At 44.7% G+C, this 141,607-nt stretch overlaps 3 protein-coding genes across 3 annotated transcripts in view; 2 read left to right on the forward strand and 1 right to left on the reverse strand.

Moving 5' to 3' along the window:
• Positions 1-5,933, reverse strand: part of DDIAS (DNA damage induced apoptosis suppressor) — an 18,621-nt gene extending 12,688 nt beyond the window's left edge. Inside the window, exons 1-3 of the mRNA XM_065397677.1 lie at positions 5,813-5,933; positions 4,074-4,235; positions 347-464 (exon numbers count right to left, since the gene is read on the reverse strand). Of these exons, the coding sequence (XP_065253749.1) occupies positions 347-464; positions 4,074-4,235; positions 5,813-5,925 (393 nt within the window). The 5' untranslated portion in view covers positions 5,926-5,933. The remainder of the gene's footprint in view (positions 1-346; positions 465-4,073; positions 4,236-5,812) is intronic.
• Positions 5,934-11,780: 5,847 nt separating this feature from the next.
• PRCP (prolylcarboxypeptidase) lies at positions 11,781-74,520 on the forward strand. The gene is made up of 9 exons (XM_065422496.1): positions 11,781-11,997; positions 54,417-54,557; positions 56,220-56,321; positions 56,755-56,936; positions 60,440-60,597; positions 62,144-62,316; positions 67,267-67,431; positions 68,464-68,651; positions 74,316-74,520. The coding sequence occupies exons 1-9, from the start codon at positions 11,836-11,838 to the stop codon at positions 74,518-74,520; spliced, it is 1,476 nt and encodes a 491-aa protein (XP_065278568.1). The 5' UTR covers positions 11,781-11,835.
• A 61,427-nt stretch (positions 74,521-135,947) lies between these two features.
• On the forward strand, positions 135,948-137,269 carry FAM181B (family with sequence similarity 181 member B). The gene has a single exon (XM_065408311.1). The coding sequence runs from the start codon at positions 136,097-136,099 to the stop codon at positions 137,267-137,269; it is 1,173 nt and encodes a 390-aa protein (XP_065264383.1). The 5' UTR covers positions 135,948-136,096.
• The last annotated feature ends 4,338 nt before the right edge of the window (positions 137,270-141,607 follow it).

Below are 141,607 nucleotides of genomic sequence, written 5' to 3' on the forward strand. Positions count from 1 at the left end.
AAGATCCTACAGATAACAGCTGAGTGGGGGTTTTGTGGATGGCAGTGGTGCCTAACGTAGATGCCTAAATCTGGGGTTTAGGCTGCTAAGCACTTTTGCGGATCTGGGCCTTACTCAATTACATGGGAAGTTAGTAGCAGAACTGAGAGTGGCACACAGGTCTGATTCCTCATCTTGTGGCCTAGCCCCACTGCCTTCTTTGCTGGATATTTCAGTCCCCAGAAGACATCATACATGCTGCTCTGTTACTGTCAGTGTGGGAACATGATACATTAGACTCTCAAGACTGCTTAGTAAAATTTGCATGATTCAACTGGAAGCTAATGGATCAAATGTGGAAAGTTACCTTCACTCCAAATATAAATCTTCTCCCAATGAAACAAGTTTTGACTGCTTGAATTAACACACGTGGAGATGCATCTCTGTCCAGCTCTCCTGATACTTGGTTAAACTCTTTAATATACCTTGAATGAAGAAAGTTAAATGTTAAGTATTGACATGGGGCAGAGAAAGCTTTACGTAGTATTTACATTGTAATGACTAGGGCACCCACACTAAAGATGGGGTATTGGGTTAGGTTTTTGAGCTACACATAGAATGAAAAGATGAAATCAGAGTAGGAAGTTAGCAGTGACAGAGCAGTGATCTGCAGAGAATCAACTTAACTATCTGTCATTTCCAGATTATTCAGAAGAGAAGTAAGGACACACATACAACTGGAAAAAAAATATCAAGTAGGGAAATAATGGAGTAAGCAGAATCAGACAACTACATAATTTGCTTTAGGACTGGCCTGTACACAATTTTTATAGTAGTATAAGTATTTCTGTTAAGGGTGTGTTTTTATTGATAGTTAGACCGGTACCACCCACGGTGTGGATGCAGTTATACTGGTATAAAGGTGACATACCAGAGTAACTTGTTCCCCTTCTGGTACGGGAATAGCTATACTGGTATTAAGCACACTTATAACAATATAACTTTGTCCACACTAAGAGGGGGTGAGAGTTCTGCCATTTCAGGTATAACAATATAGTAAAAGCAGTACAATGTTCTATTGTAGACAAGGCCAAAAATTAAAGCTAGCACCAAGCTTGAAGTATAGCAATAAATTCACACCACACTGGGTGGATTTTTTTAAAAACAAAGTATTAATGATACATTCTTCTGCTACAAAGTAATAAAAATGTACAGAAGCATGTGTGCACACAGACTGAGCCCTGGTCGGTATAACTATGTTGCTCAGGGTGTGGAAAATCCACACCCCTAAGTGATATAGTTATACCAACTTAACCCCTAGTATAGACAGTGCTATGTTGCTGGGAGCGCTTCTCCTGTCAACATAACCATCGCCTCTCGGGGAGGTGGAGTACCTACGCCAGTAGTTCTCAAACTTTTGTACTGGTGACCCCTTTCACATAGCAAGCCTCTGAGAGCGACCCCCTTTATACATTAAAAACACTTTTTTACATATTTAACACCATTATAAATGCTGGATGCAAAGCGGGATTTGGGGGTGGAGGCTGACAGCTCACGACCCCCCCATGTAATAACGTTGTGACCCCCTGGGGGTCCCAACCCCCAGTTTGAGAACCCCTGACCTACGCCAATGGGAGAAGTTCTCCCATTGGCGTAATAAGTGCCATTGCGGCACTGTGAGTGTAGACAAGCCCTGAGACACTATACACTCCCTATTCATATCATCTACTGCTGATAAAGGAACTAGAAAACATGGAATTGAAGCATGAGAATGTCAGTTGGTAAGAAGATGGTACCACATATTACTCTAATGATGGTGCCTGCCTGATGGACAGGTTATTCCTGGTGGAATTCTGTGTCGAAAAATTAAAAATGCTGCGCACAATATTTTAAAATATGCTGAATTTTGCAGACTTTTATTTGTCAAAACACCACAATATAATCACACCAGTTTCAATTATTTTTGTTCATTTATTTCAAAATATCTGTCAGAAAGTATGTCTGTAACAATACAGACAACAAAAAAGATTCAGGAAATGTTTGACAAATAGATTCCTTACTAGGCATATTAATACAGAACTCTGAGTAATAATTCATTTAAAACTACAGTACAGAACCATTTCCCCCACACCCCTCAGAAGCAGTGCAAAGGTTTGGGGGAGTCAGAGGTAACAGAGGAGCTGCAGGAGAGGGAAGTAAATTGCTGGGAAGAAGCCTGGGTGTGAACTTGGAGGGTTGTTGGATATGGGTGGGAAAAGTATGGAACAGTTTTTTTGGGGGGGTGGGAAGGAATTGTTAGGGAGCTTCCCCATGCAGACCCTGGCTGACCCCTAGCCTCTCCCATTCAATCAGGCACATCTGCCCCGCCCCCATGTGTCTGTGCGCCCTCACCCAGCCACTCCCCTGTCCCCATGTGTGCCTACACCTCCCTCCCCGCTATGGCCCTGTGCCTCCACTCCCATTCAGCCCCTGCCCCAGTCTGTCCTCCCCCACTAGCCCTTATGAGCCCCTGTCTGACTCCCCCCCAGCACCCCATGCTGTCTGTCTTCCCATAGCCCGTCTCCTGACCTGGCCTGACAAGCTCTGTGAAGAAGGCAGCTCTCTCTCTTCCCTTGCTGGCCATGAGCTGTAGCTTTGTTCTATCGCCACAGCACTCTCTGGTGGGCAAAAGGTGGAATTGCAGAAGTTATTTTCTGCTGGGAGCTGCTGCTGTTCTTGCACCACAGTGCCCTCTCGTGGGCAAAAGGCAGAACGGCAGCAATATTTTGGCACAACCTTTTTTCTGCGCAAAAAATTAGAAATCTGTGGGGCTTGTTAATTATGCATACACGCAGTAGTGCACAATTCCCCCAGGAGTAACAGGTGCCAGACTGGGATAAAAAGCAAGAATATTTTCCTAAGCATTCAGAATGTAAGACAAAGCAACCTGCTTTGTCTAGCCACAACTTGTGTGGGAAATTTGAGAGAGGGAGAGGTCACATGATGGTCTTGAAGCTGATGAACAAGCTGTAAGTATGTTATTAGAGAGTTAGCAAAGGATAATACAAATCAGATGGGTGGGAACGTATTCCCTACCTATGGAAGCTATTAAGGTGATGTTTTCAGAAATGCTTGGCTTAGGTCCAACTCTGCTCCTACTGATCACATGCATAAAATTGTCATTGAAGTAAAATCCCACTATAAGATTTTTGTAGTCAGGATTTTTTATGGCCAAAGGGTGAAGCTTGTAGGGCTGGTGGTTGAGTTCTCAGTAGCAAGCCTGGGAATTCACTCCTTGCTAAATGCAAACCTGGCCACTTCAGTGAAGAGCTACAAGACATTTTCTACCTCCATGTCCAAAACACAAGGTAGTGCAAGAGAGATATGCCCCCAATGAGGCATCTAAATGATGCAGAAAAGTGTGTCTAAATCTGAAGAAAGCTATGTTATTTAGCAAACTTGCCATCAGACCAGGAATGATAACTAATGACAAAGGGACGTAAGGGTCCAAACTCCAAATGCAACGTGAACCTCACAAAGGGCAGATAATACCTACCTTTGATAGAGATTCTTCAGGTCTCTCTCCTACATTTTGGCAACACTTGTACAGCTGTCATACCAATAAACTGTTAGTGAAATGAAATTGTGAGGTGCACCTCTTTGACAAGATCTTCTCAAATGTTAACACCTGGTTTCCTAGTAGATGGATTAAGTTGCAGGCAGTAGGATTCATGGGATTTGGTCTCTTAGGAAGATCTTTAATGTCTCAACTTAAGTCTTTTAAAGTGTCCAGATAATATGGTGATAGGTGCCAAATAAATGCTTGTAACAAGTGGATATTTTCCTGAGTTCTCCTTTACAAATAAATCACCTACCCAGATCTATTTTTTATCAGCTTACTGAGAAATACTGCTCAGATACCAAGTTGGCAAACAGTTCTAAGAAAATATTTAGAGCCACGAATGTAGCCAAACACACTGTAGAGCCACGAATATTTAGAGCCACAAATGTAGCCATAACCCCTCTATCCCCACGCACCCCTCTCCAGATTCTGCTAGGCTGAGATTGGGGAGGCAGCTATATAATTTAAAAAAAAAAAAAAAGTCATCCTTTACCTCTGCAGACTTCCTGCTGTGACCCCAAAGAATGGCTCTAAAGAGCTTCCAAACACGGTAATGTCAAATAAATCACTAGTGCCAGCAACTTTTAGGGACAGCTTATACCTGTAGTTTGCATCCTTAGCTTCACCCGTGCAGCCACATTTTAGACAGTTAAACCTGGTAAGACAGTAAGAAAAATTAGCACACATTGTTAATTGATGGTGTAGTAAGAATTTCTATCCATCAATAAATACTACCAGCATCATACACCTTGTACCAAATCAGAAATTTAGGTTTTTTTCCCCTTCTTTGTTCTTTATGGCCCCAATCCTGCAATAAGCTCAACAAAGGCAGATTCCTGTGATCATGCAAAGCCCCATAAACTTCAGCGAAGCTCTTTTACACATTTAGATAACATAAGCCTAATAAGCAACAGAGGGTCCTGTGGCACCTTTAAGACTAACAGAAGTATTGGAGCATAAGCTTTCGTGGGTGAATGCCCATTTCGTCAGACACAAGCCTTGCGTCTGATGAAGTGGGCATTCACCCACAAAAGCTTATGCTCCAATACTTCTGTTAGGCTTAAAGGTGCCACAGGACCCTCTGTTGCTTTTTACAGATTCAGACTAACATGGCTACCCCTCTGATATAAGCCTCATATACGCTATGGGGGGGGTTGGGGTTACTTTAATGTTGTTTTTTGGGGGGTTGAGGGATGACTGACTTCATTTTGAAACTCCTAGCACAGCAGTTTTTGTATTTTGGATTTTATTTACTCTAGTACCTAGAGCTTTGGATAAATCAAAAAGAGATAACAAAACCCCCTCAGACATTAGAAACCTCCAACATCTATCTTCTCTTCAATATCTGACACTATGGAGATATCGAGCTTCATAAAGCTGGATGTCTTGATTTAGTATTTACAGAATTCATTGTTTTCATGTGTTTTGGAGTCTCAGTGTCCAGGGTTTGACAGCACATCAGTCTGGATGTTCCACACATTTGTGGGAGTTTCTTGATTTTACAGAACAATGGCACTGTGTGATTGCCAAATGCTGTGGAGTAGGAAAGGGCAAAATTTGGGCACTGTCTGGATATATGGTGAGGAGGAGAAATCACCCAGGAGGACCCCATGTTATGAGAGGAAGGATGGGGTTGTCTACAGTCACAGAATGAGGACAGTCAAAAGGGTTCATGAAGTTCAAGAAACCAGCTCAGTTTTAGTCATGTTAAATTGAAGTTAAGACATCTAGGAGAAAGTGTCTATAGATGCATGATTGAGCCCATAGTTCCTATTGGCATAAGAAAGCAGGAACTAGTGAATCTAGACTTCAAGGAATGTATGGAAAAGTAAATGTATTATGTGCTCAGTGCCCCATATTCTGCCTCTTTCAAATCCCCCCCCCAAAACTCTTCATTGCCATAATGCATATAAAAAACTTGACAACAGTTAAGCTGCTATTGTGCTGAGACCACTGTCATTGACGATCATGAGAATTTTGTCATTGTGCTCCCCTTCTGTCTTTTGTCTCACCTGCTATGTCATCTTATAATTACATTTGTAAACTCTTTGGGGCAAGGACTGTTTTTGTATGGGGCCAAGAACAATCGGATCCTGGTCCATGACTAGAGTTCCCAGGCACTAACATAATAGTTTTAAAACAACTTTTTACAGGCCACTTATGTATATAGCACCTAAAGTGTGCTAGGTGCTTTCCAAATGAACAATTAGCAATGCCCCAACCTGGACCTACCTATTAGAATCTACTATCAGCTTAGAAAAGCAGTTTTGACAAGAAGGATACACAAAGCTGGAGTTTTGGACAGAAATTACAGAGGCAGCTAACAGTCTTCTCCTGCCATTCATGTGTTCAGTGTCACCTGAAAAGAGAGAAACACAGAATGATCTGATGAGATTCTCATTTATGAAATTTTAACACAAACTTCTTCTTTTTCCTAAAAATAAAACTTTAGCTTTTTAAAAAAAGAGTAGTCTGTATCCCAGTTAACCTCAGCATATTATTTACTGCTCCTTGTGAAAAAGACGACAAAGGCTACTTGAAGATGTTTTAAAGAGAAACGTTTAATAGTTTTTCAAATGAGTACTGCAAAATACTGTACTGTTTGAGGTGGCATTATAACTATGCTTCATCCCAGCTTTAAAGCATAATTGTTCTGAACTCTTTTCATTTAAGCTGGAGTCACAATATGGGGTTAAAAACCTGAGACACCTGCATGATGGTGTCGCATTATTGTGTTGAACTTCAATGATCAGGAGACAGGCGGACGCTGGGCACTCAAGAGGCACTCAGAAAATCACTAGTTTGTCCTTTCAATTGAGAATGAAGACCATAATTCTGCATTTTGATCCAACAGTACAGACCAGCAAAGAGCACCACTAACTTCAATGAGGCACAGGTATGCCCATGTGGATCTGATACCAGTATGAGGAGCTAAATAGTTTCCTAACTAGTCTTAATTTTCTCTGCAGAATTACCAGTGTACTCTATAGTTTAGGAGTGGGCAAACTTTTTGGCCTAAGGGCCAAATCGGGGAATATAAATTGTACGGCAGGCCATGAATGCTCACAAAATTGGGGTCAGGGTGCGGGCTCTGGGATGGGCCTGGGGTTGAAGAGATTGGGGTGTAGTAGGGTGTTCTGGGCTGAGACCAAGGGGTTTGGAGGGCAGGAAAGGGATCAGGGCTGGGGCAGGGGTGCTGGAAGAGATGCAGGTTCCGGCTGGGGGTGTGGGCTTTGGGGTGGGGCTGGGGATCAGAGGTTTGGGGTGCAGGAGGGTGCTCTGGGCTGGGATCGAGGGATTTGGAAACCGGGAGTGGGATCAGGGCTGGGGTAGGGGTGTGGGGAGAGGCTCAGGGGGTGCAGGCTCCAAGCGCACTTACCTCAAGCGGCTCCCGGAAGCAGTGGCATGTCCCTTCTCCGGCTCCTAAGCGGAGGCATGGCCAGGCAGCTCTGCACGCTGCCCCATCTGCAGGCACCGCCGCTGCAGCTCCCATTGGAGCGCGTAGGAGCCAGTGCAGGGCCATGCCGCGGCTTCCGGGAGCCGCGGGGTGCGGCCACCGACCCAGCGCCCCAGCCAGAGCGGGGCCGAGCTGCGCAGTGCAGCTCGCGGGCTGTAGTTTGCCCACCCCTGCTATAGTTAAATCACAGAAGGCACCTCTGTGATAAATCTATTTTTCAGGGGACTGTAACTCAAATATCTTTCTTTTGAGCAGACATTTGGCACATGCAGTTTCAGTCTTGTGTTTCACCAAAATTAAAAAATGCAGGTCATCTGGTTTGAATACATACATTTTTGCTCAGGCGCACTTTACTCTCAAAGCTGCTGTTTTCTCGAAGGGTCGTTTAGCCATTCATATATGCTTCTTGCTATGCAGGTTTTTTTAAAATATAAGAATCTATACCACAAGACTTCAATTCTGAAACTGCAGAGCACTCAATCATTTTAGTGAGACAGTCTATTTACAGAAATATTTCTTATGTATTTGACAGCAACAGCTCTGTTTCTTTATTTGTGTGGGTCTTTCAAACAGCAATGGAGGAGAGAAAAACATGTTTAGGAATAGGAAAAAGTGATTGTAAAACTAAAGAGTTATCAGAAGGACTCATATAGATGAAGTCCCTCAAACTACTTTTAACATGAAATCAAATCAAGTTCAAAAAACAAGTTGAAGTTTCTCTTTAAAATGTTTCATCATGATAAGCATTTTTAATCCAACAGGGCAACACTTGGCATTTTAATGTTGCTTTTGTAAAGCAACCTCCTCAGTATACTGGCATAGAGAGAAAAAGAGCCCTTTTAATCGTATGGTGCCATGAACACCTGCTTTGTACCCAGACAACGGTAAAATTCCAAATTAAAACTTTGTGCCCCCAACTATATTCAAATGTTATCTACCCTAAAATATATTTGAGGATTTTTTTTTTTTTTTTAAAAAGAGCTAGCACCTTATACTGTTTACAGTTTTAATTAAAAAAGCTAGCTCTTCTAGTTTTCTTCACTGAATTATCAATTTGTCTCAGCTGTGGGTTACTACATAGTAGAAATATCTTTTACTAATCAGTATGAAAGATGTGGTTCCAAAGCTGTCAAATAGAAGTGGAGGACTTTGTTTAAGGGCCTTATTTAAGATGATGTATAGTTCTTCAGATTGTTAAAGTTCGTAGAATGGAGAATAGAGTGTGAATTTCTGAAACTGACAAACTGAAGTGTTCCTATAACTGACATAAGCATTTGTGCATTCAACCATTTAGGTATCCCCAGTGAGCTCCAAAGGTGCCATTTTTAAGCAAACAATTGATAATGGCAATGTTTAGGCACGATTGCTCACAATGAGCAATACCCTTCACACCTTAAATAATCTAATTAAAATCAAAAGGAATATCCAAGGGTATTCTGCTCCACAGAAGGGTAGAACCATCTGGTCTTATGCCTTCAAACCAAGTCACAGACAAGCTACTTTTGAGCAGTGCAAGATGTAGAAATCAAGCTTCTTTAAAGGACTACACAGAGCTTTACAACTGCATCAGGAGAGGCCATAAAACTTCTCTATGCGATTCACTGTCATTGTACCATCCAAACCTATATATCCCTTTTCAAGATACACTAGCCACACCCCTCCCCCCAAAAACTTACAACTTTGAGAAAATGTTTTTAATAATTTCAATGGGAACTGAATTCCCAGCTCCTACATTATCCACAGCATCAGCCGATAGCTCCTTCTGGTATGCATGTGTGTATGACTTCAAGGGCAGCGTTTGTAGTTTGTAGATATAGCTATATTAAAATATTTCAAAAGGATATCTATTTTGTAAATATTTAAGGCAAAGTATCTAAATAATTGAGGACATCTCCTCTGGCCTTGGCCAGATCAGGCAGAGCGTATCTACCATTTTGGAAAAGTAAATCAAGATTTGGAACAAGCATGGTTGTCATATTCAGGTTACAAGACTTGTTAACTTTGTTTTTGTTATGCACAGACAACATGTCCAGTGCTATGCAGATATCAAGATGGTCCCAGCCCCAGAGAGTTTAAAGTTTAGAAAACAGACATAGAAAGACAAAATACATTAGGATACCAAATGAGAAGACAGATATTATCCATAGCATTAATGAACCGGAGAAAGATTTGACTGTATACACATTATGTTCCGTAAGTGCTACCAAAACCGCATAACAGTCTTGATTTCAAGAATACATACACAAGAGAGCTACAGAACCACACAACAGTACCAAGAAAATAAGTTTGGACATGGAATAAATTCGAGAGTTGACAAAGTATGAGTCTGATCTTGTAACTACTCCAAATATGAAATTCAGATAGAAATCAATAGGAGTTTCATGCAGAGAAGTTGGAAGAATTGGCACCGTGCAGTCAAAACACCCTGTTACCTATGCACTTTCAGTCAGCTAGGAAATAAACACAAATGCACATTCTGAAATGGAGACAGGATAAGAGGTGGGGTGTAACATTTGTATTTTACAGGTTTTGTTGTTAATGCCTCAGGTGCAGTTTATATAGAAAAACATACAATCCGTATCAGAGGGGTAGCCGTGTTAGTCTGGATCTGTAAAAAGCGACAAAGAGTTCTGTGGCACCTTATAGACTAACAGACGTATTGGAACATAAGCTTTCGTGGGTGAATACCCACTTTGTCAGACGCATGTAGACTACATGTGCCACTGCGTCTGACGAAGTGGGTATTCACCCACGAAAGCTTATGCTCCAATACGTCTGTTAGTCTATAAGGTGCCACAGGACTCTGTCACTTTATACAATCAGTAGTTCAGTTCCTGCATGGTGGAAATATTAAGGCCACTCAATAATAAGCCTGTGAGAGACAGAGTCAGCTTTAGTTGCTATTACCTGACTATCATTTTTGTCTCAGAGTGCTGTGTATCTAAAGGCACAGCCCTGGAGACGGCTGTATCACACAACTCTTTGATTGGTTACCACAGACAGGCTTCAATAAGAATCCCCGTTCTCCAGGTATGTTGTCCCCCCAAACCCTATAAATCAGTGTTTGGTGCCCTCTAGGGGGCCAGTTAATTCCCCCCACCCCTCCCCTTCAGCCACGAGTTGAAAGTGCTCATGAAGAAAGCAATACACCTGAATCGGAACTTGCAGTACTCCTGCCATTCTAAGCCCGAGACTCCTAAATGGAGCTCACTAGCTGTGCAGTTAACATTTCTGGCATTTTAGACCAATGTTCCCCTTAGGTTGACCAGATGTCCCGATTTTATAGGGACAGTCCCGCTTTTTGGGTCTTTTTCTTATATAGGCACCTATTACCCCCCACACCCTGTCCCGATTTTTCACACTTGCTGTCTGGTCACCCTAGTTCCCCTGTTGTTAAAGTGAATGCTGATGAGGAAGGCTGATTAGGTCATGCAATGCATGCCCTTCTCGACGCTGCTCATCCCCATTAAGACATAGATGAGCAAGCCACACAGCTAGGATCTGGCACCTCGGTAGCAACGTGCAGTGCGTCATTCTGACACCCCATCTTCCGTACTGCCCAGTGTTGGGGCCATACTGACAGTCTCTTTCGCTGCAGGAGATCCGGGCCGCAGGAGCGAAGGGGGGAGCCCCTTAATCCATGTCTGAGGGGACGGTCAGTGAACTGATGGGGGGGGGTTGAGAGGGAGGGAATTTGGACACAAACATCGTCAGCTCCCGCCCGCGTTCGGGGCCCGCTCCCGCGCTGCGGGGACGGATCCGCGGGGGCGTGGCCGGGAGCCCCAGGCGGGAGCTACGCACAGGCAGAGGCCGCCTGTCCCGAACGCGGGGGCGGCGGCGGTAAGGCCATTGTTGGGGCCAGGCTGGGCGGAGCCTCTCGTGGGGCGCGGGCACAGCCCGGCTGAGGCGGGGCGGCCGCTCCCGGGAGCGGTCCCGGCGTGGTAACGGCGGGCAGGAGGCGCGATGCCAGGGACGGGCCCTGAGAGGGGACGCGGCGGGGCGGCCGTTCCCAGGACCAGGCAGGCAGTTGCGGGTTGCTGGACTCACCCAATCGCAGGCCGGCTCAGGGAGCGGGAAGTCCCCCCCCCGACACTGCTCCCAACTCCCTCCGCCCCCACACACCTGGCTCGCTTAGCCCGAAGGGGAAGTGACGTGACACGCACAGTCTCCTTCTCACACACCAATTATCGTGCACAACAGCAGCCCCCTTCGCCTCGACCCCCGGGATAGCAGCGCGGAAACGGATCACGTGAGTGAAGCATCCTCAAGGAGCCAATCGCCGCCTCCCAATATCAGACCAGGTAGCCAACCGCTGCTCTTCACAGAGAACAGCCAAAGAATCATCTGAGCCCAATCAGGCAGCCAATCACCGCTTCCAAACGCAACAGCCAATCAGTGGTAGCCATCCCCAGCTTTGCAGCCAATCACTGCAGTCAAGCCAGAGAGACACTCATTGCCCATCCCCGGAAATCCAACCACATCCTGGCATGCCCGGACCGCCAACCAATCAGAGCTGCAGAGTAGCACGCTGGGGTAGGCCCCGCCCCCTGGGTTCCTGAGGGGGCCGGGGGCCCTAGGCAGATAGCTCCGAACCCCTTTCCCTCGCTAGGCATAGGGGTGGGGCGCTGAGGCCCCCAGCAGCCGCCCCCTCGGGCTCGCTCCTTCCTCCGCTCACGTTCCCCGCCCCCGGGATTCCCCTCTCGGCCTCTCCCGCCCCCCATGCGGGGCCGGGCAGTGCCCGGGGAGCTGCGGCCGGTATAAAGCGGGCGGAGCGCAGGCGGCGCTGCTCATAGTCACTATGCTGAGGCTACCGGGGCTGCTCCTGCTGCTCAGCCTGGGCAGCGTCTGCTGCCCTCCGGGGGCCCTCTCCGCCCTGCCCCTGGCCTCCCGGCGGGGCCCCCCGGGGAGAGCTCAGCCCCGCCCCACCGCTCTCTACCAGACCCGCTACTTCCCCCAGAAGGTAAGCGCCTCCGCTCGCCCCGCCGGAGCCAGCCCCGGCACCTCCGGTGTGAGTGTCTTGGGGGGTCCCCTGTGCTGGGCCCAGCCTCTTCGGCCACCTCCCCCAGGCCCCTCCCCAGCGTGAGTGTCTGGGGGAGCTTCCTACTGAGCAACCCCCTTCCCAGGAGGAGGTGTGTCTGTGGGGCTAGCTCAGACCCCCTTCCCCAACATCTTTGGGGTATGACATAGCTCTGGGGGCTTACCCGTATCCCATACCTGGGGGCTGCCAACAGCTGTCTGGGTAGGGCCCCTCTTCCTGTTGATCAGCACCCACTCCCTGGCACGAGGGTCTGATGTCATCTGCCCCCTTCTCATGGTGTGTCTGTTAAGGGCCCTCTTCTCTCTTATGTTTCTGAGGCTGTGTCTAACCTGGACCAAGGGAGGCCTCAGGCAGTTGTGAAAGGACTGAGATACTTTGAGAGTATCTCTACACTACAATTAAGACACCTGCAGCTGGCCCATGCCAGCTGACTCAGGCTCACGGGGCTTGGGCTCAGGGGCTGTTTGATTGCCGTGTAGCTGTGCCTCTAAAGATCTGCATTGCAATTAAACAGCCCTTTAGCCCAAGCTCTCTGAGCTCCAGTCAGCTGGCATGGACCTGCCACAGATTTTTAACTGCAGTGTAGACGTACCCTAAGTGTCTTGTTGAAATACAGCTCAAATAGCTTTACTTAAAGTGGAAACTCCTTGAGGCAGGGACCATCTTTTTGTTCTGCGTTTGTGAAGTTCCTCGCATGGTGGGATACTGGTCTCTGACTAATGGTACTAGATGCTGAGGTAATACAAACAATAACATAGTAGTGGTGCATAATCCACTGTGAGATTTTACCAGACCTTTAAAAGAAATCCCACGTGGAGGTGTCTGCTTAGAATTTAGGGGCACATTTGTATCTGTCTGTAGCAGGGGATTTTTTTTCCCCTTTAAACTTCAGAACAGGAAATCATCAGTTACATACTATTGGCCTGTGGGATCCTGCAGTCTTGTTACAAATGGAAAGACTCTCTTACAAAATGCTGGATAATGCTATTCTCAATGGAATTTGTTCTAATTTCCTAGCATTGTGCAATTGGACATAAAGCATCTGAACGATAATCCTATTTGAGTACAGGCTCCCTCCCTTTCCACGTATAAAGCATTATCTCTGAATGCTTAATATCTAAAACTAATACAAATTTGGAAAAACATATTTCATTTCTGATGAATAGTTTAATATTACTTTTCTGTTGAGGGTAATGTTGTCCAGCCAGTAGACTCTTGCTGGGTAAGACAGGTTGCTATAAATTGCTCTGTTTTTTCCTCTTGATTATTCAGAGGATGGTGATTGGCAATGAATTAGTCATGTCCCCTGTAAAGTCTCCTGGGGTGCTGCATAATTTTATTGTCACCCCTCTACATGACTGCAAGACTGCTGTACAAGAGTGAAACAGTGCAGTGATGCTAGTACGGTGCTTGGGGATTGGAAAACTTTACACACCTATTAGCAAGAGGAAGTCAATATGCAAAATAAGGCCACCAATGAAGTCCAGGGGCAATGCTCTGTGGAGGTGTCTAGGCCACTTCCTCTCTCAGCTATTGAGATTCTTGCCAAACTTTTGTGCTTGAGCAATGCCCAATCATATTGACCTCTGGATAGGTATCTAATACATTTGAAATCACTTGACTGTCGACTGCTGGAAGGGAAAGGATCTCTCTCCCCCTCCCCTTCAACACCAGTGTCCTAATTCCCTAGGAGGTAGGAAGTTAAACTGGAGAGGAAGTCCACAGGATGGTCAGACAACATGCCCTCTGCACCTCGTGTATGAACACATGACCTTACTGGGATGCTAGCACTGGACTGGAGTCCTCTCTCTCATGTTAGAGACTTAGGAGGTAGGAGGGGAATGGGTTTAGTAAGGACCCCAGGTAGTAGTACTGCTTTCCTATGGATCATAATCCGACAGACCCTGGGGACTCTCCTCTACCAACTATCTGTCCACATAAGGGGGCACTTCCCACCCTTCAAAAAGACTCTCCTTACAGCCTCTTCCAATCACATACATGCAGATTTTTTTTTAAAATCTGGACGGGGAATTTCAGCTTTCTACCTGCTAATTAAAAGTCCCACAGCTCTAACCCTTAACAACACGGAAGCTTTGCTAACCCTCCAATAGGCTTAATCATGTGGAGGAACAGTCAGACTGATTATTTTGCTAGTGTAGCAATGAGGGCAAACAGGGATGTGGTGCATCGTTTATTACCATACTAGTGTTGAGTGCTGGTGCCCAACTAACTGAGATGAATGCACAGCAATCTCATGATACTGGTGCTGAGCATGAGTATCGTTGTGTTGCCGGTCTTGATACTTAATTAAAATGAAAAACATTAGAAATTTCATTGTACGCAGTGTTGTTGTGGCTGTGTTAGTCCCAGGATACTAGAGAGACAAGGGAGGTAATATTTTTTACTAGACCAACGTCTACTGGTGAGAGAGAAAAGCTTTCATGCTTACACAGACCTCTTTTTTTTAAGCCTCTTGTACTACACCAGTGTCCTGATCCCATAGGAAGATAAACAGGAGGACGTCAGGCGGCATGCCTTTCCTAGCCAATGCTAAAGAGCAACTCTGTAACCTCGAAAGCTTTTGTCTCTGTCACCAACAAAAGTTGGTCTGATGAAAAACATTACCTCACCCACCTTCTCATTAGAAACTTCAGGCAATTAAAGCTTTAGGTGGTATATGCTCTGATGGTTGGAACAGGAAGTACTAGGAGCCAGGAATCCTGGATTCCGTTCCCTGTTCTGCTACTGACTCTGGCTATGTCTATACCAGCTCTTATGTTGGAGTAACTTATGTCGCTCGAGGAGAGAGGGTGGTTTATTCGCACTCCTGAGCAACATAAGCTGTAGTATAGACATAGCCTATGTTTATGTCTACACTAGCATGTTGGTCGGTAAAACTTTTGTTGCTCAGGAGTGTGGAAAAAAGAGAAACGCTTTCCTGCCGACGCAGCTACTGCCGCTCATTGGAGTGCGTTAATTATGCAGGCAAGAGAGTGGCTATACGGGAGACCTTACAGCAGTACAGATGCAGTGGCACAACTTTGCTGCTGTAAGGTCTGTAGTGTAGACATAACCATGGTTCGGTGGGTGAAGCACTGGCTCGGGGAGGCTAGCCCCTGCCACGGCCCACCCCTTCTGCTTGAGGCCCCAAGCCCAAATTCTACCCCCTGCAGCCCCCCCCCCCGCAGCCCCAGAGCGCCGGGTGGCATGTGCTTCCCCCCCCGCAACCCCAGAGCATCGTGTTTGTGGCCCCCCCAGGCGTGCATGCGGCCCTCCTCTCCCGCCCCCCCCCCCCCAGCCCTGGAGCATTGGGCGGTGCAGCCCCTGTGCCGGGGCCCCCTCAGCACTGGGCAACCCTAGCTACCCCAAGTCCCAGCTGCTCTAGCCCCAGCCCCAGCAGGACCTTCCTGGAAGAGTTGCAGCCTGCCTGGGCTGGGGCCAACTAGCTGGGGGGGGCACTCTGGACTGAGTGTGGGTGGGGCCACCTGGGCTGTTTGGGGGGGTACAGCCTTCCCCTGCCTATTAGATATGCCGCCCATGGACATAACCTTAGTCTCCTTTCCCCACACACAAGTCCCCCTCAGCTGTCCCCCCCCCTTCCTTTCCTCCCTATGACTGGAGGGGAGTTAATGGGCCACTTCACCTTGAATGGTCCTTTAAATATGTGTTAAGTATGTATCAGTGACACTCTGAGACCTTGGGTATGTCTTCACTACCCGCCGTATCAGCGGGTAGCAATCGATTTATCCGGGATCGATATATTGCGTCTCGTTAAGACGCGATATATCGATCCCCGAACGCGCTCACCGTCAACTCTGGAACTCCACCAGAGCGAGTGGCGGTAGCGCAGTCGATGGGGGAGCCGCGGCCGTCGATCCCGCGCCGTGTGGGCCCCAGGTAATTCGATCTAAGATACTTCGACTTCAGCTACGCTATTCGCTGTTCGCTATTCGCGTAGCTGAAGTTGCATATCTTAGATCGATCCCCTCCCCCGCCCGTGTAGACCAGCCCCTTGTCTACACTAGAACTTACTTCAGTATACCTTACGTTGCTCAGGGGTGTAAATAATCCACATCCCTGAACAACATAAGTTACTCCGACCTAAGCGCCGGTGTAGATAGCGCTATGTTGGTAGGAGAGCCTCTCTTGCTGACATATCTACCGCCTCTTGTGGGAGGTGGAGTAATTAAGCCGACAGGAGAGCTCTCTCCCGTCGGCTTAGAGCGTCCTCACACGAAGCACTTCAGCAGTGCAGCTGTAGCGCTTCTAGTGTACACATAGCCTGAGTGAGTTTCCCAGACGTGAAGAAGAGCTCTGTGTAAGCTCAAAAGCTTGTCTCTCTCACGGATAGAAGTTGGTCTAGTAAAAGATATTACCTCACCCACCTTGTCTCTAATATCCTGGGACCAACCTGACTATAACAATACTGCATACAAATGGGGATAACAATGTTTCACAACTTTATAGGACATCAAAGTATGAAGTTTCTGTTCCCTATTTCTTATTTTAGCTTCTTAGCAACAAAGATCCTGTTTTGCTGCAAATGGTCTCTAACACAGGATTGAGAGGAGAAAAACAAGTTCGGCATAATGACTTCTAGAATGTTATATAAAAAGAGAAAACTGAATTTGTGAATACGGCAACAAACATCATAGTGTAATTCACAAAGCAGACTTTCATTTTTAACCCATTTTTGTATATTCACCACTTCCAAAAATTCTCCTTTGGGGCTGAAACTTTCTATACTAGATCTCTGTCCAAAGAGGTACTTTAAAAAGTTTGAGCAGAATCCTTTCAACAAGGAGTAAGTTCCATTGTCAGAGAACAAACTTGATACTTTAAGCTTTAAAGAATATTTAATGGCATGTTGCAAATGGATAACTTCAGAAGAACCACCTTGAAAAGTCTCAACTTTTCATATAGTAAGTTCTAACTAATCCCTTGGGTAAATTTTTTTTTGCGGAGGAGCGGGAAAGACTATTAAATAAAAAGTTGCAAATGACTGTAGGGGAAAATCACTTTTGCACAGTACAGTATTTCTGTGTTTAAATTGAGTTTGACTGTGAAGCATGTAAACACTTTATAGCACTGTTTGAAGCAGGATTTGTATCAGAAGCTTCACTGCTGAGATTCAACGATTGCTGAATATGCTCTTTGTGCAACTGGGGAAGTACGCAGTGGAATTATAAAGTTTAACATTAACTTCCTCTTTACCCATTTTTTCTTACTTAAAGTGAGATTAAATGCAAAAAGCTTATGTTGATGGAGGCTGAAGTCCAGAATGTTGAGAAACAAATCAAGTAATGCGGAAGTTAATGTTGCTATGAGACCTTTAACTTGCATACCTTGCCTGTACAGTATTGTGCATATCAGTGGCTGTCAATCTTATTTGTTGAAAACCAAGCTTGGAATGGACTGGAGCAATGATGGCCATGTCCTAACACAGGTCTCTTTTTTTTTTTTTTTTTTTTGCTACCTATTATTTCTCCTTACTGTCCTTTTTCCCATCTTGTCTTTTATTTATTTTCTTATTCACTTTTGCTCTCATACATATTTCTTTCTGACTTTTAGGTCTGATTCACACAGAGTTTTGTATCAGTTTAACTATTTGGGTTAGGTATGTGTCTTTTCTAGTGAAATAGTTAAAGTGGTACACCACCCCCACACCTCTGCGTGCACACATTTATACCAATATGAAGGTGCTAGATAGCTTAATTCCCTTCCATTACAATAATAAACTCTATCAGCATAAGCACTCTTATACTGGTACACTTGCATCCACAAGGGGAGATGTACTGCTTTAACTATATGGGTATAGTTAATGCGGTACAATTTTTGTGTGTAGACAGGAACTTATCCTCTTTTCTTTGGTAGTTTTGAGCCCATTCTCCTACTCACTAGAAGGCTACATATTGGGAGTGTTCATTGATGCTATCTGAAGCTGAGCTGAGTGTAATGGAGAAGGGAAGCTGGGGGTGACAATCTGCCGCTTGCACCCACATTTGTGTGAGCTACTTTTATACAGCCAGCTATGTCAGAGGTCACAATAAGAGGCAGGTGTGGGTATCTCTCAAGGAGCCACTTACCACTTTTATTTGCAGATTGGCAGCAGTTTTGCCATGTGTTGGGGGCCTGAGGGGTGGAAAATCTGGAATCATGCAGCTTTCCAGACCCACAGTGATCCTCTGCCGCCTCCTAAAACTAGTCTGGCACCTTTCCCACTCCAGGAATCCCACATCCTAGATTGGAAACACTGGAATGTGTATTAAAGTACTGTAGCCCTTGCAGGAGCTTGTAGCCCGCACAATGGTTATAAGGTAAAGGACTAGGAACATAACGCAGAAATGCAAGGGGCCCATAGGCCTAGACCTATAAGAAGAACTTAAGCAGTTAGCATGAGTGTAAGGCCAAACAGCCTGTGTAGGAATAGTTGCTTAAAAGGGTTTGTGACCATGGTGCCTGGATAGGCCATGGTGCCTGGATGGGCCATGCTGAGAATGCCAACTCAGACTGCAAGAGATAGGGCAGACAATCCCCAAGACTGGTGATTTATTCTATAATTAGATTCACCAATCCAGTAACAAAACAGCTTCTGTAATACCACACTGGCTAACCAGAAACCAAATACAGTCCCCTTTTAGGCAATCCAGCCTTTGGCTCCCATCTAGACAGACAACTCTAAGGGCTTGTCTACACTACCCGCCGGATTGGCGGGCAGCGATCGATCCAGCGGGGGTCGATTTATCGCGTCTCTCCCGTCGACTCCGGTACTCCACCAGAACGAGAAGCGCAAGTGGAGTCGACGGGAGAGCGTCAGCTGTCGACTTACAGCAGTGAAGACACCACGGTAAGTAGATCTAAGTATGTCGACTTCAGCTACACTATTCATGTAGCTGAAGTTGCGCATCTTAGATCGACCCCGTGCGGTAGAGTAGACAAGCCCGAATATAATGAGGGGTTACTAAAAACCTTATTCACCATAAAAGTTTTACTTATCCCAAAGGACTGGACACATTGCCCACCAGGCCAGTGAATATTTCAGATTTCACCCAAATACATGCTACAGCCAATCCTTATTAACTAAATCTAAGATTTATTAATAAAAGAAAAAAGAGAGAGTTGTACATGGTTAAGAGCTCAATATACATACAAATGTGTGTAAAGTACTTTGGTCAATTTCATAGCAGAGATGGCGAGACTGCTGGTTTGTAAAGGACTTTCTGGAATCAATTTAGAAGGTTATAGTCCAACAGGCAGTCCAGGTGTAGAATTTGTTCAAGTTCTTCCATGAGAATTCCAGGGTAATCCAAGGTAACTTCAGTCTTATGGTTTAAACCTTCCCTGTTAAAGTTTAAGCAGACCTGAGATGTCAAGATCAGGCCCGGGGCTTTCCTTTATAGCTCCCTAGCAAGCTGGCAAGCCACTTGTCACAGCAGGACCTCCCCGGGGGAAGAAGAGGCAGTGCAGATAGTTGCTTTGAAGCTAATCGTCTATTTCCTAGGCATACATAGATAAACTAGTTGCATTCATTCACATAAGGCAATTAGCCACTACTTCATTATGGCATAGATAATTAAGTTGAAGATAATATAGATAGTAGTATTAGTTTCCTGCAGTATCGTACATCTTTGATCTTAAGGTTAACTGAACCATCCGCATGTATAATATAAAGCACTTAAGACATGAAAGGGAATTAGCATCTACAAGCTGATTTCTATACTGCAAATAAATGGGTTAGTGATTGCTGGTCTAGTACATTTCTTTGAAATTCACATACAAGTAGATTGTCTTGATCACATTTCAGTGCCTCCTGTTATGTTGTTATGGGTCATACCCAAGTTGGCTGATCTGTCAGTGTCACAGGGTTAGCATAAGTGACCTTAACCACAGGATGGCATAAGACGTTGTTTTGCTTGTTTTGTAGTAATCACAAGTGCTGAAATTAAGGAAAACTGCTGACAGGTAACAGCAAGAAGGCAGTTTGTACCAGTTTAGGGTGTTTTTGGAGAACATCAGCAGATGTCTCACTGCATGTAGTCCCAGTAACCCAATCAATGTACATGCTAATACATTTAAACTAATTAATATACTAACGTATAAGATAAGGACACTCCAACATTATGAGGGTGAGGAATTTGGCATAGGAGGAGCTACTTATACATATGCATGAAGAACATCAGAGCCTATAAAACATCTGGTTTTAGTACAAATTTAACAGCTGAACTGATGATCCAGAATGCCACTAATGGCCCGTATGGCTGAGGTGATGTTACTCTGAGAACTTTAACTTTTGCATTTCCTGATGAGTCTCATTGTATAGTTCTTAATAACTTTTATAGTTTTTTCAGCAAAAGAGCTAATAAGATGTATGTCAGAGTTTTCTTTGATACATAGTGCTTCTGGGGGATTTGATGCATGTGTCTGATAGGCCCTGTTTCCCCCCCATCACTTTTTCTGATTCCATCTTTCACAGAATTAAGCCTCTATGCAACAGCTTGTACTGATATAATGCATTATTTAAAACTTAAACTGTTTTCCAGCATTGGTTTGAAAGATCAGGTCCTATAAATTCTATCAAGATCGTGAGACTACTATCTTTAGCAAGGGGTTTATATTTTCAAACTAGTGCATGTAAATTGTGGGACAGTTTTCAAAATGCGCTCTGTTTGCATGCAAGCAGCTTCAAGTGCTAATTCATACAGGCTATAAAATACACACACAAAGCCATCCAGTACATGTGTAATTGGTAATGCTCTAAAACACAAATTTCAGAGTAGCAGCCGTGTTAGTCTGTATCCGCAAAAATAACAGGAGTACTTGTGGCACCTTAGAGACTAACAAATTTATTAGAGCATAAGCTTTCGTGGGCTAGAAGTGGGTTGTAGCCCACGAAAGCTTATGCTCTAATAAATTTGTTAGTCTCTAAGGTGCCACAAGTACTCCTGTTATTAAAACACAAATGTTTGTGTCCATAAAATTGCATGTGCATAAAAGGGGAGAGTGCATTGAGACATGAAAATTTAGCTTTTTTTCAATGGGAGATATACCTATCCTATCTCATAGAACTGGAAGGGACCCTGAAACGTCATCGAGTCCAGCCCCCTGCCTTCACTAGCAGTACCAAGTACTGATTTTGCCCCAGATCCCTAAGTGGCCCCCTTAAGGATTGAACTCACAACCCTGGGTTTAGCAGGCCAATGCTCAAACCACTAAACTATCCCTACCCCCCAAGCAATACCACTAACTCAGTTCCCAGCTGGATCAGATGCCTTCAGTACCATGGCTTACGTTACAGTCAGAAATGCTGCTAAACGTAGAAGAACTGGGGAAAGAAAGACCTTGAGGTCAGAATTGCAAAAGTAGGGAGGAAAGAAAGAAAAAAGGAAAAGAGAAGACAAACTATTCCTTCGGAAGTAGTTCTTTCTGTCAGTCACAGAAGTTACCCTGCCTCCAAGAGATGCATCAGGAACTCCCACACATTGACGCTTAATGTGTTCCTTTCACAGCAACGCACAAGACCTAGCTACAATCTGGATTATGATTCATTATCAAGCCTTCACATTCACCTGGGGAAGCCCATGCATTCTGGGACCACCACCATGGGTGCTGGGATATGATGGTGCTGAGCATGGTCAAATGATTAGATAAAGAACCCAGTGTCAAAGTGTGACTGGCTGTTTAAGGCTCTGAAGCCTGGTCCGCACTAAGAAATTTTGTTTTTGCTAGGGTTTTATTGGGGAAGAGAGGGGGAGTGGGTTAAGCATGTTTGTTTTCATTACAATGGTGCCTAGGGGTCCAATGTTAGATCAGGGCCCCGTTGAGCTAAGCATTGTACACCTAGTAAGAAACTGTCCCTGACCCAAAGAATACAATAGGAGTTGGTTTTGTTATTAAATTAGAAATTTCTATCTTTGCATGTGCCTGCACTAGGAAATTTCTACTAAAATTTCCCACTGGTGGAGCTGAAGTGGAGGGAAACTAAACATTTTTCTAGTTTAGGCACAGCTCAAGACAGGTTTTCTGTATATATATTTTTAACGTTATAACATGCTTAACCCTAAAATGCCCTGTAAAAGAAATCATTGTGGGGAGAGAAGCAGGAAAACAGCCATTAAAAGGGTGTGATGCTTAATTGCTGTTGCCTATAAATTCCACAGTTGAATTGTATATGGCATGGAGAGTAGTGTATGTAGCAATCCTTCAAACTATTTGTTTGGAAGGTAGCTAAGCATATCTTTCACTTCATTTTTGTAATCTATTTCTGACCGTGAGAATTTGAATGCTTCTGTCAGATCTGGATTTTACCACAGTCACTCCTGCCTTTGTGTCGTCCAGACTGGATTCTTGTAGTGCTGTCCGTGTGGCTGCATTTGAAGCTCATTGGAAGTTACAGCTGGTTCAGAATGTGATAGCTACCTGCTATGTGATACTGTATTGGCCACAAAGACTGTATTACACCAATTCCTTGAGAGCAGCATTGGCGTCCTAGTAATTTCTTGGTACAAGGTATGGACTCCATCTATCAAGCCCAATATGGCATGAGTCATGTCTACTTGAGAGAGGGTCCCCCTTCCTATGGAGCGCTAAGTCTAACAGTTTCTTGACCTGCCTGTGTACTGTGTTCACAAGAAGGGAGTTTATAATTATGAAAACAAAAATGCCTTTAGCCCCAACTCTGGAATTCTCAATTCAGTATGATATTTTTGTGTGGATTAGTATCTGGCTTGTTTTTAAACAGAGCTGTATAATATAACTTGGCACGAATGTAGCACTTTTTATCCATGGGTTTCAAACCACTTTACAAGGAAAGATGTGTGGGCAATGCCTCCTTTTTGAACTGATAAAACTGAAGCACAGAGGCTAAGCCTGGGCAAAACAATGAATTGATGTAGGGTGTCCTTAAATCACATGCTCTTGAGATTAATCCTTTAATTCCGGTAATTATGGTGCAATATTTAATTGGTACTAGTGATGGCATCTCAGAATAGTAACATGTTGAGAACAAATAAGTTGGATCTCTTCTTCATCACTGATGACATAATGCAATTGCCTTTTAATTTTTTTGATGAAAGGAAAAAAATCAGTGGTTTTTGAAACCCACTTAGTGCTAATTAAAAGTAGTGTCATTGGTTAAAAAGAAGTGATAATTCATGTCTGTGACAAACACTGTGTTGATTATATGTTTTATTCATCAAGTAGTATCGGAGTACTTGGCAACAGCTCTGCTGTGATTTCATAATGGGATTTAAACCAGGAGCTATAAGTGAACACAAGCTATAAGCAAAAACAATAGATCTTGTTCAGCAGATAGGCAAGTGCGGAAGTACTTGTTACAGCTTGTCAGTGAATTTTTATTTTTATACACTGTTTATCTACGGGTCACAATGCAGACATCAACTTTTCAAAGTAAGCAGGAAACACTTAATTTCCTCACAACTTGCAGCCTCTTCCTTCAAGGGAGCAGTTAATACAGTAACTACAAAAGGCAGCAATAATCACCACTGCCTCTTTGAAAATAAACACTTCCTCTTTCATGCACCAGCCGTTTTAATCATTAACAAACTATAATAAGCAGAGGGTGAGAATTGTGGATGACAGTGTCTTGATTAAAGAAAGTTTAAAAGGCTAAACAAATGAAACTTCGAAGTAGAAAGAGGCCTTTCATGAACTCCACACACAAATTAGATTCTCAGATGATGTAAATCAGAATAGTTCCATTGAAGTCATTCTGATTTACACCACTTGAGGATCTGGCCCTCTGTTTAATGGTCAAACCAAAACTGTGAATTCCTCTGATGGTAGGGGTTCAGAGCCTGCTAGCAGTTCAAAGTGGTGTTTAATGTCAACATGTTCTGCATTGAATTCATTCTCCAGCTGAGAAGGATCAAGACCAGGGGTAGGCAACCTTTCAGAAGTGGTGTGCCGAGTCTTCATTTATTCACTCTAATTTAAGGTTTCGTGAGCCAGTAATACATTTTAACGTTTTTAGAAGGTCTCTTTCTATAAGTCTATAATATATAACTGAACTATTGTTGTATGTAAAGTAAATAAGGTTTTTAAAACGTTTAAGAAGCTTCATTTAAAATTAAATTAAAATACAGAGCCCTCCGGACCGGTGGTCAGGACCCGGGCAGTGTGAGTGCCACTGAAAATCAGCTTGCGTGCTGCCTTCGGCACGCATGCCATAGGTTGCCTACCCCTGATCAAGACCATATAACTGCCTGAGAGCATGTTTGTGATGAGACATCATTGTCGTATATGTAGATGATTTGTAGCACATCCCAAATTGGGAAGAGGTTAGGGACCACATGACTGTCTTTGAATCTGTTTCAAAACCTGAAGGAATACAAAATGAAAAGAGAGAAATGGAATATAATTGAAACAGTGTTTGTTCTGCTTGATAACTTTTCTTCCCCCCTACATTCCCTTGGTCTCCCTGTTTAGCTGATCCCCTCTCAAGAAAACCCCACCCAAAAAATTAAGCCAACCAAAGGGTGAAAACATGGTGGCACTAACAGGATGTTTGCAAAACCTTCTTTGTTATATCCCTTTCTCCTTAATCTTTTGTCTAGTTTATCTGTTTAAATTGTAAACTCTCCAGGGCAGAGATTGTCTCATTCTGTTTGTGTAATGCCCAGTGGAGTTAGTCTCCTGATCCCAGCTGGCCCTTAGGTTATACCATGATATAAATAATAAAAATTTACTCTAAGCCTGTTAGTAGTCAGGACAAAAATTATCTTAGCTATGCAGGAATTCAGTCACTTGAAATACCTATGTTGGTCTGCTCTTTTCTGCAGTCTTACAGAAACTAACTCTTGCTTCTGAAACTTTGACCTGTACATTTTACATACTAACCTGCCCTTAACCAGGCACTAAATTACTGTATTCTGCAAACACTGCTCCACCTGTTGATTAACGCCACTCTCAGACTGCAGCTGTGCAATAATCTTTGTCTCATCACAACATGAATCTAATCCCAAGATTAAAATGGACCACTTTGGAATTTATTGCTGATTTTCAGATAAAAGAGTAGGTTAGCTTTTTAGGACATTGTGATGGGTTCCTTCCGGGGTGCTGGCTGGAAAGGGGTACCATTGAGCCCCCCCGACCCACCAGCCTGGGCTCCCACTCATCCTGTAATGCTTTGACAAGCTGCAGACATGCTCCTGGTCTCCTACTTTCACCGGCACGCAGGGACACACCGAGCTGTAGTAACATGCAGACAGGCTTTCTGACCAGCCCTTGCATGGGAAGGCTATATAGCTAGGGCACTTACCAGCTTCTCAGGCGCACACCCTCTCTGGAGGGTAAACCCAAAATTATACCATCTTGAGCTGCACACAGGGGCGGATTAACAAATTTGCCGCCCCTAGGCCGTCAAAAAATTGCCGCTCCCCCGCGGCAAGCCGGGGAGGGAGGGGGGAGAAGGGGAGTTGTGGCGCGCTCGGAGGATGGTGGCAGTGGAGCAGGGGTGAGCTGGGGCAGGGAGTGATTCCCTGCCCCCCCCCCAAGAGTTACTCCCCGTGCCCGCCGGCCCCAGCTCACCTCCGCTATCCCCCGAACGTGCTGCTACTCACTTCTCCCTCCCTCCCAGCGCGGCAAGCCTGGGAGGGAGGTGGAAGGAGGGAAGCGCGGCGCGCCTGGGGGAGGAAGCGGGCCGGGGATTTGGGGAAGGGGCGGAGTTGGGGAGGGGGCAAGAGCAAATTTGCTGCCCTAGGCCTAGGCCTTGTTGGCCTAGGTGATAATACGCCGCTGGCTGCACAGGGAACTGTACAGCATAAGCTCATAAAATTCGCCCCCTTCCCTCAATGTGGAGAGGAATATACATAGCTTTCTGCCCCCAAGTTATGATTTCCACACACTGGTTTTAGACAAAACAAAAACAAGTTTATTAACTACAAAAGATAGATTTTAAGTGATTATAAGGGATAGCAAACAGATCAAAGCAGATAACCTTGTAAATAAACAAAAACATGATCTAAGCTTAATATACTAAAGAGATTGGCTATGAGTAACACATTCTTACCCTAAATGATGATTGAGCAGGTTGCAGAGTTTCTTAAAGGGCAAACTGCACTTGCTTGCAGCTTAAAACTCCAGGTATTCCTTTCATAGGCTAGAAATCCCTCTAGCCTGGGTTCAGCCCTTCTTCCCAGTCCAGTCCTTGTTTCTTAGGTGTTTCCTGGAGTCTCTTTGGGCGGGGAGTCAGTGAAGAACTAATTATGAACTAATCATAGCCTATAATAGTACTATGAAGAATATGGGGCATAATGCCACAGACATTACTTTTTTTTTTTTTAATACCAAGACCAAAGAGGATCCTAAGGAGTTTAGAAGCACAAGTTCTATTAAGGTTTTGTCATATTTCAGAATGTTAATTTTGCAAAACAACCATAACAAAGAGTTGGCATTTAGGGGAAAAATACAGTTAACATGAAAAAATATTTCCCCCCCCTCTTTTAAATTACTCCATGAAGGCAGCCATGTTCCCAGAAGTTAGGACAGTTTAGGCCAGGGAGAAATTCATTCTGTATAGAAATCATTGGTGAGAACAGACTGCCTGAATACCTGCTGCGTACATGTGGATACCACTGCAGGTCTTGTGGGGCTTTGTTTTTTATTTTAAAACAAAAGCCTCCAGCTGTCTTGTCTTGGTCTCTTGGAAAAGGTACAGTATTTCCACTCTGCATGTTGCTTCTGGCATTTCCAACTATAGGGCACCAAGTCTACTATAGCCCCAAATGTTCCAGCTCTCTCTACCATGTTGAGCAGTTGTCTCCTTTACGGCTTTAACATAGCAATGTAGAGCCCTGCTGCAGCACTGCCAGAGTGGCAGCTGATGATCTTTAATATTGTATGGCTGTATGACTAATTGCTGCTTGCTTGTTGAATTTTATGAAACCCCTGTTTTAGCTGACTTGTCCAGTGGTTCATAGTCAAGCTGGAAGGGCATATCGAGAGGGGTCTCGCAGGCACTGGTCCTGGGTCCGGTTCTGTTCAATGGCTTCATCAATGATTTAGATTATGCCGTAGAGAGTACACTTATAAAGTTTGTGGATGATACCAAGCTGGGAGGGGTTGCAAGAGTTTTGGAGGATGGGATTAGAATTCAAAATGATCTGGACAAACTGGAGAAATGGTCTGAAGTAAATAGGTTGAAATTCTATAAGGACAAAGGCTAAATACTCCACTTAGGAAGGAACAGTCATTTGTGCACATACCACATGGGAAATGATTGCCTAGGACAGAGTACTGCAGAAAGGGTTCTGGGGGTTATAGTGGATTGCAAGCTAAGTATGAGTCAACAGTGGAAAACTCTTGAGGGGGAGGGTGGGCAGAATCATAATTCTGGGATGCATTAGCAGGAGTGTTGTAAGCAAGATACTTGAAGTAATTTTTCCACTCTAATCCATGCCAATAAAGCCTCACCTGGAGTATTGTGTCCAGTTTTGGGCATCACCTTTCAGGAAAGATGTGGCAAATTGGAGAAAGTCCAGAGGAGAGAAACAAAAATGATTAAAGTTCTAGAAAACATGACCTATGAGGAAAGATTGAAAAAAATGGATTTGTTTAGTTTGGAGAAGAGAAGACTGAATGGGGATGTAAGTTTTCAAGTACATGCAAGGTTGTTACAAGGAGGAGGGGAAAATAGTATTCTCGTTGTCCTATCCTCAGAGGTTAAGAAGTAATAGGCTTAAATTGCAGCAAGGGAATTTTAGGTTGGTACATTAGGAAACACTTCCAGTGCTTAACTACCCTGACAGTTAGGAACAAATTGCCTATGGAGGTTGTGGAATCTCCATAATTGGAGTTTAAGAACAGTTTAGACAAACGCCTGTCAGGTATGGTCTAGCTAGCTATTACATAGTCCTGTCTTGAGTGGAGGAGACTGGACTAGATGACCTCTTGAGGTCCCTCCTACTCCTACACTTCTACGATTCTGAAAGTTTAGGTTGCTAGACAGAACCAGCAACTGTTTTATAACTGATGTACCTGTTTCTTGTAAAATCCTCCCTAAAGAAACTGGGATTCTGGGTCTAAAAGTTGTGTTGTGGAAAACCCAGTGCTGGAGCTTTAAGAACATATTCGTCAAATACCTATCAGGGATGGTCTAGGTATACTTAATCTTGCCTCAGCACAAAGGGGTGGGCCTGATGACCTTTAGAGTTCCCTTCCAGGTCTATATTTTTATGATTGCACAGTACCTGTTCTGGGATTATACAATAAAAGCTTCCTTATGATGCAAAGCAGTTAATTTAATGGATATATGGGAATCTGCCATTTAAAATTCTGGCGATTCAGGTTCTGTAGGAGTGACCGCATTGCATTGTGTGTTCATAATATGTGGCCCAGTCACTTACGAAACAATCCAGCTGAAAGGAAGTGTTTTGCTACCCTAAACCTATGTTTATGTTTTTGGACCTATGTTTGTTAATCCCAGTTTGTAAAATTCTAGCAAAGCCTGGGAGGAGTAATGTATATTACACAATGTATTTTCATCATGTCCTATTCAAAAAGATGCATTTAGGGAGACTATTTCTCTTTCCTGGTTTGTTTTGAAATAGAGACTATGTAGTGTGTATTACTATCTAATGCTGTTATTTAACAATGCCTCCAACTGCTTCCCAAAACAAGCAACACATCCCTGTACCAAGCTTACAGCTTTTATCAAACGTCACATCAAGGGTGAGGGGAGGGGTACCAGTTCACTTTCCTCATTCAAATCCATCCTTAAGACTCTCGTCATCTGTGACTCCCACAACATGAGTTTATCATCCCTACTATTAGCTACTTAGAAAAATACTGGTGATTGGTCGTGTCTCCATCTTGATTGTTCAGTCTTCACATCAGTTATCCCCGCTGTTTTGTCCTGTCTAATATCAGATTGTAAACTGTTTGGGGTAGGGATTGGGTTTTTTCCCCACCTGTTGCCAGGTGCCTAGCCTAGCTCTAAGCGATGCAAAATAATGCACCTTGATTAATCCAGCTTGGACGCAGATAGTTTTTTTTTTTCTTCTCCTCGTAGAAACACTTCTCTCTGGGGCCATATTATTTATTTTATTTCAGACAGAATGTCCTAATTTAAAATGTCACTGATGTGAATAGAAAAGAACATAAAGGCCATATTGGGTCAGACCAAAGGTCCATCTAGCTCAGTATTCTGTCTTCTGACAGTAGCCAATGACAGATGCCCCAGAGGGAGTGAACAGAGCAGGTAATCAAGTGATCCATCCCTTGTCGCCCATTCCCAGCTTCTGACAAACAGAGGCTAGGGACACCATCCCTGCCCATCCTGGCAAATAGCCATTGATGGACCTATGCTCCATGAGTTTATCTAGTTCTTTTTTGAACCCTGTTAGTCTTGGTGTGACGTTCCCCTTATGTTATCTGGACCGGTCATCTGCTAGGTCACTCCAATCCTCGACTCTGGGAGCCAGGCTTACCCTGCTCTGCTGGAGGAAACCCCCACTCCTGGGCTGTTCACACACAGCTGCTGGCATGTAAGCAGCTTGGGTTGTGCAACTGAATGACACTAGCCAATATCTCTGGTCCCAGACATAACCCTAGGAACCTCCGTCTTGCAGTGTCCAGTTATGCCCGCTGGACGCTGCAAGCTTATATGAGTTCATCAGTTTAACAAAGAAATTGTTATGTACCAGGCTTGTTATCCTAAGGGGATTCTCTGACACACTTCAAACCAAATGCACTGCTTAAGGTAGAATTAACAAACCAACTTATTAACTACAACGATAGATTTTAAGTGATTATAAGTCAAACTACAAGTCAGATTTGGTCAAATGAAATAAAAGCAAAACGTATTCTAAGATGATCTTAACACTTTCAGTGCCCTTACAAACTTAGATGCTTCTCACCACAGGCTGGCAGGTTGCACTTCATGCAGGCTCTCCCCTTTGATCAGCGCTTCAGTCGCTTGTTGGTGATGTCTGGAGATGGAGGTGGAAGAGAGAGGAAGAGCATGGCAAAGTCTCTCCCTTTTATCATTTTCTTTCTTCCCTCTTGGCCTTGCCCCTTCCCCTTCAGAGTCAGGTGAGCATTACCTCATCGCAGTCCCAAACTGAGCAAGGGGAGGAAGGGGGGTGACTCACTCGAGAGTCCAACAGATCCTTTGTTCCTGTGAAGCTGGGCTGGGTTTGTCCCATACATGCCCTGATGAAGTGTGAACTGCCCCTCTGCTCTTCGAGAGTTTTTGCCTGGGCCTGTTTTAAGCCATGACTGAGGACACATTTTCAGCCTCATAACTATATACATGAAATTCTCCCTGCCTGCCCTGGCCCGCGCCGCTCCTGGAAGCGGCCGCTCCTGGAAGCGGCCGCTCCTGGAAGCGGCCGCTGCGGGGGGCAGAGGGCTCCATGCACTGCCTCACCTGCAGGCACTGCCCCCTTCAGCTCCCATTGGCCGGGAACGGGAAACCATGGCCAATGGGAGCTTTGGGGGTAGTACCCACAGGCGAGGGCAGTGTGTGGCGGAGCTGCCTTCCCCACCCCAGCCCCAAGAGCCACTGCCAGACATGCTGGCTACTTCCAGGAGCGGTGCGGGGCTAGAGCAGGCAGGGAGCCTGCCTTAGCTCCGCTGCATGCCATTGCCACCCCGGAGCCACTCGAGGTAAGCGGCACCAGGCTAGAGGCCACACCCTGTACCCCTCCTGCACCCTGCACCCCAACCCCCTGCCCTGAGCCTCCTCCTGCACCCCACCCCCCTGCCCTGAGCCCCCTGCTGCACCCTAACACCCTGACCCAGCCCTGAATACAATTTCCCCACCCAGATGTGGCCCTCGGGCCAAAAAGTTTGTCTACCCTGGCCTATAACATTACTATAACAACAATGCTCAGTGCATCATGAGCCTTCTGAAGACACCTGACATGACAAACTTTGCATTCGATACCACACAATCATTTTATAAGGATGAACATGGGAGTATAGGGTGTTCCCCCAAGGTACAGAATGTCACACTTGGCTTTCATAACATCTTCTGGCAAGGAGTTCCACAGGTTGACTGGCCGTTGTGTGAAGAAATACTTCCTTTTGTTTGTTTTAAACCTGCTGCCTATTAATTTCATTTGGCGACTCCTAGTTCCTGTGTTATGAGAAGGAGGGAATAACACTTCCTTATTTACTTTCTCCACACGAGTCATGATTTTATAGACCTCTATCATATCCCCCCTTAGTCGTCTCTTTTCCAACCTGAAAAGTCCCTGTTTTCTTAATCTCTCCTCATATGGCAGCCATTCCATACCCCTAATAATTTTGTTGCCCTTTTCTGAACCTTTTCCAATTCTAATGTATCTTTTTTGAGATGGGGCAACCACATCTGTATGCAATATTCAAGATGTGGGCGTACCATGGATTTATATAGAGGCAATATGATATTTTCTGTCTTATCTATCCTTTTCTTAATGATGCCCAACATTCTGTTTGCTTTTTTGACTGCCGTTGCACATTGAGTGGATGTTTTCAGAGAACTATCCACAATGACTCCAAGGTATCTTTCTTGAGTGGTAACAGCCAATTTAGACCCCATCATTTTATATGTATAGTTGGGATTATGTTTTCCAGTGTGTGTGACTTTGCATTTATCAACATTGGATTTCATTTGCCATTTTGTTGCCCAGTCATCCAGTTTAGAGAGATCCTTTTGTAGGTCGTCGCAGTCTGCCTGGGACTTAACTATCTTGAGTAGTTTTGTATCATCTGCAAATTTTGCCACCTCACTGTTTACCCCTTTTTCTAGATCATTTAGGAATATGTTGATTAGGACTGAACCCAGTACAGACCCCTGGGGGACACCACTGTTTGCCTGTCTCCATTCTGAAAACTTACCATTTATTCCTACCCTTTGTTTCCTATCTTTTAACCAGTTACTAATCCATGAGAGGACCTTCCCTCTTATCCTGTGACAGCTTACGTTGCTTAAGAGCCTTTGGTGAGGGACCTTGTCAAAGGCTTTCTGAAAATCTAAGTACACTATATCCACTGGATCCCCCTTGTCCACATGCTTGTTTACCCCCTCAGAGAATTCTAGTAGATTGGTGAGGCATGATTTCCCTTTACAAAAACCATGTTGACTCTTCCCCAACAAATTGTCTACGTGTCTGACAGTTTTGTTCTTTACTATACTTTCAACCAGTTTGCCCAGTACTGAAGTTAGGCTTACCGGCCTGTAATTGCTGGGATCACCTCTGGAGCCCTTTGTAAAAATTGGCGTCACATTAGCTGTCCTCCAGTCCTCTGGTACAGAAGCTGATTTAAATGATAGGTTACAGACCACAGTTAGTAGTTCTGCAACTTCACATTTGAATTCCTTCAGAACTCTTGGGTGAATACCATCTGGTTCTGGTGACTTATTACTGCTTATTTTATCAATTTGTTCCAAAACCTCCTCTATTGACAACTCAATCTGGGACAGTTCCTCAGATTTTTCACCTAAAAAGAATGGCTCAGGTTTGGGAATCTCCCTCACATCCTCAGCTGTGAAGACTGATGCAAAGAATTCATTTAGTTTCTCCGCAGTGGCCTTCTCGTCCTTGAGTGCTTGAGTCCATTGATCCCACAGGTTGTTTAGCATGCTTCCTGCTTCTGATGTACTTAAAATTTTTTTTGCTATTACTTTTTGAGTCTTTGGCTAGCTGTTCTTCAAATTCTTTTTTGGCCTTCCTAATTATATTTTTACACTTCACTTGCCAGAGTTTATGCTCCTTTCTATTTTCCTCACTATTTCCACTTTTTAAAGGATGCCTTTTTGCCTCTCACTGCTTCTTTTACTTTGTTATTTAGCCCCGGTGGCACTTCTTTGGATCTCTTACTATGTTTTTTTAATTTGGGGTATACATTTAAGTTGAGCCTCTATTATGGTGTCTTTAAAAAGTTTCCATGCAGCTTCCAGGGATTTCACTTTTTGCGCTGTACCGTTTAAGTTCTGTTTAACTAACGTCCTCATTTTTGTGTAGTTCCCCTTTCTGAAATTAAATGCTACAGTGTTGGGCTGCTGTGGTGTTTTCCCCACCACAGGGATGTTAAATTTAATTATATTATGGTCACTATTACCAAGTGGTCCAGCTATATTCACCTCTTGGACCAGATCCTATGCTCCACTTAGGACTAAACCAAGAATTGCCTCTCCTCTTGTGGGTTCCAGGACTAGCTGCTCCAAGAAGCTGTCATTTAAGCTCTCAAGAAACTTTATCGCTGCATCCCGTCCTGAGGTGACATTTACCCCGTCAACATGGGGATAGCTGAAATACCCCATTATTGAGTTTTTTTTATTTTAATAGCCTCTCTAATCTCCCTGAGTATTTCACAGTCACTATCACCATCCTGGTCAGGTGGTCAGTAATATATCCCTACTGCTATATTCTTTTTATTAGAGCATGGAATTACTATCCATAGAGATTCTATGGTACAGTTTGGTTCATTTAAGATTTTTACTTTATTTGATTCTACGCTTTCTTTCACCTATAGTGCCACTCCTCCACCAGCAATACCTGATCTGCCCTTCCAATATATTTTGTGCCCTGGTATTACTGTGTCCCATTGATTATCCTCATTCCACCAAGTTTCTGTGATGCTTATTATAGCAATATCCTCATTTAATACGAGGCACTCTAGTTCACCCATTTTATTATTTAGACTTCTAGCATTGGTATATAAGCACATTAAAAACTTGTTACTTTTTAGCTGTCTGCCATTACATGATGTAATTGAATGGGTGTTTTTTTCATTTGACTGTTTCTCATCAGATCCTACCTGTATTTTATCATCTTCCATCCTCTCCTCCTTTTACTAGGACATAGGGGAGGATCTATTAAAGGAGATTCTCTAAGGGATGTCTCTGTCCGAACCACGCTCTCCTCCGCACCTGTTGGCCTTCCCCAAGCTGTTAGTTTAAAAACTGCTCAACGGCCTTTTTAATTTTAAGTACCAGCCATCTGGTTCCATTTTGGCTTAGGTGGAGCCCAACCTTCCTGTATAGACTCCCCCTTTCCCCAAAGTTTCCCCAGTTCCTAATACTAAACCCCTTCTCCCTACACCATCGTCTCATCCACGCATTGAAACCCTGCAGTTCTGCCTGTCTAACTGGCCCTACGCGTGGAACTGGAAGCATTTCAGAGAATAGCAACAGAGGGTCCTGTGGCACATTTCAGAGAATGCTACCATAGAGATCTTGGACTTCAATCTCTTACCTAAACAGCCTAAATTTGGCCTCCAGGACCTCTCTTCTATCCTTCCCTATGTCGTTGGTACCTACATGTACCATGACCACCGGCTCCTCCCCAGCACTACACATAAGTCTATCTAGATATCTCGAGAGATCCGCAACCTTCGCACTAGGCAGGCAAGTCACCATGTGGTTCTCCCGGTCATCGCAAATCCAGCTATCTTATGTTTCTAATGATCGAATCGCCCATTACTAATACCTGTCTCTTCCTGATAACTGGAGTTTCCTCCCCCGGAGAGGTATCCTCAGTGCGACAGGATACCACAACATCATCTGAAAGGAGGGTTCCAACTATGGGATCGTTTCCCTCTGCTCCAGTTGGATGTTCTCTTTCCCTCAGACTCTCATCCTCTTCAGCAGCACAGAGGCTGTCAGACTGGGGATGGGACCGTTCTACTGTGTCCCAGAAAGTTTCATCTGTGTACCTCTCTGTCTCCCTTAGCTCCTCCAGTTCCGCCACTCTGGTCTCCAAAGCCCGTACACAGTCTCTGAGGGCCAGGAGCTCCTTGCACCGAATGCACACATACGCCACCTGCCCATAGGACAGGTAATCAGACATGCTGCATTGGGTGCAATAAACAGGATAGCCCCCACTCTGTTGCTGGACTTCTGCCTGCATTCTCTATTTACTCCTGCAGCTCGTTCCTTTGTTGTTGTTTTGTTTTTATCAGGGGGTGGTTTTGGCTTTAAGTTTAAAGAATGTTAAGTGTATCTAGCCACCCTCACACTCCTTCTGTAAACTCCCTCGCAAAACTCCCCTGTTAGCCGCTCCTGTTATATATACCATGCGGCATATTTCAGTCAAGCAGCAAGCACAACCCAAACACACACACTACAGGCAACAAACTTACCCCAAGGGTCACGTAATTGCTCCTCCTTCACCTGAACTCCCTCGCAAAACTCCCGTTAGCCACTCCTGTTCGCTAGCTCATGAAAACTGCTCATGTATTGGGACAGTGCTTTACAGCAATTTTACACTCTTCTTTGGTTCTCTGCAGCACAAACCTGTCCATTGATGGAAGATGGATGTGGTGGGGAGTGCTGTGAAGGGAGTGAGAGGGTATGTCTGTGCTGCGGCTTGTGTCAGCTGACTTGGGCTTGCGGGGGTCGGGCTGCTGGGCTGTACAATTGCAGTGGAGGTGTTTGGGTTCAGGCTGGCACCTGCACTCTCAAACCCCATGAGGATATTTTATTGCAGTGTAGACATACCCAGAGTGCGATCTTACTGTGATTTCCACGGGGTTTTTTCCTTAAATAATTAAAACCCAATTTTATTCTGACACTGCCTTACGTGGCATGGATATCTATGCTTTTAATCAGACAGCCAAGGCTGTTTCAAAGGAGCAGGGAGTTTGTCAAAGCATGTAACCAAGATTGTCTTTCACTTCCCGAAGACCTTCACTGTGTTGCCATTTAAATTTTAACTGTTTATTTTGATTTTATATAAAAATAGCCCTGCATTATGTTCTGCTCACTGGGTGACTTGTTTTTAACAGAGGCTAACGTGAATAGCGTTTGCTGCTTTCCTACAGTTTCCTCTGGGTATCTGAGTATTTTTCAGCCTGTTGTTTTCCAGGCAGTTTGTCTAAGCTGTGACACAGGACAATAGCAGAGTTCCTCTCCAAGATTTCCCTTTTGAGTGTTTCTAATCACAAATGAGACAAACGGGGGCTAGAAGCGGGTGATTCATTTAAACAACGACCGCCTATTCAGAACAAGTATCAAGGCTCCAACAAAATAAAACAAGCCCTAGTGAAACAAGTGAAAGTATAATATCTTGCTCTTATCCGCGAAGAAGACACACTAGCAGTCTGCTTACAATGGTACAGTCACAGTTGAAGAGGTGCTGCCTCGCTGAGTCCCTGTTCTCAGGGTTTTCTGAAAAAATTGGGTTGTAAATTCCCATGCCTTTCCTGTGTTAGAGTAACCACTGGGGTAAATGAATACTGGCCCCTGCCATATGACAAGGTATTAACCCTGTCTTGGGTCAAGGAGCTGGGCCAGGAAGTACAGTCATATCTTAACAGCTCTCCTGTATGTCATGCTATTATAGACTGATTTCCTTTTGGCACTTCATAAAATGATTTAATTTCCGAATCTAACCTTTGAAAATTAATTTAAGGTCTTATTTAAGACTCTAGCTTATCCTTATTGCCATAAGGGCAGGCAGAACTAGGCACAAACACAATAGGAGTCCAGCCTTCTAGACTGTTTTTAAAAAATTGAAGCTGAGAGGAGGAAATTGAACACTAAAACCACTGAGATTTTACGAACTTTTTTAAACCAAAAAATGAAAGGCAAATTCAGTTATTTATCATAACTACTTTGCACTTATTTAGCACTTTAACTTTATCTAATTGTCCTTGAGTATTTCAAAGTTATTAGAAAAGTTCATGATCCAGTGCAGTAAGAGATGGAAATATATCCCAGTTCACCCCTTCTGATAAATGGCACCTGACTTTTCTCATTCAAACAGATCATACTTGGGATTTAGCTATATTATTTAATCAATAGCATCTTCTACAAGTATCAGCGTTCTGAAAAGAATACAACAAACACCCATTGGAAAAAAAATTTTGGTGCACAAGTTGAAGCCCACTAACTTAAAATGGAAAATTAACTCAAAAAGCAGCGTTTCAGTATTGCCAGCTCTTGTGATTTTTTTTATCGTGACTCTAGCAATTTTGGGGTATTTCATTACCTGTCTCATGAAGATGTGTTCACATGTGGCCAACTCATGAATTTTTCCTTATTCAGCATGGCCACCATCTCATATTATTACCAATGGGTCACGTCACCACTTCCCTAAAGTCTATCTCAGCAGTTCTCAAACTGTGAGTCGGGACCCCAAAGTGGGTCGCAACCCCCTTTGAATGGGGTTGCCAGGGCTGGCTTAGACTTGCTGGGGCCCAGGGCTGAAGCCCGAGCACCAGGGCCGAAGCCAAAGGGCTTCGGCCCTGGGTGGTGGGGCTCGGGTTGCAGGCCTCCTGCCTGCTAAAGCCCCACCTGAAGCCCCTTGAGCTTCAGCTTTGGCCCCACCTGCTTTGGCCCCCCAACCTGGGGCAGAGGGGCTGGGGTGGGTTCAGGCTTCGGTCCCCCCTCCGGGGGTCGTGATGTAATTTTTGTTAGAAGGGGGTCGCGGTGCAATGAATTTTGAGAACCCCATGTCTATCTGCATCTGGAAGTGAGGCTGCCCCTAATAAAGTCCCACAGTTTGGCAGCCACTTTGCCCATGGGCATGGCTTCAGTCTGGTTCAGGGGGCTGAGCGGGACACAGGGACTGTGAGGAGTAGCCAGCAGAGGGACTGTGAGGAGTAGCCAGCAGAGACTCTGTGCAAGGTAGATGGGGGAAGAATGAGTGGAGCAGGAGGTCTATTTAGGGGTTCAGGGGAATGTGGAGGCAGCAGGGAGGTTGAGGAGTATGCAGAGGGCAATGTAAGAGTGGGGGAGGAGGGATAGCTCAGTGGTTTGAACATTGGCCTGCTAAACCCAGGGTTGTGAGTTCAATCCTTGAGGGGGCCACTTAAGGATCTGGGGCAAAATCAGTACTTGGTCCTGCTAGTGAAGGCTGGACTCAATGACCTTTCAGGGTTCCTTCCAGTTCTATGAGATAGGTATATCTCCATATATTTAGTGGGAGATGGTGGGATAGAATGGAAACTCCCTCTGTTTGGGGGTAGGTGGGTGAGTAAGTGGGAGACCCCTCTGAGCAGCCAGGGAAGGGCAGTGTTGCCAACTCTCATGAATTGATCTCCAGTCCCGGGATTTTGGAGCCCACCTGGGGAGCTGTCATGATGACACAAGACGCTCCCATGATTCAATCCCATGATTTTCAGAGCTTGGCACATGGGCAGAACTCCGTGGAAGAGCCTTGGGGCTGAGGACACAGACCTGCCCTGCCTTCATGTGTGGCCCCATAGCAGAGAGAGGGCCCTGGGGTAGCAGGAGGAAGGGGAGTGGGGAGCCGGGACAGTAGTGCTGCTGCATAGAGATGTCCCAGGGCAGCCGGAGGTAGAGAAGTGTTGCTGCTGCATCAAGACTGTGCTTGAGGAAATGGATGGCAGTTCCCATCTTCGGGGTGAGGAGAGGGTAAAGGGGCTCCAACTGAGCAGCCAGGGAGAGGTGTGTTTGTGTACATTAAAGGTTGATATTTCAACCTGAAATTCTCTCATGTGCACACTCATTGGCAGGGGAATAGAAGGGAGTTAAAAAGTCAAAAACAGATTAAAACCATTTGATTATTTTTTTAAATGATGGTTTTTGATCTTGAGGTTGGCAGTACTGAAGTTTTAGGGGTAGATTTAAACAAAACCAAATTGGCACTGAGAAGGGAGAGAATTTCACCAAACCATGGGAGACACAAGGTGGCGCTTGATCCTTTATATGAACAAGAATGAAAGTATAAGCAATCTCAAAATGGAAATACAGAGTGAAATCCTAGCTATTGTAATATAAAAGCTTGATTTCTACCTAGCTTTTATTCCCTTTCCTTTTTCCTCCCCTCATAAAAGGTAAATTGCATTTTATTTTGTAAACTACTGGTGTGTCTTGTTGGCATAGACTTGGGGATAGTATTTATTATTTGTATGATGGTAGTACCCAGAAGCCCTAAACAAAAGTGGGGCCGAGTTGGGCTTGATGCTCTACATATGCATCTCTACTCTGAAGAATTTATGGCAGTGGTCCCCAAACTGTGGAACCCACCCCCTGGAGGGGTGCAGAGGAACATCAGGGGGAGGGCCACACCGGGCCTGGGCCAGCTCCCACAAGGGGGCAGGGAGGGAGCACCCCCAGCCCCACTCTGCCTCCAGACCCACTCCTGCCGCCGGCCCCCACTCCACTCCTGGCCTGGGCGGGGGTGGGCACGGACACATTCTATTACTGGAAAGGGGGTGGCACAAGAGGAAGTTTATGGACTACTGGTTTATGATCTACAGAGACAGGACAAGCAAAAACTGGGTAGGGAAAACAGGCACAGAAAAGCAAAATAACTTGCCTGAGGTCACACTGCAGGTCAATAGCAGAGGTAGGAATAGAATCCAGGTCCCGCGAGTCAGAGGCAGGCCAACGACCACACTGCTTCTCAAAGCAGGAGGATATCCTCTGTCCTTCCTGTGTCTGTCCACAGTGAGGAAATAATTCAGACAGGATGAGCACTTGGATGGGTGTCTTTCTTTTATTTAAGTTCTTTTTTGGCTGTTCGCCAATGGAATCACTAAAGTAAACTCAGTTGCAAATGAAATATCCAACTATGTAAAACAAAGCTGTTATTGCATAGAGGAATTCTGAAATATAAGCCATCACAGCAACGCTTTAGAGTCCTTCCAGAATCTCCAGGGGGTAAATAACATTACAGTTTATACAGTAAAAAATGGGTATAATCTCCTCTGGAGGAGAGAACTGAGGTCCTGACTTTGTGGTCATTAAAGTTCAGAAACCCCATTTCATTAGAGAAAGGTTCTTAGTCCTGATGCTCTGTCCTGTTCCATATAGGTTGTTATACTATGTTTATCACAGTAGTATGTGATTGCCTTCCTGTAGTGCATTAAGCAATGTGACTAACATCTGCCACTTACAAATTTATTAGAGCATAAGCTTTCGTGGGCAGCCCACAAAAGCTTATGCTCTAATAAATTTGTTAGTCTCTAAGGTGCCACAAGTACTCCTGTTCTTTTTGCAGATATAGACTAACACGGCTGCTACTCTGAAATCTGCCACTTGTTTGTTCTCTCATCCTCTCCCCGGGGGAGGTGTGTGTGTGTGGGGTGAAGTATGGCAAATGGAGTATTTTGGTTTGGATAGCAACATGTGTATAATAAGGCAAGGTCAAGGAACTGTGCCTTGCACTTAGAGGGGAAGGTGGTGAGGTTTGTGATGGTCTGTAGTTACTGGGGGATTTCATTACGCAGTTTCTGACCAGCCCCCAAATAGGCTCTCACTCTTGCACAGGTGAGCGTTTACTCTTATTGTAGAAAGTTCCATTGTGCCTAAGAAGTGAAGTTCTTGACTTCGGTCTTCACCCCGGCGCCTTAGCTGATCTTTTAGATCAGGGATTGGCAACCTTTGGCACGCAGCCCATCAGGGAAATCCGCTAGCGGGCCGGGCCGGTTTGTTTATCTGCAGCATCCGCAGGTTCGGCCGATCGTAGCTCCCACTGTCCGCAGTTCGCCGCTCCAGGCCAATGGGGGCTGCGGGAAGTGGCGGCCAGCACATCCCTCAGCCCGCTCCGCTTCCCGCAGCCCCCATTGGCCTGGAATGGCGAACTGCGGCCAGTGGGAGCTGCGATCAGCCGAACCTGCGGACGCTGCAGGTAAACAAACCGGCCCGGCCCACAAGCGGCTTTCCCTGACGGGCCGCGTGCCAAAGGTTGCCGATCCCTGTTTTAGATACTCAAAATGGATATAAGCTAGGGTAATTATATTCTGTCTACCTACATTTTCATCTGGCGATTTCAAGTGGATACAGTCCTAAACTGTTTCTGTGCACTGTTAAATAGTTGCAGTGCTCCATCTGGAGGTGGCTGCCTTTCAGCTATAGGTGAAGTGTATATTTAGATAGCTTTTGCCAAATGCTTTGTGTCCTTCTGGATCAAAGGCGCTATGTAAACAATAAGATAATAAATATGTTATAATACAAGGATTTTGAAAATTCCTGACTTGAAATAGGGAGTCAATTCTCCTTCTTCTGAGATGTTGTTCATCATTGTGACTTTCCAAAGAACACAGTAGCAAGGGAGTTAACTTTTTACATATTTACATGTCGAACTTTATATATTTGTTCATAAACTCCTGCTATATAGCTTTCTTACATCCCAGGTGTTAACACTCGTTTCAGAAGTGTAAATTCAGTGTTGTGGGTTACCATGGCTATAGGTAAATGCTGAAGTCACACATGGATTACTCCAAAACGGTAAAATAGAATGCTGTTCTGAAGGTCTGGCTTGTACCACTACTGTTGATGACTAGGCTTGTTTCTAACCAAGTTCTCTTAAGTTACATACACTCAGTAGAAACTTAAATTTTAAGCCTATGTAGCCACTCAGGATGAATGTCTTCATACATGTGCATTTAGTAGTAATATCCCTTCTGATAGCTATATTGTAATTATGGGTTCACTATCAATATAAAATCCTTACATACACAAATACACAGTGTAAGATAATATAGACCATCTCTAGATCGGTGTTACAGATAACACTTTAGATGATGATTAAAATTAAAATTTTAAAATTCTGCTGTATTCATTTCTGTATCATTGCTGCTGTTTTATTCCTTTGCGTTCCACACTGATAGGACAACAAAAGTGAGTTTTTTTTCTCTCGTCATTTTCACTTTTAGATTTCCATGCACTAAGTGCAGTGTTGTTCTTTGGGCTGATAAAACTACAAAGGAAAACCTGTTTTCCTTCCACTGGAAAAAAATTCACACTAAATTTTTTTGTAAAATCTGACCAAAAAAACAAAACAAAAAAACTTAGTTGACAGGATCTGTAAATGTTTAAGCTGTGCCTTCCCTTCTAACCCTCTGTTGTCTGTCTATCTTGTTTAACTTTCAGGGATCTTTGTGTTGATTTACCTGTTCTCATCCTAAAAGTGGATTTAAAAAGAAGTGTGCAAAATCTGAGTTGTTTTAAATCCTTTGAGTAAATCTTGACTTTAGCTTTTGACAGTTCCTTGTCTTCAGTAAGCCTGTTCAAAATGGATTATGTAATAGCTCCCTCTGGTGTTCTCAGATTTTTTGCCCCCCTTTTGGATCTAAATTCTTCACTTCTCTAATTATCTTAGCTCTTGATCTCGCACTCTTTTAATAGATTCCAAGGCCAGAAGAAACCATTGTGATCATCTAGTCTGAACTCTGTAAAACACAGGTCATAGAACTTCCCCAGAAGAATTCCTGGAGTATATCTTTTAGAAAAATATACAAACTTGATTTAAACTTTGTCAGTGATGGCGAATCCACCACAACCCTTGGTAAATTGTCCTGGTGGTTAATTATCCTCACCGTTTAAAAAACTTATGCCTTATTTCCAGTCTGGATTTATCTCATTTCAACTTCTAGCTATTAGATTGTTACCCCTTTCTCTGGTCGATTGAAGAGCCCATTATTAAATATTTGTTCCCCATTAAATACTTATAGATTGCGATCAAGTTACCCCTTAACCATCTCTTAGTTAAGATAAATAGGTAAAGGAAGCTCAATCTATTTATCTTATCACTGAGGCAGGCTTTCTAATCCTTTAACCATTCTCAAGGCTCTTGGCTGAACCCTCTAAAATTTATCAACATCCTTCTTGAATTGTGGGCACCAGAAATGGACACAGTATTCCAGCAGCAGTTGCACCAGTGCCAAATACAGAGGCAATATAACCTCTCTGCTTCTACTTGAGGTTCCCCTGTTTATGCATCCAAGGATTGCATTAGCCTTTTTGGCCACAGCTGATTATCCTGCATGACCTCCAGATCTTTTTCACAGTCACTGCATCCCAAGCTACAGTCCTGTCTCTTGTAAGTATGGTTTATATTCTTTGTTCCTAAATGTATACTTTACATTTAGCCATATTAACACGCGTTGCTTGTTTGCGCCCAGTTTACCAAGCGATCCAGATTGTTCTGTATCCCATTAATTACCACGCCCCCATTTTTTGGTGTCACTGCAAACTTTATCAGTGATGATTTTATGTTTTCTTCCAAGTCATTGATAAAAATGTTAAATAGCATAGGGTCCAGAACAGTTCCCCACTAGCAACACACCTACTTGCTGCTGTTTCCCTGTTTGCAATTACATTTTGAGACCTATCAGTTAGCCAGCTTTTAATTCATTTAATCTGTGCCATGTTCATCTTATCTTGTTCTAGTTTCTTAATCAAAGTGTTGTGCAGTATCAATTCAAAAGCCTTACAGAAATCTAAGTATATTTCATCACCACTATTACCTTTATCAACCCAATTTGTACTATACTAAGAAAAAAATCAAGTTAGTTTGACAGGATCAGTTTCCCATAAACTCATGTTTATTCGCATTAATTATATTACCCTCCTTCAATGCATCATAAATCAAGTCCCATATCAGCTGTTCTGTTATCTTGCTTGGAATCTATGCCAGACTGACAGGCCTATAATTACCCCGATCATCTTGTTTACTCTTTTTAAATTTGGCACACCATTTTTAATTTAATTTAATTTATTTTAATAAAATTAATTTAATTTTAAATTGGCACACCATTAGCTCTCTTCCAGACTTCTGGAACTTCCCTAATGTTCCAAGACTTATTGAAAATCAATGTTAACAGTCCAGCAAGGTCCTCATCCAGCTCTTTTAAAATTCTTGGGTGCAAGTTACCTAGACCTGCTGATTTTAAAATGTCTAACTTTAGTAACTGCTATTTAACATTCTCCTGAGGTACTAGAGATTCTTGTCTCTCTGGACATGTATAAACTTTCAAACAGTTGCAACTTTAAAGTCAATGGAAGCTGCATGAGTAAATCTCCCTTGCAGCACTTAGACAATGTATTTGATCTTTTGATTTTTAAGTTCTTTTGATTTCTTGACATTAATATTTAGCACTTGCATGTTCAAAGTACTTTACAAACATTGGATTCTCTCCTGCAGTCCTTCTGTAATAAACTGGCTTAGCTCCTAGTAACTGGTCCTATCAAGGGTGACCTGCTACTTATTTACTGCTTAAATGAGTTACTATTTTGTCGCAAGTAGAGGTACTTGTGCTTTTGGTGCTGAAGGTCTGGAATTTGATCTCTGTGGCCAGAAGTGTGATGTCTGTGTGTTTATATGGCCACTGTTTGTTTACCGTGTTCAGGCCAAATCAAAGGGAATTTGTATGAATAAGGACAGCAGAATTGGGTTTATTAACTAACCCTCAGCAGTGCTCTGAGGAAGGTAAGTGGGGTTAATACAACTTTAGAGATGGGGGAGGAGAGAAGAAACAGACACAGAGCCCTAAGGGCATGTCTATGCAACATTTTTGTAGCGAGCCTCCCAGCCCAGGTCAACAGACTTGGGTTAGTGGGGCTCATGCTAGTACTAAGGGAGAAGTGTGGGCTTCAGTGAAGGAGCTGCAGCCCGAGCCACAACATAAAAGCTCTGTCTATTCGGGTATTCTTAGAGCTCTACCATGAGGCCTGCTAACCCGACTCCATCAACCTGGGCTGGGAGGCTTGCTCCAAAATACTGTGCAGACCTACTCTAGGTGACGACCACGACCAAGGAATGAGTCTGCAGCGGTACAGACCAAGAGCCCTGATGCAGAACTGTCATAATGTCACTTGATTCATTAAAATCTTGGTCAATAGCAGTGATGAAAGAGGAAGGAAAAATAAAATTTCTTTCTCTATCAGTACTAAAAATCGAAGATACTCCATCAGTAGTGCACTGGCAGTTTGGCCTTCTGCCTTACATTTAGAAGGGACAGAAGAATAAAACCATATCAAAAGAAAATCCCACTAAGCCAAAACTCTAAAAAGAAAGTTAGCCAAAAGCAGGGGAGGGGAGAGAGGAACTGAACAACCCCCGCACCTCAAACCAAAATATTAATTTTAATTTAAAACTCAGGATACTAAAAATTGTTAGAAAAATTTTATGTAGAAAGATTCTCTTCTGTGTCAGAAAGTTGGGAATCTGCCAACTTCTGTACTAGCCTAATGTTAATCCAGATCTTCCACTTTTTAATTCACTATTTAGCAAGGAAAAATAGAACTCTAGTACAGAACTATTTTAAAAACTATGGTGCATGTGTATAAATAAAAAACAAATGAACGTTTGTACTAGAATTGGTTGGAGGTTGACAATTCTGTTTCACAGCAACTTTCAGGGTTTTGAAATTTTTTGTTGGTCCAATGAGGAACAAAAACAAAACCTTTCAAGCATCTTTTGCAAAAGCTGGAGTTGTCAGGGGAGGGATGTGTATGTATTTATGTCAGTGGTTAGGGTACTGGTCAGGTTTAAGGCCTTGCCCTACCTGGTAGAGAGCAGAATTTTCAATCCCACATCACTCCAAATCAGGCAGAGCAGGGACTTGAACCTTGGTCTCCTACATCCCAGGCCAGTGTCCTAATCATCCACCTATAGAATCTCACTCTGTCAGGAAGGAGAGAAAGAAGTTTTGTGGAAACAGATTTCTCAGTGGATCTCAAAATGGATTTTCTGTTACTGCCAGCAGAATATTCAGTATAGTAGACTATATTATTCTAATACTTCTTGGAAACTACTTATCAAATATGTTCCCTCTAAACCTGCTTAAATCCCCTCCCCAAAACCTGTACACTTCTAAACTGAGTTTTTTCTGCTGCCGAGTCTGTTCTTGATTCATAGGAATCACTTTCCAACTACAGCACTAAGTTTTATTACATGTAAAATAATGGCACTGCAAAAAGTACCAAGTCAAATATCCATATACAATGACATAATCTATTGTCATAATTTGTTAGGGCTGCAACCCAAAGCCATTAAATGCATGCTTAACTTCAAGCATTCATGTAGTCGCATTGACTGCAATGGGACAACTCGTGCTTAAAGTTAAGCACATGCATAAATAGTTAACTAGATTAGGGACCAAATTAGTTGTCTAATTTATGTGGGGGCTCCTAGCCGTGGATCAGGGCCCTGTAGTGCAAGGTGTTGAACAAAAAAGATGGTCCCTGCCTCAGAGTTCACAATCTAAGTATAAGACAAGAGACAACAGGTAGGTCCAACAGACAAGGACAGCACTGGTCTGGATGATCAGAGCACAGCAGCTGCCCAACCGCTGTTAAGTTTTTGATAGGTGTGACAGCAGAGGAGGTGGGAGGCTGGTTCAGCTGCTACATCTGTTTAGTCCTTGGCCCTTCCACTAAGCCTCAACAATTAAAGCCTAATCGGATGGAAATTTGTGTGATGTAGACAGGTGGCCAATAGGAACTGGATTGATTAATTTAATAGACAACTCATTTTGCCAGGGCCAAACAGCATCAGTTGGCAATAACTCACAAATAGGTCTGCTCTGACTGTGCTCAAGTCTGGTGGCTGGCCCCTTGGGGACTTTTGCCAAATGGGCCAAGAAAAGCGTAACTAGCTCCCTGGTGTCCTTCCATCCCCATCTTCACAGAGTGAGAACTTGGAACAACAGAGAATCTTGTCCTTCATTCTTACTTTGTTTTTTTATGTTCAAGTTTTGTCGAACTATGCAAGTGTTACACAACTGATAATGAACAGCAGCAACAATACCAAGAAAAACTGATATCCCTTTTAAAGTTAAATGAGTGATACCATAGTTAAAATGTTTCATGCTTCATGACTTGCTAAAGCTAGAAAACTTTGGTCAACCAATGCAAGTTCTATTCGGACTGGTACGAATTTTCATAGCACTGGTGCTGGACCAGAGATCCCTGTGGTCCCTCACAACCTGGGATATATTTCATCTAGTCACATTTGACTCCCATTGCCAGTTTGCTAAACCATCTGACATTCACACTTACCTTCTCAAGAAGCTTAAAGATAAGCTTCCTTGGTGTAGCTTTCTGATATTTACATTCATGAACGCTAAATGGCTCAGACTTATCCTAAAGTTATGTCTGATCTTCTTTGTTAGACACCAAGACTAATCATGAGATAATGACCCCAAACTGAAACTATGGTTTTGGCAGCTGCTTGTCTTCTAAACAAACAAATTGAGATTAAATAACAGAACTAAAACTATTCACAAAGGGTGCAGGGAAAAATATATACATCGAGGAAAGCAAAAGGATCGAATACTTGACCACTTCTGATTTTATTTGACCAATGGTTAACCAGTCAATTGGCCAGTTATTTTTGGACCAGTCAAAACCCTAAATCTAGTTCATAAACTCTCAGGCAAGGACCTTGTCTCTGTTTTCCATGTCTATAAGGTAAAATGCACACATATGGCATTATATGAATAGCAGAATTGGCCTGAGGCACATTGGATCTAAACTTCCTCTATGTTCAGTGCTGCTAAGGCCCATCTCTAATAACAGCACCCCCAAAAGTGAGTGCGGCAAAAGACTTTTTGCAAACTTGTTAGGTTTTGAAAATAAACCATTTTAAAATGTCTTTTTTTTTTTTTTAAGTTCAAATCCTGATCTTGGGCCCAAGCAAAGCCTGGGGTCTTATCCCATTCCCTGTTCGTACGTACCAACCTTTTAAACAGCTTGCGCACAAGGCCATGCAGTTTGCAATCTTGACTGGAATATCTGGGTTCTGGTAGTCCGGAATTAGGCTCATCATTTGAGCTGCATGGGGAAGTTTTCACAGCAGCTGCTCATGCTACACATGGGTTGATCTAGTGCTCAGATGCCTCGCTTCTGTGAGCACTATATCCGCTTGCAAATGTTTTCAGAACAAAGGCCATGTTAAAAGAGCCCAGGTTTTATGGGGCACATGAGGGACTGTAGAGGCTGTATGTTAACGACAGAAGGCAGCAGGCACAGATGTTCATTCCAGCAGATGTCAGGCTTCTACCAGCAGCACGCCGTAAGCTACTGCCAATGTCCTTGTTCTACTGGTCCAGCAGGGAGACTGACAGAGAGAGATGAAGCAAAGATGCTGCTCTCTCCTAGAATAATTCAGAGTGATCCAGTTACAGGCTACCCTCACTCCCAGGGCGGAAGCATCAAGCACTGGTTTCTAAAGCAAAAGTGATGATGCTTGAGGACTTGGCTATGACTGGAAATTCACTGAAACAGCTACTCCAGAATAGTTATCTTGAGATAAGCCCCCATGTGGACACTCTTATACCAAAATAAGAATGTCCACATAAGGAGATATTCCAGGATAGCTATTTTGGTAAACTTCCCAGAAGGGGTGGTGCCAGTCTGGTGGTGGTGGTGGGGGGGTTGAGGTGGGCTGGACCAAAAATTGGGGGAGGGGCTGCGCTATACACCTTGTGGGCATATATGGGAGCACCGAGGCTCCCCTGTCCCCACGCTAGGCCTGGGGAGAGCATAAGGGCTCTGGCCTCTCGCAGCCTTCACCCCGGAGCCACCCTGGGCTCCGGACCTGGGGCTCGAGGTAAGCCCCGCACACCTCACGTTGCCTGCTGCCCCGAGGTATAGCTTGGCTCAGTTCCTGGCAGCCCTCGGACAGACATGGCGGTGGGACCGGACCCCTCACAATGTCCGATGGCCCCTGCCTGCCCTGCTCGCAGCAGCAGCATCCCCTGTGCTCCCAACCATGTGCTGTTTCATCATGTGCCCGTCTCCTCTTTGCAGGGTGCCTGTCCATCTGGAACTTATCCCTTCACCCACATTACCTCTGTTTGGGGCTCTCCGCCCCTCGTCTGTGCCCCCCATTCCTTTAACTATGCCTCCCTCCCCTGTCGGTGATCCCTGCTCCCCTATGCATCCTCCCCTCCCCTCACTGCAAGTCCCACTCCCCTATGGATCCTCCCCTTCTGTGAGCCCCTCCTGTGTGCATGCTCCCTCCCTCCCCTATGCATGTTCCCCTTCCTTGTTCTGTGACCCCCTCCCCTAACCAAGCCCCGCTTCTTCCCTCTGTTATCCCCTCTCCCTTATGCATGCTCCCTCCCCTCCCATTTGTTATTTCCAGGCCCCGACCCATTCCTTGTGCTCAGTATGTCTCCCTTACTTCTCCGCTGCTGCTGCTGGCAGTGGCGCTGCCTTCAGAGCATCACCCCTGCTTCCCAGTGTAGACAGGCTCTCCAAAGGGTGGGGGGAAGGATATATATAAATGTTTGTGTGTGTGTGTAAAGTAGCATAAATGAAGGCTGAAAATTTCACCTCTGTAATCCAGGGTAAATTTTCAACATTATAAATAGGGCTCTACCAAATTCAGGGTCCATTTTGGTCAATTTCATGGTCATAGGTTTTTAAAAATTGTAAATTTCATGATTTCAGCTATTTAAATTGAAATTTCATGGTGTTGTAATTGTAGAGATCCTGACCCAAAAAGGAGTTGTGTGTGTGTGTGTGTGTGGGGGGGGTGTCACAAGGTTATTGTAGGGGGTGTGTGTTGCAATACTGTTACCCTTAATTCTGCACTGCTGCTGACGGCGCTGTCTTCAGAGCTGGGCAGCTGGAGAGCGGTGGCTACTGGCAGGTGCCCAGCTCTGAAGGCAGAGCCGCTGCCAGCAGCAGCGCAGAAGTAAGGATGGCATGGTATGGTATTGCCACCCTTACTTCTGCGCTGCTGCCTGCAGAGCTGGGCACCCAGTCAACAGCCGCCACTCTCCAGCCACCCAGCTCTGAAGGCAGCACAGAAGTAAGGGTGGTAATACTGTGACCTCCCCCCCCCAAATAACCTTGCAACTCCCTGCAACTCTCTTTTGGGTCAGGACCCCCAATTTGAGAAATGCTGGTCTCCTCTGTGAAATCTGTATAGTATAGGGTAAAAGCACACACAAGACAAGATTTCACGGTCCAAGATGCATTTTTCATGGATGTGAATTTGGTAGGGCCCCAGTTATAAAGCTAATACTACTGCTGTTTTATGTAGAAAAACATCTGCTCACCCCGTGGAAAATTTTGATAAAAATGGGAGGAAAAATGTTTTATTGAAAACATTCAGTGGAAAACTCTTAATCAGAAATGAAAACGTTACCATTTTTCAGCTGTAAACTGTTGAAAACCAAAAATATTTTAGCTAGGAAAACTTCAGTTTTGGGTTTTCAGTATTCCATCAAATATGTTCTAGGAAACATAATTCCTTGAAAATTTTCCATTTAGTTGAAAAAACTACTTTGTATTTTTCCCCGCCACACCTCTCCAAAAAAACCAAAACAAAAAAACCTGTCAGAAAACTTTTGACCAGCGCTGCCATTTACCCCCTCACTCTTCTGCCTTCCACCTTGCCCCATTTGTTTATTTCATACCGCTCTTCTGTCTTGTCATTACCGAGATGTGACCCTAACAGCATCCCAGTGCAAGAGGGCAAGGGGTTTACTTATATTAAAAATGTACACACTTGGACTGAGGTAGAGATGGACATAGGAGATGGAAGTGTTGAGAGTCTCTGGGTTAGGCTAAAAGGGGTAAAAAACAAGGGTGATGTCATGCTAGGAGTCTACTACAGGCCACCTAACCAGGTGGAAGAGGTGGATGAGGCTTTTTTTAAACAACTAACAAAATCATCCAAAGCCCAAGATTTGGTGGTGATGGGGGACTTGAACTATCCGGATATATGTTGGGAAAATAACACAGTGGGGCACAGACTATCCAACAAATTCTTGGACTGCATTGCAGACAACTTTTTATTTCAGAAGGTTGAAAAAGCTACTAGGGGGGAAGCTGTTCTAGACTTGATTTTAACAAATAGGGAGGAACTCGTTGAGAATTTGAAAGTAGAAGGCAGCTTGGGTGAAAGTGATCATGAAATCATAGAGTTTGCAATTCTAAGGAAGGGTAGAAGGGAGAACAGCAAAATAGAGACAATGGATTTCAGGAAGGCGGATTTTGGTAAGCTCAGAGAGCTGATAGGTAAGGTCCCATGGGAATCAAGACTGAGGGGAAAAACAACTGAGGAGAGTTGGCAGTTTTTCAAAGGGACACTATTAAGGGCCCAAAAGCAAGCTATTCCGCTGGTTAGGAAAGATAGAAAATGTGGCAAAAGACCACCTTGGCTTAACCACGAGATCTTGCATGATCTAAAAAATAAAAAGGAGTCATATAAAAAATGGAAACTAGGACAGATTACAAAGGATGAATATAGGCAAACAACACAGGAATGCAGGGGCAAGATTAGAAAGGCAAAGGCACAAAATGAGCTCAAACTAGCTACAGGAATAAAGGGAAACAAGAAGACTTTTTATCAATACATTAGAAGCAAGAGGAAGACCAAAGACAGGGTAGGCCCACTGCTTAGTGAAGAGGGAGAAACAGTAACAGGAAACTTGGAAATGGCAGAGATGCTTAATGACTTCTTTGTTTCGGTCTTCACCGAGAAGTCTGAAGGAATGCCTAACATAGTGAATGCTAATGGGAAGGGGGTAGGTTTAGCAGATAAAATAAAAAAAGAACAAGTTAAAAATCACTTAGAAAAGTTAGATGCCTGCAAGTCACCAGGGCCTGATGAAATGCATCCTAGAATACTCAAGGAGCTAATAGAGGAGGTATCTGAGCCTCTAGCTATTATCTTTGGAAAATCATGGGAGACGGAAGAGATTCCAGAAGACTGGAAAAGGGCAAATATAGTGCCCATCTATAAAAAGGGAAATAAAAACAACCCAGGAAACTACAGACCAGTTAGTTTAACTTCTGTGCCAGGGAAGATAATGGAGCAAGTAATTAAGGAAATCATCTGCAAACACTTGGAAGGTGGTAAGGTGATAGGGAACAGCCAGCATGGATTTGTAAAGAACAAATCATGTCAAACCAATCTGATAGCTTTCTTCGATAGGATAACGAGTCTTGTGGATAAGGGAGAAGCTGTGGATGTGGTATACCTAGACTTTAGTAAGGCATTTGATACGGTCTCGCATGATATTCTTATCGATAAACTAGGCAAATACAATTTAGATGGGGCTACTATAAGGTGGGTGCATAACTGGCTGGATAACCGTACTCAGAGAGTTGTTATTAATGGTTCCCAATCCTGCTGGAAAGGCATAACGAGTGGGGTTCCGCAGGGGTCTGTTTTGGGACCGGCTCTGTTCAATATCTTCATTAACGACTTAGATATTGGCATAGAAAGTACGCTTATTAAGTTTGCGGATGATACCAAACTGGGAGGGATTGCAACTGCTTTGGAGGACAGGGTCATAATTCAAAATGATCTGGACAAATTGGAGAAATGGTCTGAGGTAAACAGGATGAAGTTTAACAAAGACAAATGCAAAGTGCTCCACTTAGGAAGAAAAAATCAGTTTCACACATACAGAATGGGAAGAGACTGTCTAGGAAGGAGTACGGCAGAAAGGGATCTAGGGGTTATAGTGGACCACAAGCTAAATATGAGTCAACAGTGTGATGCTGTTGCAAAAAAAGCAAACATGATTCTGGGATGCATTAACAGATGTGTTGTGAGCAAGACACGAGAAGTCATTCTTCTGCTCTACTCTGCGCTGGTTAGGCCTCAATCCGAGTACTGTGTCCAGTTCTGGGCACTGCATTTCAAGAAAGATGTGGAGAAACTGGAGAGGGTCCAGAGAAGAGCAACAAGAATGATTAAAGGTCTAGAGAACAAGACCTATGAAGGAAGGCTGAAAGAATTGGGTTTGTTTAGTTTGGAAAAGAGAAGACTGAGAGGGGACATGATAGCAGTTTTCAGGTATCTAAAAGGGTGTCATAAGGAGGAGGGAGAAAACTTGTTCACCTTAGCCTCTAAGGATAGAACAAGAAGCAATGGGCTTAAACTGCAGCAAGGGAGGTCTAGGTTGGACATTAGGAAAAAGTTCTTAACTGTCAGGGTGGTTAAACACTGGAATAAATTGCCTAGGGAGGTTGTGGAATCTCCATCTCTGGAGATATTTAAGAGTAGGTTAGATAAATGTCTATCAGGGATGGTCTAGACAGTATTTGGTCCTGCCATGCAGGCAGGGGACTGGACTCGATGACCTCTCGAGGTCCCTTCCAGTCCTAGAATCTATGAATCTATGGTATCTGGTAGTGAGTTTCTGCTGGCCTGACCAGTGTACCCCAATTCATTAATGTCATAAATTGTATCTGATAGGTGTCATGTAAGGTATCCTTGAAAAACGAATAACGTGCTGATCATTAATAGTCTTTCCTGAGGTAGGTACAGTAAATGCCCAAGGGACCATACAAATAATGAAGGAAATGCAGAACTAAAATATGTTTACCAGACAAGTCTGGGGACTGGGTAAACTGGTTTCTCCCAGACAAAGGACAAGCCAGCATCTCCAGCCAGGTGTCATCAGTCGATTAGTATCACATCAGGAGGCCATTTATTTGCATCGGAGAGGGCAGGGACAGATTGATATACATTTTAGCAAATATCATCAGGAAAGAAACTAGCATGGAACTTCCTTTATCACCAGACCCCATGTGTCCTTCCTCACGGCTTGAATGAACTTTATTCTGGGGAGTAACCTTCAGAAGAATCCATTTCAAAGTTTCACTATCTTCGGGGAGAGATCTTGACTGGGTGGGGGAGTCAGCCATCTTGCTCTTTGGGCGTGCGGTAAGAATCTTACTTTGAATCAAGACTGTAGTTTTGTTAAGTCTTAGTCTCTAGAAAGCATTTTTCATCTTTATTTGCTTGTAACTATTTCTAACTGTATTCTTTATACTTGAACTCACTTAAAATCCTACCTCCTTTTGTTAATAAACTTGTTTTACTTTTAATCTAAACCAACCCAGTGCTCTGTTTGAATTAAAGTGATACGCTGTGAATTTCCTCTCTTTAGAGGAACGAACGAACCTTATTATCCAGGAGAGGGCTGGACATTACAGAGCACGTGGTTTTGGGAAATCTTGGGACTGGGAGTGTCGGAGTCACTAGACTAATAATAACCATCTAATTAGCCACTAGGCTAATAGATACCAGAGTGTGGCTGGGGTGTAACAAGCAGATGGCTGGAATCAGAGTGCTGAGCCAGAGTTGCTTAATACACAGTTGCTCAGTGCGTGCTTGTCTGCTGGGTGTTGCTGTCCAGGCTGTGAGCCACAGCAGCAGAGCATTTAAGGCACCTAGGGTGACGGCAGGCTGTGACGCAACCACTCACTGGTTTGGATTGCACCCCAGAACATGACACAAGACTGTAAGCAATATAGGACAAAGACTGTATTTTTACTACGTTTGGAGAGCATCTAGCAAATGGGGTTCTGATCCCTGATGCAGGTCTTCTAGATGCTACTGCAATATCAATAGTATGGGAGGCCTGAACTTCTGGAGAGCATCGCCTTTAAATAGGATGCTATTAAACTGCATATATCTTTTGTAACTGAGATTAAATTTCACTTCTGCCTTGAGTGTACAGCCTTCATCCAACCCTGGCTAACTGTCTCTTGGAGAGGAAAAACTTTAAATCAATTTCAGTGTATTAGAGTCAAAGATTCTTGGGTTTGTTTAAGTTTTTCAATCTTGGTGAATCTCATCTTGAATGTCAACACTTTTATTCCTTGACCCTATTAGACCTTTCTGAAGCTATTTGATTGTTTGTTTGTTTTCTGTTCATTCCCACAGATTGATCATTTTGGATTTGAGCAAGATCTTACATTCCAACAGCGGTACCTAGTAGCAGATCAGCATTGGAGAAAAGACAATGGATCAATTCTCTTCTACACTGGCAATGAAGGCGATATCACCTGGTTTTGCAATAATACGGTGTGTATAAAATAGATTTTTGTTCTCTAATATTCCTCTTACTTTTACAGTGTGGCATATTAGTGGGAGACAGACTCGGAATACATATTTTAAAATTCAAGTCTGCAGTAATTTTGATTAAAATAATAGTGTGCCTTGAGGAACAGTGAACTAAAAGAATAAACAAAATAAAGGAGTTTAGGGCCTGATTCAAAGCCCATTGAGGTAAATGCAAAAGGCTTGTCAATCAGGCCTTGAGAGGAAGGATGATATTGTGGTTGAGACACTGGACTGGTTATCAGGAGATTTTGGTAAGTCACCTCACATCATGTTGCTTTAGATTCCCCATCTGTAAAATGGAGTTGAGTCTAGATTCATTATTCTTTTTGAGGTGGTCTGATAGTAAGTTGATGATCACCATAGGAAAGTCTATTATACATAATATTAATAACTAAACATCCGTGTCATCACACAGACGTGGTAGTTGGGCCAAGTAATCCTCCATCAGTGCACTCCATACAAGCAATGAAATTGTTGCATATAAATTAGCTTTAGAATTAGACTGGTGATTGTGATATCAGAGGTAACTCAACCAATGTCTAGGACTGTCACCATGGGATAGATACATGCCTTGCTGCCACATGGATATAATTCCTCAAGTCAAAATGGCTGAGAATTTAAAAAATGGGATGGTAACAGATTTCAAATCCCAGTGGTGATAGAACCTGGAGATGTTCTGAACAAAAAGAGCTTTCAACCATGCTTGTAGCTATTTCCATCACTTCACACTGACTCAACAGATAATCTAGACTTCAGACCGTCACACCTCAGAGTAACATTCTTGGAATCTTATTATATAGATTATAGACAGGGCTTCTGTTTTTCAGGGTTTATTTTTAGCAATTTTTGAGTTTTACATAGATATCCAAAAATCGGGTGAGGTGGAGGGTTGGGGACCTTCTCTTTGTATATACTGCAATATATACATTACTCATTACAGTCATATATGCTTTAGCATGCAGCAGCAGGGACTACACAGACCAATTGATGCACAACATGTGACTGTGCTTTAGAAATCACACCCCCATAGTATGCATTACTGCTCCATGTAGACAAGCCCCTAGATACAAGTAACCAGTTCCAGTGTTATTCTAGTGTTTCCTGGATGAATACTGATTTCAGGGGGTTATTTATGTCAGGGATGTCTTATTGGTTTTTATCAGTTAAAACCGAAATCAGAAGCCCTATTTATATAGTGTTTGCCGCAAAATGACGTTCATGTCACTTGTAACTTAATCAGAATCCTGAGATGTGTATATCTTTATTCATAGATTTCCCATGAGCCACGTCCCTTTTGCTACAGCAGTTATGGCAGCATTGCCTGAACTGGCTCTGGCACAATATTGGTGTATAGCACTTTCCCTCCACCTGATATGTTTCTCTTTTTGTGTACCTACTTGCCCCATGCAGAATTTTGGCCCTGTGAATATTTTCAGTGATTTACTAAGCCTCCATTACATGCTGTACCTGTCTAGTTCTCTTTACTTTTACTATCCTTAGACAATAGTTGAGTGACTAGTTACTGTGTCAGTGGCATCTTCCCTATTGAAGAGTATGAATTTAATGAAAGTACATAATAATTCAGTGTCTGCTCATTGTTTTAAACATCCCTTTTCCTCCCAGGGTTTTATGTGGGATGTGGCAGAAGAGCTTAATGCCATGTTAATATTTGCTGAACACAGATACTACGGAGAATCCTTGCCCTTCGGAAATAAGTCTTACAGCGTAAGTGCCTTTTCCCACTCTGATTACCCACTGGTTTCAAGGCTGTTGAGAAGAATTGGCTGCTTCCTTTCTCCTTAAAATTCTTTTATGCTAGTGTAAATCCTGCTGGCTTGACTCGTGTGAGTAACCCTGTTGACTACATAGTAACTACTTGCATGAGTAAGGTGAGCAGGATTTGGCTCCATGTTTACTAGTATGTGTGGTGTGTGGCAGGAGAGTCACATTTTCTATAACTATTGATTCTATACAGTAGCTTTCAAAAGCCTCTAGGGATTTCTAGAATTACAAGCTACACTTGCAGAGATCAATTCAACTGTTGCCCAAATGTAGCCACCTCTGGTGTGATCCTCAGCAGCTCACAAATTACAAAGGGAAAAACAAAGATTGGTGTTTGAAAATCTGTCCCATACTATATAATATGTTCTTGTTTCAGGATTCCAAACACCTGAATTACTTGACGTCGGAACAAGCTCTGGCAGACTTTGCGATACTAATTCAGCACTTAAAGGAGACAATTCCAGGAGCCCTAAATGCCCCTGTGATTGCCATAGGGGGTTCCTATGGAGGGATGCTTGCAGCCTGGTTTAGAATGAAATACCCTCATGTGGTGGTTGGGTAAGTGCAGTTGCTATGCTTAAACACAGATCAGTAATGGCACATAAAAAATGACCTGGAAATAGAGGGATTTGTTAGAAAGACCTAATCCTTCTTTGCATTTATAATTTGCACTTATAGCTATGAATATTGTGGAGGCACTCTTGAAAGCTCAGAGTTAAGATTGTGTTAAATTTTTCATCTAAAACAGGGATTCAGTCTCTTACTTTATTCTTCAGCCAATAACAATCTCTTCTGAAATTTACAGAACACAATCTAGCAGTTGGTAGATATAGGCACCCTTCAGTCTCAAGAGGCCATGGGTATGTGCCCCTGAGTGGTAACGAATTTACTCAGTTGGTTTTATGGCAGCTGCGGCTGTGGCTGAAGAGACCCACTCAAGAGAGACAATCTCTGCTGCATCTCTCACATTTAAAGGCGATGTTTCGACCCTTTGGGCTCTGCCTTCTGTGAGCTCTTTTCTCCTCTGCTAAGCTGGACTGCTTCCTCTCGTAACTCCGGTGAACTTTAAGCTCTGATTTCCAAAGGCTGTAGTCTTGAGTGTGATCTTCCCAGTGATCCACATCCAAGTCCGTTTCTTTGAGTCTCGCTTGCACACATCCTTGAAATGCAATTGTGGGCGCCCTTTGGGTCTTTTTCCAGATGCCAATTCACCGTAGAGGATGTCCTTTGGGATGCGCCCATCATTCATTTGGCACACGTGCCCAAGCCAGTGGAGGTGTCTTTGTTTGAGGGAGTGTTTGCATGCTGGGTATGCTGGTCCATTTGAGCACCTCAGTGTTGGTGACTCTGTCCCTCCAGGAGATTCCAAAGATTCGAGGAAGGGCAATACATATGAAAGCTGGCAGCTAGTGTTGACTTTTTTCTGAGGATTTTCAAGTAAACCTGTTAATTAAGTTATAATTACTTTAAAGTGATCCCTTTTAAGAAAGTTGACTTTTTGAGTCTTCTGATTTTTTTCAGGCTCCATTGTCCTTAAAAGTTGCAGATGGCAGATAAGATTTTGTCTCTCTCTGGGGCGAGGTAACTTTTAAAATTTATTAACAAAAAGAAAAAAGTGATTGGGATTTTTGGCAAAACCCAAAACTCTTACTCAGTGAATATCTGACCAGTGCCAATATGTTTTACAATGGCTATTTTTGTTCCTTGACGCAGCAAATGTAGTTGCGCGTGGGACTCTCCTCACCCCTCAAGGCTTAAAGTGCAGGCAAGCTTTCCCTTGGCTGGCTAGGGAAGAACTTCATATGGGACAGGCCAAGTTCAGGACACTTCACTTGGCTGCCCTCTTTTTTCTGAAGGTCAGGTAGGGAGAAGAGCAAAGAGTCGCATTGGACTGAAAACTCAACACCTCTGTTTACATTCCTCTTCTCATCATGAGGAAAGAGAGAGGCTCCAGGATAAACTATGGTGTTGGAGGGTAAGGGTTTCCCACAATGCCATTGTGAACATAAGCTCTCTTCTTGGTATCTAGAAGTAAGAGAAGCTCCTCTATATGCCCTCTAAATGCTTGAGCCAACCTTACCACCCTCCAGGAGACATGCAAGGGAGTTAGTAGAGTTGTTTGTAACTTACGTGGTCTTTGCCTCAGCAAGCAGACTGCCCAGCTGTCCCAAGAGTTGACTACTGGATGCTCTCTTTCCTTGGACAGCTTCACAGTTCATCATAGGAAGGTTCTTTTGGTGACTTTGCTTTGCAGCGTCTGACGCTCTCCTGCCACAGAGCCAGCATCCATAGCCTTCGGTGGCTTTTATGACCTAGGCAGCCACTGCTATTTTGTATTGTATCAGACCCTATATAGGATTACTGTATAGCTGTTGGGAAAGGATTGTCTTGTGGTTATGGCACTGGCCTGTGACTTGGGAGCTCTGGGTTCAGTTCCCAGTTCCACAGTAGACTTTCCATGTGACCTTGGGCAAGTCACTTAGCCTCTCTGTGCCCCAGAGTCCCATCTGTAAAATAGAGATAATAATTCTGCCACCCTTTGTCTGCCTTGTTTATTTAGATGGTAAGGTCTCTGTGGCACAGACTGTCTCTTCAGTGTGTGTGTGTGTGTGTATGTATGTATGTATGTATGTGTATATATATAAGTGCCTAGTATACTGGGTCTGATCTCAGTTGGGGTCTCTAGACACTACTGTACAAATAAATACAAACGTGGACTAAGAGCCTGCAAAATTTTTAAAAATGTTTGAACTAGCATCTTATTCATAGATTCTAGGACTGGAAGGGACCTCGAGAGGTCATCGAGTCCAGTCCCCTGCCCTCATGGCAGGACCAAATACTGTCTAGACCATCCCTGATAGACATTTATCTAACCTACTCTTAAATATTTCCAGAGATGGAGATTCCACAACCTCCCTAGGCAATTTATTCCAGTGTTTAACCACCCTGACAGTTAAGAACTTTTTCCTAATGTCCAACCTAGACCTCCCTTGCTGCAGTTTAAGCCCATTGCTTCTTGTTCTATCCTTAGAGGCTAAGATGAACAAGTTTTCTCCCTCCTCCTTATGACACCCTTTTAGATACCTGAAAACTGCTATCATGTCCCCTCTCAGTCTTCTCTTTTCCAAACTAAACAAACCCAGTTCTTTCAGCCTTCCTTCATAGGTCTTGTTCTCTAGACCTTTAATCATTCTTGTTGCTCTTCTCTGGACCCTCTCCAGTTTCTCCACATCTTTCTTGAAATGCAGTGCCCAGAACTGGACACAATACTCGGATTGAGGCCTAACCAGCGCAGAGTAGAGCAGAAGAATGACTTCTTGTGTCTTGCTCACAACACATCTGTTAATGCATCCCAGAATCATGTTTGCTTTTTTGCAACAGCATCACACTGTTGACTCATATTTAGCTTGTGGTCCACTATAACCCCTAGATCCCTTTCTGCCGTACTCCTTCCTAGACAGTCTCTTCCCATTCTGTATGTGTGAAACTGATTGTTCCTTCTGAAGTGGAGCACTTTGCATTTGTCTTTGTTAAACTTCATCCTGTTTACCTCAGACCATTTCTCCAATTTGTCCAGATCATTTTGAATTATGACCCTATCTTCCAAAGCAGTTGCAACCACCTTCTAAGTGTTTGCAGATGATTTCTTTAATTACTTGCTCCATTATCTTCCCTGGCACAGAAGTTAAACTAACTGATTTGTAGTTTCCTGGGTTGTTTTTATTTCCCTTTTTATAGATGGGCATTATATTTGCCCTTTTCCAGTCTTCTGGAATCTCTCCTGTCTCCCATGATTTTCCAAAGATAATCTGACATGGCTAAAACTTCCACTTGCTTTGCACTCCATCTTGTGGAATATTTTTGCAAATGTACATATTGTTCATGTAATTCTCAGTCAAGAATGTCACAGATGAATTATAAGCACCTATTTTTAGAAGCTTTTAATTAGAAGACAGCAGCTGTGAGGAAAGTGTTGCCATGAGGACAGAGATTCATTTTTTTAGAGGTGCTAGATGCACATGTTTCACCAAACAATCTTGTCTTTCTGTCTCCATCTACAGAGCTCTTGCAGCCTCTGCCCCAATCTGGCAGTTTGAGGATTTGGTACCCTGTGGCACTTTCTACAGTATAGTGACAAATGATTTCAAAAAGAGCGGGCAGTGCTGCTCAGAGAGCATCCTGAATTCCTGGGGGGCCATTAACCGCATCTCCTCCACAGGTAGGAAGTTGGCAAGACCTTTCAGAAATCATGTTTTTTGAAGGATCACAAAGTTCAAGCAATTTGCCTAAAGAGAATCATTGTAAATTTGAAATTGCATAAAGTGTGAGTGATTGTCTCATGTGTATCATTAATTTTTTTTAACATAGCCTTCATCAGCTGTTATGGATTAGCTTTTACATTTAAAAAATGAACGTTTAAAATGAGACCATTTGGAGTTGACTGTGAAGGTGGAATCGGACACAGGTAGACGATGCTATCATACCACATAGAAACAGGAGACATTTGTTAAAGTAAACAACTACAGACCCAAAAAAAACCCAGATTTCCACGCTGCTTGAGTTCTAGCTTTGTCTACCTTGTTTTCCAGGGCCACACCTTGCAATGGCCTAACATAATCCATGACACATCTGCATGCTCAGTACTGTAGCTAGTTTTTCAAAGTAAATAACTAGGTTGTTTAAAATGACTAAAAAATAGCAGACCTTAGTCTAGATCTAGAGAGTTATGCTATTTCCTCTATCTGGAATGGGTAAAAGAAAAGAGGTTAGCTACCACTGAAATGCTATTTCTGAAGTCTGCTAGTATCAACCTTTCAAAAGGGGAAGGTAACTTAAAAATAGACCTTGCTGCTGGCATAGCATATGGTTTGTACAAGTTTTATAGAGTGGTTTAAAATCCAGGTCCAAACCTCCCTGACCACCGGGAAAACTTCAGATCTGGAGTTGGCTCCAGATCATAACTTAAGGAATCGCTATCGCGTTCCAGCGCGGTGCAAACTAGGAAGGAAGGCAACATCTTTAATTTCATGAGAAAAGGTGAAGGGAAGAGGATGGGAGAGCAGACCTTAAAGGTAGTCTGTTTGTTTTTGTTTTTAACCTAGCTTAAAAATAAACAGGAAAGGAGGAAGGGAAAATCTTAATTGGCCATTGCACTATTTATCATTTAGCACTAGGGTGGAGAGATCAGAAGGGATTGCAGCCTACCTAGAGCACAGGGATTTTAAAATTTATTTTCCTGTTCTAGTTCAGGACCCCACTAGAGAAACCAGTATTATAAATTAGTCTGTAAAAATGGGAAACTGAGTCCGAGGGATTCTTAACCAGTCAAAACAAGGGAGAGAAGGGCAAGCAGAGTCCTGTGAGTTATCTAGTGACAGCTCTCGTACGTTCAGCCGGTACGTTCGATGTTTCCTTTCAGAAAAGAAAGGCTTGCTTTGTGGTGTTCACTATGTTAATTTGTCAGACACCATGTTCTCCAAACACCAGCCAGATTTACATTAACCTAATGTGCCTGATATGCACTATCCACATACCTCCGAGTAGTCCATTCACTGAAATACTCGCTGGACCAGATTCTGCTCTCAGGAATGCTTGTGTACACGTGAAGAAACTTCAGTGGCTTAATTACACCGAGGGAAGGGAAAAGGGTAAGAGAGAAGTTGCACTAACAGGGGCATGTTTCGGGTCCTCGCTATCCATAGCCTTTATGATGTATGACTGACTCCAGGGACATTAACCACTAATTTGTATGTCTTCTTGCTTAGATGAAGGTTTGAAGTGGCTTTCCAGCGCATTTCACTTATGCAGCCCATTAAAAAGCAAGCAAGATGCTGCTGTGTTGAAAGCTTGGCTAAGTGAAACATGGGTAAATTTGGCAATGGTGAACTATCCGTATAAAGCTGATTTCTTACAGCCCCTGCCAGCTTGGCCCGTTCAGGTAAATGAGCGTCTACATCTTCTATAACTGATTCAGCTTTAGGCTGGGACACGCTGATTTGCTGCAAATTGCTGCTTTTAAAAAGTAAAGAAAACCCACATGATCTAGGACAGGGGTGGGCAAACTACAGCCCGCGGGCCGAATCCGGCCCACTAGCCATTTTATTCCAGCCCTTGAGCTCCAGCCGGGGAGCAGGGTCAGGGGCCGCCCCATGCAGCTCCCGGAAGCAGCCGCATGGCCCCCTCCGGTGCTCCAGCCGGGAAGCAGGGTCAGGGGTCGTGCCATGTGGCTCCCGGAAGCAGCGGCATGGCCCCCACTCTGGCTCCTATGTGTAGGGGCAGCCAGTGGCCTCCGCTCTGCACACTGTCCCTGCCCCAAGCGCCGCCCCTGCAGCTCCCATTGGCCGGGAACCACAGCCAATAGGAGCTGCAGTAACGGTCCCTGCGGACGGGGCAGTGTGCAGAGCCGCTTGAGGTAAGCGCCGCCGGGTGCTTGCACCCCAGAGCTCTGCTTTGCCAAGGGATCATGTAAAAATGACTCTTTCTGGCTCATCAGATCTGCTGCCTGTGTGTATCGGAGTCGCAGCTGCTTGATTTTAGTGTCAAAAATATGTTTAATTCCTTTTTACTCATGTTGGCTCTGTAGAGCCAATCCTCCGCCCCAAACATTTTTTTTTCTCTTTCATCATCTTGTTGGAAAGTCGCTGTTGGTCTTTGCTTCCCCTCGGCTTTCCTCCTTATTCATACCTTCATCTGCTATGATCTCAGCTGTTGCCTTTCCCTCTTATGATCTTTCCAAATCCCTCTGGTCTTCAGAGGCCCAAAGTGCTAGAACTAGACTGTTTTTGCAGCTGTGTTCTGACCTCCTGGCTGCAGCTCTCCACATCCACTCCCTTATTTGCCAGCCTACTTATTTGGAATGCTTCTTGCCTCTGAGCCACTTCTTCTTGGTCTTGCCTGCCTCTACTCTGTTAACCCCTCAATGAATTCCTCTGAGTCACTTTGAGCTACTATGAATTACCAATGAAGTACAGTAGGTAAAATTAAAAGAAATAAAGTCAATACCAGTGTTATCCTCCATTAAACCTAAATTCTGAACAGACAAACTGTTGATCTCCTTTAGTCAGCAGACTTGGTTTTATACGCCACATAAGGGATTGATCCTGCTGGAAAAATCTTGCTAATGTGGGTAGTGTGGTTTATTTGAATGGGACTAGTTACTCACCCAAGCACTTCTGCTCATACGGAGTAGTCCCTTAGGAATGGTCCCTTGGATTTGAGCATGAGGTACTACTCTGGGTGAGCAAGGAAAGCAGAATCTGGAGATGAGTAAGGGATTTGCTGAATTGTGCTTCAATGTGGTTTTCTTGTCATGTCCTCGCACTGTGTATTGTCATGTTGTGTGCATAGGTGGGCTTGACTTGCTCTGGCTTGTTAACAAAAGCTGAAACATGCATACAAAAATAAACATAGACTTGACTGGTGGAAGGAAAAAGAAAGGAAAGCGGGGGAGAATGGAAATTCACCTGTCCTTTGCTGCTCTCCCATCAGCATAAATACCCTCAGTTCGATTTCAGTCTCTTATCTGTCTAAATGCAGCTTGAAGGATGCACATTACTGCCTCACTCCCATCCCTGAATTTGCTGTTCTGTTACTGATAGATGGAGCTCAAAGGTTTGAGTGAGTCACAGTGGCTCAGTAAGATATGAAATAGCAAACCCTTCCTGTTTGTCTTGGCGCTTCTAATGTATGCGACCTCTCTGGGTGGTTTAAGCTGTTTAGGTACCTTCTATGAAATGTGAGCTCTAATGACAAAACTAATGTGATTAGCTGAGTGAGAGTGAGAAGGGTATTGAGAGCTTAGGGGAAGAAAACTGTTAGAATAGCTGAATGTGTCTGCATAATCCTTTCTCTAGTGTGGGCGGATGGTGCCCTCTGAGAAGTGATTGGTCTCTCAGCTTCCACCCCGGTGCTTGATCTACAGAAGTAGGGCTGTCTGCAGCTCTTTAGACTCTCATCTTTACCTTCTGCAGTGCACCAGGGCACTAGTGAGTGAGCTTTCAGCGCCTTTAACTGCTCAGGGGCAGAGCTGGTTAGTGAACCTAGTCAGTGCTTCATTTGTAATGAAAGAGCTGCCAGGGCTCAAGCAATTAGGTGCTGGGTCTCAAGCAACTTTTTTACATTCATAACTGATGCAACAAGCCCAGAGGTGCCAGGGCTATGAACTGCCAAGCCCAGAGGTGCCAGGGCTATGAACTGCCAAGCCTAGCGGTGCCGGGGCTCAGCCCTGGCAAGCCCTGGCACAAACTAAGCACTGAAACTAGCCAAGGCAGAAAGCTCTCTTAATAATGATGGCAGAAGAGTTGGTGACTTACACTTAGGCCTTGTCTTTACTAGTATGTTCTTGCCTCCTCTTAGCTAACACAAGGTAAAGTCCTAGTGACGAAGCGGGAGTTAGCAGGTCGAGGTCGAGGTTAACTTGTGTTAACACTGCTATGGGGCAGCCTGGAGTTGCTCACTCATGTTAAAACTATGAACTGCCTGAGTTCGCAGGTCACAGACAACTCTAGGCTCCCCCATAGCCCCTACTTCAACCTGCTAACTTGTGCTAAAACTGGTAATTACCTCTTCTTCGGTAGGATTTTACCTTGTATTAGGCACTCTGTTAGCTAACAGGAGGAAAGAACACACCTTTCCTCCTCGTGAAGGCATACCCTTACTGAATGTTATTCCCAGCCCAAAGTGAGCTATATTGCTGAGCACCAGCAACTCCCTTCAGCTTTAGGGGGGGTTACAGGTACTCTCCGCACCCTGCAGGGGGCTGGATTGCACACCTCTGCCCCCCATAAGTCTGTGGGAAGAGGCTAAGGGGAGAGGAAAGTTACACAAATATCCCCTCCCAGAGTTTCTTCTGGATTATCTTTTCATGGGGACAGGATTTGCACACTGCCCCCTCCCTCCAACACACACACATTCCCACAATGAGCTACGGAGCCTGCCCCCAAACCGTGTAGATCCCAGAAGTTCTACAGGTGGCCAGAACTGTTTGCACAGGAATCCATGTGACTTCACAACTGCTCTAGAGCCATGGTGCATCTCCCCCAGTCCCTGGCAGGAGCCACACTAACAGGGATTCCCATGGCCACCCAAATGAAGACTGAATTGGGGACTGGGGTCTGATGGATGTGCCCTGGCCCTCCCCACACTTACCATTAGGATGCTCAGTCTCTGCCCTTCCTCATGTAGGTCCCAGACTTACTGAGAGCCCTCCACAGAGCAGGAGATAAGAAGGGAGCTGTGCTCAGGAGTCAGCTGCCACGTACCTCTTCTGTTTGGGAAGGGGGAAAATCTGTGTGGAGGCAGATCATGGTGTGATGTAGGCCAGGATTTAACCCTGAGCTACAAACCAAACCCAGCGTTGATTTAATTCTCCAGCAGCACAGTGCCTCCTTCCAAGATGTTTTCCAGAGCTGAAGAAATAAAAAAACCTGCTAGAGTGATTAAAAACAGTATCACTTTAAAAATGAGAAACTTCCCAATTTATGTTGATTTATTATTTATATTACAGTAGCATCTAGAAGCCCCAGCCATGGATTGGAGCCCCATTGTGCTAGATGCAATGAACGTACATTTTTAGGAGACATTTTTCATCCCAAAGGAACTCCAAATTATTTATTAACTTTTCTAACTAATTATTAAGCATAATCTATTTTTATAAAGCAAGGGAATTGGATGCTGTCAAGGCTGATTCCCCACTCTGGCACTTTGAGTGCAGAAGGTGGGGGCCTGCAAGGACTCTAATACTGGCTACTCCAGGCTTGTATTAAACTCCCAAGGTTACAGCTTTTCTCTGACCTTGGATGGGTAGATGCTGCCACCACCCAAATGCAAAACCCGTTGGAACTCAGGAAGGTGCACTTGGGAATTCCTTCCTTTGGGGTACCCTCAAGCCCTTTCACCCCGCTCAGGGGAAGACCCGAGAAAGGAAAACAAATCATCTGTTGTCACCAGCTAACTAAAAAACATGTGCACAAACCTCTTCAGACACACACATCCAAATCCTGTTAGTTTTAAAAAAGGTAAATTTTATTAAAAACAAAAGAAAGAAAATACATCTGAAACTTAGGCTTTTGCTAAATTTAAAAAACCCACATACAAAAATTAAACATCAAGAATAACCTTCTTGAGGTCCAGCCTAAAGGTTACAAGCAACACAAAAGCATTTGGGGTTAGCACAGAGGAGTCCACAAGCCGTACAAAAATAAAGGAAATAACCCTACTCGCGTCTTTCTAAACATTCCTGATCTACTTACATATTTGGGGAGTTTCAAATAAGTAGTTCTAGTTATGATCTGATGATTTTCACATCTGGTCTCCAGCTTCTCACAGCACAACTGCTCCCCTCTTCCCTGGAGAACAACAACAGACCGACAAAGGGAAGCTTTTTCCCCATTTTAAAAAGTTCTAGCCTTCCCATTGGCTCTTTTGGTCAGGTGCCCACTCCCTTTCCTTCATTTGGAGACTTTTTTAACCCTTTACAGGTAAAGCAAGTAGATAGCAGCTACCAAGATGGATTTTATAGCTAACGGGCTGGCTGGGTGTCCATAAAAGGGAACTACCCCTCCCCTTCATTTATCACAGATGCAGAAACCGCTAATGCAATATTAAGGTTGTACAGTTGAAATAAAATCGGGAAATTCAAAATGTTGGGTCCTAGCAGCAAAATAACTCAGCTGCATTACATGTAATTTATATTTCTGTTTTTCTGATTTAATATAATTGTCTTGGTAATATATACCATAAAATTAAATAGGGTGTCCAAGAAATGCTGTAGTTCAGATTGACAAAACTTTCAAAAGAAAGCAGTGCACCATACCTGACTTGTTCTCAGGTTTGGTCAGTCTGTGTCAAGGGCATCATTAGAGACATTTCCCCCTTTCTCTTGCTATAGGTAGTTTGCAAGTTCTTGAAGAATCCCAAACTGCCAGACAAATTATTGCTACAGAATGTTTTCCAGGCAGTAAATGTCTACTACAACTACTCAGGAGCTGCATCGTGCCTTAACACGTCTCAGAGTGCCACAAGAAATCTTGGGCTGACGGGCTGGTACTATCAGGTACATACACAAACCTTTTCCAAAATGTCCAAAGTGCCAAAGCTATTGTGAATTCTCAATTCATTCTGTCAGAATCCTTTAACTTGTGTTAATATATGGGTGCAGACCCTTGGTTGCTGTAAATTGGCATACCTTCACTGAGAAATCAACACAAGCTGTGCCGTTTGCACCAACTGAGTGTCAGACCTCATTTTTTCCAAAATCAAGCTCGTCTAGAACTCAATAGGAATGTGTCAAGGGATTATCATTAGCTTTTGTGAACAGTCCTGGCCTTCCCAACAAAGGAGTTTGTGTTAGATGATTTCTATGAATTAGACTGTGATCTTAAAATATTATTTCAGTCTTTATCTGTGAAATCGGTTAACAGAACCTGAACGTTATCTTGAGCTTGTATGTATGGTGGTGAATAGGGTGGAACCTTTTTAATGACATGAGTAATATGTCCTGGTGACCTGCAGATATGCAGTAGGGAAAATCGTCAAGAATTAAAATAATGAATGTTTACAGCACTTTTCATCTTTAGGGCATAAAGCTCTTGACAATGGAAGGTCAGTACCATTATCCCCATTTTATAGGTGGGGAGACTGAGATATATAGAGGGGAAGTGACTTGCACAAGGTCACACTGCAAGATAGTGGCAGAGCGGGGAACAGAACTCGGGGCTCCTGGGTGTTTGACGATTGGTTTAAGATTCACACCAACATTTTTATTAGAAGCAAACCATTAAGTTCCAGCAAAAAAACCTGAATTTGAGTCCATGTAAATTTACAAGGGTAAATTGATTCTGGTTTATTCAAATAGAACCACTTCTGATGTGTCCTCTGGCTAGTGGTATTGAGGTCAGTGGGACAACTGGTCTGGGAAAGGCAAGTAGTTTGTGGCTCAGTGTCTGCATTTTAATATGTAGCAAATATCTATTGTTATGTAAGGCATTGAAAAGAGTCCTCCTTTACAGTACAGCTATAGCCACAACTAGCATATTTAAAGTGTCCCACAGAGGCCACTGTTACATTTTCCTGCTCTGCCTTCCAGGCTTGCACAGAAATGGTGATGCCCATGTGCACAGATGGTGTCAATGACATGTTTGAGACTAGGAAATGGAACTTCCATGTCTTCTCTGAAGAATGCTTCAAACTGTGGAAAGTGAGGCCTCGCCCTCACTGGATTCCTTCTGTGTATGGAGGGAAAAACATCAGTTCACACAGTAACATCATCTTCAGGTGAGCTTACTTCAGCTTCTGTAACATTCCCCCTCTACCAACATGGGTTGCTGGTGGGGATAGAATCTGGGGCTTTGAGCACCAAAACCACAAGCCTCTACACTTTTTGTTTCATCTAATGTGCAGCCGTAGCCAGGAGTTCCCAGCGTTCCCCAATTCTCTCCTCGGTGCTCTTGCAGAAGTTGATGAGAGTTGCATGTGCACCTCTGAAAGGTGAATTTGGCTTATGGCTTTGTGGAGTGTGGCTCTGTTTCTGTGAGGAAACATCTCTTCCCCGGTAAATGGAAGTCTAAAAAACACAAACTCCAACACCAGGAGTCTTTTGCCCCATCTGTCACCCTGAGTCACAGCCTCTGCTGTGGGCTGGAGCAACCTTCCCTCCCTCAGCTGGATGCAGGGGAGCTGCCACCCACCCTCTTTTGAAAGCCTTAGCTTTGGGCCCTGAAAATGGAAGCCAGCATTTGGGTCATGTCTCAAGCCCTCTGTTCTCTTGGCCAAGGCCTGAGTCTCTTAATTTCCCTCTGGGATGTTGGCTGCCCAGTCTCACACACCCACTTGTTGGGGTACTCCAGGAATACTGGTTGTTGCCAGCCCCCGGGTCTGCCTGTCAGCTCTGTCACCAAGTCCACACCAACTTGCCCCTTCCCAGGGTTCCTTGCCCTTCTGTCTGTCTACTACGTCTCCTTCTGGCCCCCTTTCACCAGTTTCATTCTCAGGCCCTTTTAGCAGAGATTCTGGGGACCTCCTGCCTCTTTCCCAGTCTACCTCTCAATATAGAAACCAGTAGCCTAATCTTTTACAGCCCATCTCCTAGTCTCTGTAACATGGGGAATGATCCTTCTTTTAATAAGAAAATGAGGGGAGTATAAATATAATTTGTAGTATAGACCCCAAACTCACAAACCGGCCCTCCTTTCCTAACACGAGACAACTCTTTCAGCAAACGACTATTAATCATTGTTTCTTAAGCAGCTTTCTAGACTTCTTCCCCCCTTTATTTTTAAAGAGAGAAAGCTAGGAACTCTGATAGGGAGATCAGTCTTCCTTCTGATGCAGCACACAGTGATTGCCTACCGCTGGCAGCTCCCCGAGAGACCTCTTGTGCTATCGTTCAAATTGTTCAAGTTCCTTTAGAAAAGAAACTTCTTTAAACAAAAGTCAGAATTAGTCTTTGGGACCTAGTAAATAGCTGTGTATTTTAAAAGTAAGGCATCCTGGCTTGAATCAGGGATTAGTCTCAGGATTTCAGCCTCTGACTTTGGTCTCTTAGCTCCAAAGGCCTATTGCTTTTCTCTCTTATTGGTCTCTTGCTGTTCCTTCCCCAGCAGGTATCTGCTCCAAAGTGTGAAACTGTGCTTTGATGGAAAACTTTCTTTAAATGATAAAAAAAAGAAAAGAAAAAAACAACCCCAAATCTTCTAGTTTAGTTCCTGCAAATTGTTGCTTGTTCTTAATAAGATTCCACAAAATTGTACAGTATGATTCTGCTTTAGAAATTGACAGATGAGCAAACAAACATATTTAAAGCATGTTTAAGCATTCATGCCAGCTCAGGGCATTTGAAACCAGAAAAGCTTGAAAGCAACCAAATGAATGAAAAAGAAGTGCTTTACACACAATGCTTTGGACCAGAAGCTGAGCTGTTTCCCTGTGGGGGGGACGGACGGACGGACGGACACACACACACACACACACACACACACACACACACACACCTCTACCTCTCTCTCTCTCTCTCACATATCCTGAAGGGCCACAAAGAATCCCTACACCCACCATGGAGATGCAGCCCCACATGGAGTAAAATGCAACATCTGTTTAACTCCAAGGGGGGGGAGGGATAGCTCAGTGGTATGAGCATTGGCCTGCTAAACCCAGGGTTATGAGTTCAATCCTTGAGGGGGCCACTTAGGGATTTGGGGCAAAAATCAGTACTTGGTCCTGCTAGTGAAGGCAGGGGGCTGGACTCAATTACCTTTCAGGGTCCCTTCCAGTTCTAAGAGTTAGGTATATCTATCTATATTATTATTTTTTAACTCACACAACAGTTTTAGGACAGTGAGTGAAGCATACTATATTGGAATGGAACTGTTGGGCGGATTTTCTCCAGGTTGAATGTAATTACCCAGATTGGAATTTGGCCAGGATACTGGAACTGATGTCTCTACTCCTACAAAAAATGCCCTGAGATATATAAGAAACAAAAATGGTCATGACTTCTGCCCTCTTATCCAAAAGATGACACCCTTAGCAGCAGTGTCCTAGAGCACTGTGCTGAGGCATTAGTCAGTATTGACTCAGAGAAATCCCCAGCACCACTTCTGTAGCTCCTTGGAGATCTTCCATCAAACTCTCTCAGCTTGTGAACGCTACTGAGACCACAGCCGATGTGGTATGGCTTTCCGGGAGAGTGCACCTTTATTACAACTTTAGCTTTGTGAGCTTGGTGTTTGCAGCGACTCTTTCACTCTCAGCAATTTTCATACCAGAGAGTCTTATTGGAAGCTATTCAGTTTTTCAGTTGGCATGGCATGGAAACCTTGCATCATGGTGGAAACCATACTTTAATCCCGTTAACACGTGGGATTGTAGAGGTTTTTGTTGCAAGTGGCAAGTTTCAGAGTGATGATGTTAGACTGTGAAGGCTCCTCCCAGCTGCTTCTCCTGGTCCCTAGGAGGGGCGGGGGGTGAGGGAGGCAGATGAGCCTGGTCTGAGAAAATGGGTTGAGAGCTTTCTCATAGGGATGTTTCTTTAGGGTCAGGGCCCTTTAGGAAGTTCTGTTTGTACTGTCCGTACTGGGCAGTGATGGCAGGGATAAAGAACTAATGATGGGGGTGGGAAATAGGAACTTTACACTGGAAACTTGATTTTTTTCAAAGCCTCACCAGGATCCTTGTAGATGATGATTTGCTTTGGAACTTGTCCCTCAAGAAGCATTCGTAACCATGTAGTGAATGGAGAGGAATGGCTGACTCCTGAATATTATTTCACTTGGATAAAAATGAGTGTTTGCTTGAATTTATTCTCTTGTATTCTCAGACTCTTTAGTTGCAAGATGCTCAGCAAAGCACTAGTAAATAGGACTATTCATATGCTTAAAGTTAAGCACATGCTTAACTGCCTTAGCGGATCAGGATCCGATCATTCAGCACCTTCCAGGATAAAGCCCCTACTGAGCATTGTTTCTCAATCTACATCAATGCTGCCAATGCCATCACTTGGCACGTTGGCCAGAACCTTGGATGGAGCAGCCAGACTCTCCCATGAAAGCCAGGGATGGTGTTGTTTTCCTGCTGCATGCTTTAATTTCCACATGAGTGGGACCAAGAAATCCAAGTCCATGTACATTTTGGGTCTCTCAGCAACTCAACTTACTGTTGCTAAGGCACTGGGCTGATTCAGGCGACCTTTTAAATCAAATGCATTTTGCTTATTGTGCAGCTCTCTCTATGCGTTTTTGTTTTGCAAATACAGAATGTTTTTTTTCTCCTGAGCCATATTAAGATGTATTGAAATTAGAGGTACAGAGAGAGATGCAAGATTTTCTGTATTTTTCCACTGAGGAAAAACAAACACTATAATACTATAGTTCAAACACAGTCGGTTTTTATTTGTAGTTCTTTAAGGTCAAAAGTTGGAGATGGAGACAAATGTTTTGAGTGTAATCGACTGTGATATTTTTATGAAACACAATGGCTGTGTGACATTAACAGACCCCTGTCCCTCTAGGCATCTGATCCCGTAACGCACCAGATTTGGCTCAGGACAGAACATCATGAAGGTGCACAAAGTGTTCAATGGCCTCTGTGCTGTCCAAGCAACAGCATGAGATCTAACCTAACATATTTTTAGCTGCGTGGTGACTACAGATGTAATAGAAACGTCTTTTGTGTCCCAGGAAGAGTATCTGAAAGATTTAACTTAAAACTTGCATTCTAAATAAAATAAAATAAAAGGGCCCAGGGCTATAATCCTTCTTCTTGCAACAGTTCCCCTGATTTAAATGGGAGTGAACAAATAAGGATTACCCCCAGAGACTATGCGTTTATTTGGTGTGCTGTCCAAAGTCTCCTCCTTTCATCTGGAGAGATGGCACTAGAGATAACGTTGTTGAATGGAAGGGATGGGGGGAAAAGTAACATACGTTAGTGGACTGAGCCCAGGATTGGGAATTAGACACTCTTAAATGCCAATCCTGATTCTGCCACTGATTTGCTGTATGGAGTTGGGTAAATCACGTTGGACCTGATCCAAAGCCAGTGGAAAGCCTCCCATTGATTTCAATGGGGTTTAGATTGTTGCCTGGAGGGCTTGAATTTTCAGAAGTGTCCACCGGATGGTGTCTCCAGCTGGGCACCCAAAATTCCTGGGCACTTTGAAAAACTTGGACCTTTCCCAGTTGACCCATCTGTAAAAACAGGGAAGTTGCTCCATTATTTTTGCAGAAAAGGCATTAAAATAAAGGCATAAATAAATGAATAGCTTGGTACCGAAAGTGCAGAAGGGAAAAGAGAAGATAGAAGTATATTGACCTATCACTCTGTGACAGTCACTCTTATTCTGTCTGGAAAAGGCAATCGGTGTTGAAAAGTATACCCATTTGAATGTGAATTTGCAAACGAAGCTGGCTCGATTCCCCCAGTAAGTTTAAGTGAATGTAGGCTACTTCAGTTCCTGTTTAAGCTGTTGCATGTTGTTGCTGAACTCTATGAAAAAATGGCCACATTTTATCTCATGAGGAGCTGGATTTCAGTGAGGGCAGAAATGGATCCCCGAGGAGTTCATACAAATCATACTGAGCCAGAATGTGATACCCTTACTCCCCACTGAGTGGTATGTTATTCCACAAGTAGCCCCGTTCACTTGGGTAGGACTGTTCATGGTGTAAGGTGCTATAGGTATCACAATCTGACCCGTACACTCAGTGCTTTAAATTCTATACTCCCTGGATGAAAAATACTGCGTAAGAGCATTAGCAGGACACATTGTCTGAGATGAATGTCCCCAAGGGGCGGAATGTGCTTAACTCTCACCAGTTGCACTGGCAGCTGAGGATAGTCTGTGCCTTGCAGGATTGGGTTGTGCATTTCTAGCCCCTATGAATCTGGAGAAAACCTTCAAAATGTGGAGTGGATGGGTCATGGGGATGAGACTCTCAATTGTCCTCCCCTCTGTCTCTGTTAGCTGGGAAAGTTAATACTGCCTCGGATTCTGAGCCAAAGCCCCCAGGAGCTGCCATTGTCTGGTGGGAGTCTGAAAATACAGGCCCAAGGGAGCCCTTCTGCTAGGAGAGTGGGCAGATAGGGCCATCCTCTCCTTCCCTGTGGCTTCTTGTCATCTCCTGGGATCAATAAGTAAGATTGCCTTGTGTGGCAATCTACGGTAACCTTTGCACTGAATTTTTCACTGAGTTGTCCTCATGAGACGTTCCTTTCTGTGGCTTTTTCGTGTGGGAGGGGACAGTCTGGGCCCTAGTTGGTGGCAGAATGCTGAAGCAGAACACCACAGAGCAGGGGGACTTTGTTGTAGAATTTGGGTCTATCCTGAATACTGAGCCTCTGATCGTAACAGTGGCTGTTGAGAGACCCCTAGCTTTATCACACCGGTACCGTCACTCGGGATAGTAACTGTAATCTAACGGGCTATATGGACTTTCCTTATAGCAATGGCGGATTGGACCCGTGGTCTGGAGGTGGAGTGACTCGGAACATCACAGACTCTCTCATTGCAATTGTGATCCCAGAAGGAGCTCATCACTTGGACCTGCGTGCCAGCAATCCCGGTGACCCCAAATCTGTGCTGCAAGCCCGGGCCTTGGAAGTTCAGTACATGAAGCAATGGATTGAAAAGTCCAGGCATAAGCACTAAAGTGGTACTGTAATAATGGTGGTCATTATCTCCCATTGGCTTCAATGGGAGCAGGATCAGGCCCTTATTACAGAGTTCTGTTCAAAACGTTGTTCACCCCTGCTTCCTCTCTTCCTTTACTAGCTGTTTGTCAGCACTGTGCCTTTCACTGGGGGTAGAGGAGGTGGCTGTCAGTTGGAAGTCTGCTCCAGTAGCAAACCTCAATCAATAAAGTACATGGATTGAGTCACCCATGGTGGCATGCTTTCCTGTTCTGCTACTACCAAATGCTGCATTACATCCTCTTTGCAACATGCTTGTGTGGGGCCTGATTCCTGCTAGGCCCCATATATCCTCACAAAATCAGTTTCCAAAGTTACTAGCGAAGTGTGTGCTTGACCAGACGCAGGGACCACTAAACTCCATGGCAAAGCTCTCACTGATTTCAACTGGGTCTCAATGCAAGGGCTGCATCTCAGCTGGTGTAAATTGCCAGAGCTCCGACAGGAGCGCCCCAGCTGAGATCTGCCCTAGAACTTGCCCCTATCAACACAAACTGCACGTATGCTGTCTTCTATCAGACACAGACTAATTAGTTAATACTCTAACCCAGAGAGTGAGACACCACATCTGTTCAGTTGAGAAGTATAGGGAGACCTGCTGAGTATTGCCTCCTACAGGCAAACCCTTGTCTTTAGTGACTGCTTGCAAGTCTCTCCAAGCTTTCCAGGAGAACTTTTATTGTTTCCAACCTCCAGTTAAAACCGAACCATGATAGGGAGCTGAGTTTTGGTGATCCCTTGGCTTCAGACAGTTGTCACCTCTGTATTGGAGAGTTACATGGGGATACAAACCATTTTTATATGGTGAGAGGTGGAGGGAGGAGCAATTATTTTAGAGTAGGAACAAAACCACATTTGGATGTGGTTTCATGGGCGGAAAGACCTTTTTTTTTTTTTTTTTTTTTTTTTTTTTTTTAAAGCAGAATAGTAGGAATCAGCTAAATATTTTTCTTGTTTTCAGCAGCATCTTAACCAAGTTGTCATATACTGTATGGTTGTTTCTATTCTCCTCTGCACAGAACAAACAGGACTGGCCCCTAAACACACATTTGTTGATTAATTCTCTAATTGATTGGCTGTGCACAATTTATCACTTTTCTTCCTCCCCCACTGCTTCCCTTAGGTCCAGGGCTAGGATATCTGCTGCCGCCAAAGAGAAAGGTGGGTATTTTCTTCCTTGTTGCTTTCCCACAAACATTTTATTTGTTTTTTTTTTTTCAGAGCATCACTGGGAAACTTTCTTTAAACTCTTCTACTGAGAGGGAACCTGACACAGTACTCGTGCTAGCTAGATCGTATTAAGTGACAAATAATTGGGGCTGGACCTTGTTTTCTTTTCCTTTTCTGTGTATTGATGAGATTCTGCATGGTCTGGTTGCTGATGGTGGTTCAATAAAGGCCTTTTAAAAATTGTTTGCAGGGCAAACTATTCAGAACGCAGCTAAACTGTTCGGACACCATTACCCAAAGCGTGAGGCAGTGCTCAGCAGGGCAGGTGCACTAGATGGCTTTCTGTAGGGCTTCCACAAGAGACAAACTGCCCAATTCATGCAGACAGCATATTTGGCGTTAATAAATGGCTGAGAGAGTCCTCTCACTTTGCAGCCTTGGCTTTGTTCACACTGAAAGCCTCCTTCCAAAAGGCCCCCTTTCTAGGCGAACAGGACTAGATAATTTCATTTCAGAAAGTCTCAACGCAACAAACGGACCCAAGGGTCTCTTAGAATTCCAGTTTCATTTGTATTTATCAGCCTAAAATACAACATTTCTTCTTACTCCAGGCTGCTTTTTACATTCCCACGCAATCCAGCATTTTCTAGGAACAAAATAGATCTAATTCCGAACCTTTAATTTTTTTGATACACTCCAGTACGTCTGGTTCTCTTCTTGACAGAGCTCTTGGCATATCCTTGCTTTTGCTCCAGTGTTCTAGGAAAGGTTGATTTGAACAAGGAGGCCTTTATGTTCAGGTTCAGCAGTCTGGACCTTTCACGCTCTGTCTTTAGCAAGTAATCACTTTGGAGCCTATAAAGAGTGAGACCAGAGAAGCATCCTAGTGCAAGGGGAAGAGCTCTTTAGAATTGGACTAAAATCTGTCAGTTATTAGTAATCTCCATTCAAATGAGTCAATTTTCTAGCATTATGATGTAAATGTGTCCTTGTGTGTGTGTGCGCACTTTACAATAAAATAGTGGCCTTAACTTTTTTTGTGTTAAAACTTTTTAGATCAAATAAAAACTAACCACATTTCCTATGTCCACTGCCAAACAAAAGTTAAAACCTGAAGACACAATCGATAGTATTTTAAGATAGCATCTAGGTTTATTTTTAACACACTTTATTGGAGGGCAAGAAAGGGAACTGACCAAGTAAATCTAAACATTGGGAATGCACAAACCACTCATAACCAAGGAGAGAAAGGATAAGGGCCTAATCCAACTACTTCCATTGACCGCAGAGGGAACATTGTCAGATCTAGAGATGATTGAACTAAAATGTCTTGAAAACACTTTGGTTTTCAAAAACAACTGTCTTTAAAAAAAAATCTTTCATTTTTTTTCTTTCTCCCCCTCCATCTCTGCCTTTTTCCTATTTTCTGTAGCATTTTTGTTTTCATTTTTTAAAGGAACATTTTTTCACAATGTTGTAAAAATGCCCTTTTTTGACTCCGCCCCCCAAATCTTTACATTAAAAAAATATTTCCATTAGCTCTATCCAGTCCCTTGCTTAGGGTTACCATATTTCAGCAAGCAACCCTCCCCCCGCTCCTTGTCCCCTGACTGCCCCCTCCTGGGACCCTTGCCCCTAACTGCCCCCCAGGACTCCACCCCCTACCTAAGCCTCCCTGCCTCTTGTCCCCTGACTGCCCCCTCCTGAGACCCTCCCCCCATCCTAACTGGCCCCCTAGGACCCTGTACCCTGACTGCCCTAACCCTTATCCACCCCCCCACCCCCAGACAGACCCCTGGGACTCCCATGCCCCATCCAACCACTCCCCACCCCCTGACAGCCCCCCCAGAACTCCCGACCCATCTAAACCCCTCTGCTCCCTGTCCCATTGACTGCTCCGATCCCTCTCCCCACCCCTGCCCCCTGACAGCCCCACCCCCAGAACTCCCAACCCCCCCCTCGCTCCTTGTCCCCTGACTGCCCTCTCCTGGGACCCCTGCTCCTAACTGCCCTCCAGAACCCCACCCCCTACCTAAGCCTCCCTGTTCCTTGTCCCCTAACTGCCCCCTCCTAAGACTCCCCCAACCTAATTGCCCCACAGGACCCTACCCCCTACCTGTACCCTGACTGCCCAAAACCTTCTCCACCCCCCCCAGAAAGCCCCCTCCCCGAACTCCTGACCCCCCCCATCTCTTGACTGCCCCCTCCAAAATCTTCCTGCCCCTTCTCCGACCCCCTGGCCCCCTTGTTGTTGGCCTTCGCCTAACGTCTCTGTGAACTTGCTCAGGAACGACCTGAGCCGTTCGTCCCGGCACGCTGGGCAGCAGTGGAGGAGGAGCGGGGGAGGAGCTCCAGACTGCCGGAGGCGATCTGCGAATGCAGGGAGGGAAGGAGTGATCTCTGCTGCAGGGGAAGCGGAGGAGGGGCTCTCTCTTGCTGTCAGAGCCCCATGTAAGTGGCACCATCCGGCCGGCTGCCCTGTTGCCGCGCGCGCTCTGCGGGCGGGGGGGAAGTCCGGACATTTACAAATTCCCCCCAGACGCTATTTTTAGCTCAAAAAGCCGGACATGTCCGGGGGAATCCGGACGAATGGTAACCCTACCCTTGCTCAGACTTCTAGATGATGGTTATTGCTTCCATCTATTGTAGGCCGAACTCGTGCTGTACCATTCTTCTAGTATCTAGGGGCTTGATTTAAAGCTCATCAACGTCACTGAGAGTCTTTCCATACACTTCAGTGAGCTTTGGATCAAGCCCTTACCACTTTTCCTAGATTTTTAACAAGGTGACCAGTTTTCTGTTCTGCTTAACAGGGCTTTCTTCAGGCCTTCATCCTAATCATTGAAACTGTAGGTCCATCTATGTACTTATTTCCCATAAAGGATCTTTCAGACCTGGTCCAAGAATTTATGTGCATTAGGAAATGACCATCAACAAAGATTGACTACCTCATTTTGAATGTAACCTTCCCTGCTTTTATGTCATGCATGTTAGACTATCAAGAGCCGTGATAGGATTGTTACTTTCTTTGCCCAGCTGTATCATGATAGGACCATATTTCATGCCCTTCAAGAAGATATTCCCAGATACACTTTTGTTCTCAGTGTGTATTGTGAATTCTTTTGTTTTATGTATATGTTGCCTTTTGGGGGAAAAATGCATAAAATGAAGCAAATAATTTAAATTTCTATGTGTAGCACTGATGATATGTGAATCAAAAACCAGTAACAATGGATCTTACAGCTAGAAGGTTTTGAAATTGAAATCTGTATGACAAAAATATGCTGTAACAAGTATTAAAGATAAATAAATGTGAATTTCTGGAAGATGCTTGTTTCATTTCTAAAGTAAACAGATCGCTGATATTAGACCAGGGGTCGGCAACCTTTCAGAAGTGGTGTGCCGAGTCTTCATTTATTCACTCTAATTTAAGGTTTCGCGTGCCAATAATACATTTTAACATTTTTAGAAGGTCTCTTTCTATAAGTCTATAATATATAACTAAACTATTGTTGCATGTAAAGTAAATAAGGTTTTTAAAATGTTTAAGAAGCTTCATTTAAAATTAAATTAAAAGGCAGAGCCCCCCGGACCGGTGGCCAGGACCCGGGCAGTGTGAGTGCCACTGAAAATCAGCTTGCGTGCTGCCTTTGGCACGCATGCCATAGGTTGCCTACCCGTGTGTTAGACAGACGTTGGGGTCTGTCAGCATTTCTGTAAGTAAGTTTTCTAGTTTATGCTTGAGCCACAGATGGGGAAAGTGAGCTAAATATGCTGCTATTAAGTTATCACCGCTTTGTAATAGCCAAGGGGTCAGGTGTTCAGACGCCCCCGCTGGTTCAACTAAGAAAGCTGTTTTAATTCTTAACTGCTTGGGGGATTAGAGGGCTCAGGAGCTCGGTAATGGGCAAATAACCCTTTCCCCTCTCGTATGCTGGTTTGAATCTAGCCAGGTGAGTATTATTTGAAAGTTGCCATCTGATAGCTGGTTTTTGTTAGTCTCAATCCAGTCCTTAATAGACAAATGTCTGCTCACATACGACACTGATATGAGGGTCATGTAAGTATCTGGATAGACAAGCATCATGGAAGCCACTAGTATCCTTGGCACTAATTGACAGTCCCAAAAGGTGAAGATTAGATAGGACTAAGCAGACTGAAATGCCATGTCACCCATAGGGTCGTTCCATACAGGCTGGGACTGCAGGCTGCTGGGCAGAAGTTTGAACAGCTGCTGTCTATAGTGTACTGTGCTCATAGGAAACTTTAAATACACCTCTACCCCGATATAACGCGACCCGATATAACATGAATTCGGATATAACGCGGTAAAGCAGTGCTCTGGGGGGTGGCTGCGCACTCCGGCGGATCAAAGCAAGTTCGATATAACGCGGTTTCACCTATAACGCAGTAAGATTTTTTGGCTCCCGAGGACAGCGTTATATCGGGGGTAGAGGTGTACTTAGACCAGTGGTTTTCAACCTGTGGTCCGCAGACCCCTTGGTGTGCTGTAGATTGTCTAAGATTTCCAAAGGGGTCTGCATTTCCATTTGAATTTTTTTAGGGGTCCACAAATGAAAAAAGGTTGAAAACCACTGACCTAGATCTCTAATACAGTCAAACATGCATTGTCAAAGAGGCTACCAAAAAAATCTAAACTCCATCTCGAGGAGAAGCTATCCTGGCTGTGACACTCTGTACCTCAAAGTAGCACCCTGGAACCCCCATATTCACCACTGTCATATAATGATGCAATTTGTACAAAGTATTAAAAGCCTTGATCTGTTGAACATTACTATCGTGTTGGATTGTATGTGCTGTCATTGTATGTGAAGTTATGAAGTATTGCTGTGTATGTTACTGAAATGTGTTGTGAGGTTGGAAACACCCACAGCCAGCCTGTCAGTTGCAACAAAGAAGGGCCAGGCAGCGTTGATGGCCCACCTAGAAAAGAATCCACTATCCCAGAGACTCCTTAGAGAAGGCATGTGCGCAGTGGGGGGGCAGCCCGACCCCCACGTCACAAAAAGGATCTTTCTAGCAGCTGGAAGACAGTATAAAAGAGGGACAGTGATATCATCATTTGGCCCCTCTCCTCCCCATCTCAAAACCTGGAAGAATGTCTGCAAGGAAAAGACTTTGAACTGGGGAAGTTTGGTCCCAGTGTGGAAAGTGGTCCAGTCTGTAGACAGAGGAACTGTAACCTGCTTTTACCATCTGTTAAGGTGAGACATTTAGGCTGCAGGTTTATTTTTGTTTCTAACTGATCTCTATGCCTGCTACTTACAATCACTTAAAATCGATCTTTCTATAGTTAATAAATCTGTTTTATATCTTACCCAGAACAGTGTGCAGTAGTTGAAGTGGCTGGGGGAATCTCAGCTCAGGTTACAAAGGCTGGCGCATGTCTACTTTCCTATGAAGAAGTGGCGAACTAAGTAATGAACTTCCACTGGTCAGGCTTCTGTCCAGTGCAAGATGGTACAGTTCTGGGGTGTAAGACTGAAGACTACGGGGCATTGGCTGGAGCCTCTCTATTGATGGTTCATGAGTGGCTGAGAGATCATTCAAGTAACTCAGCTGTGTCCCTGCCTGTGGATGGCTCTGTAAGTGCAGAGCTTGTCAGAGGGCTTGCAGGTTCACACCAGCATCACAGTGAGAGGCAGCCCAGGTTGGTGCATTTGGAGGGCTTAGTGGCCCCACAGTCCAGGTTGCACCCCAGGGACCCTGTCACACAGGCTCACCTACTTAACAACAGAGAGAAACTAAATGAGAATAAAGGGAAAGTTTGGAACTGATGGCTTGAATTTGTCTTAGTAAAGAACTGGGTACCAGAATGCGGCAGGACAAGGTTTATGGAAAGTGTTTTGAGGATTTAAGATTCAAGCGGAGGAGATTTCCAAAGACGCAGAGGATGGTTAGGCCCAAATCCCAATGACAGGTGTCCAACTCCCATGCATGTCTTTGAATATCACCCCTGCGGGGAATAAGGTCAATATGAGGAAAGATTGAGTTCACAAGCATGGAAGGAGGCTGGGGAACCCTAAATGAGGCCCTAATTAGAACATAACAGACTTCAAGTCCTCCAACAAGTAAGAATGCAAGGAAGAAATGGCCGGCGTGCCTTTCTGAGGCTTTGCTCGGAGATCTGAAGGTGAAACATTACAACTTGTACTGTAAATACAGCATTCTCCCCTGAAAGCTCTAGGTGAAATTTGTCACACCCCGTCAAATGGACTCATGCTTTACCCAGGCAAAGTTGGTAGGGAATAGTGTGTCCAAATGCTGGCTGACATAATAAATTTCTTCATTAAGGGCCAGAGTGTAATGCCCCTATTTTATCTTGACTAGTGTCCAACGTGACGAGCAGTCTATCTGCTCCGCTTGTGGAGTTGGACGCTTTCAATATGAGTCAGGGTATCAGAATCTGACAGTAAGAAGGGGCATGTTACCACCCCAGTGCCCAGGCTCAAGAAGGGCGTAAGATCTCCCACCTCTAAGCATCTTGGCAGCTACTGCCTTGTCTCCAGCTTCTCCTTCCTAGGCAAGATGAGCGAGAAGATGATAGCTGAGAGCAGTGCACTCACTCCAGCAGCATCTAAGATCCAAGAGCCTTTCCATTTAGGCTTCAGAGTAGCTTTCAGCACTGCAATGACAGACCATCTCCCTGTGGCTACTGATGGGTTTGTCATCCATTTCTTACTACTCGCACTCTCTGTGCCTTTTGATAAACCCTTCGTGTCATACTAGCCAATCATGTGCAGTGTTAGGCACACACCAGGCATGTTCCAGATGGGCTATTTTACAAATGTCATAGAGGGTTTAAAATAAAGGGGCTTTTTAACCCTTCTGCCTCCAATGCAAGGTAGTTTAGTTGCTATTAATCCAACTGTGCAGGTCTCAGGAGCCATCAATGACCTAAAGTAGTTTTCTATACTTGTATGCTTTGTGAAAATCCAGCCACGTAAATTCCAAAATATAATCTGAGGAGCCTAACTTTAGGTTTTTATTCCTTTTGAGATTTTGGCCTAGGTAGGGGCCAACTTTCAAACTTTTTGACCAATGTGCATTTGGGCGGTGTCACCCTCCAGCAATGTTAGTAACAGTGAAGTGTAGCTAGGTCTCACATGGTGCCCGATGTTTTCACCCTGTTGTCTAGACCTGTTCTGAGCAGGCTCGCGTGATGCAGTGGTAGAAATGTCCATGCTCCGGCTGCAGTAGAGTGCTCACCATTTGTACTTTAGTGGTGCAGCTGCTAGAGTAGGATTTTAGAGAAAACCCATCTAGTGAGGACAAGGGCAGCGAGGTAGTGGGTGTGCTGTGACAGCTCCATGTTGCGCTAATTGTTAGAGCTGTCTGGCAATTGGAATTCCTGTTCCACAGGAAATTCCAAAATAATAATAAAAAGAAATTTAGTTCAGAAAAATCCAAATTTCCTGTGGGCTCGGACTGCTGAAATGTCACATAGAAAAAGCTAAAGCACTGCTTCATTTAGACATTTTTGAAAGATTTCAGAGATACCCCAGCAGCTCTTTGTGTGTGTGTGTGTAGGGGTGGGGCGGGGGAGGGGGACGGCAGGAACCAGCAGCTCGCCAGGCAGCTCGAGGAGCCTGAGACTTTGAGAGCTGGGAATCCCAGGTCCTGGAAGTCCTGGTTCTGCAGCAATCTGCCTGGCAGGCTGCCCCAGAAGCCTGGAAACCTGGGTGTTCCGTGCTGACAATGAGCAGGGAAACGGCAGAGCTGGCAATAATTTTCTGCCTCCCCTCCCACCTGCCCCCCCCCCAATTTCCTCCCTCCCTGCCCACAAAAAGTGAATTTTTCTGGATGAAAATAATTTAGATGGAAAATTCCCAACAACCAACTCTACTAATCATAATAGTGTTGTATTGTGTCTATGTGTTACAGTCTGTTGCTGCTCATCAGACACTTTGGGGCAAGGATTGACTTCTCATGATATGCATGTACCCTGCTGGGTGCAATGGGGCTCCTACAGTGGATTGGGCTTTCGGCGCTACACTACTGCAAGACAAAAATTAAGGAAAAGGTGAAGCTGGGGTGGCCAACCTGTGGCTCCGGAGCCACATGCGGCTCTTCAGAAGTTAATATGCAGCTCCTTGTATAGGCACCAACTCCCGGGCTGGAGCTACAGGCGTCAACTTTCCAATGTGCCGGGGGGGTGCTCACTGCTCAACCCCTGGCTCTGCCACAGGCCCTGCCCCCACTCTACCTCTTCCTGCCCCCTCCCCTGAGCCTGCCATGCCCTCGCTCCTCCCCCTCTGAACACTGCACATCACAAAACAGCTGATCGGGAGGGAGGGGGAGGTGCTGATCAGCGGGGCTGCCGGTGGGCGGGAGGTGCTGGGAGCGGGGTGGGGGAGCTGACGGGGGCGTGGGGGGGTGCTGACATATTACTGTGGCTCTTTGGCAATGTACATTGGTAAATTCTGGCTCCTTCTCAGGCTCAGGTTGGCCACCCCTGGGCTAAGCCATGGTTCCCTAGTACGGTTGTAATGTATTTCTGCTCACACGGGCAAGAGTAACATATGTCAAAAGTTGGTTAAACTGAAGTCAGGATTCACAAGCTTGTTTGAACATGCTGGCTCAACTGGGGTAAATCAGCATAGTCTGGAGTGTAGTGTGGACAGTGCTCTAGGTTTCCGTTTACTTGCCTTTAAGCCTCTTTGTGTTATACCGAGTGTCACCTCAGTGGGGAGCAAGTGTTCCTCAGACAAGGTTCTACCCCACTGTTCCGTCCTCTGCAACCTCCCAGAGCCTCCTTTCTGATGCGGTTCTTCAGCATTGAGCTGGGGTAGAGGCGGGGCTGAGGGCAAAGCTGCCCAGGACTCGGCCGCCTTACCCTTTGCTGATAATTTGCAAAATCTTTTAGTTCAATCTCCTGAGTTTAGAAAGTAGGTGCAGTGAAACGCTGAGACCGGGAATAGCAAATCCCTTCCGTTTGGCTTGTTGTTTTCTAATGTATGTGACCTCTCTGGGTGGTTTAAGCGGTTTAGGTATTTTCTATAAAAGGGATCTTTTAATGACAAAACTAATGTGATTATCTTAGTGAGTGTGAGAGGGGGTATTCAAGGCTTAAAGAAAATCTGTTAGAATAGCTGAATGTATCTGCTTAATCCTTTCTCTAATGTGGGTGGACAATGCTCTGGGAAGCAATTGAGCTTTCTTTCTTAGAGTAAATGCCTGGTCTCCAGAGGTAGGAACTGTTTGCAGCTTTTTATACCCTTACGCTTCACCTTCTAGAGAATACAAAGGCACCATCGAGAGGGGGTTAGTTTTCAGAGGCCAAGTGTTGCTGAGGCTGCCTTGGGCTAATTCTGGCAAGTTGTTGAGCACCCTCAGCTCCCCTTGACTACATCAAGAAGGGAGGGAACTCAGCATCTCACAGGATATGGCCCACTGTGGGTTAAGAAACCCTGGGTGTGTTCTCTTCCCCCACATCAGGCAGCAGTAAATATATTAACACTTTCAAAAAAGAAAGCTATGAATACGATCTTTACAGGTGTATGAAATCTGACCAGGGTTACCTGAATGGACAGATGATTTTCTGTATTACAAAGTTGCCTCCATGCACGGGAGTCTGACTTTGTCTGGGTCCTCAGTACAGCAGCATTTCCTGTCCAGAATAATTGCAGCATTGCATGGTCTGGGAACAGGAATGCTGGGAAATGGAATTCTCCACAGCCCGCATTTTCCAAAATGACCACTGATTTTTCAGTGCTTTGAATTTTGGGTGCCCATCTTGAGAGGTGCTAAGCAGCCACAAATCCAGCTGATGTCTTTGGGAGCTGTGGGTGCTCAGTGGTTGTCACGAGATATGGAACTGCAGTCTGTCTTAACCAGGATGCATTAATTTGCAGCTGTTTGCTTTAATAACAGATGTAAACAAATAGTTTTGAGTTTCAGCTTTGCCTCCCTTGTTTGAGTGACCACATCCTGTCTAGAACTCTGGACAACACATGGAGACACCTAGAGCTGAATAATATAGTGCAAGTTGCTATATTGTTAGAGAACCTTTGGAACTAAGGCCCCAGAGGTCTCAAGCTGGGCACACGAAGTGGATACTTTTAAATCTGCTGGTTCTTGATTCTGTTGTGTTCCTTGATGGATCCTAGGCTGGGTCTAGCATGACCAGACAGCAAAAGTGAAAAATCGGGACAGGGGGTAATAGGAGCCTATATAAGAAAAAGACCCAAAAATCGGGACTGTCCCTATAAAATCGGGACATCTGGTCACCCTAGCTGGGTCCCTTGGGCCCTAGGCTGCCTGAGAATGGGTTTCCTGCTCCTCCAGTTTGGCTGCTGCATTGGAGAGTCAGTGAGTTGTCTCCTCTCTCCCACCCCCACAGCAGAAACACAGAGAGAGGGGAGTTACTCCCAACCCTTAGGTCCTCCTAGAGAGAGACAGCTAGCTCTATGAGCTGCTGAGGTTACATGTAGGGAGTGCGTGGGGATTAATTTTTTTAAATAGGGCAATATTCAAAGACCTATGACAAAGCCCCAATGGCGTCAAAGTATGAGACAGCCTTAGGAGCACCAGAAATATTCAGAATCTCCCCCATGGGATACTTGCACAGTCAGTAACAAAGCTAAAAAAAAGCCAAATCAGCCAAAAAGAACTCATCATCTGGGAATGAAATGTTTTCTTTTTGAACACTGTTCTAGAAGCTCTGCTGGGAAAAGATTACTGGTCCTGAAAGCACTTGTTCTAGTCCTCCCTTTATAACATGTTTCTGGCCTTGTCAGGATGTTAGATATTGGGCATTAAAAATGTCATCATTCTGATGACCTTCTTGCTATCTTACTTCAAACTTCAGTTCTTACACATTTTCTGCAGCGGCCATCTCACCAACAGCCAGGGCTACTGATTAATGCTTTATACCAATTTGCTTTCAGATGACATTGTATATAGGATAGATTTTGGGGATGGGTAGGTGTGTGTGTGTGTGTGTGGGGGTTAGTGGATAATAATCTTTGGGGTGCACTGATTGTAAGTGTGTGTTAGTGTTAGGTAACCACTAACCTCCTGCGGCAGGAGAAGGGTTGTCTATGTGCTTGTGCTGGAGTCCAGGCACAGCTTCCAACATTTAGAAAAGTTCTGTAAGAACCAACCCTGGGAGGGCAGGGGGCTGAGTCACATTCAGCAACCCTGGGAGGGCAGGGGGCTGAGTCACTCAGCAACAGCTGAGGAAGCTCTCAAGAGGAAGGTGATATGGAAGGTGAGCGATCAGCTGTTGTAACCTGCACAGGCTGTGCCATGTTTGTCTTTCTTCCACAGGACAGAAGCGACTTTGTCTGTACAAAGTGCAAGCTGGTCTCCATATTGGAAGAGAGGGTTCGAGGTCTGGAGAAACAAGTATCAACTCTGCGTTGCATAAGGGAAAATGAAGATTTCCTGGACAGACGTCAGGAGATGCTTCTACGGCCACAACGTTCTGAAGATTCAGAGCAGGCGCAGCAGGGACAGAAGGATGGTGAAGAAGTTTGGCAGCATGTGACCTCCAGAAGGAGAAAGAGGAGCATCCATGTACCAGCAATGGAGATACAGGTGAGCAATCGTTTCCATGCTCTCTCTACAGGTACTAATGCGGAGAGTGGACTAGATGACCCATCTGAGGGAAGGGAGCAGAAGGAAACTCCACCGATTGGAAGGCAAAAGATGCACTGTCCTAGGGATGGGGGTTCCACAACCACCACTCCCAAGAGGAGGAGGAGGGTGGTGGTGGTCGGGGACTCCCTCCTCAGGGGGACTGAGTCATCTATCTGCCACCCCGGCCGGGAAAACCGAGAGGTCTGCTGCTTGCCAGGAGCTAGGATACACGATGTGACGGAGAGACTGCCGAGACTCATCAAGCCCTCGGATCGCTACCCCTTCCGGCTTCTCCACGTGGGCACCAATGATACTGCCAAGAATGACCTTGAGCGGATCACTGCAGACTACGTGGCTCTGGGAAGAAGGATAAAGGAGTTTGAGGCGCAAGTGGTGTTCTCGTCCATCCTCCCTGTGCAAGGAAAAGGCCTGGGTAGAGACCGTCGAATCGTGGAAGTCAACGAATGGCTACGCAGGTGGTGTTGGAGAGAAGGCTTTGGATTCTTCGACCATGGGATGGTGTTCCAAGAAAGAGGAGTGCTAGGCAGAGACGGGCTCCACCTAACGAAGAGAGGGAAGAGCATCTTCTCAAGCAGGCTGGCTAACCTAGCGAGGAGGGCTTTAAACTAGGTTCACCGGGGGAAGGAGACCAAAGCCCTGAGGTAAGTGGGGAAATGGGATCCTGGGAGGAAGCACGAGCAGGAGAGCACAAGAGGGGAGGACTCCTGTCTCATACTGAGAACGAGGGACGATCGATGAGTTATCTTAAGTGCCTATACACAAATGCAAGAAGCCTGGGAAACAAGCAGGGAGAACTGGAAGTCCTGGCACAGTCAGGGAACTATGATGCGATTGGAATAACAGAGACTTGGTAGGATAACTCACATGACTGGAGTACTGTCATGGATGGATATAAACTGTTCAGGAAGGACAGGCAGGGCAGAAAAGGTGGGGGAGTTGCATTGTATGTAAGAGAGGAGTATGACTGCTCAGAGCTCCGGTATGAAACTGCAGAAAAACCTGTGAGTCTCCGGATAAAGTTGAGAAGTGTGAGCAACAAGGGTGATGTCGTGGTCGGAGTCTGCTATAGACCACCAGACCAGGGGGATGAGGTGGACGAGGCTTTCTTCTGGCAACTAGCAGAAGTTGCTAGATCGCAGGCCCTGGTTCTCATGGGAGACTTTAATCACCCTGATATGTGCTGGGAGAGCAATACAGCGGTGCACAGACAATCCAGGAAGTTTTTGGAAAGTGTAGGGGACAATTTCCTGGTGCAAGTGCTGGAGGAACCAACTAGGGGCAGAGCTTTTCTTGACCTGTTGCTCACAAACAGGGAAGAATTAGTAGGGGAAGCAAAAGTGGATGGGAACCTGGGAGGCAGTGACCATGAGATGGTTGAGTTCACGATCCTGACACAAGGAAGAAAAGAAAGGAGAGCAGCAGAATACGGACCCTGGACTTCAGAAAAGCAGACTTTGACTCCCTCAGGGAACAGATGGGCAGGATCCCCTGGGAGAATAACATGAAGGGCAAAGGGGTCCAGGAGAGCTGGCTGTATTTTAAAGAATCCTTATTGCGGTTGCAGGAACAAACCATCCCGATGTGTAGAAAGAATAGTAAATATGGCAGGCGACCAGCTTGGCTAAACAGTGAAATCCTTGCTGATCTTAAACGCAAAAAAGAAGCTTACAAGAAGTGGAAGATTGGACAAATGACCAGGGAGGAGTATAAAAATATTGCTCAGGCATGCAGGAGTGAAATCAGGAAGGCCAAATCACACTTGGAGTTGCAGCTAGCAAGAGATATTAAGAGTAACAAGAAGGGTTTCTTCAGGTATGTTAGCAACAAGAAGAAAGTCAAGGAAAGTGTGGGCCCCTTACTGAATGAGGGAGGCAACTTAATGACCAAGGATGTGGAAAAAGCTAATGTACTCAATGATTTTTTTGCCTCTGTCTTCACAAACAAGGTTAGCTCCCAGACTGCTGCACTGGGCAGCACAGTATGGGGAGAAGGTGACCAGCCCTCTGTGGAGAAAGAAGTGGTTCGGGACTATTTAGAAAAACTGGACGTGCACAAGTCCATGGGGCCGGATGAGCTGCATCCGAGGGTGCTAAAGGAGTTGGCGGATGAGATTGCAGAGCCATTGGCCATTATTTTTGAAAACGCATGGCGATCGGGGGAGGTCCCGGATGACTGGAAAAAGGCTAATGTAGTGCCCATCTTTAAAAAAGGGAAGGAGGAGGATCCGGGGAACTACAGGCCAGTCAGTCTCACCTCAGTCCCTGGAAAAATCATGGAGCAGGTCCTCAAGGAATCAATTATGAAACACTTAGAGGAGAGGAAAGTGATCAGGAACAGTCAGCATGGATTTACCAAGGGGAAGTCGTGCCTGACTAACCTAATTGCCTTCTATGATGAGATAACTGGCTCTGTGGATGAGGGCAAAGCAGTGGACGTGTTATTCCTTGACTTTAGCAAAGCTTTCGATACGGTCTCCCACAGTATTCTTGCCGCCAAGTTAAAGAAGTATGGGCTGGATGAATGGACTGTAAGGTGGATAGAAAGCTGGCTAGATCGTCGGGCTCAACAGGTAGTGATCAATGGCTCCATGTCTAGTTGGCAGCCGGTTTCAAGCGGAGTGCCCCAAGGGTCGGTCCTGGGGCCGGTTTTGTTTAATATCTTTATTAATGATCTGGAGGATGGTGTGGACTGCACTCTCAGCAAGTTTGCAGATGACACTAAACTGGGAGGCATGGTAGATACACTAGAGGGTAGGGATCGGATACAGAGGGACCTAGACAAATTAGAGGATTGGGCCAGAAAAAACCTGATGAGGTTCAACAAGGACAAGTGCAGAGTCCTGCACTTAGGACGGAAGAATCCCATGCACTGCTACAGACTAGGGACCGAATGGCTAGATAGCAGTTCTGCAGAAAAGGACCTAGGGGTCACAGTGGACGAGAAGCTGGATATGAGTCAACAATGTGCTCTTGTTGCCAAGAAGGCTAACAGCATTTTGGGCTGTATAAGTAGGGGCATTGCCAGCAGATCGAGGAACGTGATCGTTCCCCTTTATTCGACATTGGTGAGGCCTCATCTGGAGTACTGTGTCCAGTTTTGGGCCCCACACTACAAGAAGGATGTGGAAAAATTGGAAAGAGTCCAGCGGAGGGCAACAAAAATGATTAGGGGTCTGGAGCACATGACTTATGAGGAGAGGCTGAGGGAACTGGGATTGTTTAGTCTCCAGAAGAGAAGAATGAGGGGGGATTTGATAGCTGCTTTCAACTACCTGAAGGGGGGTTCCAAAAAGGATGGAGCTCTGCTGTTCTCAGTGGTGGCAGATGACAGAACAAGGAGCAATGGTCTCAAGTTGCAGTGGGAGAGGTCTAGGTTGGATATTAGGAAACACTATTTCACTAGGAGGGTGGTGAAGCACTGGAATGCGTTACCTAGGGAGGTGGTGGAATCTCCTTCCTTGGTAGTTTTTAAGGCCCGGCTTGACAAAGCCCTGGCTGGGATGATTTAGTTGGGAATTGGTCCTGCTCTGAGCAGGGGGTTGGACTAGATGACCTCCTGAGGTCCCTTCCAACCCTGATATTCTATGATTCTATGATTGATTCTCCCACCCAGCAGTGTGTGTGTTCTGACAAATGTTAGCACTATAGAGCTTCGTTCACCTGAACAGTTAAGGGTCCCAATGACCCTTTGAGATAGGTGAGTATGTACTATTGCCACCATTTTATTTATGGAGCAACTGAAACAGCTGAAGACCCCCGGAGGGCTGGATTTTGACTTGGATGACGTGCCCCTTCTGGCTGAGCAGGAAGGAGCAGGAAGCTTCTTTATGTCCTGGTGGGGCTGCCCAGATGTTGGAGCTAGAGGTGGAGAAGTAACAGGATGCTGCATTTCTGCCTCTTGGAGCAGGTGGGCAGAGCCCCGGGTCTGTCCCTCCAGGGGCTGACAAGCACAGCTGAGCAGATGTAGGGAATATCATGATTGGTTGCCAAGCCAACAGCAAATTACTGCACCTCTTCCCCTTCCCCGCTCCCCCGACCCAAGGGCACCACTCCCTGCTAAAATTGTGCCTCTGGGCACAATCTAGGCCAGAGGGAGTCAGTGTGAAATAATATTAATACCTTAACACAGTGCCGCCAATGCAAAAGTGGGGCTGGGGCGTTCAACAGTGATTGAAAGCGAGGAGCTCTCTACCTGTTGAATGATAAACATCAATTCCTACAGTACTTAGTTGTTCCTTTGAGGTTTCCTCTCTACGCGCCCAGCTGCAGGGTGGAAGAAAGAATTAGCCCCATTTTATAGGCAGACGACTGAAGAATAGAGAGAACAAATGACTTGCCCACGGTCCCACAGGAGCACTGTAGCAGAGCTGTGAACTGAACTCAGATCTCCCGAGGCCTAGTTCAGTGCCTTACCCATCCTTCTGCTCATAGATCTGTATGTCTCTTTGTGTGTGCAGCTTTGAAAACTGGTCTGCTCAAACTTGCCCTCCAAGATTGAAACACACATCTTAGTGGAAATGTGGATTGAACGGTACAAATCCAATGACGACCTTTCCCTACAGACGAAAGTCTGAGGTTTTTGATTTCCACGATCAGGGCCTTTAAAAAGCTCCGGCTCTTGTGAACCAACTTTGATGAGAGGGGTGCTCTTACCTTTTCTCCTCAGAGATAAAGTCAGCATTCTCTGTGTAAACGAGACTAATAAATGTTGGGGCAGCAGGAGGTGAGTGCAATAAAGTGAGAGAGCCTGAGTTATAGTGGTAACCTGCTGAATTCCTAGGTCACAAAGTAATTTACAGAGCAGCCCTAGTGTCATTCAATAATTATTCAGACAGCCCAGGCCCCAGGGTGCCCAGCCTCCCGCTGATTATATTATTAATACCATCAACAAACAGCAGGATGTTGGTGTGAAGAACAGAAACAGGACACAAGCATCTGAGCTAAGGAACAAATGGAGACCGATATTAACGGGTTGTTTGTACCAGCACCAAATGAGTAAAGAGAACACCAAAACCCTTTCCTGACAAGTCATTCAGCAAGTATCACCAACTCTCCCTTATGTCAACAGCGAAAATCACTCACCACCGTTTGCAGGGGAAGGGGGGTCAGGGGGCAAGAAACTGGCATGTCAGTATCTGTTCATTTATATCAAACGCTCTCTGCGATAGTCCCCATGGAGATGGTGGGGAGGGGGGAGGAAGAATGGTTTCTAGGCACCCCCAGAATAATTTAAATTAATATCCAATGAACAATGTAAACCTTTTCTTTGACGTGGTGTGGGAATAGGCAGTCACAACACTATAACTGGGTCAGCTGAAATGGAAGGTAATGCCAAAACCTCGGGATTTGACCAGCAGAGTATGCCAAGGTCCTGACCTCTGCTATCTCAGTCACTTGTTAAATTTCTCTTCTCTCTTCATGCTCTCTCCTGCCCATCCCATTAAAAAAAAAAAAAAAAAAAAGAGGCTAGAAAATGGTGGTGGAAATCTTTCTTTATAAACTGACACTTGTTGGATGGCACTAATGTATGTAACCAGAGTGTGTGTGCACAGCGAGTGACCCTTTCCTATATCAAATGTACTATGTATATGTTTATATATATACACACATACATATATATGTATGCTTATATATGTATATTCATATATACATGTGTGTGTATAAATGTCATAGTAGTGACCCTATAGTTAACATTTTAAACCTTGTTCCATTATAAGACTGATTTTGACCTGTCTCTCCTAGCAAAGCTCCTCTCGGCCTGAAATTTGTTATGTGCCCCCGCCCAGGGGTGTGTGTTAGACAAAGTCTGGGGTTAATTGGCCAAAGTTGTCTCAGAGTTAGGAGATGAGGGATGAGTGCTGCTTTCCTACTTTTTGAAATTTGTTCTGATTTTTTTATTTTGTACATTCAGAACTAAAACTATATAAATGCACTACTCCTCCCCCCACTTTTTAATACACTATTTTGCAGTGGGAACGTACGGTTTAGCATTTTGCATTCATTCAACAAGCCTATTTCATTTTTTCTTACCTAAGTAATTCCCATCTGAAAACGTTAGACTGCTGGTCTTGGGAGATCAGCTGCCCAGCTTTTTTAATTGACATGTCTTGAGAGGACATTGTTTGAGGATTGACCAACATATGCCTAACCATCATGCACTGAGTACTGGGGGGAGAGAGATGGAGGATATCAAACTATGAGATGTTCTTGGAGGGCTCCTACCTAGTTACCAAGAAATATTATAACTCAGATTGTCACCAAGTGAATAGAGAACAGATAAGTGATATTGACTCAAGGGGGATGTAGCCTCAAATGCTATTTGAGGCTGTGCTACCAAGCTGAACCAAGCAATAAGAAAAGGAGCTGGTAACATAGATGCAGCTTTCTGCCTGTTTAGGAGTTGGGGATAAGACAAAGAACTTTCTACCATATTTGACTTTTGTGTTACTTAATCTATATTATGTAATTGAAGTTTAATGCCAGTCTAGTGGTGCTTTCCGGAGGATCCAGCTAGCCTGGGGCTTTCACTAGCAATGCTTCCCATGGGATCCAACTAAGTGTGTTTATCCCTGTATTTATATTTGATTGGGTGATTTTTCTCTCCAATTTGATTTTGACATTTGAGAGATGACTTGATTACAATGTACACATACCTTCATGGGGAGAAAATCCAAGCTACTAGACGGCTCCTTAGTCCTGTGGAGAAAGGCAAAACAAGAACTGATGGCTGGAAGCTGAAGCCAGACAAATTCAAATGAGAAACAAGGCACATTTTTTTAACAGGGAGGGTGATTAACCACTGGAACATACTACCAAGGGAAGTGGTGGATTCTCCATCTCTTGCTGTCTTCAAGTCAAGACTGGATGCCTTGCCGGAAGACAGGCTTTAGCCAAACACAAGTTATTGGGCTCAAGAGAGGGGTAACTGTGTGAAATTCTATGGCCTGTGAAACACAGAAGGTCGGACTAGATGATGTAATTGGTCCCTTCTGGCCTTAAAGTCTATGAAACTGGAAATCTCTTTCTGTAAAATTGTGCAGCAGGTGGGAGTTGACCAGGTTGAGCCACTGGGTGGTGGTGTGGCATGCAGTGCTAGTGACCAACACATTTATATTTTGTTTCCCTTCTATGGACATTTGGTATGTGCATGGTACACAGCGAGGGTACCTAGTCTTGCTAAATCCTGTTATTTGTACAGGGCCGGCTCCAGGGTTTTTGCCGCCCCAAGCGGCGGGGGGGGAGGGGGGGGAAGCCGTGATTGCGATTGGCGGCAGCTCCACCGCGCCGCTTTCTTCTTCGGTGGCAATTCGGCGGCAGGTACTTCCCTCCGAGAGGGACCGAGGGACCCGCCGCCGAATTGCTGCCAAAGAGCCAGACGTGCCGCCCCTTCCCCTTGGCCACCCCAAGCACCTGCTTGCTGAGCTGGTGCCTGGAGCTGGCCCTGTATTTGTATGCCATGACGTCCTCACAATATTTGCCAACTAGCTTATCATGGCAAGCTATTGTAGTAAGAGATGGGATCAAGAACAAATGGACTGATGCCGGATGTCCCTGATCTGGAGAAAGTAGTTGAAACAAAATAGCCATCAACATTATGTGTACTGTCTTTGCTGGATTCTATGCCATGTTGTTGTAGCCATATTGGTCCCAGGATATTAGAGAGACAAGGTGGGTGAGGTAATATCCTTTATTGGACCCACTTCTGTTGGTCAGAGAGACAGAGCTCTGTGTAAACTCGAAAGCTTGTCTCTCTCACCCACAGAAGTTGGTCCAATAAAAGATATTTCCGCACCCACCTTGTCTCTCTTTGGCTGGATTCTCACACACCAGGAAGAATGTGCCATTGTAATGGTGATGGGAACTATGAGGTAAAGCTCCGGGTCACTTCAAGTAGGAATCAGAAAGCGGATCCTTTTGGTGCAGAAGCATTTCTGCACAACTAGCTATGCCCCCAATGCAGTAAATCACTTAAGTATGTGAATAGTCCTGTTGGCTTCAATGTTAAGCATGCACTTAAGTGCTTTGCTGGATAGGGCCTGACTAAGCATGGTCTAAAAGTCTCCAGTCCTGCCAAAAAAGCTTTACATTCTTGCTGCTCAGGAAACAAATTACACAGGGCTGCTCTAGTTTTCCAATGCTCTTGGCTACCACAGGGGGTCCAGGCACTACTTTTCATTTGGGCCATGCCAGGAAGCCCTTTTGGTGCACATGAATGATCCTGGGATGTGACAGGGCACCATCTTATGCCCCCTGCTAGGGGGTCTAGGATTGTGGTAGGGGCTTATAGAAGGATGCTCTTGTGGCTGAAGCACAGGGCTGGTACCTGGGGAACTAACGTTTGGGAGATGTGAGCTGCAGAATACCAAAAAGATTGCTGCCTCCCAGAGGAGACTGAAGCAGGGCAGAAGTGATGCCCAGTGACCGTGATCTGAGGGCATCTCCTAAGTGCACTGTAGGATATGATTACATCAGGTGGAAGGGAGTAAACAGAGCAGCTTGACTCCACAGAGCGTTGCGGTGGATGAAAATTCTCCACCTTCTTGTGCTGGCCTCTTTTAGATTGTTGGCCAACAGTTTTTTCAGTGCCAAGTTTCCCCAGAAACCAGCCCTTTGTTCTGCAATTCCGCCATCCCCCACCTCCATCTTGGCCTGATCATAGACATGGAGGCTATGGCAGAGCCTGGTGTCTGTGTAAATAGGGAGGAACAGAGAAAGGATTTCAATGACAGCTCTCCTCACACCACCTATCCTTCTGCTTTTATTTTCCAGACATTCACGAGGAGCTTGGGGACATCGAAAGGCTCCTTCGCCTCATTAATACTTGGCCTGGGCTGTGGTTACTCACTGAGCTGCTGATGGCACAATCGCAGGGATGGTGGGGTTTTTTTTTTGAATGCTGCCAATGGACAGTACATTTTTAACAGGCTCAGCAGGCAGACCGTCAGACCACAGATAGTACAGCTACTTCCCCAGACACCAGTGACTTGGAGGTGCACAGGCAGTGGGTCCTTCCCCCGATTCACAGCTTAGAACTTAATGGCTGGTGACATCCATTCCCTATTCCAAATGCCTCCTTCCCCCCCCCCCCCACAACTGAAAGCAACTGTAATTTTGTCTATGTTGTTTTTCTTCCCTGTGGGATCTGGAGAGAAAGGGAGAGAGCTGCATTATTCTGACACTATCACTGTAAGCCCAGGATTGCTGAAATACTTTTATTCTCCCTTTTGTGTTTATGCACAGATGTTGCAGATGATATTTCCTGAATTCCACTGAAAAATAAAGAGTGTTTTATCAGTATTCCCCAAGTGTCCAATACAAATGCAAATCAGCTCTGGGCGGTAAATGTTCTTTTGGTTTTTTATTGGCTGCCCAGCGTTAACTGGCTGATCTTTTCTCACTTCTCTCTTTTCTCTCCATTTCCTTTAACCAATGTGTTTGAAGTGAGCTCCCTCCAAGGTTCTGAAATGTTCTCCCTTTCCAAACTTTTTGTTCTCCCCTTGGTCAATGCATTTGCTTAAGGTTGTTTGTTTATTAACCCTTTACAAGTTTTTCCCCCTGTGCAGGGTATATTGAGCTAGCTTGGAATTCTTTAAAAGACTAACAGAATTCCAAACAAGACCCATTTGTGTTTGATATTACTGGCTCATTGCCTATCTTCTTTACCACGCTCTCCTCCTTAGCTGAATCAAACAAGACTTCATGGCCAAAAAGACAGCTCTTGTCACCACGCAAAGAATCAAGTTCTGAGAAAGGAGGTTGTTTCTGACCTCACTTACTGCTTCAAACGTGCGAAAGCTTTTCCAATTAAAAACAATGAGAAGAGCAGAATCATGGACAAAATTATCAGACTCGGATGCTTAAAATTAGGCTCCTAAATCCCTATTCAAGGAATTAAATATGTGGCTTGATTTTTCAAAGGTGCCAAGCCCCCAATAGCTCTCATTGAGATCAGGGAGAGTTATAGGGGTGCGTGCATTTGGATCGTTACTGTGTTTTGACATTTCTTCTTTTGGAATTTTCAAGTTTTCCCACTCACCCCAGTTTACAAACAAACTCTCTAGGCGGCCACTTTCCCATTGTTTGTGTTTGGTTTTTTTAGAAATGATGTTTAGTTGTATTTGAAATCTCCAGTAGAACAAACATGCAGGTGATGTAACACGTATAATAGATCATTACAATGAAAGAAAAATTAAAAATTAAAAATCACAATTGCCTTAATGAGCAACATTCCGTTTTAACTACTCAGGGTTTATCTAGAGACGAACAGTTAGTACGCGGCAAGCCGGGGTGTAAATCTACCTCAGGCTAGCCTGCTGCGCTCTAACTGTCCATATGGACCCAGCTGCTGTGCTCTAAAAGTGCTGTGGTGCACTTTGATCTCCTTCGCTTTGAAAGGGGAGTTGTTCAAGGTGCACTAGGAAACTTCTAGTGAGTGGCAGCAGGGTACATATGGACAGTTAGCACACAGCAGGCTAGTGTGAGGTAGATTTACACCCCAGCTTGCCATGCACTAACTGTCTGCACAAACCCTCAGTAAAATACAGTGTAAGGGCCAGATCCTGCGAACACACCCGCTTAACTGTACTACCATGGATAACCCCTATGACCCCGATCTACCACCCCTTCTTAGGTTGAGCGACTTCCTCACTATGGTTCTTGCTCTGCAAAACACCTAAATACATGCTTAAAGTTAATCCCATCCCTGTTCAGCAACATACTCTAATCTTGTGCTTAATTTTAAGCATATGCTTAAATCCCCATTGATTTCAATAGGACTTAAGCACATGTTTGAATCTGCTTGTATTGTAAGGCTCAGATTCAGCAAGGTATTTAAGCACATGCCTATCTTTAAGCAGTTGTGTAGTTCCATTAAACTCATTGAAGCGAGGCTTAAGGTACGATTCAACATGACTACAGGTGACAAAATCTGACTCTAAATAAGAAGCCCACATTTCATGATGAAACATCTAGCCCAGTTGTTCTCAACCAGGGGTACACGTACCCATGGGATATGCAGAGGCATAGGCGCTGACTTCTGCTTCCGCCGGTGGGTGCTCGACCCCTCTCTGCCCCTGGCCCTGCCCCCACTTGACCCCTTCCCCCAAGTCCCCACCCCAGCCCTGCCTCTTCCCACCCCTGCTCCACCTCCACCCTGCCTCCATTCCACCCCCTTCCCCAAATCCCTGCCCCGCCTCTTCCCTGCCTCCTCCCTTGAGTGCGCTGTGTCTCCGCTCCTCCCCCTCCCTCCCGGTGCACCGCCAAAAAGCTGTTTGGAGGTGGGCAGAAGTGCTGGGAGGGAGGGGGAAGAGCAGGAACGCGGCGCGCTCAAGGGAGGAGGCGGGGAAGAGACGGGGGGAGCTTGGCTGCCGGTGGGTGCAGAGCATCCGCTAATTTTTCCCCATGGATGCTCCAGCCCCGGAGCACCCATGCAGTCGGCGCCTATGCGCAGAGGTCTTCCAGGAGGTACATCAACTCATCTAGATATTTGCCTAGTTTTACAACAGGCTACGTAAGAAGCACTAACGAAGTCAGTACAAACTAAAATTTCATACAGACAATGACTAGTTTATACTGCTCTATATACTATACACTGAAATGTAAGTACAATATTTATATTCCAATTGATTTATTTTATAATTATATGGTAAAAATGAGAAAGTCAGCAATTTTTCAGTAACAGGGTGCTGTGACACTTCTGTATTTTTATGTCTGATTTTGTAAGCAAGTAGTTTTTAAGTATGGTGTAATTTGGGGTTACACAAGACAAATTCCTGAAAGGGGTACAGTAATCTGGAAAGGTTGAGAGCCACTGAACTAGAGACTATCGATGCTGAATGTTCTGGGCTGATGCACAGACTTACACTGGGGTGGTGTGGAACCACATTATCCCTCCACAAATGTGATGAGCTCCCCTCTGAAGCAAGCAGCTCAAATGAGTTTAAGGACTGTGATTTTGCCTTACTCCTGGCTAGGAGCTCAGGTAAGAGCAGGCTCTCTGCAACCTTTCCTCATGGCACATCCATGCAGGAGCCAGGCACAACTGGGCCCTATTTGTTCAAGAGGAGCATATATGTCAATTCCCTTTGCCTATCCAGCTCGAGCTGGCAGTGGGTCCTTTATCCAGTGCCTCATTCTAAATTGGAATGCAATGTCCCACAGTTATACCATACATTTGACTGGCTTTTTTATATCTCATGCCTGCTGCTTGTTATGTAGCTTGAAATAACCTTCAAATAAATCCAGAAAAGGCCATTTGAAATAGCTGCTGTTTCCATTGTTAATTATTGTTTTGAAATTCTATTTCAATAATACCTAGCACTTTAAAAAGGAGTGATTTTTATTTCACAGATGGGGAAACTGAGGCACCAGGAGGGAAAGTGATTGCCCAAGGTCACCCAGCAGACGAGTGGCAGACCTGGGACTAGAATCCTGGTCTCCATCCAGTACTCTAGGCACTTGGCCCATCGTTCAAAATACATCCTCCCATTCAGGTACTCTGAAGTTAAATGCAGCCCCTCTCTTAACAGCTATTTCCCCTAACAGACTTGTTTGTCAAAGCAGAAAACTATCCAGAGCAGATTACTAGCACTTCCATGACAATAGCGTCTACACAGCTTGTTTTGTTGCAGAGGCAAAATAGTACTTTGAGGGTAGCGCCACACATACCACATTTTCATAGGCTAATGGTATGGTTCTGTATTAACAAACCCAGAAATGAAGCAGTTAATTGCCCTACTGGGGAGGAGGAAATTTCTTGTAAAAATCCAGAATCTCATTAAACAATGCACCCTTTATTTTTCAGCCTTGGAATCAAGCCTGGCTGCCCATGTAAACAAAGAAAGGAAAGAATCACTGAACCAACCCAACACATAAAAAAGTGACCATGTCTGTCTTTGAAGGTTCCTTTATGTTGCTTGGAAAACTTAGGATTATAGGGGTTTTTTGGAGTTTTTCTTTAAAAAAAAAAAAAAAAAGAGGAATGGGAGTTAAGGGAAACTTTCTCTTAAACAGAGCAGAAGTCATTAATTAAGTATCCCATTCATTCCTCTGGCACCGGCTCATCAATCAGATTTCTTATTAGCATTCTGATGACCTGTATGACCCCCAGTCTCTGTACTGTCTGCATGACGAAACAGACGATCAGACCACACACCAAACGAGGGAGGATTATTCTACAGTTTTCCTTGCTCGGGGACGATAACTCAAGTCGTTATTTTGGGTTGGGGTATTTTAATAAACAGGCCAGTAGAGAAGCCATCACAGATATTTCAGAGACTGCTTAGAGAACATTTCTAGTGATTTACGGATATATAAACTGCTCTGGTCGCGGCAATGGGAAATGTAAGAGATTGAGTCAGGAACTGAGCACCGTTGAGATTAGACTAGAGGAGCACAATGGTCCCTTCTGGCCTTGGAATCTATGAATAAAAACTTTGTGCCAGCACAGTGCCACAGGAAGAGTCCCCTTGGACTTGGGTGATCTTCCCAGGGTCAGAGATGCTGGCTTTAGGGCAGCTTGAACATGGGTAAAGAGAGGCATGAAGAGTCCAAGGCTGTACAGGAAGTCAGCGGCAAAGGTGGGAGTAGAACTCAGGCATGCTGGCACCTAGTCCTGTGCTCTGACCACTAGTTAACTTCCTTGTCAGAAAATTGATTAATGCGGGTAGACCCCCAAAATGGGCCTAGTTTTAGGGTCATTGGGCTGGGTTATAAGTACCACAGATGTAGCAATCTGCTTAGTTTTTCACTTAGATTATTACGCCATAAGTGATAAAATATTTCCAAATCTGCCTTATTAAAAGGGTATTTACTTGTAAAGCATGTAAGGGAATAATGATAATGACAGTGCTGTAAGTGCACATTGTGCTTAATCGACAGTTCAACAACAACAGAGCCCTCCTCGCCCCAGGAGCTTACACTATAAATAAGACACCACACAGCAAGGTTTGGCACGAAACAAAAGGCAGGGAAAGGAGTTTGTTATGGCAGCAGGAGGGATACAGCAGTGAAAGATCACTGAGATGCTCCCAAGTACATTTTGAAACACGTTATGCAGAAGTGCATTTTAAAGATGAACCAATCAAGTGCGAATGATTGTGTGTGTGTGTGTGTGTGTGTGTGTGTGTGGTTTAAGTGATGCTAGAAACAAGACAATGAACACATAGTATGTGGCTGAGTCTGTGACTTGGGGTGAGCACGGATCAGCTGGAAAAATAGCATGGACTCATGGACCAAATTAGTGGAAATCACTGGGGGTATAATTCCATATGCTGCCTACATTAAACTGTAACTTGATCAGAGGGCATGGGAGGAGTGACTTCTTACAAATGAAAACTTTGCATTTCTTTTGAAATGTTGAAGGTTTTTTTTCCCAACCAAAAATGAAAAGTTTTTGTTTTTCCTTCTCCCCCTATTTTCCTTTTCATTCATTTTTTCTTTTTCCGCCATTTTTCAGATGCCAAATGGAAAAGGAAAAAAAACAAACAGAAAAAGTTGGTAAAAGCGTAGTGCAATCAGTTCTTTCTGAAAACTTTGAAACTTGTCAATTTAGTTTTTCTTTTAGACCAGCTCTAATTATTAAAGGTTTTTATTCCAGCAGGTGCTGCCTATCTACCTAACATCTCAGCATGTTTAGTGTATTTATCTTCACAAAAATGCTTTGTGGCAGGGCAGTGCCATCATCCCAGTTGTACAGATGAGGAACTGGGGCACCGACAGACTAAGTGACTTGTTCAAGGTCACACAGGAAGTCTGGGGGAGGAAGGGAGGGAATTAGACCCTGCAAGGTCTTCCGAGTCCCAGGCTTGCATCCTAATCACTAGGCCACCCTTCCTCCTTGTGCTTTTAGACAGGGGGACACAGTCCCTGCCATGCACCTAAACAATCCATCCCCTGTCGCCCATTCCCAGCTTCTGGCAAACAGAGCCTAGGACACCATCCTGGTCCATCCTGGCTAATAGCCATAGATGGACCTATCCTCCAGGAACTTATCCAGTTCTTTTTTGAACCCTGTTATAATCTTGGCCTTCACAACATCCTCTGGCAAGGAGTTCCACAGGTTGACTGTGAATTGTGTGAAGAAATACTTCCTTTTGTTTGTTTTAAACCTGCTGCCTATTAATTTCATTGGGTGACCCCTAGTTCTTGTGTTATGAGAAGGAGTAAATAACACTTCCTTATTTACGTTCTCCACACCAGTCATGATTTTATAGACCTCCATCATATCCCCCCTTAGTCATCTCTTTTCCAAGCTGAAAAGTCCCAGTCTTATTAATCTCTCCTCATATTAACAATGACTGAGGGGAAGTGGCTGGGGAAGCAGGGTCATTGACCTGCAGACGCAGGAAGTGCATACAGGGTGAAGCATGGCATACTATTTGTGGTGCTGAAGGAAATATAACCAGAGCTAATGGAAGGGGAAATGAGAGAGTGACGGTGAAATGGGGCAGTGGATGCAGCAGCCCCATTCCTGGCTATTCAGTCCCCAGATCTGGGACCCCACTTTCAGCTGGTTCTTCCTCTCCCCCCAACTAGGGGTCTTTGATTTCCTGATTTGGGGAGACACTCAAGAATGTCTCCATGGTTGCAGTTGCTTTAGGTGCTCTCTCTTATAGTTAGAGTCTCTAACCATAGACACTAGATGGGAGCACTCCAATTGCAGAAACAGAGCCTACAGTGTAGTCTCCCAACTCAGCCATGGCCTTAGACTCAGAGCTACCGCTACCACTGATGCCAGGCAGTGCTCCTGCCACGTCTCTCTGGCCTATGAATGGGGGAGGGGCAGGCTGATTAGCCAAGAAGCCGGAGCTAGGGGGTCAGCAGCCCAGCCAAAGCATCCCCCGCTGATGGCAGGAAGCAGCAGGTCCACCCAACCCAGGACAAAGAGCAGCTGGGGCAGAGCCTTAAGGAGCTGTCCCATGACTAGTGGAATTGGAGTCAGAGGGCCCATGTTCACTGGAGGGATTGGTATCGTTACGGGACAGCAATGGAACAGGGAACATGGGGAGTTAGGCTGGAAGCAATCCAGCCACAGGAACAGAGCAGCCCACTGAGTTTAATAAAGTGTCATGTCTTCAACTTAACCTGCATTCAGCTTCACACTTTGCTAATGAAACAGGAGCCAGCAGAGCTACCTGGAGACCAACCCAGGGAAATGCCAGAGCCGGGTAGGGGTAGGGGGATGCCCGCATTCCTAAAGGTCATTCCATGCGGCCGCATTCTGGTAATCGGGACATTTCTGATCTTTGACGAGGATTAATGTATCCAAATTATTGCATTGAGTCATTTGCCTAAAACCTCCGAATGTCTGGATCTTCAGTCATAATACCTGGGTCATTTAAAACTTGACTGAACAGAACAATAGAAACCATCCTGCTCTGACAATGTCTTTACTTTGGCAGCACTTTCAGCCTGATCCAAAGTCCACTGAAGGTAGTGGAAAGACTCCCACTGACTTCATTAGGTGTTGGATCAGCATTTTTGTGGGAAGCCAGTTGCACTGTTTTCCCCAGTGAGCGGTCCCTGTTGTTTATATGTGTCTTTGGGTCTGGTGCATCTTAAAAGGTACATCTGTCTTCATGCTTCAAACTAGCAAGTGAAATGAGCTGCAAACACTGAAGCAGACGATCCTCAGATTTGGACATCCAACATAGAAACATAAGAATGGCCATACTGGGTCAGACCAAAGGTTCATCTAACCCAGTATCCTGTCTTCCGGGTGCCCCAGAGGGAATGAACAGAACAGGTAATCATCAAATGATCCATCCCCTGTCACCCAGTCACAGATTCTGGCAAACAGAGGCTAGGGATACCATCCCTGCCCATCCGGGTTAATAGCCATTGATGGACCTATCCTCCATTAATTTATCTAGTTCTTTTTTGAACCCTGTTATAGTCTTGGCCTTCACAACATCCTCTGGCAAGGAGTTCCACAGGTTGACTGTGAATTGTGTGAAGAAATACTTCCTTTTGTTTGTTTTAAACCTGCTGCCTATTAACTTCATTTGGTGACCCCTAGTTCTTGTGTTATGAAAAGGAGTAAATAACACTTCCTTATTTATTTTCTCCACACCAGTCATGACTTTATAGACCTCTATCATATCCCCCCTTAGGCATCTCTTTTCCAAGCTGAAAATTCCCAGTCTTATTAATCTCTCCTCATATGGAAGACATTCCATACCCCAATCATTTTTGTTGCCCTTTTCTGTATCTTTTCCAATTCCAGTATATCTTTTCTGAGATGGGGCAACCACATCTGCATGCAGTATTCAAGATGTCAGCGTACCATGGATTTATATAGAAGCAATATGATATTTTCTGTCCTATTATAATAGGGCATTATTCTCTTCACCTACCTGAACTGTTCCCCCATGTCTATCCCTTTCTTAATTATTCCCAACATTCTGTTTGTTTTTTTGACTGTTGCTGCACATTGAGTGGATGTTTTCAGGGAACTATCCACAATGACTCCAAGATCTCTTTCTTGAGTGGTAACAGTTAATTTAGACCCCATCATTTTATATGTATAGTTGGGAGTATGTTTTCCAATGTGCATTACTTTGCATTTATTAACATTGAATTTCATCTGCCATTTTGTTGCCCAGTCACCCACTTTTGTGAGGTCTCTTTGAAACTCTTTGCAGTCTGCCTGGGACTTAACTATCTTGAGTAATTTTATATCATCTGCAAATTTTGCCATCTCACTGTTTACCCCTTTTTCCAGATAACTTATGAATATGTTGAACAGCCCTGGTCCCAGTCTTAGACAGATTCCTGGGGGGCACCACTCTTTATCTCTCTCCATTCTGAAAACTGACCATTTATTCCTACCCTTTGTTTCCTATCTTTTAACCAGTTAGTGATCCAGAAGCTGGGGTGAATGCATTCTCAGTGGAAAGCCCTTGGCACTGGAATTCACTTTTCCCTATTTTCTAACAGAGTCCTGATGAAGGAACTCCTGCCTTCCCTGTCCCACTGCTGTTGGCTCTGGTCTGATGAGAGTTTACAGACCAAGATTGTGCCTGTCCTCTGTTCGCATGGAGGAGGGAAGGAAACTGCCCTTTCCTCCTGGACTCTTGAAACCATGCAGGGTCAGACACAGCCTTTTAGTTTTACTGGGATGTATTTTGAAGCTGGGCAATCCAGGAGGACGTTAAACATTGTAGGTGATGGGTAAAGAAAATGATCCAATTTATGTACATATGTTTAGATATGTACAATTAAGTCTACTTTTCATGGGTCCTTGTTAAGCGAAGTAGCAATCAATCTAGTTCCTCTCTGAAGTATACCTCTGTGTCCCAGGACTGTCAGTTGTCTTTGTGTGCCTCGCCGTGCTATTCAATGCTGAGTGTACTTTGAATATAGATCAGCTGAAATGTCGGATATTTCTCTGCTGATGTCATTTTTCCAACCAAGTGGCCTTGCTGATGGGAAGCAGCAAATAAAAGCTGGAAGGGAAGATCGATGAGTTGCATGTGGTAGATACTGTTACAAAAGAGAAGCAGATAAGATGATACGTGCTGCACCGCATATCTAAGAAGTGCACAGAAAAGCCAAATTATAATCTTTAGGTAGGGAGTGAGGGCCAAATCCCCTCCATTTCGACCCAATGCAGTAAATTGGGTGGAAGGTTGGAAGTTGCTGATTTGTTGATGGACCATCCGACATGGTGATCAGATGTTGTTTTCAAAGCCTGAATAAATTAAATTCTCTGTCCATGCCAAAAATGTAAACAGGCTTGTTCATGCCAGCAGCTTCTCTTATCGCTTTGTAGCCTGTTTACATTTGCTGGCAGATAATCACCATGACTAATGTTTATCTGACACAGCCAATTTTCCCACCAAAATCTGTTCTCTGACCTTAACCAATTGTGTTCAGAAATTATTAATGAAAACCATGAAAAGAGTATCATATGCTACAACATCTCCCAGCCCTTATTACAAACAGAGAAAGTATGATTTCTGGAGACACTTTATAACGTAAAAACTAAAAATTCAGCCACTCCAGACAACAGTGCAGAGCTGAACTATATTCCTTTTATTTCTGTGATACAGTCAATGTATTTATGTAATTCTCTTAATTTTCTTTCCAATCACTGTATATGTAGTATTTAGTTATGGAACTGATCTCCTTTGTTCACTGTGTATTGCATTGTAAATATCTAAGGACTCTGCTTTCTACAGAGACAGACAACCACTTTGTATTCAATTCCGCACAGATTGTCAGAGAAGAGGCACACATTGTGCTCTCTCATGGTGACTTTACTTTAGTTCTTTCTTGTTTTCTTAGATTAAAATAAATGTCATTCTGAACATAAGAACAGCCATATTGGGTCAGACCAATGGTCCATCTAGCCCAGTATCCTGTCTTCCAACAGTGGCCAGAGCCAGGTGCTTCAAAGGGAATGAACAAAACAGGGCAATTATCAAGTGATCCATCCCCTATTGTCTAGTCACAGCGTCTGTTGCTTAGGGACACACAGAGCATAGGATTGCATTCCTGACCATCTTGGCTAATAGCCATAGATGGACCTATCCTCCATGAACTTACCTAATTCTTTTTTGAACCCAGTTATAGTTTTGGCCTTCACCACATCCCCTGGCAACCTTCCTGTTGTTCCAAAGGTTGATTTGCATTGTGTGAAGAAATACTTCCTTTTGTTTGTTTTAAACCTGCTGTCTATTAATTTCATTGGGTGACCCCTACTTCTTCTGTCATGAGAAGGGGCAAATAATATTTCCTTATTCACTTTCTCCACACCAGTCATGATTTTTAGACCGCTATCATATCTAGGGTGACCAGATAGTAAGTATGAAAAATTGGGACACTTTTTTGGGGGAGGGTGGGTGTTAGTTGCCTACATAAGACAAAACCCCTAATATTGGGATGGTAACAATCCCAGTGATTGGATGATAATATCGGGACGTCTGGTCACCCAGATCCCCCTTTTAGTTGTCTCGTTTCCAAGCTGAACAGTCCCAGTCTTTTTAATGTTGCCTCATTTTGTTGCCCTTTTCTGTACCTTTTCCATTTCTAATATAACCTTTTGGAGATGGGATGACCAGAACTGCACGCAGTATTCAAGATATGGGCATATCATCGATTTATATAGTGGTATTATGATATTTACTGTCTTATTATCTATCCCTGTCCTAGTGGTTCCTAAATTTCTGTTAGTTTTTTACCTGCCGCTGCACATTGAGTGGATGTTTTCAGAGAACTATCCACAGTGACTCCAAGATCTCTTTCTTGAATGGTAAAAGCTAATTTAGACCCATATTTTGTATGTATATCTGGGAGCATGTTTTCCAATATGCATTATTTTGCATTTATCAACATTGAACTTCATCTGCTATTTTGTTGCAAGTCACCCAGTTTTGTGAGATCCCTTTGTAATTCTTCACAGTCTGCTTTGGACTTAACGATCTTGAGTAATTTTGTATCAGCTGCAAACTTTGCCACTGACTGAAATGTCTTGTTTGTTCATTGCATCTGGAAAAACAGCCAAACGCTCAACCCTGCAGCCCGTGCTCACATGAGGATGGGTGCTATCATAATGTGAATACTGCAGGATCAGGCCCTAATATAGGTTTATTAACACTGTATAAAAAGTGTAGTTTAAAAAATAGTGGCTATGTGATGTAATTCACTATTATAATTTAGCATAGTTTCGATTCTATTTTATTCTATATAGGTTCATAAGGACCTTCTGAAGCACTACTTTTTCATGACAATTAAAACAATGGCCAAGATTTTTAAAAAAGGGGCCCAAAATTTAGTCTTGTAGGTCCATGTTTAGGCTCCCAGCTCAAGGGCCTGATTTTCAAAAGTGCTCAACAGTCTCAAATCCCATTTAAGTCAATGGAGCTAGTGGGTGCTCAGTACTTTTGAAACTTGGGCTGCTGACTTGGGTGCCTGAATATTAGGGTGGCCAGACAGCAAGTGTGAAAAATTGGGATGGGGGTGGGGGGTAATAGGAGCCTATATAACAAAAAGACCCCCAAATCGGGACTGTCCCTATAAAATCGGGACATCTGGTCACCCTACTGAATATAGTCCTATGGAACTAACTTTAGGCACCCAGTTTTGAAAGTCTTGGCATATATGCAACATAAAATCTTGATTGGAATGAATATAAAAGGAATATTATCAAGATTCCTCACACATCTAGTGTGACTTTGCTTATAAACGTTTGCAGGATTTAGGCCACAGGAAGTACAATGAAAGGAAAAGTCTATTTTATAGCTTTGTGTCTAGCCACTCTGTTATTGTGGAGATTGCTGATGTCACAATGAGGGGCAAACACTTCTTAAAATTCAAAGAGCCACACAGTCTTGCAGAAAGATGAAAAATCTGATGGAAGCCCGTAGCCCCACAAGGTTCACCACATAATGTTTTGCAGCAGCTGCACTTGTGACATGAGTCAGTGACTAAAGCAGAGGAACAAACATTTACAAGTGAGATGCATAAGCTGATGGCTTCCCTTCTTGCAGTAACACAGCCTCAAGCCCTTACTTGTATACTGCCACCTGCACCAGCACCTTTTTACAATGGAGCACTTGGCAATTGAGTGTTATATCTCGGCCCAATACCCTACTGTATGGTCGCCAGTCCATTGTGAATGGATCCAATCACTGGGATCCATGTACTAACAAACCAACTGCGTGTGGGTAGAGTCTAGTCACGGCTTCTAGCTCAGGGACTCTAGGGTGCACTCCCAGGCTCAGACCTCTTGCTGGAAGCCTTCCTTGGGATGTGGGATGCCACCATCCAGCTGCTCTAGGCCCAAAACCAGTGGCTGAGACCTCCAGAGCTCACCCAGTCACTTACACATGCTCCCTCAGAGCTCCATCTAGATTGTGGACACTCTGAGCTTACTTGTCTAACCTCTTCAGAGACAACATGGCAGGAAAGCAAGGAAGACAGGCTTAGCGGAGGAATTCTTAAGGCATTGACTTTACTCTTAAAGCACCTGAGAGTTACAGATTTTTGAATGTAACAAAAGTCTTAAAATGTACCCTTCTCTAGTCTGAGCTCACCCCTTCTGTGAGTCTGTGGTTTGTCAGTGTTTCAGGCTGGGCAGAGTCCCTCCTGCCAGTCCTTCTTATAGGTGGTGACGGAAGGAAGGAAAAAGGAAAGGAAGGACAGAAAAATCAAATGCACAGCTACAAAACTGGGAATAACTGGCTAGGCAGTTGTATTGCTGAAAAAGATCTGGGGGTTATAGTGGATCACAAATTGAATATGAGTCAACAATGTGATTCAGTTGCAAAAAAGGCTAATATCATTCTGGGGAGTGTTATATGTAAGACACAGGAGGTAATTGTCCCACTCTCCTTGGCACTGGTGAGGCTTCAGCTGGAGTATTGTGTCTAATTCTGGGTGTCACACTTTAGGAAAGATGTGGACTAATTGAAGAGAGTCCAGAGGGGATCAACCAAGGTTTAGAAAACCTGACCTATGAGGAAAGGCTATAAAAAAACTGGGCATGTTTAGTCTTGAGAAAAGAAGACTGAGGCGGGACCTGATAACGGTCTTCAAATATATTAAGGGCTATTAGAAAGAGGACAGTGATCAATTGTTCTCCAAGTCCACTGCAGATAGGGTAAAATGTAATGGGCTTCATCCGTAACAAGGGAGATTTAAGTTGGCTATTAGGAAGAACTTTCTAACTACAAGGGTAGTTAAGCTCTGGAATAGGCTTCCCAGGGAGGTTGTGGAATCACCATCATTGGAGGTTGTAAAGAACAGGTTAGATAAACACCTGTCAGGGTTGGCCTATGTTTACTTGGTTTTGCCTCAGCGCAGGGGGCTGGACTTGATGACTTTTGGAGGTTCCTTCCAGCCATACTTTTTTATGATTCTATGTAAGTAGGACCTCTGTCTGTGCCATGAGCTCACACGCAGAAGCTCCAGCCCCACCAGTCAGACCTGCTCCTGTCCTCTTGTGGGTCCTTGTGCAGAGATCATTGTTCCATTGGGGTGGGCCAGTAGCTGAGAGTCATTCAAAGTCGATGGGCCTAGCTTGCAGTCTTGATGGCCCACAGCAATAGTCCTTCAGAAAGGTGTCAAACAAACACCTTTCCCAGGCAGGCAGCTGTCTGAATGCAGTACCACAAGCTGCCTTGGGGGTAAGTCCAGTCTTGTGCAGGCACAGTGCTAATATTTCCACACATAGTGCAACATAGACCTTCATTATCTGTTACAGACCTACCCCACTCTGTTCCAAAGAGGACAAGGTTTCATACTACTCTGTCAGCTCCTGTGCAACCAGGCATGGATAGTACATAATCTGGCCCTGTGTGTGGAATACTTTCAAGCTGCCACCATTTCCCCATTCAAGTCCCTCTTTCCATGAGGCCCACAAAAAGCGAGCTGGCAAATTAAAGAACTACCAAACACAAACTAAAATCACTGCCATTCCCCACCTCAGTTTTGCCAGTGCATACCATCTTAGGTATGCCCATATCATAGACTGTAAGTTTTTGAAAGCAGGGACTTTCTTTAGACGTATACTGCTCAGCACTGCTTAGCATTCTTGGCACTCAGCTAATAGAAAATACTTACACCAGCATAACTGAGATCAGAGATCAGTTAAAAAAAGCAAGGCAGGAAAAGGGATTAGGTGGCTCAGGTTATTAGTAATGAGCTAGTTTGCATTTTATCTCTGTGACTGGTCTGAATCCATCTAAATTAGCAGGGAACATAAGCGGTTACTAGCTGGCGGATGTTTGATGGCCTCTGTAATACTGGCTTAGTGATCTTTGAGTGGCTCAGACCAACATTTTCAAAAGTGGATATGGATTTTAGGCAACTGTATTGTGACACCTAGAGCCTGGTTTTCAAAGGCGTTGAACACTTGTGGCTCCAACTGAAGTCAATGGGAGCTGCAGGTCTTGGAACCTCTAAAAAGCAGGCTCACCATGTCTCTGTAGGCAGCCAAAATCACTGACCAGTTTTTGAAAATTTGCCTTTAAGAGGTCATATCTGGCAATCTTGTGTCTGTTCTCACATTCCTAAGTCTGGCAAAATTCCCATGGACCCAATCATAGTTATTCCTGAGTGAGATCTGCAGGATCCGGTCTCTGGTTGACAATTTCAGCAGTGAGACCAGTTATTGAATGGACATGAAAGCTGAACTGCTATGCCATTCAAAGAAGTGGTCTTTCAGGTCAGGACTGATGCAGTGTTGTTGTAGCTGTGTTGGTCCCAGGATATTAGAGAGAGAAGGTAAGTGAAGCTTCTCAACCAGGGGCATGTAACCCCTGGGGGTACGCAGAGGTCTTCCAGGGCGTACGTCAATTCATCTAGATATTTGCCTACTTTTAAAACAGGCTATGTAAAAAGCACTAGCTATGTCAGTACAAACAAAAATTTCATACAACTTGTTTATACTGCTCTATATACTATACACTAAAATGTAGGTACAATATTAAAATGCCAATTGATTTGTTTTCTTCTAATCTGGTAAAAATGAGAAAGTCAGCCATTTTTCAGTAGTAGTGTGCTATGACACCTTTGTATTTTTATGTCTGATTTTGTAAGCAAGTAGTTTTTAAGTGAAACTTGGGGTACGCAAGACACATCAGACTCCTGAAAGGGGTACAGTAGTCTGGAAAGGTTGAGAGCCACCGTGTTATTGGACCAACTTCGATTGGTGAAAGAGACAAGCTTCTGAGCTACTCAGAGCTCTTCTTGAGGTCTAGGAAAAGAACTCCAAGAGTCACAGCTAAATACAAAGGGGAACAGATTGTTTTGCACAGGAGCTAGCGCATATTCTAAGGCAGTGTCTACACTACAGTATATGTTGGCATAACTTATGTTGCTCAGGGGTGTGAATAAATCACCTCCCTGAGCAACATAAGTTACGCTGGCATGAGTGCCAGTGTGAACAATGCTATGTCGGCGGGAGAGCTTGTCCCGCTGACATGCTACCGCTGCTCGTTGGGGTGGATAAATTAAGTCGATGGGAGAGCTCTCTCCCATTGGCATAGAGCAGCGGAGCTGTGCCTCTCTAAGCTCTCTAGTGTAGCCATAGCCTAAGTGACCATTCAAGGTGGTTAGCCCCTTAACATCTCTGCAGTCATAGGACAAAAAAGGGGGTTGGGTGTTAACGGGTTACAGATTGTTGTAATAAACCATCAATCCAGTGTCTCTGTTCAGTCCATGATTGTTAGTGTCCAGCAGAGTTCTGAATTTAAGCTTCCAGGCTCGTCTTTTGAAAGTGTTGTGCAGGTTTCCTTTGAGGCTGAGGACTGATAGGTCAGCTATAGAGTGACCTGAAGAAGAGTGGTATGTAGCTTGAAAGCTTCTCTCTCTCACCCGCAGAAGTTGGTCCAATAAAAGGTATTACCTCACCCACCTTGTCTTTCTAAGGAGAGAACTGAGGCATATTGGCAGGTCAGCACAGGGAAGATTGCATTACTATTTCATGTGCTGTACCTGTTCTGTAGATAAACACAAGACTTCAGTGTTCTGGGCTGGAACCTCTCATGAGCACTAACATTCCCCAGACAATCTTTAAAGGAAAAAAGGCAGCGCCAAAGTGGGAAAAGAGATGCCTTAGACTATTTTTTTCCTTGAAAGCCAGCAGTTCTCACTCAGCACCAAGGGCACTTCCACAATCTAAACTGCCCAACGGTGTCTTTCAATGAACCACAAGCTGTTTGAGAACTTTCTGCAATTTGTAGTGTCAGCCCAAAGGAAACCACATGGATGGCAATTTGAACATGTTAAGCCAGAGACTGCATCTTTCAGCATTTCCACTGATGTATGGTCAAAGATATGATAGCTTGCCAGAGAATCATTTGCGCTTGGGGGGGGAGGAGCACATGGAATAGTATTTAAAGTGTGGTCTAACCTTTTCTGCAAACTGAAAGCAAGAAAAATGCTCATAAAACTGCTCTTTGTGCACAGGAAGAAGTCGGTTTTTATACTGTTGCTAAGTTCCTTATTGTTTTCTGGCTGTTTTTTGTGTTTCTGTGGCAGCCTTTTCTGTGGGCCCCTTTCAGTGACTTGGCTATATTGGCCTGCAGATAATTAGATCAGTGCTATCATTTTCACTGTCCTTTTTCCTCTGGGCCTATTTGCATAATAATGGCAGTTTGTGCTACTCTCTCTCTCCTCTCTTTTAACAAGACACCATTTTCAAACATGAAATAATTCATTGAATAATCTATGAATGCTTCAGTAAGAAAAGACTGAAAACATCTGGTTAAGAGAAAATATTTTCAGGGCCCCATATTCTCTAATCTAAATATAAATGTTTTTATTAGCTATTTCTTTCCTAGTGAGTTTATTTTTACTGTATTCTTATTATACTCAGGATGCATTTCCTATAATAGTAATAAAATGCTATTATCCTCTAACATTAATTTAATTTTATACATGTATATGTAACGTGTTACATGAAGAAAAACAAACTCTATGTATGTATGTATCATAATTTAATTTTTGTACAGCCAGTCACTTTACAGACAGGTAAGAAGTTAGGTTCCCTGCCCTAAAATGCTTTCAATCTAAATAGATTTCATGAGTAGGATGGGATAGACGAATATTTAAAAGGTAACTTTATCCAATAAGGTGGTTTACAACAGGAGTTCTCAATCTTTTTTTTTTTCTGAGGCCCCTCCCAACATGCTATAAAAATTCCACGGGCCTGCCACAACAACTGCTTTTCTGCATATAAAAGCCAGGGCTGGTGTTAGGGGATAGCAGGTAGGGCCACAGGGGGCCCCACAAAGCTAAGTTGCTCAGGCTTTGGCTTCTGCCCCAGGTGGCAGGGCTGGGGGCCCCAGGCTTCAGCACCGCACGGCGTGACAGCAGCTTTCTGCCTTGGGACCCAGCGAGTCTAACGCCAGCCCTGCTTGGTGGACCCCCTGAAACCTGCTTGTGGCTCCCCAGGAGGCCCCAGACCCCTGGTTGAGAACCGTTGGTTTAGAACACTGTTTACTGTGAATGAAGGCCTCTGTCCAGCAAAGTACCTTGAGCACAAGCCTGAAATCCAGGGGCCGACTCAGGTGCTTAAGGTTAGGTGTGGGCTCAGGTAACTTGCTGAATTGGGGCCTATATGGTTGGGAGTTTTTAACTACATGGTTTTTAAGGTACAGGTTATTTGAAAGAAATGTCATGTAGAAGAGGAGAGACTCATGTAGAAGATCTCTGTGTATCCTGGCTAAGTAGAGAGGACCCTGAACTGTCCCATTCCTGAAGATCCTACCTCATCCCCATGAAGGTTATCCTTGTTATAGGAGAGAGAAGCTGGCACCAATCCCTGTCCCTGAAGGGAGCTATAATCTCCACAGCCTTCCCTCAGCAGGTAACCTATGTTGGAAAAATAAAGGATGTTAATAAAATTGATGCTGATGGGCTGTACGGGCTAAAAACACACCCTGCTCCCCTGAACAGCAGCCACCCCCGAGCTACTGGGAGGGTGGTGACATCTGAGGAGAGACAGACAGGTGAAGTGGAAGAGGGCCCTGGTGACGAGGACACCAACTGAGGACCCAAGGTGGACCTATTTTGAACAAAAAATTTTATTTAAAATCTTCTAACATGCAGGATATTTTATTTGGTATTTAAAAAATACCCCTCCTCCCTGGGAATCTGCTTCCTGCAGAAATACAGTTAAGCAAGAACTAAGTCACTTAGGAAGGTGTGTTCTGCGGCAAGCAGTTCAGCGCTCCAGGCTCTGCTGGTTTCCGAGTTGCTTGGTGAAGGTGAGGAGCAGACAGGGTAGCAGGGGAGCATGGTGATTAATCTCATATTTAGATCAAGCATGTCTCGTCAGCTTAAGCCTTGGAAAGCGCCCAGATACCATGTTGATGGGTGCCGAGCATATCGCTGTCATAGCATTAACAATAATAATGTTTGTGATAATAAGATTTTTTTCTTGGGGAAGAGCCCTGATCCATTTTCTTTCTTTCTTTTTTTTTTTATTTTGCTTCCCCACTTTTGCTTGGCTGGCTACCAGGGCCGGCTCTGGCTTTTTTTCCGCCCTAGGCAAAAAAGCCACCCGCCGTCCCCCCCCCCCCCCAGCGCGGCAGGGGAGAGCGACGAGCCCGGCCGCGGGCCCGCAATCCCCGACCGGCCGGAGCGTCGGGAGGAGGGCAGAGAGCCCGGCCGGGGCTCTCCGCTCTCCCCGGCGGCCGGAGCGTCGGGAGGAGGGCAGAGAGCCCGGCCGGGGCTCTCCGCTCTCCCCGGCGGCCGGAGCGTCGGGAGGAGGGCAGAGAGCCCGGCCGGGGCTCTCCGCTCTCCCCGGCGGCCGGAGCGTCGGGAGGAGGGCAGAGAGCCCGGCCGGGGCTCTCCGCTCTCCCCGGCGGCCAGAGCGCCGGGGGGAGGGCGGCGAGCCCGGCTGGGGGCTCTCCGCTCTCCCCGGCGGCCAGAGCGCCGGGGGGAGGGCGGCGAGCCCGGCCGGGACCCCGCTCTCCCCAACCGGCCGGAGCACCCGGGGGAGGGCGGCGAGCCCGCCGCGGCGCCCCCCCTGGCCGGCCGGAGCGCCGGGGGGAGGGCGGCGAGCCCGCCGCGGCGCCCCCCCCGACCAGCTGGAGCGCCGGGGGGAGGGCGGCGAGCCCGGCCGGGGCCCCGCTCTCCCCAACCGGCCGGAGCGCCGGGGGGAGGGCGGCGAGCCCGCCGCGGCGCCCCCCCAACCGGCCGGAGCGCCGGGGGGGGCGGCGAGCCCGGCCGGGGCCCCGGTCTCCCCGACCGGCCGGAGCGCCGGGGGGAGGGCGGCAAGCCCGGCCGGGGTCCCGGTCTCCCCGACCGGCTGGAGCACCGCGGGGAGGGCGGCGAGCCCAGTCGCGGCCCCGCTCTCGGGCCGGAGCGTCCCACCGCGCCGCCCCCCTCCAGGCGCCGCCCCAAGCACATGCTTGGTGGGCTGGTGCCTGGAGCCGGCCCTGCTGGCTACGGATCTGCACTCCTGACATCTGAATGCATCATATTTCTAACTTAACATTGCATTATTGCATATAAATAGAATACATCCTGGTGAGGTGTTGTGCGGTATAAAAAAAAATATCAACGTGAATTTGGGATGGGATGGTTACACACGAGTGGCAGTCATTTCCAGAACAGTCATTTTCCAGAAACTGGTCTGTAAGACTGCACATTCCCAGGAGGAACGATATTATGGCATGGCTAACCAGGGGTGGATGCACAAGTGAGGATTTGGAGCCACTCCCAAGTGAATGTTTTTCTCAGAGTCCATAGCTAATAAAGGAAATCCAAGAAATTGATAGCCAATAGAGATGCAGCCTGGTCTACTGGATAGGGCACAAGACTGGGACTCAGGAACCCGGTGTAAAATCCTGATCCCGCTGAAGTCAATAGCAAAACTTCTATTGATTTGACTGGGGCCAGGATTTCCCCCAGAGTTCTGTTCCCAGCTCTGCCACTGATGTGTTTGAATGACAGTGGGCAAACCGCTTTACCTGTCTATGCCTTTGTTTCCTCTCTCCTCCTTTGATTGTCTTATCTATTTGGCAGGGCTGGTCAAAATTTTTTGCATGAAGTTTTTTTATTCGCTGGAAAATGGCTTTTTAAAAAAAAAAAAAATTAAAAACTGAAGAGACCATTATAGAATTTTTTAATTTTTTGTGAAAGATTTCTTGATGTTTTTAATCAACATTTTAATTCAAACCATTATCAAAATGGGTGTCATCATTTTTTATATATTGAAAGATTTTTGATTAACACAAAAATGTTGATAACCATATTGACTAAGTTTCAATAAAAACATTGGAAAAAAATTATTAAAAAATTCCAGGAACATTTTTTTAAAAAAGAAAGAAAAATGGGTGTTTCAAACCCTTTGAAAGAAAAAAAAAAAAATTTACAAATTTGAAATCTTTCTTGAAACTAGTTTATTTTTCTAACCAGCTCTGCTAATTAGCTAGTAGGAACTTTGTGCCAGTGTCTGTCTCTCACTCTGTGTTCGTACAGCCCCTAACACAATGGAGTTGTGATCTTGGCTGGTGCCTGTAGGTGCTACAGTAGCACAAATAAAATAACAACACAATAATAATAAGGTACAGGTGCTGAATTACCTTTAAGGAAATACTTGCTGCTGGAGATTAACAGGTTAAGAAGTAATCCTACTTCATTGCTTGTTCAGTTTGTCCATCCATCTACTTATATGGCCCCCTTCACTGTCATATCTGAGCATAGTATCTCTGGCTAAAGCATGTGTATGTAGGCGCATTAGAGTGAATCACTTCACAGACATCAGTTACCCTTTTGGGAATGACATCACGTTTCCAAACCATCAGCAGTTCTGGCACTGCAAATAGGGTGACCAGATGTCCCGATTTTATAGGGACAGTCCTGATTTTTGGGTCTTTTTCATATATAGGCTCCTATTACCTTCCACTCCCTGTCCCGATTTTTCACACTTGCTGTCTGGTCACCCTAACTGCAAAGCAATTCTTTCAAGAGACACTTTTAAGGAGCTATGTCCAAGGAATGACAATCAAATAGGGCAGTGCCTGCACTTGCTCGGTAATATTGGCCTCAAGTTCTAGAGCAAATCTACCATATACTCCAGGTCAGGGTTTCTTTTGCTTGACCCAGATTTTCCATTTCTAGTAGGCAGCATTAACAATCCAGCCGTAAGCCTGTCTTCATGTAGCTGGAGTTGCATAACTTAGGTCGACATAACTCCTTAGTGTAGACCTGCCCTTAGTGTCAGGAATCAGGGCCTGCAGCAGAGTCAGTCTCCAGGCTACCTAACGAGCGCAGCTGGCCTGCAGGAAGCTTCCTGATTGGCTACACTGTCTGATTGGTTGAAGAGTCAGCAGACCATGCCCATGGTTGTTCCCAGCCTTGCCCTTGCCTTGGATCCAGCCTTAACTCACTCCAGGTTACCCAGCTCTGACCCTTGGCTCCAATTCCTGACTTCTGGTTCTGATCCTCCGCTCCGATTCCTGATTTCTGGCTTTGGCCTCTGACTCTGGCACTTACCCTGGGGTCCTAATTCTTGCTACTGACTCTGGCTCCAACTGCAAGGCCTGACTCCTGCTCCAACCACTAGGCATGACCATCCACACCCCAATCTCTGACATGCAGCACTTCTGAAAATCAGGTCAATTAACGGGGAATCCAGGTCCAAGACAGGTCAATGGAAAGACTTACATTGACATCGCTGGGAACTAGAATGGATTTTTATTTGGGTGCCTCAATAACGATTTAGGAGCCTATTAGTCTCCACTTGGTGAAAGTCCTGGCCTAGTTGTATAAAATGAAGGCGTGTGATCTATTCGACAGAGCAGGAGCTTGGGAATCAGGACTTTTGGGTTCTTTTCGCACCTCTTGCTATTGATTCATTATATACATTTGGACAAGTCACTTTGCCTAATACTTTCTTTGGAAGCCTGAGCTTTGGATGCTGACTTGAGGCAACTGAGGCCTGATTTTCAGAGGTGCCGTGGAGCATTCACAAACCCTACCATCTGGAAATTGTGGGGGCTCAGCACCTGTAATTCAGCTCTTCAGTGGGTCATGTTATTCAGTGAGCCATGTTTTTTGTTAAGCAAAGGGGGATTAGCGTCATCCCGCGGTAGTTAGTTTGGGATCAACAAGCCAGCATTTTACATTAATCGTTAGATTTTTCATTTAAAATCTTCCCTTTTTATTTGCTACCCATTTAAAAATTTACATTCAAAGCCACAATCAAACAATAACGGTAAGGGGAATGGTTTCATCTCACAGCACATACATTTACATGGAAAACTATCTGTGCATCAAGCTATGAAACTGTTCAAAAGATGGCAAATTTCACAGGGGAGCCAGGGGGTGAAAATGAAAATTTCTCCTATGTTACAAAAGCGCTAACAGTGTCATATCTGTTTACAAATATTTATAGATTTTTTGTTCTAATGAATATTTATCCTGCAGCTGAATGCTGGCCTGGGAGCAGGATTTACAAATCTGTATTAAAATGAAGCAGCCAGATAAAATAACAATGATTCTAGCCCCTAACACTCTTTTTCCTAAAGGCAAATGGTGCTTTTATGCATCTCTTTGGTGGTGCTGGAGAGCCAATGGCTAGCCATCGATGCCCTGCATTCAATAAAGCAGCCCACAAAAGTTATCAAATGCACTATTTTCATGGCAGACACAGAATTTCATGGTTTTGTGACTTTTGTGACATTGTGATTTATACCAGGCCATTTATAATTAAGCCATGAATAATTATGCAGACTCAAAATGGAAGATTTATAAAGTAAAGCCAATATCCTCCCCGAGTTTTTGTGTTGTTAAATAGTTGGGTTTTTTAAAAAGTCTAAACAATTTAAAGTGGAGAGCTGGAAATCTATTGAAGTGGCCTTTAAAATGTTTCTTAAAGCTAGAGGATTTAAACAAAAGTTGCAATACAATGCAGGAAGTGAACATAAATGCTTCTGAAAGGAAATCCTGCTTTCCAAATAAAAAGTTCATACAACAAACCTACAGCCAGCTACAGACTAAACCAATGAAAAGGACACACAGTTTTAGATTCTGAAATTGAGGTTTGCTTTCTCTCAAACTGTTTCAGGAAATGCTTTCTTTACTACTGGATGGTTCTTTTGATTTTATTCTAGGTTTCCCCTCTAACTTCCCAAGATAGATTTCACTTACATAAGAAAGTGTGACAAATTAAATGCATACACTAAATACATGACACGGGCATGAACTAACAGATATATATATGACTGTTCGGATGACAGGGAAAGACACATGACTAAGATGGAGAGCCGGATTCACCACTATATAACTCCAGTTTTATGCTGGAGTTATTCTATTGAAACCAAGGAATTATATTGGTGTAAAACTGCAGTAACTCGGGGGGCAGGAGGGGTCAAAGCTGTGTCCTCATTGGAATTAACGATTTTGTTCCTCACCAATAAGGCTGAATATTTTCCCTCAGTAGAAACTAGTAGGGGCTCAGTCTTGCATTCTTTACTCAGACAAAACTCCCGTTGGCTTTAAGGGGAAATCTCCCTTGACTAAGAGCTGCAGGATCATGCTCTATAAATCCTAAGTGTCTTTACAAAACACTAAAACACACAGGACATGATCTTGCACTGACATGTGGCTGCATTCTCTGCACACCCGAACATTCCCTGATGCCAATGGGAATTTTGGGTGTGCAAAGAATGCCAAATGCCTTAAATGACTTAGCAGGTCTTTTTCATTTCTAATTCCCATTTACTTTCTTTTTATTGTATAAAAGAAAAAAAAAAAGGAAGTCTGGGACTTAGGGCCGGATTCTGACATCCTTATTTACATTATCCTTACACCTCGAGCAGTCCTACTGAAATCTCTGGGAGTTATGCGGAGTATCGGTTTCAGAATCTGGCCCAACGTGAGCAATGGTGTCCAAACCTAGCCCTTATAAGCTCTTCTTGATAGAGTTCTGATCATCTACATGGCAGTGACTCAGGTTTAGACTTCGTCTTTATGCAGCTCTTGCAAATGTGATGCACTGCTTACAAACACTCGTGTCACCCGGGGAATAAGCATCCCTTTCCCCATTCTTCTGCAAGGAGTATGTTCTGGGAGAACATGAAATGGACAACACGATCAAAAGGGCCAGGGAAACTGAGACAATGGCACCCAAGTCCCTCAAAAGAAAAACAAATTTTCTCCTTGCATATTGTCAAGTCCGCAGTACAACCCCCACTAGATTATCCTGAAAAGCTGATCCTTTAATAAAAGAAAAGCGTATATATAAGTGATTGTTTGACTTCAATGGAGCTACACTGTTTTACACCACCTAGGGAATCAAGCCCATATATATAAATATATACACCCACTTTATACTACTCAAGTTAAATATATGCCCTTCAGTCCTGTGGCTAACTTAGTAAAGCATTTTATTGTGTCAAATACTTTCTTTAGTAACAGGAACACAAACCCGTCGGTTTTTAATTTCTCTAACTGTTGCAAGTATAAACTTCCTGCAAATTTTAGACTGTTTGCCTAGGTTCAATAAAATGAAGATTTTTTAGGTCAACATTTTCTTCTGGCAGACTGAGCCTGAAGTGCACTTTATTTCCCTTTAATTTAACAGCTCCAGCAGCTTTTCCAGTTAAATCGACTGTTCATTATTGAGCCCCATTTATGAAGGGCTGTGCAGTGCAGTTTAATGAATCCTTGGCACAAAGCTCCCTTTCAGTGTTGGGAAAGAATAGCAGCCTATTTAGGTCCTGTAGGGCTGTATGTCAAAGGCTGCCCATAATGCTTGTCAGGGAAGGGCAGAAATTCCCACTGATATAAGAATGTGCAAGAAATCAACTTTCACAACCAACTAGCAGATTAAGACACGATCAGGAAATGAGATTGTATGCTTAGAACAGTGACACCTGTTTTGGCAGAGAGATTTTCCCATAACTTGATAACCACATAGGTCTGTACAACTGGGGGGGGGGGGGCAATTCCCTCCCTGTGCTGCCACAGAGAATTTCCTCCTTTAATGCTGCCTTGCTGAGGCAATGGTGAAACAAACACAACTGCTGTTAATTCCATGTACTGAAAATACCACAAACGTGATACTTAAAACTCTCAGGCTTTGATAGGGGATGGTCCTGCTAATAAGGGGCCAAATCTGAAGTCTGTGTTTAGGACCAGGTTCTGTTGCCCCTTATTTGTGTTGTGTAGTATCTTGCTCTGAGAGTAGTCTCAATGGGTCAGACTAGGAACTCTTCACTCACAGTAGTGGGAGTTACTCCCAGACATAGCCCCATGGAAGTCAATAGGACAGAATCTGATACCCGTTCTTTGGTTTTATAACTCTGTAATCCTTCTGCCAGGCAGAATTGACAGCAGCAAGGGCTGGGTTCAGTACATAGGGGTTCCCTTTCAACAATACAATGCAAAACTGGCTTGAGCCCCCACCCAGTGACCTGGGAAAATCACACACCCACCCCTTGGCGCCTCAAAGAGGCAATACTTCCCCTCTCGCAAGCACAATCTTGAATGACATGAGGTAAACAACTCAGCATTAAATTGGGAAAACACCACAATTAGGGTTCATAAACACAAATCATGAACTAGAAGACCCACCCCCAAGCAGCTTGGGCCGTGTTCTTTCCCTTTGGTTTTTGAGTCCAGCAACCCAAAAGTCACCCCTCTCACAGTTTCTGTCCCTGGTCAGTGCAGCCCCCCAGAGTTCAGGAATTCATCTTCAGAGTTTACCTCTCAGGCTGGGGGGCGGAGGGGGAAGGTATGGGGGCACCTTACATGTTCCGCTGCTCGGGTCAACGGCCAATTGCCACACCTCGCTGTGGAGGTCTGCCACAGTCTTCACTGCGAGCCACGCCTCTCCACCAGCTGTCCAGCTAATCACTTCTCTCCACTAGCCATCCTGCTAGCCACTCACCAATATGTCTTCACCCCCCCCCCCGACTTAATACAGCACTCAGTGATTTCAGCTGTTAATAGGGGAGCTTCTGTGCTGGCACACTCAGAACCACTAACCCAGAGTAGGTCTAATGCTTAGACCTAGGTATCAATGATTTCAGCTCTGCAGCATATAACAAGACTCCTAATGGAGTCAAAATTAGCTCTGTTATTACACAGTGGCAAGAGGCAGGGTCAAGGTAGTGTTTGGAGCCCACACTGCCCAATACAAATGCCTCTCAGTTCATTGGGTTTTGTAACCCATGTCCCTTGCCTTAGTTGAGGGCGAGTCCCTCAGTCATAAAATGCCAAGTACAGTTCTACTGTCCTTGATTCACATAACCAGGATAACAGCACTTTATTACTCCTGCCCCAATAACAAAGAGACTAGGGATCCCACAGCAGCCAAAGTGACCATTTGGGTTAGCATCATGCTAGGCAGGGTGGGTGTGCCCAGGCAAACGAGATCAGCCCCTGAAGTCTTTTTCCACAGCTCACCACCAGATGTCAGGTTAGAGCTCATTCTGACTCTGCTTACAAGTCCTTACTCTATAGCTTCAGTGGGGCTACCCAGGAAGGAAGGTGCTACTCAGCATGAGTAATGGTACCAGAATCTGGCACTGCAAGGCATTATTGCTCATTTGCTGACACCTCTGAAGCAAATGACAATATCTGCTGTCTGCTCTGCTAAACTCAATGCTCAATTTTTAAGGATAACGTGCTTATGACTAAGGGCTGGATTTATGGATTGCGTAAGAGTACAGCTACACAGCAGCTGGGAGATAAAATTCCCAGCTCGGGTAGACATATCTGCACTAGCTCTGGTTGAGCCAGCAACTAAAAATAGAAGTGTAGCTGCAGCAGTGTGGGCAGCGGCTTGGGCATGTACCCAATAGGGTAGGCGGGACTGTACTTGGGTGGCTAGCCTGAGCTACTGCCTATGCTGCCATGACCACGCTGCTATTTTTAGTTGCTAGCTTGAGAAGTAGCTACATCTACTCAAGGTGGGAATTACATCTCCCAGCTGTTGTACCCTATGCCACTGGTCACTGTGAGTTACTTATCCCCATCAGTGCTCAATTCAGAGAGGATGTGGCCCTGTTACAAAGCCTGACTCTGAAGCTGCAGACACTCATACTTTTAGCTCCAGAGGTTCCCCGCTCAGTCCCTGGCATTGGCCAAGCCATCACAAATGCACATGTGGAGATGACTAATGGAGGATATGATAGAGGTCTATAAAATCAACTTGTGTGGAGAAAGTAAATAAGGAAGTGTTATTTATTCCTCATAACACAAGAACTAGGGGTCACCAAATGAAATTAATAGGTAGCAGGTTTAAAACAAACAAAAGGAAGTATTTCTTCACACAACACACAGTCAACCTGTGGAACTCTTTGCCAGAGGATGTTGTGAAGGCCAAAACTATAGCAGGGTTCTAAAAAGAACTAGGTAAGTTCATGGAGGATAGGTCCATCAATGGCTATTAACCAGGATGGTTTGCCAAAAGTTGGGAATGGGCAACAGGGGATGGATCACTTGATGATTACCTGTTCTGTTCATTCCCTCTGAAGCACCTGGCATTGGCCACTGTCAAAAGACAGGATACTTGGCCTGATGGACCATTGGTCTGACCCAGTATGGCCGTTTTTATGAGTTCATCTTCTTAACATGTTTCAGCAAAAAAACAAAACAAAAACAAACAAAAAAACCCAACCCCAAAACCAAAACCCCAAATAAAACAAGCAAAAAAACCCCCATACCTGGTTGGTTCCTTACACAGGAAAGACACAAGATTTGGGAGGCCTCACACAGATTGCACACCCCTTGCACAGAGCCCAGCTCACATAAGGGGTTTTGAATGCTGTGAAATGGGGAAGGGCCAGAGCCAGAGGATGTTCTGCTACATGGAGTCTCTGGAAGAGCCAAAGGGGAAAGCGTTCCTCTCACCAACTTCCCTCGGAACAGTTTCCTGCACCCAGCTGAATTATCTGGCTGGATTCTGGGGTGAATATTTGAATCAGAATACAGGACTTGATCAACCCAGAGTAACATGGGAAAAGCTAGAAACATGAAACAAGCATTGGCTTGCATAATTGTTATTAAAGAGAGGCATTTTGCAGGAATAACCAAATGACTATTTCCTTCCCTGAAACATCATTTCTTTGCAAGTTGTTGACATCATGTCGTTTAGCAAATTTCCCTCCTGGCATTGCTCTACTTGAGGTAATCAGCTCTGCTTCAAAGAACAGAAAGAATATGCATGTTTAATGCAATTATGAGGGGTTTTTAATCTCCAAATCTTGCCAGTAATATGTAAATTCTGCTGCTTAGCACAAGTGAAAGCAAACTTTGGTTCACAGACAGGGTCATTGTTTTAATGCTCTGCAATTTTTAGGATGTAATAAAGTCTTCCACTAAACTGTATCTGCATTAGTAAAGCTGTTTAATTGAATGAATTCAGCCTTATAGAATCGAATCTCAGGCTTTCAGCCTTTCTTTCTCATGTACCGGATATTCAGCCACTCTACATACAATGCCACCCAAACTCATTAAAAACCCTCTTTAGGGGGGCTATGAAATATTGCTCGGATAATGCAGAAGCAGCTGCTCATCGCATGATAACATCATTCTCACTCTATTTCTGAATTGTCTCATGTCTGTCTTAAAGGAAATTGTCCCAAACTGGACATAGACTATGCAAAAGATCATGGCCGTAAATTTTCCACTGTCTTGTGCCGTGCAGTGCAATGTTAGTGCCAGACAGTGGAGACTCAGGCCTCATATAATTCTTTTCCTGTTTTGCTGAAAGTGTTGCATGATACCCATGGACGGGTTTCCTGAGAGCAGGCAGGAGGAAGAGAACACATGGGAACCAACTCTTCTCTCTGCCATGCCCCACCAGAGCCCTCACTTTCTGTTCCTCTCCACCAAGCAAGCTGCAGGGGCGTGTGGACTTACATTCTCAGTGCATGAGTGTGACATGGCCGATGGTTCTTTCGTGGTTGAAAGTTTTGATTGGTTTTTGCAGTCGTCAGAAAGTAGAGACGGGACAGCCCACCTTGAGAGATGAACAGTCCTACAGTTGAGGGGATAGTGTTGCAAATTGCCCAGTTCTTAGCGCTCATCAGAGTCAATGGAAGTCCGACTGACTTTAACTGCAAAGTCAATAACTACGGCTAGGATCTAGGATATCTACAGGCTGAGCAGTCCCCAGCTCCACCCCCACCGAGCCCCAGCCTCTGAGCCCCTTCTGCATGGAGTCTAGTTGAAGGAATTCTGCAGGTTCCAAGGGATGGGAGGACTGGGGCTGCCACAGTGAAGAATTCACAAGCCTATGAAAATAGGTAGCTTAGCAATCAGTTGGCAGTGCTCGCCAATGAGGCCTGGAGACAGGAATAAAACATAGAGGACTTGTTACAGAAGGCCAGTAGATAGCGAGATACACACAGAGAGATGTATTTCCTAAAGCATTCTTTCCTAAAAGAAGGGACATTACCACCATAACACCCTGGGCCAAGTTTCTGCAACCAGTTACGCCAGTGAGATTCCAGAGTACTTTCCCAGCCCTAGCTCTCTGTGGGAGCTCAGGCAGAACATGGAACAGGGTTTTGTGAGAGGACCTAGGGAATGATGGGGCTGCAAAGGATAGCTCCATGAGAAGGTGGATCAGTTGGTACCAAATCCCATGTCTGTGAGTCTAACCCATGGGCTGTAGCCACAGCTGTGGCATGGGCATACAGGAGCCATGTGTTGTTGCCCCCAGGCTGGATGGAGGACTTTACCCCCATGCAGAACCCTTACATAAAAAAAATCTTCTGCTCAGGTTTTGTGAGAGAGACCAGATTTCACCCTCAGTCCGTATTCCGACAAAATGCCTGTCGACATTAGATTGGAAGCTCTTTCGAGCAGGGATGGTCTTTTTGTTCTGTGTTTGTACAGCATCTATCACAACAGCATCCTGGTTCACGAGAGGCACTTCTAATTGCTACCACAATACAGAGAAATAATATTAATAGTAATAAAGTTAATGAGAGTTTAGCGGAGCAAGGACTACAGGATTTAGCCCTAATTTACACATCATGATTTATGTGGTTTGCTTATGTAACAAGCTTGTTTGTGTGCATTTCATGGAGCTGGGTTTCTGAAACTGTTCTCATTCCATTTCAGTCTGAACAGAAATCACAGGATTCAGCCATGCTGACCATGTAGAATTACTTGAATTGTATATAAAACCATTGTTTACATCCTACTGGCATTTAAATTATATCAATCTGGGTTGCCTCTTAGAGGCAGTAGGTAGAGAGCTAATTTCAGTGGGAAGTTTCAAAATGGGGGTAATCAGTGGCGCTGGAACAGTTTTTAGCGTGGGCCTGCTGAGCTGCCCCTCACCGCCCCCTAGAGCTAGGGCCAGGAGCCGTGCCATGGCTGGGCTCACAGCTGGGGGCGGAGGCGGAGCCCCAGGCTGGGTCCGGGGCTGGCAGCCAGGATCCTGAGCGCGGGGCCGGTAGTTGGGACCCCGAGCGCGGGGCCGGTAGCCAGGTGTGGGGCTGGCAGCTAGGATCCTGGGCAGCTGGGCCGGCAGCCGGGACCCCAGGCAAGGGGCCAGCAGCTGGGACCCCAGGCAAAACCTGGGGATGTTGCAGCACCACCCGCACCCCTAGTTCCCGTGCCTATGGGGGTAATTTAAGAAAAATCATTGTGGAGAAACAGCAAATGTAGAAAAGCAAATACAATAAGCAGCAGTAACTGTCTGCAATAGTCAGGATGCCTGAAAGCCGCTGTGTAGACTGGATGGAAAAGCACTCTAGAATTTAGCACTCCATTTAGCATTGTACCTACTAGAATATCACTGAAAGCTTCACAGATTCGTATGATTTATCTAAGGATGAGACTGTTCAGCAGGAGAGTTTCTGAGGATTCAGAGCAAACATAGAAGGCCAAATTCAGATTTGGTGAACATGGGTTTGCTCCATTGATCTCAGATGAGTTGCACCTTCTTACACCAAGTCGGACTTTGGTCCAGGATATTTAAGAGCTTGATTAGCTTTTAACCATGAAGCTTCCTCTACTAACTTTAATTAACATCTCTCTAGGCACAAGAACCTGAGAACTAGGAGGAATGAGTTTGCTCACCAAATTGGGTGTTTCCCTAGCTCTCACAGTTGAATTACTGCACATTCAACTAAATGGCAACTTCAACAAATTCACAACAAAATGGCAGATGAAATTCAATGTTGATAAATGCAAAGTAATGCACACTGGAAAACATAATCCCAACTAAACATACAAAATGACGGGGTCTAAATTAGCTGTTACCACTTTAGAAAGAGATCTTGGAGTCATTGTGGATAGTTCTCTGAAAACATCCACTCAATGTGCATCAGCAGTCAAAAAAGCTCACAGAATGTTGGGAATCATTAGGAAAGGGATAGACATTAAGACAGCAAATATCATATTGCCTCTATATAAATCCATGGTATGCTCACATTTTGAATACTGCATGCAGATCTGGTTGCCCCATCTCAAAAAAGACATATTGGAATTGGAAAAGGTACAGAAAAGGGCAACAAAAATGTTTGGGATATGGAACAGCTCCCATATAGGGAGAGATGAATAAGACTGCGACTTTTCAGCTTGGAAAAGAGACAACTAAGGGCAGATATGATTGAAGTCTATAAAATCATGACTGGTGTGGAGAAAGTAAATAAGGAAGTGGTATTCACTCCTTCTCATAACACAAGAACTGGGGGTAACCAAATGAAGTTAATAGGCAGCAGGTTTAAAACAAACAAAAGGAAGTATTTCTTCACACAACGCAGTCAACCTGTGGAACTCCTTGCCAGAAGATGTTGTGAAGGCCAAAACTATAGCAGGGTTCAAAAAAGAACTAGATAAATTCATGGAGGATAGGTCCATCAATGGCTATTAGCCAGGATGAGCAAGGATGTAAAACCATGCTCTGAAGTGTCCCTAGCTTGTGTTTGCCAGAAGCTAGGAATGGGCGACAGGGATGGATCACTTGATAATTACCTGTTCTGTTAATTCCTTCTGAAGCGCCTGGCATTGGCCACTGTCGGAAGACAGGATACTGGGCTAGATGAACCATTGGTCTGACCCAGTATGGCCATTCTTATGTTCTAAAACCAAACCAAATTTACCAGTTTAACTTTTCTTTGGAAACGCTGACACGTGAACTCTCTGTTGGTGAAGTCATTGTTTTCTGCAAAAATACTTTAGTATAAACCAAACTTCGCTATAATTAGGATACGAAATTTGGACATTGTAATGCATTTAAACAATTCAGGATTTTCATTTTACTCTACAAATTTGATCCAAAATTCACTGTTCGCAGGCTCTACTGCAATTGCTTGAGAAAGACTGTGAGAATTGACACTGACTTTGCAGTGAATTTAGTTTAGTCCCTTTGACTCTCTCAGGATATACAATGTGACAGTGTACCCCATAAGGCTTTATGGGGAGGGGGTGCTTATGGATGTATGTATGACATGACTGGAATATGTTTTGTGCTGCCTGTGCCAGGTAACATATCTCCGTAAAGGTTATGGTCTACTATATCTATTCATCCTATTTGTACATATATATATATCATTTTCTACTTGAGGTTAGGAATATGGGCTGTATGCTTGCTTGGTTTCTAAGTAAGCTTCGGGAGGCATTTGGCCAGCTTCCTTAGGAAGGAATTCGCCAGGTTAAGTACCTAATCAGGAAACACTTGGGGAACAATGCATCTTGGAATGCTCCAATCCACATAAGAAGTCTTCCTGGAGACATGCAAGATACCATGTGGACAATGGCTTCGGCCTGTGGGGACTGAGTCATGCAGGGACATGTGACTTGTCCAGGTGGCTCCGGAACTCCATCTTGGAGCTGGACTTTGCATAGGAGGGAGGAGGGGGGTCTCCTCCCACAGGAGAGAGTCTATTTAAGCCTGGGGGAGACCCCTCCATCTTGTCTTCAGCTGGCTAAAGAAGGAGCCTCTCCACCCCCCCAGGATACTTGAAAGAAACTGAAACAAAAGACAGACTACAGGGGTTGTGAGAGATTGCTGGACCCAGGCTAAAGGGAGAGTAGCCTGTAAAAGGGAGCATTCTGGAACTGGTGAGGAACTTATCTGTATTTAGTTTGATTAGGCATAGATTTGCGCATTTTATTTTATTTTGCTTGTGACTTACTTTGTTCTGTCTGTTACTACTTTGAACCACTTAAATCCTACTGTCTGTATTTAATAAAATCACTTTTTATTTAGTAATTTACTCAGAGTATGTATTAATACCTGAGGGAGCAAACAACTGTGCATATCTCTCTATCAGTGTTATAGAGGGCGAACAATTTATGAGTTTGCCCTGCATAAGCTTTATGCAGGGTAAAACGGATTTATCTGGGTTTAGACCCCATTGGGAGTTGGGCATCTGAGTGCTAAAGACAAGCACACTCCTGTGAGCTGGTTTTCAGGTAAACTTGCAGCTTTGGGACAAGTGATTCAGACCCTGAGTCTTTGTTAGAGCAGACAGGAGTGTCTGGCTCAGCGAGACGGGGTGCTGGAGTCCTGAGCTGGCAGGGAAAACAGAAGCAGGGGTAGTCTTTGCACATTGGGTGGCAGCTCCCAAGGGGGTTTCTGTGATCCAACCCGTCACAGTGGCGTAGTCGGCAGGATCTGTGCACAGCTGATTGCTTTGAGATACTGGTAGTGATTTTAAGTGAGTTTTAAGTGTGGTGGCTGGAGAACAGACAAAGTGGTTACTGGTTTGTTATTTTCTGTTTGCTTATTTCGGGAAAGGGAAGTAGGGACAGAAAAGGAAGCAAAATAAGTAAGACGGAAGATCAGAAGAAACTAGAATTGCACAGGGTACAAATTGCCCAGAAAAGCTGAACGCTGGGCACTGTGAAAGTCTTGGTTAACTAAGAATCCCCTGAGCTAAGTGCATCTCAGTTTCAGTGAACTGCAGAGGGGTTGTGGCCCAGCCCAAGAAAGCAGGGCAATGAGTACTAGTGATCTCAGTTTCAGTGAACTGCAGAGGGATGGTAGCCCAGCACAAGGAAGCAGGACAATGAGTACTAGTGACGCCGCTAATAAACTAAAGCTGGCCAGGCTGGTAGCAAAAGAGAAAGAAAATGAACATAAGAGACAGTTGGAACTAAGACAATTAGAAATTAGTGCCAGGGAGGCAGAACATGCAAGGGAAGAGGCGGAGGCAGCGAGGGCAGCAGCGAGAGCGGAGGCAGAACATGCAAGGGAAGAGGCTGCCCACAAGAGAGCTATGGAGGCAGAGGCAGCGAGAGCGGAGGCAGAGAGAGCTGCCCACAAGAGGGCTATGGAGCTGGAGGCAGCGAGGGCGGAGGCAGAGGCAGCTGCCCAGGAGAGGGCTATGGAGGCCCAGAGGGAGGCCCAGAAACATGAACTGACTGTTATGGAGTCGAGGAGACAAAACCCTCCCCCTGCTGGCTCCACTTCCCCAAAAATCCACAAATGGGAGCGACTATGTCCACAGTATGACGAGTCCAGCGATATCGCCGAATATTTCATCACCTTTGAGAGACTGTGCACCCTCCATGCCATCCCTGAAGATCAGAAGATGACCACATTGATAGCAAAATTGTCTGGCAGAGCTCTGGACATATTCAATAAGATGCCCATTGATGATGCTTCAAACTATGGTAAATTTAAGGAACTGGTTTTGAAACAGTTTCAGGTTACACCTGAAACCTACAGGGTTAAATTCAGGAGCCTTAAGAGGGGATCTGGATTAAGTAATGTGGCTTATGCCAATGAAATGAGAGATTTGGTAGATAAATGGGTGCGGGGGAGAGGCATTACCAGCTTTGAAGGGATGTGTGATCTGGTTACTCAGGAACACTTCCTGAATATGTGCAGTGATGAGGTAAAACAGTATTTGTGGGACAAAAAGGTAAATGCAGTGGGTGAATTAGCTGAGTATGCTGACTCTTATGAGCAAGCACAAGCTGCAATCAAACATAAACCACTGGCGGAGGGGTATAGGGTTGTGGGAAAGCAGAATCACCGTTTTACCCCTGGGTCTGGGAAAAAGGAGGCTGGGCGGTCACCTCCCCATTCCCCTGGTACTCGTCCCAAATTTCCTGTGCAAGGAGAGGAGCCCAAGAGGTGCTATCATTGTAAGTCCACTGAGCACCTGAGGAATAAGTGTCCCTTGCTAAGTGGAAACAGGCAACAAGTAACACATGAAGCTGTGGCTCCTCAGAGCCAGGCTGTGGCCTCTTTCCACACAGGATTTGTAAAGCTTGCTTCCACACAACCAAGCAATGAACATATGCATGCTGTTAAATTAAATGGTCAAATGCTTCTTGGATTAAGGGACACGGGTGCTGAGATTTCTGTGGTCAGGAGGGACCTGATCCGGGAAAAGGATTTGTTGCCAGGTAAAATGGCAGAATTAGAGCTGGTAGGGGGTTACAAAGTTCTTGCACCTTTAGCTAAAGTACACATGCAAACTCAGGATTTGCAGGCTGAGCTGACTGTTGCAACGGTGGCACACAATTTTGCACCGTTTCTACTGGGGAATGATTTCTTTAGTGTGGCAGAATCTGTCCCAGGGTTGGTTAGCAGTGAGAAGGAATCTTGTGCTAAAAGCCCCAGAGGGGGGGGTGAAGTCACACGAACTGCTGGGGGAATAGGAGAGTGTCTCTTAGATTCCTCTGCAGCAGTAAAGGATGCAGCTTCGGGGGCAGGGCTGGTTGTAGCCAGTTCCTATAGCCCCGGGGCTCAAGGGCAGTTCCAGAGGGAGGAGCTGGATAGAGCTAGCTCCTGTCCCGTAATCATCTCCCCGGGGGAGGGGGATGTACCACCTTGTAGCAAGGAGGCCACCACAGCTGCTGACTGCCAGAAAGTTGCAGGTCAGCAGGGGGCCGGGCCTGCCCTGGGGCGCACAGAGGCGTGTGTCCCAAAGGTGGAAGTTGGGGTCCTGGGGACCGCTGCGGTGGGAACAGGCCCCAAGGACTCGGTAGCTGGGTGCCAGCCCAACCCGAGTGAAAGGGGGGGAATTTTGCTGGCCAGTAAGAGGTCTGTCATAGCTGGTAGCTGTAAGTCCACAGCTGGGGCAGGATCACCTTCCCTTTTGGGGAACACAAAAGTGTCGGACCCAGAGGGGAGCCCAAAGAGGGAAGCCCAAATGGAAGGTCAGGGGGGGCCAGAGAGTCCACCCACCTTTTGTAGGGAGGGGCTTTCCCAGGAGGGGGGTAAAAAGTCTGCATTCAAAAGGCCAGCCCCCTCTCCTGTGGATCAGGTTTTAAGGGAAACCTGGGGGTCAGGTCTCCGGGATGAGGGGGTCCATCCAGCTGACCCATTAAAAATAAAAAGTGGGGTGCCCAAAGGGGTCCAGAGCACCCCAGGGAAAGATGTTGTTCTTGCTACACTTGCAAGAGATAAAACTCTCTCTCCAAGACAGGAGGGGGGAAATCTCTGCATGGGAGGAACTTCACAAGGGAGTGGGGCCCAGCCCAGAGAAACTCCAGAGGGAGGGGCCGAGGGCAAGCATGGTCGTAGTACACCCTTTCCTGGCCAAAGACCCAAGCACATGCCCGAACTAGAAGTCTTCCCCAAAGAGGCAGAAGAATCTGCATCAGCGTGTCTACCAGAGGGCACAGAGAACTGGGAAAATGCAATAGGGGCTAAACAAGTCAAATTGAGTGAACGAAGCCTGTCCACCGTAGATTTGCTGTTAACCTTGTGTCTTTTGCTAATTCACCTATGGGATAAAATAAAAGAGTTCACACTAGTGGTAAACCCTTTAAAGACATGGAACATACCTAATTTGTGGAAGAAGCTGTTATACATGCTGGGGATGGTAACAAGACAGCCCTACCAGCACGTTACTTTACAGCCCATACCTGTAAAAAGCAGCAAAAGCATAACAGGCCCATGCTGCTGTGTAGAAGGGGAAACTGAGGCACACCGCCTCATGGCATTGGTGGCTAAATGCCAAGATACCCCCACTTTAACGGATATTGCTGCCTGCATTCTGTTAGCAATACTACATCCCTACCTGTTTGCAAGCATCTGGGGACCAGGAACCCCAAAACGGGCTAGAACCCCTAGGAGTGACATCATATGGTTTCAAGGTACTGAAAGGAAGTGTGACCAAAAACAAACAGAAATTTTACAGGTACTGCCTCCGCCATGGACAGTGTCCAAGTCTCTGGCAGTAAGTTCAGGGGGAGGGTGTGACAGTGTACCCCATAAGGCTTTATGGGGAGGGGGTGCTTATGGATGTATGTATGACATGACTGGAATATGTTTTGTGCTGCCTGTGCCAGGTAACATATCTCCGTAAAGGTTATGGTCTACTATATCTATTCATCCTATTTGTACATATATATATATCATTTTCTACTTGAGGTTAGGAATATGGGCTGTATGCTTGCTTGGTTTCTAAGTAAGCTTCGGGAGGCATTTGGCCAGCTTCCTTAGGAAGGAATTCGCCAGGTTAAGTACCTAATCAGGAAACACTTGGGGAACAATGCATCTTGGAATGCTCCAATCCACATAAGAAGTCTTCCTGGAGACATGCAAGATACCATGTGGACAATGGCTTCGGCCTGTGGGGACTGAGTCATGCAGGGACATGTGACTTGTCCAGGTGGCTCCGGAACTCCATCTTGGAGCTGGACTTTGCATAGGAGGGAGGAGGGGGGTCTCCTCCCACAGGAGAGAGTCTATTTAAGCCTGGGGGAGACCCCTCCATCTTGTCTTCAGCTGGCTAAAGAAGGAGCCTCTCCACCCCCCCAGGATACTTGAAAGAAACTGAAACAAAAGACAGACTACAGGGGTTGTGAGAGATTGCTGGACCCAGGCTAAAGGGAGAGTAGCCTGTAAAAGGGAGCATTCTGGAACTGGTGAGGAACTTATCTGTATTTAGTTTGATTAGGCATAGATTTGCGCATTTTATTTTATTTTGCTTGTGACTTACTTTGTTCTGTCTGTTACTACTTTGAACCACTTAAATCCTACTGTCTGTATTTAATAAAATCACTTTTTATTTAGTAATTTACTCAGAGTATGTATTAATACCTGAGGGAGCAAACAACTGTGCATATCTCTCTATCAGTGTTATAGAGGGCGAACAATTTATGAGTTTGCCCTGCATAAGCTTTATGCAGGGTAAAACGGATTTATCTGGGTTTAGACCCCATTGGGAGTTGGGCATCTGAGTGCTAAAGACAAGCACACTCCTGTGAGCTGGTTTTCAGGTAAACTTGCAGCTTTGGGACAAGTGATTCAGACCCTGAGTCTTTGTTAGAGCAGACAGGAGTGTCTGGCTCAGCGAGACGGGGTGCTGGAGTCCTGAGCTGGCAGGGAAAACAGAAGCAGGGGTAGTCTTTGCACATTGGGTGGCAGCTCCCAAGGGGGTTTCTGTGATCCAACCCGTCACATACAAGATTTCCCATTTTTTAAAAAATGTCTTAAATAATATGTCTTTAACAGTTTTCTTTTACTGGAAAATGAAATCAAATTTTAAAAATAAAGATTTCAAGGCAGATCCTTTTGTACTTGAACAGACCTTTGAAATTACCCTATTTTATCTATTTTTTAAAACCTAGCCTATCTATTTTAGTTCCAATCGTGCATGGATTTACGCACATGCTTAACATGTGACTAGTCCAATTAAAGTTTCTGCAGGACGGGGGCCTTAGAGTTTTCTCAAGACCTGCCTAGTCACATTTAAAAACATGTTTACAAACACACTTTATGCTTTAAAACAGTAGCGTAGTGCAGCCCCTCCCCCCCCATCCTTGTTGTCACTCTTCAAACTGAGTAGACCCGTGTAAGCTAGAGTTACCAGTAAATACATAGGTAACGTGGCGTTTAAAAGCATGTTAGCCAATATGTTTATAAACTCAACCTGTTTCCTAGTCCACACAGGGCCTAAAGCACCCGTCACTGTGATGTCCAAGCACCACACAAACTAAAAATTAGCTCTGGATGTGCCCTAAATTAGTTGCCACAAGAGAATGAAAACAAAGGGTTAACAATCAGCACAACTCCTGGTCCCTCCTTTTTTTTTTTTTTTTTTATAAACACGGCATCATTAGCCCCCTCCTCTTCCACCTCTTCCAAGAACTAATGAACTCCCTTGGGGAGGGGAAAGCACGTAGAACAGGAGCTGGTGTAGCGATCTGTAGTTTGCCTTGGTGTCCCCTCCCAGGCAGCAGCAAGACCAAGGGTTTGCAGAGCACCCTGGCAGGACCATGACACACACACACTGGGGCCACAGCGGACAACCTTTCACCAAGGGCAAAAAGTAGCTTCCCTGCCCAGGCGCTGAACGCACCAGCAGCTGCAGCAGCGGCCAGGGGCAGAGGAGAAGGGAGGCGATGGCTGTGCAAGCTGCTATCCTCAATCCCCATCACTTCATCCCCTTCTGCTTCCCTGCCTCCGGGGGCCTGGCGGACTATGTTGACCTTGAGAAGAGCTACGAGGACGGGGGAGCCGCTCTCCTGGGAGGAGGAGGAGGAGGAGTGGGGGGAGGAGAAGACCCAGGGGATTTTAAAGAAGCCACCAGGGACCTGCTGAGCTTCATAGACTCGGCGTCCAGCAACATCAAGCTGGCCCTGGACAAGCCGGTCAAGTCCAAGAGGAAAGTGAACCACAGGAAGTACCTGCAGAAGCAGATCAAGCGCTGCACGGGCATCATCGCCTCCGCCCCTGCAGCGCCAGCCCCGGCCGGGGGCCAGGAGCTGCCCAAGCGGCCGGCCCCGCCGGCAGGGGCCGCCTCGCCCCAGCCCTCCTGCCCGCCCGGCCCCGCCGGCCATTGCAAGAACCCTGCCAAGCGGGAGGCCTCGCAGGCGGCCAGCAGCCTGCAGAGCAAGAGCCTGGCCGCCCTCTTCGACTCCCTGCACCAGGGCCGGGCTGGCGAGAAGGGCCCGGCCGGCGGCGGCAGCGGCGGGGGCGGCCCCCGCAAGGTGCCGCTGCGGAACCGCAACCTGCCCCCTTCGTTCTTCACCGAGCCGGCCGCGCCGCCGCCCCGCGCCCCGCCGCTCAGCGCCAGCCCCAAGGCGCTGGAGCGGGGCGGCGGCAGCCCGGAGGCGGCGGAGTTCTTCGAGCTGCTGGGGCCCGACTACGGCGGCCTGCTCCCGGAGCAGCCCCCCGCGCAGGAGGGTTTTCCGGCCCGCCTGCCCCCGGAGCTAAGCATGGAGCCCGCCCTGTACGAGCCCCACCTCCCGCCGCTGCCCCCGCACCTGCTCGGGGGGATGCTCTACCCCGAGCCCGCCTGGAGCCCCCCCGCCAAGAAGAGCCCCCCGGCGGCGGTTTCCTGCAGCAGTTTGAGCCTGCCCGAGACCTTGCGGCCCCTGCCTGCCATGGGGGCCCCAGGAGCGCCCCTCTACCCGGCCAGCTCGGACCCGGCTCCCGCGGGAGGCGAGGAGAGCCCAGCCCAGCTGGCCGCCGCCTTTGCTCCCTACTTCCCTGACTGCCCCCTTCCTCCTCCTCCTGCCATGCCTTATGAGTACAGCGCCGGGTACAACAGGGTGGCCTATTCGGGCCTCTAGGGGAGGCTTGGGGTGGAAGGGTGGACCGTAGGCTGCTTGTAACGTACCAGCTGGCAAAAAGCCGAGATCACTTTAGTTCCCCTCCCTTTACACTGTTTGATTTAGGGCAGTAAACTCAGAAAGAAAACGGGACGGGAGGGGACGGGGACGCTGTGGAATGGGGATCGCACCCACGTAGCCCTTAATCCTGGGGCTGGGTTATAGCTGATGATTGCCAACCTGATGGGTTTCTGTTCATAGCCAGAGTTTTTTGGTTTGGTTACTAGTCCTGATTCTTCTCTCCTATACAGCAATGTAACTCCATTGACGTCAGTACAGTCAAGGGCCTGATCCAAAGCCAACTGAAGTCAATGGGAGTCTTTTCACTAACTTCAGGGGGCTTTGGACCAGACACTAGTGCCACAGAGAAAAAGGTCATGCTCTTTAGCTGCAATAAATTTAGGGCCAGATTTTGCCATAGAGCATAATACCTGACTCTGCTAGTAGTCCCACTGAAAATAATGTGACTGTTTTGTAAGAGTGGCAGAATCTGGCCTTTAGGTTTTTATTTGCCTTCACATTCTGAACAGTCTCCCCTCTCCTTGTTTGGGTTCTATCACTGCACATAATAAAAATGTAAACTATTTTATTCTTTCAGGTGTTTTTATAGCGCACAGTAACGACATGTTGTTAGCATTTATTAGAGATATGTTTTTATTTTACTGTAGGCAAATGCAATTTATTTACATGTCTTATGTTACATTGCAACGGGGGCTGCTTTTTCTTTAAAGCAGCCGTGACCAATTGTAAGTGACTTGAGTTTAAAAGTAAAACTCAGTCAGCTCTTACAGTGTATTTAAAATCTTGTCCCACACTTGTGTGCGTCATAAGTGCTGGCAGATTTTCAACAGAGGACACAAACAAGTGCAAAAAATAATTTAAAAAAATCAAGAGAACAACAAAAATAACTATAAACGCTGTTACCAAATCTTAGTGTCCTGAAATTTAACAATGTGTTGCAGAATATTGCAAACAGCAATTCTCTAATAAATAAGTTAATTGATGGCATATGTTCTGGCCAAAACGTACTGTAGCAACGTGATTCCCACAAACTGTGTTGGATTTCTTTCAGGAATGTGTCAAAGCATTGAAAGTGACGCAGATCCGTTCTATTGTGTACAGGAGATTATTTGATAATCATTTAAATTATGTAAAAGAGTCTATGATAAGTCCTATAAAAATAAAGCTGCACAATGGCTTAAAGACCTGTGGCTGTTACTACTGTTGGAATGAAATACACTAGAGTCTCTCCCACATCTTCATTTTTGGTAAAGTTCATTCACTAGATTTGGCTGGCGGAATTTACAGCCTAGTGGTCACTTTTCTCTTTCCTAAATCCTCTGAAACGCTGTACTTTACCCTCAACAACCTATTCCTCTTTTGTGTTCTTCTCTATTGAGTGTTTCAGTAAGATACTGGAATGACAGGAATGGTAGCAAATTATTATAAAGCCAAGGGATCAAAATACTTACTTTCATGAAACTAGTTCAACAGAATGTTAAGTTTCCTTTTGGGGAGTTGGTTGGGATGCCAATCTTAAAAGGCAGCCCTGGATTTTGGCTTTGGGCCAGTTAGAATTGGATTGTTTGTTTTTAAGCTGGGAGTCAAATGGACAAGAAGTGTGAGGTATGGTGAACCAAATAGTACTCCCAGAGATGGCAAATCATTCTACCCTATGACATTGAAGGGAATTAAGAATAAAATGCCCCTTTCATTAACGAGTGCAAATATCATTTTTAACAGAGATTTATGGTCAAGAACATTAAGATGTATGGAAGGGGAAGCATGACTTTAAATAACACTTTGGAAATAAATGATTAGTTTTTCAGCTAACTGTTTCAGTAATGGGCTTAATTTTTACTTTTAAACAACAAAAATAATAGCTTATATTTATAAAGCACCTTTCATCCAAAAAGATCCCCAAGTGATTTACAAATAACCTACCTATGTATACAGGAATCACTTCACTGGAAAGCAGGCACACTGGGCTGATATGAGGCATTTGTTTAATAACTGCACAGTGCTGTATAGTACACTGTAAATTCAATGCACTTTTAAAATATTGATTTTACTATAGTTTATTTCACTAAGCTTAAAAGAATGTATAAAAAACAATGGACAGCCAGTCCAGCCTATGTAGATAAATAAGAGAACCCTGACTCCTTGGTCAATTATAGTACAGAATAGCATCATACTATGGTTGCTCAATTCTGTATTCTTTACTTAGGCAAATCTTATACTGAAAAGTGTGGGAGTTTTGCTTTTTTTACAGAGTGTAGTGTCAGAGCCAGTGTAGCATCATGTAATTCAATTTTAGATGGTCAGGACAAGGTTGATTTCAATCTCATTTGAGTTGGTAAATTTTCTGCTGTCTGGTAATGGTTTTGTTCTGTTCTCTGTGTGTGACTTTGTAGCAGTTTTGGACCATTATGTTTCCTCTTGGGACACTTCAGATCTAATGGCCTTGCACTGATATATTTAGCATAATATTACTTTGTCACTAAACTTTCTGACTTCAGGCATGCTCCTGAATCCTTTGCACACTCAACACTCCCAGCGACTTAAGGGAAATTTCAGGTGTACAAGGAAGGCAGGGATGGCCAAGTGACTTTAATATGTTGATAAGGGATATGTTTTCACCTGAACTTTTTATTGAGCATTTTTATTTGTCTCTCATGCTACGCAAATCCTGCATGTGAAAATTTATAATCACTGGAGTCCTTATGCCATTCTATTTCAGGCAAAATTCCCACTGACATCAATGGGAGTTTTGCCCAAGTAAGGACTAACTGAGGTCTTCAGGAATGGACTCTGGAAGAGAGGAATTGCAATATACCAGTTGTGAAGGTACTGACTCTGATTCTCCATTACCCTGCACCTTCTGTAGGCATTGACATCTGTTCAAAGAGGGTGTAAAATGCCCTGACTTGGTAGCATTTTACACTCATTTTGCACTCTTTGCCCTGGTGTAAATGACTAAACAAAATGCAGGGAGATGGAAAATCAGTCTCATTGGGTCTGATGCTCCTCTCACATCAGTGTGAGAAGCAACTCCATTGAAATGAGTGGAGTTATGCTGGTATAAAACCAATGTAGCAGCCTGATCTCACTTCCACTGAAGTTATAAAAGGACTCTTTCTGTTGACTTCAACAAGAGTTGGATCAGGCTCTGAGTGAGAGAAGAATCAGGCTCACTGAGCCAAAGCTAGAAACCCTTTTCTCGCCTTTTACTCAGTCCTTACTCAGGCAAAACTCCCGTTGCCTTAAATGAGAATCTTACTTAAGAACTTCGGGATTTGGTCCACTGAATATATTTTAAAATTAGTGTTCACTTATAGTGTAAGTGTATTTCTGGTATAGAAGTATTTTTGGGGTAATCTGCACAACAGTTATTGCAGAGCAAACTGAGTGTCTGACAACACTAAAGCAGCTAACAATGGTTGAGTGGATCTAAACAATTGTTTCCCCCTGACAAATACCAAACAAAGGACTTCTATGCAACTTAAAAAAAAAGAATTGTGTGCCACACTGCATGCCTTGAAGTGAAGGTGATTGGATCATTTCCAGATTGAATAGCGCCATCTACTGCAGCTGAAAGCTGTGTTATGTTCTCTGTATTTGTGTGGGCTTTTATTTTTGCAGGTTTGCACAAGTTTAATAATACAACGTAAATACCATACAGAAGTCCCATTTACTCTTAAATACTGTTGGGAAATTACTATAACTATTTCAAAGCCCAATATTGAATGTTGGTCCGAATAAAATTTTTTATAACTCAGCAGGATATTGTGTCCAATGTGCTTTTACAAGAAGTCACTGTCTTCTTTTTTGAGAACTAAAATTGATCATTTTTAGCTTTTTTTTTAAAGAAGTGTATTGCGTTCCTTTCAATACAGCTAGATAGAGATGTATTTTCCAGCTGGTTTTATTCTTCACTGAAATATATCTGTTACTTATGAGGATCTATTATTAAATCATCAAAATAGTTACTTTTAAAAAGGGCCCAGGTAATACATCAAATTTACAAAGTTCTGTTTTGTGGCTGAAATATTTTATGCATATTGTACTGTTTGATCAAAATCTTCTCTGGAAATGAATATACAAATCTGTTAATTTTTTATATGCAGTAAAGATGATGAAATAGGTGCAAAATAATAAGAAGCCCTTTATTTTTAAATGGTGGAAACATATTTTTCTATAATGATGATTGACTGATGAGACTAACAAAGGGATCACAACTAATATCTAGTATTTTTGATATCCCATGATTTAAAAAGTCAAAGCACATTGAAAGCAAAG

Source organism: Emys orbicularis, chromosome 1, assembly GCF_028017835.1.
Source record: "Emys orbicularis isolate rEmyOrb1 chromosome 1, rEmyOrb1.hap1, whole genome shotgun sequence".
Classification (NCBI taxonomy): domain Eukaryota; kingdom Metazoa; phylum Chordata; order Testudines; family Emydidae; genus Emys; species Emys orbicularis.

Excerpts from the sequence above, each read along its gene's own strand:
- PRCP (XM_065422496.1), top strand. The coding sequence starts at position 11,836 with ATGCTGAGGCTACCGGGGCTGCTCCTGCTGCTCAGCCTGGGCAGCGTC. Across the intron at positions 54,558-56,219 it reads CCTGGTTTTGCAATAATACG|GGTTTTATGTGGGATGTGGC; the intron begins GTGTGTATAAAA and ends TTTTCCTCCCAG. Across the intron at positions 62,317-67,266 it reads TGCCAGCTTGGCCCGTTCAG|GTAGTTTGCAAGTTCTTGAA; the intron begins GTAAATGAGCGT and ends CTCTTGCTATAG.
- FAM181B (XM_065408311.1), top strand. The coding sequence starts at position 136,097 with ATGGCTGTGCAAGCTGCTATCCTCAATCCCCATCACTTCATCCCCTTC.